This window comes from Phallusia mammillata, chromosome 7 (genome assembly GCF_965637545.1).
Source record: "Phallusia mammillata chromosome 7, kaPhaMamm4.hap1.1, whole genome shotgun sequence".
Taxonomy (NCBI): Eukaryota; Metazoa; Chordata; class Ascidiacea; order Phlebobranchia; family Ascidiidae; genus Phallusia; species Phallusia mammillata.
This window is the reverse complement of record NC_137258.1, coordinates 20220339-20330168: the sequence shown is the minus strand read 5'-3', so window position 1 is coordinate 20330168 and position 109830 is coordinate 20220339. Positions and strand designations below refer to the sequence as shown.

Genomic DNA, 109830 nt, shown 5'->3' with positions numbered 1-109830 from the left:
CGAATATATTGCCACAACAACATACACAAAGAAATTCGCTGCAGAAAACCGAATGACAAACGCTGGCCTAGCCTCTGTGGTCAAAATCACAAACCGTCCTTACACCTCAACGGCCCGGATGAGGACTGATGTACACTAGTTATGTTACACCGCTGTAGGTAAAAAGGTCATGAATCCATGACTGACGCAAGTTGAAGTTAAAGTTATGCAAGGCAGAAATATCAAAAACGTCAAATCATTCTTACGGTATCCATTATTTGTGAGCTATCAAAAACGCATTAGACTTCAAACTATGCCCTGTCGAACCACCCAGCAGGTGCTAATTCCTTGTTCAATTTTGTCCGTAAGAGGGTGGCAGCTTCCTGAACGTAATGTGAACGTAGTTGTGGTCACATAATTCCAAGTTGGAAAGCGATCCAGAACTTTTACAATAGGAACGCCTTGGTAAGTGCGACTATGGACATGCGTCGCTCAAAATGTCCAACACAATGTGCCATGTTGCGTACGGTCGTAAAATTAGCCGTTAAGGATAGGAGTGGCGCGAATTGCACAGCTGTTGACTGTCTGGTCTTCAAAATCTAATTCTAAGCCAAATACAAAGCCAGTGATTCGAAAATCATATTACAAGCTGTGGTCAAACTCGGAAATATGAAATCTTTGAGAAAACTCATTATAATCCAGACTAACGTCACGCAATAACTTGTTCGTGATTTAAAGGGTGGTATTTTGTGTGTAGGCGTAATTCGAGCCCTCAAATTATTTCCTGTGTTGCGTTTGTCTACAAAATCCAACGGAAGTTACAACAAAATTTGACGAAGTAATAAATTTGAAATTCAGTTGCGAAAAAGTGTTCTTTACTGCCACCTGGTGCATTACTGTTTCTAACGGCAACCAGTTACTTTACGTTGCGAACGTATGTCGTGATAACTGGCTTGTTTTTGTCATGAATACCACAATTTGCTGTAATATACCCAATATAGTATTTATCTTTTGGTTTCTGTAGCAAGTACCTCAAATCAGTCGCTGAACTGTTAATACTGTAAATACATTTAGGTTTTACTTTGATTTAAGGGCATATCCTACTCTGGTAAGTTACTTACTGCAATCACGAATTTATGACCCTGGATGGTCGCGGTCTTTTGCTTAATTTGCAAGAAGATCTTAATTATAAGGCTACGTTTAAAACACTATTGTTTGGTTTTCGAGAATGTCTTAAATACGACCTATTCTGGATGCTGCCCAATAATTGCAGGCCCAGGGGGAAAACACAAGCAAAAGACGAACATTTTAAACGCAAAGATTCTAATTGAAAAAGATACTGGTGATGCCTACCACTTTGGTAAAATATATATGTATCTAAAAACGGTGGAGGACTTTAGAAGTTTTTTGTTTGTAAACAAGATTAAGGACGATTTTAAAACCTTTGTCATTGAGGCATTTCTCTATCTTTCAAAGGGATCAAGTTATAAAAATTGCAATAGGCGGAAATGAGAAAGGTGCCTAAACAAATGTAGTTGATACATAGTAAATTCATAAATCTTTTCCAAGTTTAGCCCGGCGCCACAAAACAAGCACAATTCTATAAGGAAGCCTATTGTTTCCGAACGTTTATTTTTATCAGGCTTGTGCGGTTTTACTGGTAACCCATAAAGCAGCCGCAATTATTTGGCCCCCGGGTTTGCTTACCGTTGTCATCTCATGACCTTCACAGTTCAAATGCTCGTTTATTGACATTTACCTGAACAATCTTGTCTGTAGCCAATACCTCCTCCAAAGCAACCGCACGTCACATGAATATAAGTTATATGTGGCAATTTCCACTAATGTATTTTCGTAGAGTATCGTAAATCAATTGAGAGGCTTTTGGTGTCACGTTGAAAATGCAAGTCATGTTTTTCGTACGTTTCTCAATAATCCGGTATCGTCTAGTACAGGGGTGTGCAACCTTTGTCACTGTGGGGCCAAATACAATTGCCAAGATTAGATCGCGGGCCGCACCTTTATATAACACAAGGTGATTTTACTTTGTTGCGTACCCAAATGCTTAACTACAAGTTTAAGTAGCGTTTGATTCTAACCACATTTTGCAAGATCGCAGAAAATAGCACCGGGCGCAATAATATGCTCAAAAATGTAGAATAATTGGACTCGTTTGCCAGTATATTAGAAATTTTCTGAGTCTCCGCGGGCCGCACAACCTTAATCGACGGGCCGCATTTGGCCCGCGGGCCGCAGGTTGCACACCCCTGGTCTAGTACAGTGGTTCTCAATTTTACATAGATCGTGCCCCTCTAATAACCTTCAGGACCTGTGCCCCCTTTAGGTCAAACGCAAAACCCGAACGGTCCTGAAATTTTGTTTAAAAAGCCCGATTTATGCCTGAAAGGTATAGTTTACCAACGCAAGGTTACGACATAAATAAAGCATAGTCCAAAGTCAGGCTCGAAATAAACCGCTTTAAGCCCCAACCCGTTCCGAAAAGACTGACCCGACCTACAACCGTGGTTCTCAATTCTAAAAACTAGTCCGAGATCTGGAACCTTTTTTTAAGTGTTTTACTTTTGAGCCATCAGTACTGCAACATAGTTGAATGTACAAACTGAACGGTGCTCTTCAAACGAATATATTTTTATATATTTGCCAGAAATGCATTATTTGGTTCATAGACTCTATTATGCCTGGCAGAAAAAGTTGATAATGTTAAATCTAGTTTCGAAAAAAAAAAAGTTTTAGACCTTGCGTTTGATGTAGGGGACGTAACCATCAATAAAATACGACAAAAAGTGTGGTTAAATGAACACATGCAAGTCTTTCGCGACTAATAGCGTATAAGTTTTGCGGAGCACAATTTCCAATCCCTGCCCTGAACGACTAATTATACTGTCCACTTTTTGGTATGGTAAAGGTACTGTATTGTACTGTAAAGGCAATAATTTATTCCAGCCCGTATAAGAATAAAAGGACACCACATACAACGCGGAGAGACAATATAAGCGCAAAATACAATCTAACACGTTCGTAAGGCACCTGGGGACAAAGAAATTCTGAATGTCATGACTGGAAATGCGTTCACAAGTACACAAACCACATAGCAGTTGTACCGAATAGCATATATACAGGTACCACTGCCGTTACAAACTGTAGACGGTAGTTGATTACATTGTGTTATGTGGAGCATATGTAAGTACGACACAACACAATATTTACAAGTATTACCCATATTCAATAATGAGGTTTTTAGGAAGATTGCACATGAAGATTGGAAGGAAGTCTAAACAACTCAAGCCACATCTTCAGTGAAGTAAAAGTAGCAATACAACTAACCTTATAGAGAAATAATCCATTTTTTTGGCAAAGTAAAGGCCTGTGATGTTTTTTATCGTCATAATTCGGGGTGCTGTTTTTTTTCACCGGATAGGGATTTCATTTATTTAACTAACGTTTAGTAGATCAGCGAAATTTCTAGAGATTTCTAGTAACTCTCTTTTGGTTCATCGAAAATCCAGACTCTATCAAACAGTGTGTTAGCCAAAGTTATGAAACGTTTTTTTTCGATTTTTAGGGAATAAAGAGTTGTAAGCGGGGCCGATATCAAACAAACGAAATTTTGTTGAAATAAGCCGAATCGGGCCCGAAACGTTAAGATTTACCAAAGTAAAGCTACGACAAATGTCAGGCTTGAAAAGTTAGATCGAATCAAGTCCGTTTCAATCGAACTGAAGTCCAAACCCGACTCGTAAACCCGGCCCGCCACACAACTCTAGTTACAGTAAGACAAAAATTCGCCGAAGTCGTGAACAGAAATAAGGATACTGCAAAAACAAACTAATCAAAATAGGCCGAAGTTACAGAAATGTAACTACTAATAACGAGCAAAAAACACACATGAAACAGAGAAATTCGTCAATAAAACAAAGTGATAGTAATTATGCCAGTAAGATGGCAATTTCTCTACACTAGGTGCTGTTGTACATGAGTATTAAAAAATATACCATACAACATCATATGAAAGGTAAAGTGTTAAACTATTTTTCCTTCACTTCATTAACGTTAAAATCAAGGCCAAAACTTTAGCTTTCTCTTGTGTGGATATGTGTCTTTTTCCAACCTTTTTAACAAACAGTGGGCAATCGCTTTGTAGTAGCACCCCAAGAGGTCGTACAAAAACGATTGTAGTGATCTATAGTTGGTTCACGTAGTTTTCCGGCTTTAATTAGCTGATTTCAGGAAGTTGGTGACTGGGTTGCAACAGATGATTGAACAGCTCGCAATCCGTACACTATACTAAGAGAGTTACAGATAGCGAAGTTTGGTGTGCAAAATTCTGCTGAGTGTGTATAGATGAGGGTTACACACTTTAGCCAGACAATCATACAAAGAAAACCACCCGTATTCGGGATTAGTAAAACGAAACGCACGCATTACGGCAATATCTTAAAGGGACAAGAGAAAAATTGCACGACGCAATAAGAAACGAGGGATAAAACGGGTAAAAGGTTGAAATGCGTTGATTTAAAGAGGTACGCCAACATAATAATGTCCCATATTTTCTGTAGTCAATTTGTTTAATCAAGAAACATGGTTAACAATCGATGATACATGTTACAAATTCTGTATCTTGTTAATGAGACTGTCTGATTTAATTGTTCGTTGTGTTATTGGGTTGAAGGTTCTTGAGGCTTTATAAAGCTTGGCAGATCACCAGTAACAAATTACTTTACACTGAGGTACATCATACAGACCAATTCCTGGACATCACAACGCAACAAATCTGTTTAAATTGCTTCAACAAATTTTTGCTACTTGCTTCTTCTTTCATACAACGTTGATAACAATCGTTCAAACCGCCTATTCAGAACACCCAAATAAGAAAATCTTAGCTTAAAAATTGTACCCCCTCATGCTAATGCTTAAGTCGCAAAGTATTCTTCCATTTAAGCATACGGCCGCCAAAAAAACAAAAAAATAATTTCAAGCGATAGTTAACTTTGTAGGAAATAAACGGAAACCGATAAGACAGAATAGGAGTATCTTCTCTGGATAGCGCAATGAGTACGCATCAATACAAAAAAGATATATGTCTGGTCTAAGTTTTACGCCATAAAGTTTTGTAGTTTGATTCAAACCGTAGTTGGTATTGTAGAGTTGTCGAAAACTGAGGCTATTGTCTCAATAGTACCAATTTCCTCTGGCGAACTGGGAATGATCCCAAGTCGTTTTAGGGAGTCAATTGTCCCAATAATTGTCCTGTTAGCCAAGAAATAAAATTAGATTATTTTGGCGAATGACTACATGAATTTATAAGGAGTTAAAATAGGATTTTATATATTTTTGCTAATATATCTTTTATGTTTTTGTGCTTTTGCAAAGAGTTGTAAAAAATCTTTAAAAAAGACAATTTATTGCTCTGAACATAAAGATAAAATAACAAAAAACATAGAAATTTACTTACGCACAAACTCCAACCACAATAAGCGTATAATCCAACACCTTTTTGCTAAGTGTCATCTCGCTGAAAAAATAGGAATATTATGTTAAAATTTTTCATTAGTATTCGAACCACAGTCGGGTCAGATAATTCCATTTTTGGGTCAGATAATTCCATGATTTATTACAGTGCATACTCATTAAGCCTTCATGTAGGTCTGTCCAGAGTTGTATGTCGAGTTCGGGATTTAGTTTTAATAAAACGAACTTGATTCGAGCCTGACTTTATATTTGTATTGTCATTTCGAGTTGGTTTATCTAACATTGGGGTCTAATTCGGGCCTTCTTTTTATAAATAACTCGGGTTTGGGCCAGGAGGTTTCCGGCTGGTACTTTCGGGCTCGGGGTTCAGTTTCAGGCCCGCTTACACTTCTGGGCCTATCTGCCAAATTAATTCATTCAGTTCATTAAACTTTCGGGCCCAATTCAGGCTTGTACTATCAGGCTTCGGCCAAAAAAACACGGAGACCCCACAAGTCTCATTAAAACTGTTTGCAATATATATTGATTGTACGTGATTTGCAAGACCAAAGGCTGACGGTGCGCCTGCTATCCTTTTTCTCACCTTCGGAATATTCGTAAGTGGAACAGGGCGGGCATTATAAAAGCCAACAGACTGCAGCAGGTAGCGCCCACCAACGACATGAGCGTGGAAAACGATGGAATAATCAGAACAACAAGACCTGTCATTGCCACCATCCCTGCGCGCAAAAAGTTCTGCAAAGTAATAAGATCACTTAGTTAGATATGGAACCTTGTTTAGTGGATAGCATGTGATAGTTACACAGTGGGAATGGGAAATATATACCGTTATATGTGAACAGGGTTTTAGGCCAAGTTAGGCTTTTGGGGTCGAATTCAGGCTTGTCTTTGAATAAAACGGGTTTAATTCAGGCCTGAATTCACACTAGGCTTTATTTGAGCCAGAATTTTCATCAATTTCCAGGGGTAATGGCGACATAAACAAAAATCATTGTTTAAAATACTCGAGTACTTTCAGTTTGGCCCCCAATTTTAGACAATCAAACTCTGAAAATGAACAAATGTATGAACAGCGTCACATAAAAGACTCCACATTATTGAAATCAAGTCAATGGAAAAAATTCTATTGCAATTAATTCAGATAGTATCAACAAGAGTTTCGAAAAAGGTTGGCATCTCAGGTGTTAATATTTTGACACTTACCCCAGCTATGTACGATGAAAATGTGCCTTTACATCTCTTTTCGAGAATTTGCACCACTGGAAACATCATCACTGGATAAGTGAAAAATAATGAAAAACACAAACACATCTTCACAAGCAAGGGAAAAATTCCTGCAATACAAATTTAATACAAGTTTGTTATTGTTGTTTAAATGTTTATTAAATGCCTAGAAATACTGCCTACACTGGAAAGGCCCAGTTTATATTTATCCCAACACTATAGTTGGCCAATTGTATTTTCTTTGAAACTTTGACATAATCATTGCTGCAAGCATATACATGGATCTATTTATCCAGCAGGAATTTCAACACTTAAAGATGATTGTTTTTAATTTAATAGAGTCAGTAAACGACGTTTGCAGTTTTGTAACACGATACAAAGCCTAGTAAATGTACAGTCCCAGTTGATGGCATAAAAAGCAAATTGGTTGTGTGAAAACCAGAATTGTTTTCCACAGTTTTATTGGTAAAACTGACCATAAAATGTAGGCACAAAAATTATAATACCTTACCTGCTGGAAGATTCAAAGTAATGATCTGATTTGTTACTGGTCCAAACGACTGCAAAGCAAAGTACACAAAGTTAGAATTAGTATCAATGCTTATGGGTGTTGTACATGTAACAAGCACTTACCATGTAACCACATACTCCAAACACAATATAAAGGGTGGTAATGACTAACATGGCCCACTTAAAAATGCTGCAATATAAAGAATTTTTTATTTCTAAAAGCTGAATATTAGCAAAGCCCTAACTGTGTTTTATTTGATCAATCATCGGGGACATGATTTTTGTTCAACATAATACATATATGTAAGTGTAATAACATAACAATAGGCTTTGCTAAAACATAGAATCTATAACTACAATGTACTGTTGGAATCATACAATTCAAGGAAGCTTTTGTAATATAGTACATACACACACATAGTACATTGGTCAATCTTTGCATAGATCGCTAATTTTGGAGTAGCCCAAAGCCTCTACAAATTACATAGGTTCTACATATATATATGTATTCAGGTTTTACAGCTATTTTAGCAAACGTCAATTTTTATTGGGTAAAACAAGATGACATTAAACCAACAATTTTCTAAAAAACTTACAATTTGAATATTTTTGCCAAATCAAAATTTTGCATGTTATATCGGTGGTCACACATTTTAAACTTAAGCATTGTTGCCATTGATTAAAAAACTACCATGCACGTAACCAATGGTGAACAGCAAGAAAATGTACACAAACCTGCGAAATTGAGACCTAACTTCTATAGCCATGGAGCCTTCTAATGACAAAATCATTCCAGCACCCTAGGGGCAAAAATAAAGGTGTTACTACTGCAAGTTATTATTGGTAACAAAGAATTAAAAAACCACAATCAATCTGTTATCAATTAAAAAACTTATTTTACTAATTTTCGAAGCAAAAGATTGTAAATGTATATGAATAGGAAAAATTAGTCAAATGCAAATGACAAACAGTGGAAAAAATCATGACATAATGTTATTTCTACCTCATAGCAATACACAGCCATGCCAGCAAAGAATGGAAATCCGCTCAAATCCATTTCCTTTGGGTGCACACTGCAACGAATAAAAGAGGAAAGGATTTGTTGTTAAATCAAAAACTGTTAAAAATCTTTAATTTCCATTCTAAACATAAGCTACAAAATGCCCTGGTAATCTTTAATGCTTAGGCAACTTTTATTTAATACTTAGGTCCTGGAAACATAAGGTGAATATTCATGGAACGTCAAGTGACTTAGAAGTTTGTATTGAAGTACTTTTCGTTATTGTTTGAAGTATTGCAATGATTGATTTACATTTGTTATGATGTTATAATTCTTAAAACATTGTGCCATGTCTAAATCTGTCTGTCTTCTGATTTAATGTAAAATTAGCTTAAACCACTATTTAAAAAAAAAACACTTGCACACATACAAAATTGGCACACAAAGCCATTACTATTTTTACATAACAAGTAAAATGTCATGAGGTGTTCAAAAGGTTGCGGACCTCTGACTTTTGATATTAAGTTTTATGCCAATTACAGATGTATGATGCTTCGCTTACCTGACTGTATGTGCATGTTCAAAGTCAAACCAAAACACGATAGAGTATGCAAAGACATTCGCAAAGTCGGCAAACAAACTGTAAAAACATGGAAGGTATTAAAGAGTGTTGGAAACAGGAGTTGAGTATGATCTGATAGGCAATTTTTAAAGTTAAGCATTGCGAACCAGATTGTATAGATTTTAAAGTTGAGCATTGTGAACCGGATTGTATAGATTTTAAAGCTGAGCGTTCAGAACCATAATGAATAGATTTCTGGTAACTTGGGGCATTTTTTACACATTGTGTATTGAAGATTATCTTTCACTTGACTTAAAAAAATGCCTTATGTAGTAAAAATAAACTGTATGCTTGCAAGTTGTGTGTTTAAAAAAAATGAAAGCACTATCAGCTGACACAATTCTCCAAACAACTATTATAAAAACGAATTTGACTTGGTGTATCCACCAGTGGCATAACAGGGAAAAAAACTTCTTATAAATGTTGCTAAACAACATAAACATTGAACTTTGATATTCCAGCGTCTTGTTACTTAAATATTCACAAAGCAAACACAGGTATTCTGAAACACTAGTGGGAAAACCCAGAAAACAAACAAGAACAAATACCTGAATAGAGCTAGTTTGTGAAGGTGGCGAAGAAAGCAAAGGCAACATAATGGAAGCATAAGTATGAGGAGAGCCCATCGCTGCACAAACGAGCCTGGCATTGTCGTTGGAACATCCTCACCAGTTGGTATATGGTCCATAGAAGAGAAATATTGTGCGACATTTTCCGTGATAAATATAAGATAGGCACAACAAAATCCTGTAACATACCAAAGGTTTAAATCCTAAAGCAATATTATGAAACACATTTTAACCTATATAATTTAAACTAGAAAAGTGGCTTTCCTATATATTTTCATTAAATGTATTCTATATCCTATTTATCGATTTACTATACACACATTGTTTTTGCAAAAAAACAAACAAACAGGTCCCCACACACTTGTTTATGAAAATTGATTGCGCTATAAAATATAATGATTATTTTTAGATTCTTGCAAGGACAAATTAGTAGAAAGCATCCAACCAAACTTCAAGGGATTTGCACATATTCTTTTTGAATCATTATATTGTCTATTTACAAAAGTAGTTTTTTCCTTTGGGAAGGGGACCCATCACTAAATAGCAGGCAATAATCCGCAAATAGGTCTATTTGGATTAATATAAAACACTGTGATATAAATTACTTCCTATCTAACCTGTTTGTGACACAACAATGGCCACATCCACCAGTGTGGCACCAGTGTTTCCCATGGCAAAGTAACCTACATCACCATAACCAATTTCTTGTACAGATTTTGAACTAGAGTTGTTGGAATTCTGAAACAGTAAAATAAAACACAATTGACCGTTATTGATGACATTAAGAGTTGAAAACGATTTTGGCTTGATTTGTAACAACATAAAATGTCTTTACGATTATACCAATTTCAATGTCAATGTATAGTGGAAATTGCACTTCAATGCAATGGCAAGTGAGACATGTTTTAGTTAGCTCTACAGTAGTCACAAAAACATGTCTCCTAACATTGCTGATGTACAAAAAAATATTACTTAAAGCTTGACTAACACCACAATAAAGATAAAATGAAAAGTATCTCGTTATATCTGAAATGGAAAAGCAGTTACAGCACAAAATCACATAGACTACCTGTCTTAAAAAAACATAAAATGTTTGCAAAAATACACAAAACTTAAAAAAAAACTTTTTGGTTTGCTTTCACTCCACAGAAATTATATTTGTTTTCAACACAAAACTGGGTCAGCCTTTTTACCTTTTCACTTCTTGCTAAAGTTTTTGTGGTACGTTTTTCCATTTCTGCTTTGCTCATGCCATTTGACAATGGTATGAGGGCAACTTCTGCATCACCCTTGTCTCCGTTGGATAAAGAGTGATACTGGTTCCCTTCCATTTGATCTTTGCAGTCAATAAGCAGCAGCATGGCTTGAACACTGAAATATAGGAATACTTTGGGTCAACTGGTCACGCAACTAATCATTTCTTCTTCGTTTAGTTACTTTACTGTTTGCGAAAATTGTAAAATTGCACCACATGTCTATAGTTTTGGTTAGGGTTGGGTATTTGACTGGTCAATTAACAGGTTTGCCAATCCAAGTTTTAGCAAACGTTGCAACCAGTTCACACATATTCCAGCCAACAGTTTAACAGGACCAATAAATATATACAGCAAAGATGGAAAATAAAGTTGGCTAAAATAGTTAAATCAACCTCCAAGGAAAAGCAGGGTTCATAAGTGCACTAAAAAATGGACCTAAGCATCACCCGACCAACTTGCCTGTTGCAAGATTTACAAAAGACATATATTTTTCATTCAAACCTAATCATAAAAGATTTACTGTAAAAACAAAAAAGTGATGAGGTGAAACAGTTCATACCTTAAATATCCCACAAAACTCATAATCAGAGTTCCTTCCAAGATTCCAGCCTGTAAAACAGAGTATGTGATATTAAAATTAACAACATGCAAAAAATAACTGAGGTAAACTGTTTTATTCCTGTATTCAGTGTTAAATTGGAGACACAATACATTCAACTGAAATATACATATTCTAAGCAAATGTTAAAAAATGCAGGTAGACAAATATACTTTTAATTTCAATATTACAGATTGTAAACCGTAAATTGTATTGTACCTCTTTAAATGCATAAGGAAGTCCAAGAACGCCAGCTCCAATAAAAGAAATAAAGATATTCCCAAAAACCTTTGTAGAACTTCTCGTTCCAGCACCAGACCCGTGCATTTTTCCAACTACTTGGTTCCTAGGACCTTATGTTCAAAATTATAATTGTTTCTGAACTTCTATATTAAATGATATCTAACAACGAAGCAAATAAAGTACAGCTTCTGTACATTTAGGTTACAAGGTGATTCACCTGCCACAACACAACTGATGACGTCATAGACAAAAAGAAAAAAACGAGAGATGAACTACATATTCCTTCAAATTTTAAAGAGATACACACATTGCTTTTGGGGTATCACCCTGGAATACAAAAATTTAACCAACTTGTGCAGCGAGTTTGAAAGTTCTTGATTTATTTCCGAAAAAAATCACTCTACTTGTTTCATATCAATAATTTGCCATGGTACCTTATTATTATTCTATTGTCTATTATACGCATGACTGGTTGTTGTTTATTGAAGCGCAAAGTCTCGGGATTGAGATTGACAAAATAATCAAGTATAATTCTGTTTTCATTGAAGTTTTCAGCTGTTTGTCAACAAATACTTGTTATTAAGCAACTCAGCTAAACAAACGTAGCAATGGGATGCTGTAATAGCTGCCTAGGTAATGGCGAAGACGAAAATGTATGTCTTTTTCTTGCTTTTTTGTGTGCTAAATTTTGCTAATTAAAATAAGACTAAGTATCCAGTTAATTGTATATCTGTGAGAACTAACAAACACTCTCTATTGTTAGGATGAAACCAGGCCGTTTTTACCAAAAGAAGGGACAGGGGTGTCCATTAACGATACAACGGAGCCTATATTATCAGCATATGACTATGATGATATGACACCTCCTGGCAGTTTGCCAAAAATTAAACATGACGAGCAATCCATTCTGAGTGGAATAATCACACAATACAATAAGTAAGTTGTTTTACATCATTATTTCATTGAACATGCTTAGCATTTTTTAGAGATGTATGAAAGGATTAAATTGTGATGTTATTCTCATTACAAATCTTTACCCAATCTCAATACCCATAACCACCAGCAATTTCATAAGTGCACAGAAGTATATATTTTTTATTGATTTTTTTCTGTTTTTTTCATGGGGTTCGAACCTAGGACACTCTCGGGGAAGAATCCTGGTCAGTTTTTTTATGTCTGTATATGGTTCAGGCAGGCCGGTCCATTCGGCAAACCATGCAGTAACATGCATGCAATGTGTAATGCCAACAAGTGTTTCATTAGTGACATGTCATGAAAACCACAGATTTGACCAGAACGTTTCTGACATCCAGTCTGCAGAGTATGGCAGTTACACGATCTCGTTTGAACAAAAAAAAGCATGCTATTTTTGGGGTGCTGCATGCAGAATTTTTGCACCAGGCATATAAAAAAAGATTGTCGTACTGCCTTGCCTTCTATAGCTTGCCTGCACCTGCTGAAAATGGTCTTGCAGGCAGGACATGTTTGTTCTGCATGCCTAAGATCTCGCCAGAAACTACCATGTTCTGCGGACTGGTCTGACGTTTAATGTATAGTCTAAGTGTTCATTTATCATCTTTTTGTTGCAGTGATGTGATTGACATTACAGCTTTGGAGTCAAAAATTGACGCTGTTGAATATATGAATCGAGTACAACAATACAAGTAAGTGCAGCTTCTTTCAACCTAATGCTCTTCTGTTCATTTGCATTAAAACTTGTTCAATTTTAGCCGCAAGGTGTCAACCCTGACAAGTGGAACAAGATACAAGCAACCTTCCTTGCATTCATCTGGTAGTAATCCTGCCTCCATCCTTAATGCACCATCCATCTCCATTAATGATGTTTATCTGGTAAGGGTTTTAGTGGTTTACGATCAATGCATTGAATTGTTTTAAAAATGTTTCCTGTTAATGTAGTCTAAGTTAAGCCACTAAATAGGGTGATCAATTTCTTTATCTTTCCAAAAATACTGTTTTAGCATGCCAACATACATTTTCAAACAGTTAAAGTTGGAACTATTCAGTTCTTAAGAATTAAAAGTTGTTATGTTATGCTTGAGGGGTAAAAAACAACCGTGTGGTGTAATCAGGGATCTTGCATTTAAGCCCAAAATAGAGAGAAAAAAATTTCTTTAATATACATGTAATTGTGAGGTGAACAGTCAAAATTAGTTTTTGCAATATTGTTTAGTCTAAATACAAATTAACACAAAGTGTTTGTTTTTGCAATGACTTTAAAGTTGCTCTATTGCCAAAACTTCGTAATAAAGTTACTTTTACCTTTTCAATTTTTTTTTACATTGCTCTGTCACAAACGTTACCATGTTATTTGTTAATGATTTTGTTCAATTTCAACAAAATATTTTCTTTACTTACCATTGTTAAACGCCGACTTAAATAATTTTGGATCAAAGAAGAAAAGACACTGTGCCATCTGGTGTGATATGTAGCAAATTTCCAAATGCAAAATGCATAGAACCCTAAACGTTTCAAACAATAAAATGTTATTTACAGATTACCGAAGTTTCGAATGGCTTGCAATCTGCAATGAACAATGTGAAAATTGCCAAGACAGATGAGCTTGTATTAAGTTTAAACCATCGGTAGACAATCACACAAAAACAGACTCACCACTGATATGTTCTGCAACTGCCATTGTGTTTGTTGCTGGAAGCATGCATTGTCAAAATGCTTGTGGAAACTAGCACCAAGCTACTCCATTTCTATGAAGGATATGTTACATTTGGTAAAAATTTGGTGAAATTTTGGACAAGCGATGTTTGGTATACATTCTCCAACATTTCATGTGGTACCAACCATATAAAGCTCTTCTGGCGTATTTTGGTACCAACGTTTTGACGTCCTAAACAAGTCATTTACATCAGGTAAATAACCAGTGGTGGGATTCAGTTGGTTCGCACTGGTTCTATAGAACCATCTTACGAAATTTTATGAGAATGAACTGGCTAGGTTACTGTCAATGGACTTTTTGTAACAGAACCAGCTGAAATATATGACTTTTGTGATAGAACCAGCTGACAAAAAATTGAATCCTAAAAAAAATTGAATCCTACCACTGTAAATAACACTGAATCTGCAATCAGTACAAAATAAATTTCCAGAAGAGTTCTATAAGATTGACATTATGCCTGGTAGCAACAGCTTATATATTTTATGTGGTAAATTTAGTAACAACTATAGTTACAGTTAATGATCACTTGAATAAAATTATGCAACTTTAAGCATTTTAATAAAATACTGCACCAAAACATAAAAAACATACCATTCAATGTATTAAAATCTAGTCATTGATGACATTTATTCCACTTTTTATCGTTCACAGAAAAAACATGAATGTTGGTGTTCATAACTTGCATTTAAACATTGTTACTGCGCTAGAATCTAAATGTGTTTTAACAGAATATGTATGATTTTCAATGTTCGTTCATTTTGCATTTTCTTATCAAATCTTTGCTTATGATTCACACGCTATAGGTTGTGTCTGGATCAACCTAAATAAAAAAACTGTGTTTCACCAAAAAACTGTTTGAATTTTCAACATAACAGATCAAAGGAAGTGACATTTATGCCATTTTGTCGATATTTCCCAGTAGCAGTTCGACATGTCTCGTGCCGTCAACAGGCAATGTCATTTAAATCACATTTCAACACAGGAAGGATGTTTATTAGCTTCTGACATAACAGTAAATAGCCCTCAAGGCCTAAACAAACACATGTATATGTACTTTTATTCCAAAACATCAATTTTTACTGTGATTGAGCAATAGACATACACAAAAATACATTTTAAAATGGGCAAAAGTATGAAATGTATGTTTTTTGCAAATTGTGTCAGCGTAGTTTTGTGTTGTAATAACATTGATAAACAATTGACCTGATCAATATAAAAACAGTAATCACACATTTCACTGCAATAAATTTAAATAATCGATAAATAATCGATAGGTATCTGGTACTGCACAACTGTTTGTTTGTACAAAGCTGTTGGTGGTCCTTTACAGTTTAACAGTATTGCAATTAAAGTTTCACAGTGTCCACAATTGAAGAGTGATAGGCATTCCACAACCATAGGAAATTGGTAATTCACCATGAATCTTGCCAAACAGGTTTTCCATGATGTTGTCTGCTTAAGCCAATTGCATCTCGCACAACGTCAGCATTTCTGGTCAGCTCTAAAAACAAAATAGGTTTCAAGTACAACAGCTTGTGCCATTAATAAATTGTGCCAGACAGAAGCCCACACATATTGCATGTATCTATTTAGAGATTCTGTCTTAGAAATAATTGATGAGGTTCCTTACCATGTGCCCTTTGTACAGACATATTATTTCTGTCGATGGTGCCACCCATATACTTTGTTTGTTGCTTGTAATCTTCTAACTGTGCCCTCCGCCTCATGCCTTGTGTCGGTTTTGCAGCTTGAAGCCTCTTTAGTAGTTGCTGTGAACATATTTGTGAAGTATTAGTGTCAGACAAGCCTCATAAGGGATAATAAAAAATATTCAATCGGCACTTTTACACAAAAAATTTGCTAAATACTTGTCCTAGCTGGAACCTGTATTAAGGATTTCTTTCGAAACCAGAAAAATAAACAAACAAAAGTATGTTCAAAGTTGTAAAGATAATCTAAAACCTAGCATATATAGGCCTAGGCCAAACAGAATCAACTGGCACACAATATTTGCACAGAATATATATTTCACCAAATGTTTTTGGCATCTTCAGTTCCTGAGTGAATTGAAAAAGTTGGTGTAAAAGTTGAAAAAGTTAAAAAACAATTTTGCGTACATGACCATAACCTGTAAAAAACATGTTTTCATGCGATTACCATGTTTTCTCGTTCGATTTGTTGTTGGTAATTGACCCGATTTATAGCCGAATGGTATAGTTTTGTTGGCCTATCATCACGTTTCCTTGATACACTGTATCTGCTGGACCTAGAAGATGTTGACGTCCTGCAAACAAACAGTCCACAATTTTAAATGCAAACAATCATTGGCTTTTGTTTCTCCCAATTAATGCCTTACCTGCTTTGAGTGGATGCATTTGATTTGACTGTTGACACAGATCGCATACTAGAGGCACTTGATGGCCTTGATCTCCTTGAATTCATTTTCGTTATTTCACGAAGAAGCCTTTGATTTTCATGATCAATGTTTCGGACCTTAGTTGTTTTATAAAAAAATGTGTCATTATGCTTGACAATTACTTTTAAATATAAACAATTCTTGAAGCATAAGCATAAAAAATCGAACGGACCTGATCATTAGAGAAGGACATGTTTTTTCTCTGACTTCTACTTGAAAACTCTCCATCAAACCTTCTTCTGTATTGGATCTCCTAAAACAATAAAGACACATTAGCATGCAAAAGCAGTACAATAAAATAATATCATAAATAATACCTTGGCATCTTGTTTCTTTTTCTCAAATTCCAAGACAGTTTCAAGTAAATTGCAAATTTCCATTGACTCTCTTGCTGAGGAATCCAGTAGTCTTTTTCTATGATTGCGAACAGCCATATCCCGTCTCATTTTTAAGTCCTTTTTGGTTGATTTTTTCTTATCATACTGCTCCCTTTCATTTTCATCGCTGCTACTTGACCAGTGGTCATCATGGACCCTTCTCTGTTGTTGCGTATCAGCAGTTTCAGCTCGTGAGGAATGCCTTTGGTGAGGTTCATTCAAACCATCGCCACTTGAGGAATCTCGAAAGACAACATTCAGTTTCGTGATATGACGCATATTGGCCGGTGGCTTATTTTTCTTTGGAAAAGCAGGCTCATTTCGATGATGAAAAACAGGTGAATTGGGTGGTGATGTCAAAGGAGATACATCAGTTACATCTGAGTCTGAAGAATGTATCTTGTTTGAGACAGGTTTACTCTTGCTATATGATTTTGCCCTCGCTTTTTTCTTCCCCTTTTTATGGCTTGAAACATGTTTGACAACATACGTGCTGTTATGAGATTTATTCAATTGGTCATCGGATGTTTCTGAACCATTGGTATTGGATCTGTTTTTACTTGAAGTTGTTGAAACCCTAGAGGAGCTCCGTAGAGAGGTTGGCGATTTTGCAGCACTGGCATTGCCACTGGTTCCATGCAATTCATCTGAACTGTCCTGACTAGACTCTGATGAGCTCGTTGTCAATGGATGAGCAAGTATATCTGCTTCAACTGTGTTTGAGGAGCTAGGTTGCAACTTTATTTTATCTAAAAACAAATATATAATCAAACCATTATGTACATGTACAGGTATTGCTTGAAATACTAAGCTAGTCTGTAATCTAAAGTAGTTCATTTCTTATGTGTGATAAGATAAACATATATATATGAATAAACTGTTGCTGCCAGGCATAATCTATCAACAATTTTTAAGCTCTTCCAGCAGTATCCATTATAATATGCCAACGTTTCGATGTCCCATACGAGACACCTTCATCAGGGTAATGAAATAAATTGAACATAATTTGAAAACACAAAGTTGGTATAAAGAAAAAAGGGCAGCGAAACACACCAAAAAGCAGTGGTAAAAAACGCAGTGAAACGTTGGCATGTTAAAATAAATACTAAATACTGCTGAAAAAATTGCTGATGAACATACTTCCAGCACAGTTGGTGCACCCCCACCCTCAGTAAGACTTCTGGCATGAGTTTGAGGTGCAGCCTAGATTTTTCTAACTTATATATACTTTGCCATGGAAATTGCTTGGACGAACTGGCATGATTTGATGTGACAGCATAAAGAGACTTGGAGTACTATGATTTATGTATGTTAGGTTTTCATAAACAAAATACTTGTTAACAAAAGTACCTTGCTTTGGTGACTGCTCATCATCAAAGAAATCATAATCCACTTTATCATCCATTATCGACAATTTATTATTTATCGACAGCTTAAACAGTGCAATGTTTTCTACAGTCGCATTACAGCTACCTTTTTACATCTGAAAAATGTAAAATGCGTGCCACTAACACATTTTAACATGTACTATGTACTATGTACTTCAAATAGTTTGCTCTCAGCAGAAATGCACAACGGTCTCTTTGGAGGTTTATTAAAGTCAAACATCCACATCTATCTCTAGAGTTATTAGCTGTTATAACAGTTGTATACAGCTCAAACCTTCACCTCGTGTTACAGTCGTTTTTGGTTTTAAGACTTTAAACATGCCTAAATTTTGTCAGAGAACCAGACTTGCTGTACATGAAAAATCAGTTACTAACGCAGTTATTTAATACACTAGCGTCAGCAGATGTCGCATGTTAAAAATTACATACGCCACAAAAGCGTTTATACATGACTTGGTTATGAAACTGCCTAGCTTGCAAAGCTTAATTAACTTCCACATCCGCCAACAGTGCAACTAGAAAACCACTTTCATTGTTTATAGCAACTGACAAAAATGGCTCCCTCTAGGGGTCTGCAAAAACAAACTACTTTCGAACTCCTAATTTTTTTACTGGGGTACAAATATATAAATATATTTTCCGAATAGATAACTGTCTGTAAAACACTTTACATCCTAAACTGCAAACTGAAAAGCAAAATTATAACGAAGAGCTGTATTTTTTTTTAAAAAACACAGCTTTCGGTAAAAATCTAAACATTCGAAACCGTAGGCTAAACTGCGAAGTGTAAAAATAAGACAAAACAGAAGCGCTGTTGTCAAAAGTTTATTTACAAATAATAATAATAAAAAGCGACAAGTCGTTGAGTCGTTAAAAACACAGGCAGTGCCCTCAAGCACAAACACGAAAACGCCGAGAAGGCTATGACTTTGCTATCGCAAATTCTTTGGCAAAACAGTACTCCGAAACACAGGCAGCTGTCTCAAGTAGCAGATGATTTTGATCTTGTAATAGACTCTATCGATTTTGGTGGCAAATTATCATTTTGAGACGAACAAGAAGGCTGTTCATAATCCGTTACTGTAAGAAGTGGCCTTGTGCCTTGCGACTCGAGCTGAAAAATTCGCTCCTTTAGTTTCTGCTGAGTGCTGGTATATTCGGACATCATACGAGCGAACTTGCTCTGTAGCTTAGTTAGGCGAATCGCCATCATTTCTACTTTTTCGGTCATCTCCATTTCGTCCATTGGAACTTCCTGAAAAATTGTAAAACCGCTTAAAACATGAAATGATGTTATATCAGATCAGAGTTGTAAGCGAAACTGAGTTTGTGGCCCGAACCTGAAAGTACAGGCCTAAACTCAGGCCATACCCCATTTTTCAAAAAAGCAAAGCTCAAATCAGGCACAAAAGTAGGTAAAAATGCAACAAAAATGATGCTGAGTGTGAACTAAGTCCGAACAGAACCTGTTTTATTGAAACTCAAGCCCGAATCCGGCCCGAACTCAAAGCCCAGACGAAAAAACAGAGCCGATTTACTACTCTGTATCAATTTGCTGACAACAATAAAAATCTCAAACAAAACGTCCTATCAGTTAAATTAAATATATTACTGATGCAGTGCGTAAGTGGTCTTGTACCTCGTCTTCTTTTTTGTCGACCAAACCGTCTTTCATGAGAATCTTTTTTCCTTTTTCCTCAAGTACTTGTTTGGCTCCAGGATATTCTGAAAGTACTTCCAGCAGATCGTCTTTTGACAGGCAAAAAAGGTCAGTATACCTGTAAAGCAGCCAGAAATATTAAGCTACGACTTGTTTTAGTGCTATTAAACCACGAGAGTAAACTTACCCAATGCTTCGAACATTGGCAGTTCTACGGTTTCCAGTTTTGGTTCCAGATATATTCAGGATACTGATTTCCCCAAAATAAGCTCCATTTCCTAAGACTGCGTATTGCGTGATTCCGTCATCTGCTACCACTCCTAGTTTTCCTGAAATAAACGTTAGTAAAATTTAATATCAGTCCCCAAAAGGTATTCTGAGTATAAGCAATAAGCTTGTGGATCGGGTATATCTCTTCGTAACAATTTAAAAAAAGATATTCGCAGTGTGCTATGAGTTGTGTATGTTGCAAAGGAAGAAAGCTTGTGCTGTTTTTTGTCAGTGGTGGTCACTAGTAAGGATCCTAAGTAAGGGTTTGTGGCCCAAAAAAGCACCCTGTGGCACACTTAAGAAACGGTGGCTTAAACCTTTGACACGATCAAATACTTTAGCCTTTTTGTCAAACTGCTAACCTTCTTTTACGATGTACATTTCTTTTCCAACGTCTCCCTTGCGGCAAATATAATCTCCAGGACTAAACACTTGAGGCTGTAGTTTGAGAACAAGCTCTATTAGAAGACCCGGTTCACAGTCCTAAAGTTGAAAATAACAATTCCACGATGTTAATAACCATAGAATACCAAATATGGAATAACCATAAAATACCAAATATAGAAATAAGCATTAAATACCACATGAGGAAATAACCAGAAAATACCCTATATGGAAACTACCATAAAATAAGAAATATGAAAATAACCATAAATACCAAATATGGAAATAAACATAATTTGCCAGATATTGAAATAACCACACCAAAAATTATGTGGACATTAATACCAAGGTATCAAATTTTGACGAATCTAGAATGTTTTAAATTAAAAACAAAAATGTTCCATGCCTGAAAGATGCTGACTCGTTTTAGAGTTTCCAGATGAACGCTGATGGCAATTTCTGCCCTTAGTGTGTCTGGAAGCAAACTTAGCACAGCTTTTTCATCCGTGGATTTCTTGTTCGTCCATAGGTAATCAAACCACTTGATCACACGTTTCTGTAGTGTCTTATTCACAGCTCGAAACTAAACGAATATGTCAAAATTTAAAACAAGTAGCATGTTCGAAAAATCATTCTCTGATGCACGGTAAAGGCTTTAAGTAGACCATGCTACAGGCAGTGGTTGTAACCTGTGTTTAAAAGCCTTCAAATAGGTAATTTGATATTTTTAAGAGAGTAATTATCTATCATTTGCGCCATCTTTCTTTGACGTCATAGTTGGCAATTTCCGTTTTTTTTAATGGGGTAAAATTAAATTTATCCTGATGTTTGTAAGGGTAACGGCACTGAAAAGGTTAAGACCCACCACTAAGTACCACAGTCATTACATATTAAAACAATGTGATGCAGACGTTTCAACAGTCATGACTGTGCACTATTCTGCAAAGGGATATCTTGTTTATGTGTTTTTTCCTTTTTGCTATAAAACAGCAGTGAAAATATGGACGACAAAATCCGTGATTAAAATCAGTTAGTTTCGGGTGAACAAATATATGTTTTACCTAAATGGCATCATCAGTTCCCTATTGAAATAGAAATCTCATCAAATAGAAATCTAGGATTTTATCGCCCATTGGTTTTACTGTTTTATAGTCGAAGTTAAAAAAGGGCAAACAGCAATCGTCAATTCAAGTCCTGTTGTTGGTGGTTTTGAACCATTACTGAAACTGTTATTTTAAAAGTTTTACATACCTGCATGTACTGTTTAATGGCATCCATTTTGCTTTGGAATTCCGACCTGGCTGCGTTCATGTTACTGATCATAGAACCAACATTACCGACGATGGTAGCAAAAATCAAAACACCAACAAGAAAATCGACGACCTACAAACACAAATAGGTTAAAAACGGTTTAGGTCCATCAACATTCTGTTGAAAAATAGGTAGGCTATATCTCACTTGGAACAGGTATTCAATATCCTCGACTGGCATTGGCGTTTCACCAATAGTTGTGAGGGTAAGAGTTGACCAATATAAGCTGTACACGTATTTTCGTAAGAGTGTGTCGAACGGTGGGTGGCTGGGATCAGGGTAAACCCATTCGTCTGTACCGAATCTAAAATAAACAATTCATACATTTCTTTATGATATAATCCATTACTAACCATAATGCCAACAGAGTAAAAGTAACATAAGGTGCAATAATTTTAAGGATCAGTTATATTAGCGATACAACATCCACAAATTTGTCAAGTGACGTTTCCTTTTTTTAGTTGCAAGTTATTGCATTTAGTTTTTTTTAATAAACAGCATGCTTTTTTTAATTAGTTCCTTTGTTACAAAAAATCGATAAGTAAGGTATAATTTTAAATTTTTCGCTCAAGCTTACCCAATAGCCCTAGACAGAGCGTAATAGATACATGCATTCCAATGAATGATCACAACGATATATAAGACGAGAATCGAAATACGAAAAAGATTCGGATAGGGTGTTCTGGTCTCCACGCGGTCAAAGCATTCAAACATCCTTGGAAACCTCAGGACTCGATTAAACCTGCACACAAAGACAATACCCGTGTCATATATAGAGACTTTTTGTACTTCAGTATAATAAAACATAACAACCAGCGTATAAACATTAAGCCTGGCAGCAAAAGCTTATTTATAGCCACCAGTGATTATATATTTGTGAGAAATTCACAAAACTGTCTCCAAAATATTGAATCCGCTAGTTTGGTACATTGGAGTTGAAAGTATAATTTAAGGGCCTGAACTAGGCCTAAATTACAAGCACAAGCCCGAAACCCGGCCTAACATTAAACTTGTTTTACAACATAGCCCCAATTAGACCCAAAATTGGTGAAATCACGGCAAAAATAAGGCCAAGTGGTACATATACCAAACCAACGTATTTGATAGTAAACCAACCTACGTGATGTATCTGACATGCTAATTAAGTTTACTGAAACGTACCGTAGCTCCAGTCTGTGTATTCCGAAAACAATATACCCTAGATCAGTTGGCAGAATTGACGCAGCATCGAGATAAAACTGAAAATCTTGGCGATATGCTTGCTTGAGACGCTTTTGGTCTTTCACCAGAAGACCCTGCTCCAAGAATCCTAAAACAAAGGTAAAATATCTTGCATGGACTAATTTACAAGGAAAGATATTCACGTTTCAGTATTTTGTTAACATATCATGTAGCCACCAGCAAAACTTTGTGCAGACATGGTTAATTAAGCAAACGTGGGATATATTTTATCTTAGAAAGCAACCGGGGGTACGAAACGGGTAACTACTTCTGCCTAAAATGTATCAAAAAAAACACTAACGAGAACTCTTAACTTTCAACTTTCTTGTTGAAACTGACCTGTTTTTTGTCGAACAATCATGTCAAGGAGGTAGACAATGTCACAAAGATAGTCGAACGGCAACCACATTATGGCGTTTTTTACTTGCAGATCAGTAAAACACGATCGCGCAACGACAAAGATGAGGTTATAAAATACAGCAATCGTGATAATCAGTAACCACCAAAAGTAGAATCCTTCAGCAGGGTCAATCACCCAATGCACATTGCGTGATTTCTTCTTTTGGGGTTTGGTAGTGCTGTAAACAAAAATGTGGTTACTGTACAAACTCCCAAGTGGTGTCAAAAAGGCACCCAACCCCTTTCAGAGCTTCAATGATTAACATAACAAAGTCAAGAAAACAATTCATAAACAAAAAGCATTTACGAACAGTCATTGGCATTGATAACAATGAAAATGTTACCAGTTCTTACATTTCTTTTACACAATAGCTTATTGTTACATTATTGTTACACAAACAAGGTTAGAGAATCCTGTACATTCACAATTAGGATGACGTCAATCAGAATGAACTGAATTGTTAATATCCGATAGCAAGCAAGTTGTGCGCGAATAGCTTGCTCTATCGGTACAGTTGTGATAGTTAGATGACACGGCGCCAAGAGGACTTACTCGTTTGCCTGACTTTCGACTTTGTCGTTGTGGGACAGGGTTGGAGTGATGGGCATAGGTGGGCCTTGGACTTTTGCCATCATCGAATCGTTGGGTTCTTCTTGTTCAACGTTTTTTCGTGCCGTGGAAACCCACTTATTGACCCTTTAATTTCACACACACACACAAAATAACAACTGGTACAGCATAACATATAGTTAACATATTCAGCACAAAACATACTTTATTGCGGTCATTGCCAACCTTGTGGCTACACCAGGTCTTGATGTATGGCTTTGTGTGTCCGACAGAGCCTCTGGGTCTATGTTTTCCGAAGGTGATTTACTGCAAAACATGCATTACTTTCAAATGGGGTTGGCGTTTACGTATATAATTTACCTTACATTTGCATATTACACACATTTTAAACGGGCCAAACAAATTTGCTTTTCATGAAAATTAGAACATGGCATTAACTCTATCACTTTTCAAAATAACGAAACAGAAATATCCAAACCTGGCTTTGTAGGGTGAGCCTGAATCCGACGGAGCATCGCTGTTTGAAAAATCGGAAGAAATACTAAATACTTGATTTTTCATCATTGATAATGTCGAAGGTGTATTTACATCCATAGATCTACCCAAGGTGTTTCCAGACGCATCCTTACTCGCCATTGGACTAATCTTCGGCATTTTCCACGTCAAATTCCAGTCATTTGTGCACCAACAGAACTGATAGCAACAATACCTAATAGCACTGAAAGCATCCCTAACAACAAAACTGTTGCCACCTTTACTGTAGTCTTACAGTCTCCAGATAAACTCTTGTTCTTCAGGCATAGAAAAACCAAGGCAAAGGCAGCATAATATAAAAGCGAGCATATACAGGGGCAGTACAGCACTGCTGGTACAGCTGCTTATCAAATCGGTCGATAAATTACAACGGATTGGTGCAAGCCGACCCAACAAATCTGTTGCTGTCAGTATGCACATTTTAATCCGCTCTTTTTTTGTCGCTACGCTTTTCATTGTTAGTGACCAGGGATTATATTTCGCTTGACCGTCGTTCTGTATCAAGTACTGTCCCAACGTGTTTGTTCAAATCGTCAGTCATTTGTACAATATGATCCGGCAATGACCTGCACTGTACGACATGCGCGTTTTTGTCGGTTAGCGTTTTCCCTTCATCGTGGACCTTACCCTAATTGCCAAATTATTACAGCCTACTGAGTCTGTGTATAGGGAAACCATCATGCTTTGTTATGTAACCTTTGCATTATGACGCAATCAAACAATTTCGATTGTTTTTTGAAAAATGCTCTGTGTGCTGGAAAAGCATGACATGGGTCGAATTTGGAAATGTAAAGGCTACAACTTTCTGGGCTTTTTGGACTAGCGTGTTTACTACATCAGATAAAATTACCTTTGATCATTTTATTCCAGTCTGTCTGAACGGCCTTGCAGAAACAAACGTGACAACGGGAACTATTATTCGACAAGGTTGTTTGCTTTCCCTAAAATGCTGCTGGTATCTTGTGATTACAGAGGTTCATTAACGGCGCAGACAGCAGGTGCAACGTTACAAAGCAATTTTAAAATCCAATAAATTTGTTCACGCAAATCATGTTTGTGAATATTTTTCGGCGACATAAAACGTTCGATTACTAACAACAATACAAACAGTTGTGAATATAAAACAGCCCGTTTGCAAGCATCGAACACCTAAAGCTGTGTTTGTCGAAAACTGAGGGTTATGCTGCATTTGTAATTCAACTTTTGAACATTACTGATTTGTAAGTTTAAAGCAAAAATATGTTGAGCCTAATCGCATATTGTAAACACATTTTCTTTGTCAAAAAGGGTTAATTTTGTCGTAAAATATGTTTTAAAATTTAAATAAAACGACAATGGACAAAGTAGCAGCCATTCGACCTTTGCTGGACAGCGTGCTGTTGTGTGCAATTTTAGGCCTAGCGGTAACCCAAGGTCAGTCAGTTGCTTCTTAATCGTTAATATTTTGTGCTCGAGTTATTTTGTGTACAACAGAATGCGAGAAATGGACTTCTTACTTCAACTACGACACACCATCTATTGGGGGCGGAGATGTGGAGACTCTTGCTAAAGTTCGCGAAATTGTCCCAATCTTGGTGTGTGAAAATCCGACAGAGATAGATGTAAGGTTGGCCGACGTCGACCAAACTGACTACAGGTCAATATACGAATTTTCGTGATCACAAAGTTAGGTTTGCGAAACTCTCTTTTTGCTATAAAGGACGGCTGGTCAAGTGGTTAAGTTGGATGGCACCGTTGGGTTTTCGTGCCTCCAAAGCGACCAACCAGATGGGAAGATTTGTCTTGATTATCAAATACGATTCTGTTGTCCTGCAGGTAAAATTTTTATTTTCAAATTGAATTGATTTTTGGATACACAATTTAATTAATATTACGTTGTAGTGATTGGAAGTTGTCCGAAAGAGAGGTTTTGGTCTGGCTGGTTCGGCGTTGGTGATGTAACAGAAGACGGAGATGACGAAACAATCACCACCATTCGCGAAAGTGACGAAATTGTAATTCATAAAATGAGCTTTTTTTAACCACAACATCAGTCAATTATTCGTCCTAAATGTTAGATACATTAATATATTGTTTTCAAAAGATTTTCTTGTTAATTTTTTTCTTTTTTTTAAATAATAAACTGCAAGTATGTTCATTTTTGAAAGATGGGTCACCGCAATGTCATATGTTTGTGCTGCAAACAAAACAAATCACACATAAAGGGTTGTTGCCTTAAAAAAATTTATGAATTTCGTAGGGCGTTAGAAAATGTTACCTTTTGTTCAAAGCATACCTGCCTTCGTCCGTTGGCGATCGAAGCACGACTGGTGGACAACAACGACCCATACATATTTGGGTTCAATGAGCTTGAGGTTTCTCTAGACAAAGGATTGAAATGTACGACTGACGACCAACGTACAGGTACCATAAACTGGTGGAACCAAATCTGCCCTGATGGAAAATGTCCCGAAAGTCTTGAGGAGTTTCGAGATTTGTTGCAAGGACTCACCGCGGACAACAATCAGTGCAAAGATTACAAGATACGAATTTGCTGTGAATTAAGTAAGATATTCTTTTTATTTCAAAGATAAAGGCTTTATGGTTTTAGTTTAGTCTTTGAAAATTAAAGTCAGGATAAAAATACCTAAAACACATCATTGTTTGTTTCATTCCAAAGATAAACAAGATGCTACAACAAAACCGTTTGTTCACATAACAAATAGCAACAGCCTGTGGTGTTATTAATCCAGAACTAAAACTTTGTAAAATGTAGCCTATTGCAATCATTTTTCCTTTGTTTACAGCTGTATCTCAGTTACTTGATGAAAATACCCTAGCGCTATTGGGTTTGAATTTACCAAATCTGGCACAAGAAGAAGAGGAAGAACCCACGGAGGCCGACAATTTCTTTAGCAGAGTGGAAAATCTCTTCAGTTTCAACGACGACGAAGACCCTGAAACTTGTTGAACCTTCCTAATGTTTTCATGTTACCTGACTTCGCGGACTTGTTGTATATAACCCTCGTTTTACAATATACATACCTGCAGTTAATCTGAGTTTTTGCTTTTTTTCAGGTACAAGACTATAAAAAAAACTTCTTTTTTTTACCACAAAAATATGTAGTTTACAGAAAGATTAAACGTTGCAATTTTTGTTATTTGTGGAGATACCCATACAAATCTATAAAATATAAATCAGAGCGCCTCACGTGATTACAATGCGAGGTACTTTCCCGAAATAACCCCGTAATCTATTACGCCATACTATGGCGGCCATAGTGACGTAATTATTAAATAGTCATCAATTCTTACGTTAAACTTTTTTCCACTGTAACGGCAGAAAAGATAAATCTAGTAGTTTTTACGTAATTTTCGAATTAATAACAGTAATATTCTTGTCTACATAACTTTGACATGTTATAAAGCAGGGGTTCCCAACCTTTTTACGACCCCGTACCATTTGGACGCTCTGCACTGTCACGCGTACCACCATAGAGCACTACTGTGCTGTATGTACCACTTCTTACAGAACAACTTTTATTTGTTTTTTTTTATTTGTTCGAATATTACAGAATAATTTGTTCGAATCATATTTTATTCAACACTAGCTTAAGCTACAAAACAGTAGATGATATCTACCAAGTGCAATCATTTGACATAATTAACGCCCACTGTGCCGCAGCGTTGTTCGGCTTTTCATAGCAACTGTGCTTCTCGTTGAGAATTGACATGACCTGTATTTTGAAGATCGTAATGATACGAAGCAACAGAAATAGTTATGTAACAATGACAATAGGCCTGGGGAATGTTTTTTTTTTTTTGTAAACAAAACCAGATAAACAAAATATAAAGTTGCAAATCGAGGTTTTTGTGAACAAAACAAAAGCTACTCGCGTACCACCTGAAAACCCTTCGCGTATCACTAGTGGTACGCGTACCACAGGTTGGGAACCCCTGTTATAAAGAAAGTGACAAAAAGCAGTTGACAATGACATCATCAATGGTAAAATGTGTTTGTTTAATGATAGTGACCACAATCTACAACCGTGACAGATTTCTTACAAGCAGTATACATGAACTTAACATTTAACTAGACGAAAGCATAACTGTTTATGATTAATTTGCAAAAAGGTATATAGTGAACGAAAAACAGATGTAACAATGATGTAAAAAGTTGTCAACGAACAAGAGCCAAGCATCCAAGAAATATTGAAACTAGGCTGAAGAACTGCAACATCCAAAGATCAAAACAATATTTAGAAGCGACAACGGTACCATGGATTTATTTTGTCAAGTAAAGACTTCAACAATGAGCTTTTTAAGCCGACTCTGTCCACAACTTTTGTATCAAAAGTTGAGCACAAACAATCCCATGTCAAATATGACTGGTCGATTTCGAAGTTATGTGTGGGACCCTGCACTAATTATATTCCAAATGCTTGCCATGCAGTGTGTTTATTACACAACACTCGGGTTGCTATCAACGTTACTTCTTTCCTTTGGAAAATTTCCACCATCACTTCACTACCTTTTTGACACTGGAGCTGTTCACTATTATGGCGCAGAAAACCGTTTGGTGTTGGTTGCTCATTTGTTGAACTCAATATTCGGTGCAGTTGCACTATGGTATATTGTGCAAAGAGCCAAGCAGTGTTTGGACTTTTCTTGCACATTGCATTTTTTTCACTTTGTGGTATGCTGGATATATTCCGGCTACTTTCCAACCCGAATATCCTGGTGGCTAGTTCAACTGGTCTGCATTGTTTTAATGGTAGTAATTGGCGAGTACCTCTGCTTTCAGTCAGACATGAAAGACATACCGTTAATTGGGAACAAGGCAGATGTGTGATTGTTTTTTTCAAATTTAAGCACTTCTTTTAATCATTTTATTGCAATATATGTCAATGAGATGTTCCATAGATAAGTAATAAAGAATGTTTTTTGAAGGACCTTCATGTACTAGATGGGTAATGGGATATTAGTCTCAAATAGTTGTGTAAGTTGAATTTGTACTTGGATATTGTTAGTTGTTACTGTGCCTAATATTGGCAGTGTTTCAAACAAACATTTATGTTGTTGTGCATAGACCAGTGGTTCCCGACCTAGGAGGAATTTTTAAAAGTTGATGGGAGGAATTTACTTTAATTTGTACGTGTGGTTTGTAAATAAACACTTAAGCTATGAATGTAACTTGTAAAATTGATTACAAATTTTTCACACAATTTTAAATGATCTTTGTGTGGTTAAACACTAACTGTGTAGTATATTAGGGAGAAAAGAAACTGTTTTGAATTTTTAAGGGAAGAATTCAGCAAAAAAGGTTGGGAACCACTAGCTTAGACTATCTGTTTTTTGTTGATTTTGTAACTGTGAATGTTGTTTGCATGTTTACCATTCTTAAATATGTTTTCTCAAAACTAGTGAAATACACTATGGCATTCATGTGCATCATAACTCTTAGGTTTGAATCTTTCATTTATTGTCTTTGTTTTGGCAAAGCTTAGTTGTTCGTTGTTTTATTAAAGTAAAAAAGCATTTTGTACTTGTAGAGATTGGATGAGTGTTGGGAGCTGTTGTGTGCTATTTAATAACGACAGTGTATGAATAATGGGAGTAACAGGTCTTTGGAAACTTTTGGAGGGAACTGGCCATCCAGTCAGTCTGGAGTCGCTGGAAGGCAAAGTTATTGCAGTCGGTTAGTGTCAAAAAATGCACCCACAACAGAATTAATTGACTTATAAGATATCTATGCAGACATCAGCATTTGGTTGAATATGGCTGTCAAGGGCATGAGAGACCTCCATGGTCATGCAGCAAGTAATGCCCATCTGATCACTTTGTTTAATAGGTTTGTTTCCTACCAGTTTTGGTTGTGATACATTATGTGTTAGCTCTTAGCGCTTAAAGTTCTTTTCTGTGGTTCGCAGAATTTGTAAACTTCTTCATTTTGGAATCAAGCCTGTTTTTGTGTTTGATGGCCAGGCCCCACTTCTTAAACAAAAAACATTAAGGGAGCGGAGGGAAAAGAAAAATCTTCATTTGCAAGAAAGTAAAAACGCTTCAGAAAAAATAATGCAAAATTACTTAAAGCGTGAAGTTATGAAACTTGCAATCAAGTCAAAAAACAAGTAGGCAAACAATTCAATTTGTACTTATTGTTTTGTAAATCAGCTGTGTTGCAGAACCCAGAGGTCCGGTGATGTACAGGAAACTACTAGTACTACACCAGAAAATGCTGAGCCCGTAAAAAGCAATGTCCCCAAGACTTTAAGTATGTAGTTTTTTTAGTATGAGTTTAAAGTCTTCTTTTAAGTGCAAATTAAATACTTTCGTCACATTTCAATAGCAGATCAATCGCAAGTGGATGATGATGGCATGTTTGTGCTTCCACCAATGAAACAAAATTTACAACTTGGCAGCTCTGATGAAGATCAAGAAACTGACTGGAATACAAGATCCACAACTCATGAAGCTTTATATGGAGCTGCATCATCGGTAGTTAACAAACTCCTTCAATTTTTAGGTAAATCTTATTATGTTATGTTTTAAGGGAGATTTTGCTGACATAATGTCAATTGACGTTGAGTCTGAGGATTTCAAAAGTTTGCCGACAGACATACAACATGAGATGCTGTCTGATATTAAGGAGATAAGAAAGAGGAGAAGAACTGCACTGGAAACTATGCCAGAAAAGTCTGAATCTTTTTCCAGCTATCAGCTCACAGGTTTGCATTGCTCTTGTTTGCGATAAAAACACAAGTTCCAGCATCACTAAAAAGATGTATTGCTGATTATGTATTCGATATTTAATGTTAATTTTTCGGTTCCCAAACAAACTGCATCACACATTATACATAACACAAAATGTGTGTAAACAGCAGTTTAGTGTGCACGAGCATGCTATCACAGCTTTTTTGTGTTTTATCTCATTTTGTTGCAATTTATGTAATTACCCTGATGAAGGTGTCTTATATGGGACATTGCAACATCAACTTGTTATTATAAAAACTGCTGGAAGAGCTACATATTTTTTTAACAATTTAGAAAGTTTACAAAACGTACAATAAATACTCTTTCAGTATGTTGTTTGTTGAAAAGGCTTTTCGTTTCAAGGTCTTCTGGCAAAGAGGCATCTATCTGAAAGAATTCGGGCTGTTGAAAAAAAGATGGAAGCACAGAATACTGCTTCGATGGCTGAAATTGCTTTACAGGAAGATTATGAGGGTAACAGCATAGCAGCAAGTAAAATAAGCTCCGAAGATGCAACTCATTACATTCTTATTCAAGGATTAAAAAATAAACTTCCAAAGGTAACAGGTCAAATGATCAACAACATACCATTGGAGCTCATGTAACATATGTGCTATGTTTTTTTTCAGGTTGATGAGAAGGAAGCGGTTTCAGTTACATCTTCAATTCAGGACAATACAGAGAAGCACATATTGTCTAGCATTAAAGAAGAGAAAGTGGAAGCACATACAGATATACCTCAGAGCTCTAAAAGTGTAAATGTTGAACCTGAAGTACCAGTCATTACAAAACAAAAGGATGCATCTGTGTCTCTCACTGACTTTGCAAAGCAAAAAAGTAAATTACAAAAACAAGATGTCCTGCAACTAAGCAGTTCAGATAGTGAATGTGAAAAAGATGCAGCAGAAAAACGTATCCCTTCTGTTAGCAATCATTCTGAAAATGTTGTGATAGAAAAATCTTGTCAAAGCGAAATCAACCTGGAAAACAAGTTTACTAAAGAACTTAAAACTCCTGATGTTGAAATAGAACTCTTGCCAAAACCTATGATCACTGATACAGCTCCTTCTAATCAAAATGGTAGAGACACTGTAAATGTGGATGAAATTATGCCAACTCCAAAGCTTGATATAGAGCTTCAACTTGACAAGAAAGTAATTGAAAATAAGGCAAAAGTTATTGGTATTAAAGAACCAGAGGAGGTCGTCTCATCTGACAGTGATCAGGAGTTTGTGGATGTTGAGAGCAACCTTGAAGTTACAGAAGAAAAATCAGATAAAACAAAGACATTCAAAATTATTAGTGATGAGGAGCATATGGCTGAACTCATGCCTACCAGGTAAGTACAGATCCATCCCCATAACATCTTAAAGTTCCCCAGCTATTTCCGGCTTGGTAATTGTTCGGTGCAATTGTGTCGCTATGTGTTCTTTCACCAAGCAAAATAAACTTAACTCAAGTACAGATCCATAGTAACATGTTGCAAATTAAAACAAACTATTTTTTAAAATCTAGTTTAGGCCACAATTGGCTAGAGTGAATGGTGTTGTGTGGCCCTGGCCTGAATCTTATAACATTACATTTCTCAGGTGGGGTAAATTATACCCCTAATACAGTGGTTTCCAAACATTTTCTACCTGTGTACCACATAGAGATTTTGTACAGCATTTTCGTACCGCTTATTTCTGAAAAATCTGTACCACACAACTTACATATATGCAGTAATAAGGGGACACTTGTAGAGCTACCAAAAATACCATTTTTTGCATTATAAATGTGTGAAATGTGATGTAATTATGACCAAATATAGCAGAATGAAAAGTCTTGCTAAGGTTTATGCTAACTATATTATTTGATTAAATCATGGTCAAAAATAAGTTTACATGACACCTAAATCTTGAGTACTACTAATGGTTATAGTACCAAGTTTCACATTGAACTGTCTGGAACAACATACCTAACATTAACAGCAATATTTTGTTACCAGCACTGAGCTTTACACCGCCCCAGAACCTAACCCATGGCAAGGACTCCAGGAAGAACAATTAGTTGAAATGGGGGAAGAAATGGACCGAGAAGACAAGGCTTTGTTGGAACGAATGCAGGCGTCTGCCCGGGCTGCAAGAGATGTTTCTGATTCTGCTACCAGCGAATGCCAAGAACTGCTTCGATTGTTTGGAATTCCGTTTATCGTTAGTCCACAGGTACATACTGGCATACCATTTCAAGCTTATTTAAATCAATTTACCCAACTGTTGTGTTGGATATATGACAAGCTGCAGACAGTGCAAACTGTTTCGACCGATAAGGGGATAGATCGGCCGTATTGGCTAGTGTAACCATCCAACAGCACTCCAGTATGTTGGGAGTAACAGGCTTAAAAACCATGCCTCACGGATTCCGTGCCATGCCACAACTGGACAAACACAGTTTTCTGGTCGTTAACCTGAAACTTTTCGCGTATAGTATTTAGCGGTAAGACAACTTAAGGCAAAACGACGACCTTAAAAAACGTTTTGTGCGTCACTTTGTCGCTCTTTTGGCTTTGAAACCCGCACCGTTTATAAACACGATTTCAACAACGTACCAACAGTTTAACGTAGGTACTTGCTATGCAGGAAGCTGAAGCACAGTGTGCATTTTTGGACAAAAACGGATTGACTTCGGGAACCATAACAGAAGATTCCGATATTTGGCCGTTTGGTGGGTTCGTCGTCTTTAAAGATGTTTTTGACCGAAAGAGAGACCCAAAGTGTTACACACTTCGAGATATTACGTCTGAACTTGGTCTTCAGCAGCATCAGTTCATCAACATTGCCCTACTAAGCGGAAGTGACTATACGTCAGGTAAATAGTAAATATGTTAATTTGTAAAAGCAAATACCTTAATCTGAACATAGTCTGTTGTTCTGTACCTCTACATACGATGTCAAAAACTACATTACGAGTCACCATGGGCGCCCTAAAATTTTCTATATTTTCTCGAAAAACCTGATGAATATACAATATCATGCTCTAAAAAATGAAGTGGAGAAAGTCAGTGAATTCCTAAACAAACCAGTTTAGCGATGTCTGCTTTATTTACGTATCTGGTGTTAAACTCTGCGGTTTTACTGCTTTTCTAACAAACAAAATGGTATACGTGATACAAATACATTTAAGTACGTACTTGTCAAAATTTTCAGCCGAAGCCCATGCGAGTCATACACAATAATTTGATTTTATTTTAATATAAATAAGATTGCCTATTCTTTCACTAATAAACTGTCACGGACTGCGGTCTTTGTATTTTGCTCATGTAAATATTGTTACAGGAATCGAAGGAGTCGGGCCGGTCCGAGCCCTCGAAATTATGAAGGAGTTTCCAGGTGAAGGGATGGGAAGCATGGAGAAATTCAAGGAGTGGTGGAGCAAAGCTCATAAAGAGGTGGGCAGAGCTGTTAACTACCCAAGTCATTATTATCCAAATCTTTACCTGTCGAACCCCACCCTCTTTCCCTAACACGGGTGGTTAGAATATAGGCCCCCCTCGACTGGTTCCACCATCGTGTTATACGTAAGTACTCACCGTGCGACACACTCACTTCCTTGTGAGCATCCGCCACATAACGCTTTATAATACGGCGGAGCTGCAACGCGTTGTGCCACTATCCACTAATTGTGCCCGACACTTCACCTTTTTGCGCTCCATAACGTTTTTACGTTGAGCAGCTATATCCGGCATGATGATTGTGTTACTATTTTGTCTTTCACCAAGCGAAACAAACTCATCTCAACTTACCCACATTTGCTAAACCAAGGTCAAGGCACCGAAAGAAACAAAGATTAAAGGTCAACTTCGGAGGTTAAATATTCCATCAACTTTTCCATCGCATATTGTGGCAAATGCTTACCTTGAACCGAGCGTTAATCGTTCGATGGAAAGTTTTTCGTGGGGAATTCCGGACCTGGATGGAATTCGGTGTTTCGCAAAGCAAAGAATGCAGTGGACCAAGTACGTATTTATCTTACAGTATTATGTAAATAAATGAAAAGTAAAATCCTTTTCTTGCAAGAACTGTAGGATTTGTCAATATCGTTCCGACATTTTAATCTTAAATATAAAAAAGCCAAAGAAATAAAAAATTATTGTAGGCCACGTAACAAAGTGATTATCAGGAGAATACGTTGATTTTATAAAGCACTGCTTTAATCTCGTTTTTAATTCAAGTTTATAATCCATTGAAAAAATGAATGCTCTTTAGTTCCAACAATTTTTTTAAAAAAATAATGGTTTTACTCAACCAAAGCGTACAACAAACAAACAAACCTTGTACGTTTTTGCGTATATCCAGTGGTGGGATTCAGCCGACTCGCACCGGTTCTATAGAATCATCTTTTATGAGATCCGCGAACCACTTAGCATTACTGGTTACTGTCAATGGACTTTTTGTAACAGAACCGGCTGAAAATGAGTTTTGTGATTTGAATCCCACCACTGCATATATCCGTTGTGCTCTTGTACTCATAACAGCGGTGGTATTTAAGCAAATTTACCGAACAAGATCTGTTTAACAGAAAGAAGATTGATGATGACCTGTTGCCGATTTTGAAAAAGGCAGCGGATCGCAAAATTAGCCACCAACCCCTTATCACTTCTTACCTACCTACGGGTTCCCCATGTCAACAAAGAAAACAGAAAAGCAAGCGCGTTCGCCGAGCTATTACTTCAACACAGAACGGCGGCGCCAAAGCAGAGAAAACTGTCAATAAAGTAAACAGCAATGCTGGAAGAGGGCGAAAAAGACGTGGTGGCAAAACTAAGCAACCCTCCCCCGTAAAGCACTTTGCTGCAGAAGAAAAACCTAACCTTGGACTTTCCGAAAGTTCTGGTTCCGATTCGTAAATTGTATTTTTTGTTGGTACGAAACGCAAATAAAAATCACTGTGCACTAGAATTACACTTGGTGTTGAAAAGAGCCAGAAAATCGGCCGGGACCTTGCCAAATACTAAAGTAACAATGAATTGGTTGACGTCTATTTTCAGTGCAAATAGTGTGGTTTTTCAACTGGTGACTAAATGAAAGTTTTTCACCTCAAGTTCTACAAGAAGCAACCATTAATACGGCACCATTTTGATTGGTAAATTTAAAACTAATTGAACTTGACAAGAAATAAAATTGTTAATTATAACGATGAATACTGCCCATTAAAGATTCAAGTACTTAGCATGGTGAGCAATATGATCATCCATAAAAGTTGAGATGAAGTAATAACTGTGGTCATAACCCTGCAAAAAAAGTATTTTAAAATCATTTTACTATTATTAAGTCATGTGTAGAATAGTTTATTACCTCTTGATTTCTTAAATTAAGGGTCATACCAGCATCACCACATGCCCTTACAAGATGCTCAGGTAAAAGTTCATGAAGAAATTGATCTTTTGTTCCTTGATCAACAAGTATATCTAGCTTTGGTCCTTGATACTTCTTGATCAAAAGACAGGAATCATATTCCTGCAAGATTGTAATTTTAAATGATTTTTTTTACCACTCTGTTTCTAAACTTACCTTATGGCTGTCACTGTCTTTACCGAGGTAACCTGACAGTGCCTTTTGACCCCATGGACATTGGGTAGGATTGGTAATAGGTGCAAATGCTGAAACTGACTATAGAAGCAACACACATTTTTTGTAACATTTTACTGGGCCATAATACACCTTTCATTCTTACTTTATATTTTCCAGGATTCTTCAAGGCACAAACCAAAGCACCATGGCCACCCATGCTACATACAAAATGGTAAAACAAACATAAAACTCAGGAAGTAGTTTTTTATAGTATATGTAAATAAAAGTAGTAGATAAAGTTTTACCTGTGTCCGAATACAGACATTTTGTTTGGTTCAACTTGGCTTTCAAACTCTTTGTTGATAACATTGGGCAACTAAAGCAAGAATCCACACATCAAGAAAATTGAAAAATAAACAAACTATTTATACACACCTCTTTTGTAACATAGGAATACATTCTGTAGTTGGTTTTCCATTTCTCCTCTGTGGCATCAACATAAAATCCCGCCCCAGAACCAAAATCATATGAGTCGTCTTCACCTTCTATATTGCATCCTCCTACAATCAAAACAATTAATATGGATTTGGAAATGTATACCTCTATTTAAGTTAGGATATATTTTTTCATACTTGGACTGGTGTCTGGAGCAACGATGATCAATCCATGTTTTGCTGCAGAGCGCTGTACTCCAGATTTTGAAATAAAGTTCTGCTCCGTGCAAGTCAGTCCAGACAGATAGTAAACCACAGGACACTTTTTACTTTCTGCCTGAAAAAAATGGCAAAATCTTTGCTACAAAAGTGGTGAATGTTGCAGAATAGGTTCATAATATATAAACAGGCTAAATTATTATTCAACAGGTTACATATTTTATTTGGCTTGAGTAATGATGGCAAGCAAGACAAGTAATTCACCAGATGGAATACAACTTCTTTTAACAATTGCAATAAAAACACATCCGTTTACTACTTACTTGAGGCGGAAAAAAAATGCCAAATTTCATTGGGCACTTGCACTCCTCACTTTCATGTTCAAACACTTTTTGCCAACCGCCGAAACTTCTGTTGCTGGACACCTCTTTCGTCATTTTGTAGTACTACACTTGATTATGGATGAGGAATTAACAAAAACGTGCAAGAACAATTGCAGCCGGTCCCTTTGCAAACAAATCGCACGTGCCAACTCACGCAAGAGGCGCTATGGCAGAACAGTTTTTTCACGCACGTCGGAAAACGTAAAATGTCAATACAGAAAATATCACACCCTTTCTGCAAGCAATTTATTGAACACTGATGGTACTTCATAACTTGACTTGATTAATGTCCCATCTAAAACGGTATGCAGCAGAAGAAAAAAAAGTTTTTAATTTGCGACTTTTAAAACGGCCATGGTTGGTAATAGGGAGTCGAACCGCTTGTCATATGCAGTGCCGGATTAACCATTAGGCAAAGTAGGCACGTACCTACAGGCCAGTCAAAAATCCAGGCCACTTTAAAATCAGTAGAAATTTAGTCATGTTTTTAAAGTAATTATTTTCTTGAATAGCTCTGTTTGATTGGCCTCCAAAAACTAGTTAACTCGTTTTCAATCGCAAAAATGCGCAAAGTTGTTATTTAGTTAGACATATGACCAAGTTTTTGCACGGTACCCTGTGTTATAGTAGCAACAACGATTTGGCAACACTGATAATTCTATTTTTTTAGTTGGCAACCCCGATTTTCTGGCCACTTATAAAATGTGCCTACAGGCGAGCAGACCCTTAATCCAGCACTGGTCATATGGGTTCAGGTTCGGTTCGGGTTCACTTCGTTAATGGTTCGGGTTCGGTTCAGGTTTTTAAAAATGTATATTTTCGGGTTCGGGTGTGGGATTATGATATGTACAAACGTATTTGACAAGTAAATCAATTAACACCTCAAGCATGTGATTCCACACAGCTGTATACCATATGTTGTCACCTTTTGTTGACTGTTTGTCGTTGACAGTACGTATATATACATGTTGTTTCGAACGATGCTATATCACTTTAATATCACTATCACTAACTCAACTCAACTTTCGTTCTAATACAAAGTCACTACGGATATAATTGTGCACAGTCGGACTTCAATTACGGAATAGATCTAACACAGCGGTTCCCAACCTTTCTGGTGCTGCGACCCCTTAAAACAGTTCCCAAGTTGCGGTGACCCCACGCATAGGCGCCGAGTTTTACAAAAATGCAAGGTGGTGGATTTAAATTATGACGTCACTAATGCGTGCAGCCATACGAGCTCCAACTCAAAGCCCAACATACTTTTAATAAAAAGCAAAGTTCGTCAATTTTAACAAAAAAATGTTTTTAAAATTGATTTGGAACAATTCGCTTTAACGTTTTTTTGGTTTAGCAATGTTTAGAAACAGTTTCGTGAAGTCGTTTCTTTTGTATCACCCAAAGTGACCACTTATTACAGAACAATCGCATTGTACACCATAGTGGCCAATACATTCACTGCCAACAATTGTGTGTTTGACGTCATACAAATAAGGCACCAACCAAACTAGTTGCTTTTTCGTCAGCACGGTGTTTCGTAAGATACCCGATACAAACAAACCCAAATATCCACGGTGTTCGCCACCACCCAGTCAAAACTTTTTTACAAATTAAATTTTAGTTCTGTTGACTATTAAGTTGGAGGATAGTGATATTATCGCGAGAATACAAAACAAGTTGGCAGGTTCTGATCAAGGCAATAATTAGCATTTTGTGAAAACAATTAAGTCTTCGAAAGTTAAAGATCCACCCCAGATGTAGTCACTAGTTTACATACTTTAGTAAAACAATGAAGGGAAGGAATGTGGTGCCCAGTTCTTTTATTTTTGATTTGTTAAATTGGTCTATGGCCTAAAATGACCCCAGTTGGGGTCGCGGCCCACAGGTTGGGAACCGCTGATCTAACAAGTGATCAGTCGCTACATAAATGGTGACCCCGAGTCGCTACACGGGTTTGGGCAAATTATCCGGTCCGAACCGGTTTGCGGTTTTTAAACCGGTTTAAATTTTTATTCGTTTCAATTTAATTCTACCCATCATCTACTTCAGTGTGCTGTTTAAAAAAAAATACAAAATATAAAACAGACTGCCTTTTTTACTTGTTCGGTTCCGGTTCAACGCCATACAAAATATAGGGTTCAGCTCCGGTTCGGGTTTAATGAAATTAACCGCTCAAGCCGGTTCGCGGGTTCAGGTTCAGTTCCGGTTCGACTCCCTGGTTGGTAAGCAATATTATAGTAAAGGTGGGGTTCCCAGCTAACAATTTGACGTCGGCTCGACGTAGATTTTTGGTCAAGTTTGGTCGATAGGACGTTGCGACAAAACGTCAATTTTACGTAAAAGTGTCGACTCCAGAATACGTAGATAGGACGTTGGAAACTACGTTGTGCATAACGTAAACCTGACGTTCAGTAAACGTAACTACGAACGTTGTAAATTACGTTCTTAAAACGTAAATTTGCAACGTTATTTTTACGTAAAAGTGTCGACTCCAGAAGACGTAGATAGGACGTTGCAGATAACGTACATTCGTGACGTTCGTTTTACGTAAAAGTGTCGACTCCAGAAAACGTAGATAGGACGTTGTAAACAACGTTTTGCCATGACGTTTGTTGCACGTCTAGTTAAACGTCAATACGACCTGATAAAAACGCGTCTCCATGACGTTGTTGAATTACGTTAAATATGCGTTGAACCAAATGTAATAACGAACGTTCAAAACTACATTTGTATGACGTAACTCATGACGTCATTTTTACGAGTGTCTACTCCATACGATGTATATATGACGTGGTAATTTATGTCAATAATACGCACAAATAAACATGAGTACGACACCTAACAACGCCGATCCTAATTACGTGTTGACATGTTTGCACTTTTAATTACAATGTTTAAAACGTTTGCAGCTTTCTAACTAACGCTAACAATTAAACATGCCAAGGAATCAAAGTAGGAATATAATATTGATGGTGAAAAATCACAGTAGTACAGAATCAAAAAGGGTTAGCAGTAAATAGCAAAAAACGGCGAAAAAGTATGGCATTCACTGAACAATAGACAAATATGTATGACTCCTAAAGAGTTTGTAAATACTATTAAGGTTTTCGTTGCATTGTGCTAAAACATTGCCTTATAATATCTGTTTGACATGGCTTGTTCATAATACAACACAATTATAGCAGAAACAAATAAACATTTCAAATAGTGCCAGTAAAATATAGAAAAATTCTAAATCAAAGTCCATGGCAATCTCTGCCTTTAAAAACCAATCTTTACTTCTCACATCTGAAGTCAAGGATGTTGACAAAGATTTCCGCGCTTCCACTCTGCAAATCAAATTTGTCGATGAGATTAGTCCTTCAGGTATAATTTATTGCAGCATATGTCAATTTTGTGAGTAAAGAACAACATGAGGTTGCAGATACAACTTTCACATTTATAACAATTTCTATGCAAAGGTATTAATATTTGACTTGTAAATGTGGTATTCAGGCAGCTAGACAATCATTTGACCCATTTTGGGGATGGTGTGTCAATTGTTGTAAGGTAAACAAACAAAAACAAAATCTTATCTATTAAAGGTTTGGGTAGCAGGTGTAGGTGTTATTTAATTGTTTCAAACATTTTCTGCCAAAAGACCTTTTAAGGACAAACAACCAACATTCCACACTGTACACTGCTTCATATTTCAACACTCCAGCATACTAAATCAAGCAAATAGGGCCAGAGCTTGGTCAGTCTTTGGGCCAGAATAAAATTAAATTTGTACTGTTAATAAACTTACTTTGTATTCAGACTAGTTTAAGTTTTTCTCTTCTGGTGCTTCAGGAATCCAGTGTTTTGCTTTGAACACCAGACTATAATACAAAAAAAAGTCAAATGTAAATACTGTGTACAAACTCAATAGGGTTTTGTTACACAAACTTCTGCAAGTAGAACTATACCTTTTGCTGTCCTTTGTTTGTTCCGATAATTTTTGTCATTTTCCAGAGAATATCGCAAGGAAACGGACCTTCCAGGTTTGCCAAAAGTATACCTAAAAATCACAAGCACTGTTGTAATTGTAATGTTCATGCAGCAATGTAACACAGATTTTGGCTTTAGAGTGAGATTTGCACAAAAGAACTACACATAAATTAGTTTAAAACTTACTAGGATTTATTAAAAGATTTCGTCTTCAGTTTGCTTGCAGTCATAAGCCTCTAGTTCTTAGTTGCCACTAGATTGGGGACTTTAGACAGATTTTGCATTGTCACAAGTTTCCTCTTTTCTTCAGCATCACTCCAAAATGTGTAACTTGTTGGCTAAAAAACAAAAACACCAGTAACTGGTAAATATAAAAAAATATTTCTATTTTTGGAAAGCAAAAGTGCCTCAATTCCAACAACTAAAATAGCAAGTTAAAAAAACTATCTGCAACTACTCATTCATTGCGCTACACTTTTTTTTACTATATGACAGAATGAATTTGCAAACAGCAGCAAAATCCTTGATATACATGACCAGCATTAGATAATGATCATTTCTAACATATTTATTCTCATGCATAAAGAGAAGAACAGCATGTAGGGTATTTTTTGCATATTAGAACATACATTGCATTCTGTATCATTTAGGCTAAACACATATACAACTATTGGCTACTTAAAACTTACATAAAACTGAACTGATCCATCTGTAGGTGTTGCAGGGCAGTAAAGATACTTTTCACACATGGGTTGTTTATGTACTAATGTTAAGCAACCCTTTTGTGGTCTTCAATTATTTTGATTTTTTCTTTCCGACGACCAAAATGACAAGTATGTGTGTCTTCAGCACAAAGTAGTTTTATGACAAATTCACACAGGTTTAGTGTGTATTATGTAATGAATATTAAAACTGCAATTGTAGATAAAAAATGATTTATTGATTATGATGGTACAGGACCTAATTAAGTATAAGTGTATGTCAAATACAATCTATAATTTTAGTATTAAACTAACTAATTTCAGTTGGCAATTTTTAACATAATGTATACATTATATAGCCTGCTTTCTAGAACAGCTTTAGCTTACTTTTTCACAAATAGCACAAAGGTGACTTTCTAAGTAAACATATCCAAACCATTGAAATAGCAGGTAAAATAGTTAATTTCTTTACTGGAAAAATGAATAACACTGCAACATATTACTGTAAACTAAAGTTCAACATTCAACTGGTGCCCAGCAAACACAATACTCACATTCTTATTCAAAACATACCTATCTGAAATAATACAACAACAGACAGACATCTCCAAAATAGTTCAACTTCAGGCAATTCAGGCCTACAGTCCTGTCAAACTAGGCGCAAAAACTGACACCTCTGGAATAATTTATACTCACACTCGAACTGCATTAATCGTGGGAATAAATAAGGAAAATAAATCCAAGTTTTACTGACTAACACGCATTATGGATTTCTGAAGTCCACAACACGGACAACGCCTCTACACCTTTTGAACGAAGTACATCCATAACAGCGGGTTTTGAAATTTCAAAGTCCGCCCTGCGCGCCAAAATTCAAAATATGCGCGAATATTTCAAATTTGAATGTTGCGATGTATGTCTTAACGATTTGCACATGTGTTTAAAAGAAAATTCAATCAGTCCAGTAATTATCGCACTAAAAATTAATTAAAGACTATACAAGCTTTCTCATCAGAGCTCATATAAGAGCGGTTTGAAAACACTTTTAAACTGATCACCGCGCCCAAAATCAAACCTGTATGACGGATTTTGAAATGTTATGTTACGACCTATGGCGCAATAATTTATACATTTTCGAAAAAGAAAAGCGATAAAAAAGTTAAAAAGGACACGGAAAATCAATTGTAGAAACCTGCAATTTGGAAGTGACGTTTCATAACATTGCAACATTAATTTACTTGTCATATAACGGCAATAAAACGTTACAACTGACGTCGAAAACGGTTGTACACAGGTTAAATTTGACGTCAGTGACAAACGTGAATTCTACGTCACGTATGACGTTTTAACATAGTTGTATTGCAGTTTGTTGCAATGTTACTAAACAACGTTAATAAAACGTTTGAAATGACGTCGAAAACGGTTGTACACAAGTTAAATTTGACGTCAGTGACAAACGTGAATTCTACGTCACGCATGACGTTTTAAAATTGTTGTATTGCAGTTTGTTGCAACGTTACTACACAACGTTATTGAAACGTTTGAAATGACGTCGAAAACGGTTGTACACAAGTTAAATTTGACGTCAGTGACAAACGTGAATTTTACGTCACGTATGACGTTTTAACATAGTTGTATTGCAGTTTGTTGCAACGTTACTAAACAACGTTAACAAGACGTTTGAAATGACGTCGAAAACAGTTGTACACAAGTTAAATGTGACGTCAGTGACAAACGTGAATTCTACGTCACGCATGACGTTTTAACATAGTCGTATTGCAGTTTGTTGCAACGTTACTAAACAACGTTACTAAAACGTTTAAAATGACGTCGAAAACGGTTGTAAACTGGTTAAATTTGACGTCAGTGACAAACGTGAATTCTACGTCACGCATGACGTTTTAACATAGTCGTATTGCAGTTTGTTGCAACGTTACTAAACAACGTTACTAAAACGTTTGAAATGACGTCGAAAACGGTTGTAAACTGGTTAAATTTGACGTCAGTAACAAACGTGAGTTCTACGTCACGCATGACGTTTCAACATAGTTGCATTGCAGTTTGTTGCAACGTTACTAAACAACGTTAATAAAACGTTTGAAATGACGTCGAAAACGGTTGTAAACTGGTTAAATTTGACGTCATTGACAAACGTGAATTCTACGTCACGTATGACGTTTCAACATAGTTGCATTGCAGTTTGTTGCAACGTTACTAAACAACGTTAATAAAACGTTTGAAATGACGTCGAAAACGGTTGTAAACTGGTTAAATTTGACGTCAGAGATAAACGTGAATTCTACGTCACGTATAACGTTTTAACATAGTTGTATTGCAGTTTGTTGCAACGTTACTAAACAACGTTAATAAAACGTTTGAAATGACGTCGAAAACGGTTGTACACAGGTTAAATTTGACGTCAGAGACAAACGTGAATTATACGTTACGTATGACGTTTTAACATAGTTGTATTGCAGTTTGATACAACGTTAAGAATAAACGTTAATAAAACGTTCAAAATTACGTCAAATAAAGTTGCAGACAGGTTTTCTTGTAACGTCAACAAAAAACGTTTTTTTTTACGTTTCAAACCACGTCTGGAAAGGTTGTATAAATGTTTTTGTCTGACGTTAGGTTTTACCAATCTTCAACGTCATGTATTACGTAACAAAAACTGTAGCAAGACGTGATTTGTTGACGTTCGTTGGCAAACATTCCCACAACATTTACTTTGTTCAAAAAAATTGGTCCCGAACGTCGAAACTACGTTGTGTGTTAGCTGGGTTAATATTCCTCAGGAAAAAAAAACTTGATTGGGTGCTGAATCAACATGTAAAATGAAACGTGTTTACAAATTTTAGGTCGTCTTGGATAGAAGTTAGGCCTCCTCGGCCTACATTTGGGCTCGAGTTTACTACCTGCTCATATTTTGGTCACTTATCTGTTTTCGCCCCATTTTTGTATTTAAGATGAACAACATTGCTTTCCCCAGTATGCTTGGCTGATCTCGGTGTTCGAATCAAAACGTTACTGTTTTTAGTCGAATTACCGTCAAACATTTTTTCGTCAAAACCTAATCAATGTAGCCTACATTTAGACATGTACTTTTAATTCCCTTTCAATCATGGGTAAGATATTGTAATGGTAGACGATCTACAACTTTATGTGTCAATTTCAGCGCATTACGAGATAGAACAGTTGTAAATTATCGCAAGTCTATATCGAACAAACACACAACATCAACACAAACTTCTTTAACTTTGAACTGAATTGTTGAAAACTGTTCCGAAAATTTGAAAATCTTTAAATTAGCCATCCACCCTGAAAAAATTGTTAAAGAAAAGAAAAAATATTAATTTATCGTGGTAATTTAATCGCTGCAACGCACTGGACAGAGAACACCACCGGCACCGGTGAATAGATGCAGTGTTGACAAAAACTTCGTTAAGTACAAAAAGAATTGTGTAAAACATACTAGTGCTAATACCGTACAGTACATAAGACAGGGGTACACAATTGGTTCCACAATAATGTCAGTTTAGGACAACGTTGCCTAAACTCACACTGTTATAGTCAGGGTTGTCATTGATTTAATTCTAAAGAAATATAATACCTAACATTGTTAAAACTATGGATCAAGTGAAAACTGAAGACAATACTTTGACAGAATCATATTTCTAGATGTTATCAAAATAAGCATAAATCTTAGTAGTAAGGATGGTATAGGATTCCTATTTAAACGCATTTTTTATGTTGGCGTAAATACCCTGGCTTTGCAGTAAACGCTGTAATATGCAGTTACATGGATAAATATTATTACAACAGTAACATATTTTTAAAGATACCATGCAACACTGCTGAAAGGTTTTAAAAGTCAAAAAAATAAGTTGTGATTTGCAATAAAGCAGTTGGTTTTCTCTAAAAAACAAAAAACAAAAAAAAAGACAAGGGTATTGACGCATTTTCCACTGAGCCAATATAAATCAGAATAGTAAACTTTTACATGTTAACATCCTCCACATTTAAGTCAAAGGGTTGTATGAACAGTGGCAAGAGCAGGACTAATGAAGATTATGCTGTATCAGAAACAAAATGACAAACAACTTTAAATGCAATACACCCAATACAGCCCAAATACCAAATTTACAAAGTATGCACCCAAGGAATACATTAAATGTTTGCAAATGTTGTTGGGCCATATGGATTTTGGAAGGATAATTACTTATTCACCAGGCCATTGCAAAAAAGATTAAAAGTAAACGAAAAACTGTAGTTATTAAGGCTTTGGAAGCTATTTAAAAATGGCTGACTTTTGTGATGTGTCAACTAGTTTTGAAAACAATAGAACAGCAAAATGGTATAAAATATTGACCACCCTGATTTTACCAACTGATTTATACCAACATAGTGCAACAAGAAAGCAAGCTATTAATGTTTAAAAAACAATGCAATGATTATTTCAAGACAGTAATTTTTAAAATCTAACTAAAGTGCAATACATAGACACCACAGTCCACTGTATAGTGTATATTTTCAATCCAAAAACTTAAAGCCCATTAGAATGTAATTGTTTTACTGTCCTGGTGGGTAAGGATTTTGGTCATCAGGTTTTATAGAGCTTAACGTGTGATTCACAGTTCTGTGATGTGCCTCATCAGCTCTTATCACCAAAATCACTTCTCTCATCATAGCATCAGGCTAAAACAAGATAAAGTATTTCAAACTTGCATAAAATCAAGCATAAAAAACAAATATTATAAAGTACCGGTAGTTTCCAATACTCGATTGCAATTTCTGGTGCTTTCATGAGTTTCCACATCTTTAGTTCACCGTTGTCAATTGCTTTCAAACAGTGGGTATAGGTTTTAACTGCTTCCTCTTCCAAGTAACCAACAAATCGGTGACAAAAACGAGGGGAAATCAAATATGCCAGGGAAAAAGCAGAGACGAAAATACCTTGTAAAAGTAATGATAAAAAACAAATTTGCAAACGAAATAAATAATGAAACAGTTATAAGGAAAAAATATTGCATAGTTTTTTAATATACCTTGTGCAGTCATAATGCATGCTTTCATAATAATCCCAGGATTTGCAACTCTTAATGCTGTCATTAAATGCATCCTTTCATTTTCTGCCTCCTCTAGTAATGTGTGAATCCAACCGTGATCCCGCTTTAGCTTGCGCAAAGACACCAAATGCCTTACCATTGCACCCACCATGCCTATTAAAATACTGAAAATGTTTAATATGAATGGTAACATGACATTTACAACACAGCAGCCAACAATAATGGATGTAATAGTCGAAGTAATAGTGTAATACTGGTAGCCAGGCCCCTTTAACCTTTTTTCCAGTGTAGCCTACACCTTTCATAATTTTTAACTAGTAACATTTTTTTAAAATTGTACAGAGATCAATGTCACTCTTCACAATATTTTTATACTTTGGAAATTTCAAAATTGAGATCTCAGCGAAAATAGCAATATTTAAAAAGTAAAAATGTCTAATTTCTAACAGGTAGTCTGGGTATTGGGAATGTGCCAATTGCTTCATAAATCGCATTACTGATGCAACAATCCCGAACTGATGCAATAAAATTCACAACATGCATGTCAATCTCATATAGGTCAAGATGTGGTGCCTTCACCATTCGTGAAAACCTTTACTAACACTGAAGCTTGTTCCCTTTGTATGCCATCATTCAGTTGTATACCCTAGTTATGACACAGTATACACTTGGGCTGGTAGCTAATAAATTCAAATCATATTTCAAATGTTTTTTTACCCGGTACTCCAGCAATAGTTTCCAGAAATATGATGCGTTTCAGCCATTGTTTTTCATCCAACCTTCCTGTGTACATTCCCAAAGTATATCCCGAAAATAAATCGAACCCCCTTCGGATGGTTTGCACACTGTAGTAGGCAATTTTGTCAACAACCTAATGCAAACAAACTATGCTTAAGGTGTTTGTAATTTTTTGCGTTAAAATTTGCTATCTTCTTACAGTGACTGGAGGCTGATGGGTGATTTTAACAGATTCTAATTCTTCTTCATTCCAAATTGGATGTGGAAGTCTGTAGCCTCCTTCAAACATTCCTCGGCCTTCTGCAGCATCCTCTGACAATGCTGTCTCAATGGTTGAAAGACCCTCCGTTTCTGGTGTAGTGGTAGTCTCATTAGTTTTTTTGGTTTTGGGCCGAGTTTCTCGAAAATGTGGGGAGTGGTCAATCTGTAATTTTGGGTCATCAGAACCAGTGGAGTTGTTTATGTATCGTTTGATTGTTGTATCAGCAAATCCATTGAACAATTTTGGTTGGGATAAAGGCACCTATCACAAAAATATAGGTCATAAAGTTCTGTAAAAACATAGAACACACAAGTCTTACCTGGGCTACAACCTTCACATGTTGTGTCAATATAGCACCACTTGAACAAAAACATTTAGTAATACAAATTCGAGAACATTTCAAGGTATTCATAATGAAAACGTTTAAAACTTTCTTTGAAAACGCCTAAACACAACATAGAAAGTATCATTTATAAAAAAAAAGTAGACTTGGCTTTTACATTTCTGCATGTTACACCACTAGCCGACCGAGTTATCACATCCACATGTACACCACCACTTCTACATAAGCGCTGGATCTCATATTTGTAGTACAACATGCTATAAATCTGTCAACACAACCTCCATGATAAGGATTAACGTAGCATACCCAACCGGCAAAACAAACACTTTACTGGCGCCTGTGTTTGCGCTTCCGCAATTCGTGACACCGCTCTTTTATACGCTATCCTCACCGTTACGTCACTAGCGATGACGTAAAAGCGTTTCAGACAGTTGCATCATTATAATGTGACGTGGTTGATGATGAGGTAACGGACGGAGTATGCTACAACAGTTTGTATTTTGACAAGTCATTCTACTCTTCGTGCCGTTCGAGAACTGGCAATGGCCGTCATTTTGGGAAACCACCAGATACAATTTAACAGGCCGGTTGCCAAACGGTCATCGTTCCTTGGTATGCTCGTTTGTTTACTTACGTTGTTTGAGGAAGTTAGTATGGTGCATGAGCATGAACCAACCGGTGTAACACTACACGTGCTTGGTCTGACGACTAAAATTATGAGGAAATTTCGTGTCTTTGATTGCAAATAAAATAAAAAGAAGCCAACAAATTTAAGATAATGGCTACATAAGCTACAGTGGTGGGATTCAAATTTTTTGTCAGCCGGTTCTATCACTAAAGTCATATTTTTCAGCCGGTTCGGTTACAAAAAGTCCATTGACAGTAACCAGTAATGTTAACCGGTTCGCTGATCTCATAAAGTTTTGTGAGACGGTTTATACCGGTGCGAACCGGCTGAATCCCACTACAGATTTCGTGGCCTCGATTGCAATTAAAACAAAAAGCCTGCAAATTTAAGACAATACGATGTAGGCTGGGCAGTTTATCTAGCCTATCTGCAGCACTGTGCATTGATGATTATTATCGATTATTATTATCATATCTTAAAGCCAGGCGACAGGAATTGTGCACACTAAACCCCCTCCCAAACAGATAAACGTGCACAATATATTGTCATTACTTTTTATGTTCTCTTCAATACAGAGATAAATCATCATGAAAAGACAGGCAGGCGGTACATATAGACTAAGCGTGTCACCAACTTGGACTGGGTGCTGTCGTAAACATTTTGAACAAACAAGAATTTTTTTTTTATTGTTTCTTACAGTTGCAATCAACGGCCTTTTCGTAGCTGGCAGTCATGACACTCTGTAGCCCCGTGCTAAACTCGACCACGTCATAAAAACGACTTGTTTAGAACACGCACGTAGGCCTATTTATATTTGTTTGTGTCTCTCCCACAACAAAGTCACCCTACTAAGTATTGGTAACAATTATGGAGTCGCCTGCAATGCTTAAGTTTTCAATTTAATGACATTGCACAGTTGTGTTTGTTTTGTGATTTCTATTATAGGCCTAAACAGTAAATACCTTTCAAATTCAAAGATAAGAAGACCTTAATACAGAATGAAAACAATCAATATAGGCCTACAAACCAATATTTTAGGCTTATTTTACGCTCCACAACTCAACATTCCGGTAAAAAGCTTTAAGAACTACAAATAAGTTTAAAAACGCCCAATATGTTTAGGCTATACGGAATAACTTGACCAGACGAAAGAGGGTTAGCAAATAGTTTATAGGCTACCCACAACAAGGCGCACTTGACTTGGTGTAAAAAGAAGTTGGGTGGTGTCACATTGGCCGGACTAAAATCCCACTATATTTTACAGGCTTCAATGCGACGTGTGGAGAGCCCCTTTTATGGCCGTAAAAGACAATAGTCACATTGCCACTCAAGAAAAGAACTTGAAGAGGTGCGAGTTCAGTGATAGTCTCGTGGTTGACGATATCCTTTATACAATGCAGTTTTATAAAGTGCTGACTTTAATTTTCGCAGGTTGTCTTTTATGCACAGGCAAGGTACGGTAATATGTTGAGAATTTTTTAACCCAAGAAATAATTTCTATTTGAATAAGACGTTAACAAATGTGTTACGCTTCAAATGTGTTTGGAGAATTTGAAATCGAGAATTCGATGAAGCCTACAGAAGCATAGGCTATTCATTCAATTAAGACTCGATCATATGTTTACTTTCGTGCAGAATTTGCTGTCTAGAAGCAAAAGAAACGTATGGCAGTTTGGCAAATTGGTTCAATGCGCACATCATGTACAAGGCTTTTTTCCACATTGGGCATATTCTATCTACAATGACTACGGCTGCTATTGTGGCTATGGCGGAGACGGTCATCCAGTTGATCCAGTGGACAGGTTTGTAGGTATACTATAATTCTTAGTACAACGTTTTGCAAACGAATATGTTAACAGATGTTGTTACAAACATGACCAGTGCTACTCTGGTTTGACCAGAAAATACAACCTGTCGCCTTGGACAGCCTATTTAGCGTTGTACAAGTATTCTTGTAGTCGTGGAAACATCAAATGCGGTAGGCCTATGTTCAGCTCATTTCATAATTAGTTATTTCAATGTATTAAAAAGTAAATAAAAACATTGCGAAACATAAATGCTAAAACACTGGATTCAGAGTTTAATTTTGTAAATTTTTGTTTTTTTTAGTCGATAAAACAGGATGGAAAAGAGATTTGTGTCGTTGTGATCAGGCTGCTGCAAATTGCTTCGTCAAACACAGTTGGGACTACAACGGAGCTTACAAGAACATTCACAGGCGCGGCTGGTGTTATTATTGACAAATACAATTTACCATGAACACCGGTTGTAACGTATGTGTTCATTGAATGCTTAAAAGAGGTGATACTTTGTATTTATTAGGTCGTTTCCAGCACCCTTTGTTCAAAATTAGTTAACGCACGATATAATGTGGTGCACCCGATCACCGATAAAAACGCGTTCAGAAACACTTTTGCCGAACGGCAATTGAAATAAGTTACCAATAAAGGTATCTGATTTGGTGTTGGTCTGATCTGATCACATCCTGAAGCGGGTTTAGTCAAACCAAAGACCATGAAAACAGGATATTTTATGCCACTTAAATCCGACTTGTAGAATTAAAGACAAAATGCGTCAAATATTAAGAGTTGAGTTGAGTCTATTTCGCTTAGTGAAAGAAAACATAGCGACGCAATTGTACAATCACGTTGCCGGAAATAGCAGCGCATGGTTGAACCGTATGGAGCGCTAAAAATTGGAGGTCACAATAATGGCTGGTGAATATGAGCTAAACGGTGAATGAGAGCTAAATTTGCTACAGCTGCATCGTCATTACAAGGCGTTTGTGTGACTGTGGAGAGAAAGTGATGTTGGCGCATTGTGGGTATAGGCTAAACACGACTGAGAGTGGGACTGGGACGCTGGTGGAACCAGTCGAGGGGGGCTTAAATCAAACATGTGTTAGTAAAGGAGGATAGGGTTCGACAGGCAAAGAAACCCTACCGGATAGTTTCAGGCGCCACATACCAGATTAAACACACAAAGTCCATATTGAGATACTATCAGTACACCTGACAAAAACATAAATAACAAAACAAGCAATACAACAAAATTTAAATATAAACAAAAAGTAAGAGAAAAATCATGATTGTCAACTGCCAAATGAGCTTGTACTAGTTCAAAGTGCAATATACACGAAAAGAAAATACACGCGAAGGAGCCCGGAAAACCCAATCATGAGAAAATAAGAAATTATGCACTGTAGCGCCATCTGACACCTGTATGATGACGTTACACCAATGCCTTCTAAAACAGATTTGCAGATTATCTGTTCGTTTGTCGTAACAATTTTGGTATGTTTTGTGACGTGGCGCCATGTAGTATGTGTTTATGTTGTTCAATAGTAACAAAACTATTTACTGTAATTTGTAATGTTATAAATTGTGCGAATTGGCACCTAAATTCTGACAATTTTGTTCTATGCAATTTAATTTCTGTTAAAACGTCTAAAACAGTCGCTTTTTGTAATGACACCTGCAAATATTAGTTACAAGATTTTTATTTAAGCTACAAATTAAAACTTTGCAATGAGTGTGTTTTGTGAAGGTTGCGAAGCACCTGCTGTGTTAAGTGATTGCAATCAATGAATTTATTACAGGCAACTTTATAATATGGTCTGATCTTTCGCTGTAGTTGTATTATATAACAACATACGATGTCATGTGTATGCTAGTGTTGTTTGTGCTTTAAATCAGGTTTATTTGACAGTTCACTGAATAACTGGTTTAAACTTCAAACACCCTGACCTTGCATCTTGTCTTGAACTATACCAAGCAAGCATTGTAATATATTTTTTAGATTTTTAAAAGGGTAAAACTCAATACCAACATGTTGTTGTAATATGTTTTTTTTTTCTTTTTTAATTATATTTTACAGTTTTATCAATTATGAACCAAAATACAAAATAATAAAATGCAAAAATTGGTACTACTAACATTATGTAATTTCTTGCTATTCCACCAACCAACATGTGCAGATGAAGACAGCCACACTGTAAGTATAAGGTTGATTTGTGAGTGATAAACAAAAGCAAGCAAGACTCCAAACTATCTGTTATTTCAAAGTATAATTCGTATTTAAATTTAACAATAATTTAATATTTTGCAGTATATAGATGGAGAGGATGTACTTCTTTGGATGAATACTGTTGGGCCTTATCACAATAGACAGGAAACTTATGAATATTTTAGGTATATATGAGCCGCACAAATGTTTTGCACCGTATTGTAGTGTGTTCTTCATCACAAATACTTTGTTGTGTGTAGGTTGCCATTCTGCCAAGGATCGAAGGTTTCAAAAATTGATCGCCATCATGAAAACTTAGGAGATGCCTTGCAAGGTGTAGAGTTAAAGCACAGTGGACTTGATATTAGATTCAAAGGTTGGTCTAACATTTGTTTTGCCCTTTGTAGTTGTAAGCTTACCCTGTTTTAATATATTGCCAATTCAACTTTTAAATAATATACTCTCGACTGTTTCAGAAAATGTTGGTTTAACCCAGTACTGCACAATTGAATTGGATCAAAAGAAATTTGAATCATTTGTGTATGCTGTGAAAAATCACTATTGGTATCAGATGTACATGGATGATCTTCCTATTTGGGGTATGCCTTTATAGTACAAGCATTTTGGACAATTTGTATCATGTACAGTAAACCTTGGTTAATCCAAACCCGTTTGTACTAAAAACTTTGTTTGGAAGATCTGGATTAGCCAATGTTGATTAGTTCGAGCCTTATCACATGTCAGAGTATTTGTACTTCAAGTTTACCCTAAATTATATGAAGATACACATTAACTGAATCCAGTTTCTCCGAGGTTATCTGTAAATAACTTTGGAAAATATACATATGCATAGATAGGTACTTGTAATTGCATGATTCAGAATATGACTGGCTTTTCAGGCATTGTTGGTGAAGCTGATGAAAATGGGGAAGACTATTACATGTGGACCCATAAGAAGTTGGAAATTGGTTATAACACTGATCAAATTGTTGACATTAATTTGACAAGTGAAAAAAAGGTCAAGCTGGTGCCCAACATGAAAATTCAACTGACATATGAGGTGAGTCGGTATTATAAAGCTAATTTCATAAACATGCACAGCAGACAGTGATGCTTGTGATTTAACACAAGACAGGGTTACTGCTAATCTGGTAAACCAAGGATAAGCTTCATCATCCCTGGATAAGCTTTAGTTTGGCTTGAATTTTTAAGCCTTTGCAATGCAATGTTTAGGAGAGTGGCAGTTTACAACCGAATACTAGCTTCAAACAGTAGTTTTTGTGTGAAGAATGAGTTGTGCCAGAAGTTGAAAAAGTACTTTGGATTTTTGTTCATGTATGTAATATGGCAGCGTTCTGAACCTTTTGTGAATGTAATAAAAATCATTTCCAAGAAACCAGATTTGCCTCCAAAAATGGTTTTTGTTACATGGAAAATCATCTTGCATTTGTTGTTTCAGGTTGTTTGGAAGGAATCAACTATTGAATTCAGGGATCGCTATGAAAAGTATCTTGATCCAAGTTTCTTTCAGCACAGAGTAAGTTTTTACTCTATCTCATACAATTATCGTAAGTGTTACTTACATTTTACAATTTATGCTCACAGATCCATTGGTTTTCGATCTTCAACTCATTTATGATGGTCATATTTCTTGTTGGCCTGGTGTCCATGATCCTCATGAGAACACTAAGAAAAGATTATGCACGATACAGCAAAGATGATGACTTGGATGATATGGTTGGTTTTTGTTATAGCAGTCTGCATTGTGTGTAATGTGAAATATATAGCCTTGGGCAGTATTTACAAAGCCGTAAACCTACACTAGTTAAAATTAGGGATGGCCCGATAGTACTGTAAGTTTCGAAACGGCAGGTGTTTAATTTGTATGGCCAAGTGTATTTAGACATTCCTAGTGTTATCAGTGACAAATTATTTTCTATGCCGTTAGGTGAACTTTTAAATCCTAATTAAACTACCTGCGATTTTGCAATACAAAAGTTGGCGTTAAGAAATGACCCAAACGTCATATGTTTTGGGATTCTTTCACTGTTTTGGGGATATTAACAGACAATCCCATTCTCTGCCTAAAGCCATGATCGTTAAATGTTTTTTGTTGTCAAAGTCGTAAAACATTAACGCCGGTAAGACGTTACAAACAATAGACGCCGGCAAGACGTTGCAAAGCGCGTAGCATAAACGTAATCACGTGATCAGATGCGTAACAACAAGTGCACCAATCGTTAGTTATGCCTCCAATGCACCACCGTCGTTAGGGCATCGTCAGCTCGCCAGCTGATTTGCCAAAGAGTCTTTACCAGACCTGGGCATTTTACGGCCTTAAGTGATTTATTAGACTCAGTGTGTTGTTAAATTAACTGTGATGGGAAAACACATTACAAATACATCAGTTTGAAAATGTTTTTGCTTGTTTGCAAAGTATCGGGTATCGGATCGCAGTACTTTTGGGGTAAAATATCGGGTATCGGTATCGGTTCAAAATATTGGTATCGGGCCAACCCTAGTTAAAATCCTTTTGCATTGATGTGACCTGTCTGCTCTAATAAAAATGTTGTGATACAGGTTTTTTTAGTGCATTTGTGTTAGTAAGCTATAAACGTCTCTCCTTAATACTTTGATATTAGTAATGCAAGTGTGTATGTAGGAACGTGATCTTGGTGATGAATATGGGTGGAAACAAATCCACGGTGATGTTTTCCGACCTGCTCCTAATCCTCTGCTATTCTCGGCACTGGTTGGTTCAGGTGCTCATGTGCTTTCTGCTGCTCTTGCTGTTGTCCTTATTGTTATGGTTGGAGACCTCTATACAGAGTAAGTTAAAATGATAACTATGAGGGTAAAAAATACTAGAAATGTAAGTGTTTTACCAAGGGACGTTTGTTTTATTCTCAATGCAATGTTTCACAAAAACAGTATTTGTTTTAATACTGATTTAAGTTTGTAAGTGTAGGTTTTCATTTATATGCTTTTTACATCTACTTTCGTTTTCTTCAGGCGTGGAACAGTAGTTAGCACTGCCGTGTTTGTTTTCGCTGCAATATCGCCCATCAATGGCTATGTGGGTGGGGCTCTGTATGCTCGTATGGGAGGTAAAAACTTGCCTTTTTCAGGTTTGCATTTGTAAACAAAATTTCTCTCCATGTATAAATAAAACTTACAGGTCGTGCCTGGATCAAGGAAATGGTTGTGAGTGCCCTGCTTATTCCTGGACTCATTTCCAGCACTGCTTTCTTCGTAAACTTCATTGCAATGTACTACCATGCCTCCAGAGCCATACCATTTGGAACCATGGTATGATAACTTTATGTTCACATAAAAGTTTCAGTCGGTCAACATTATTTCCTTGTTCACAGGTTGCCATGCTTTGTATCATTCTGTTTGTTATCCTGCCTTTGAGCCTGATTGGTACGATACTGGGAAGAAATATATCGGGTGGATCAAGCCCTCCCTGTCGTGTAAATGCTGTGCCAAGACCAATTCCTAGCAAACGGTGGTTTATGGAGCCCTCAGTTATTGCTTGTTGTGGTGGAATACTTCCATTTGGATCTATATTCATTGAAATGTGAGTGCATAGTTAATGAGTAGTACCATTTGTATATTTTCAAACAATTGACACAATTTCTTACCACAGGTATTTCATCTTTACATCTTTCTGGGCTTACAAGATTTATTATGTGTATGGTTTTACCTTGCTTGTACTAGTGATTCTGGCAATTGTAACCGTCTGTGTGACTATTGTTTGTACCTACTTCCTGTTAAATGCCGAAGACTATAGATGGTAAGACAGCAATACATTGATGTTTTAATGATCTATCAGCATTTTACAATCCATCTTTCCTTTTTTGCAGGCAGTGGACCAGCTTCCTTGCTGCTAGCTCCACAGCTGTATATGTTTATATGTACTCATTTTATTACTTCTTTTTTAAGACCAAGTAAGAAAATGTGCTGTTTTGAGTTTTGTGCAGTTAACAGAGTAATATATGTTTATCCATTTTTTTACAAGAATGTATGGTCTGTTTCAAACAACCTACTACTTTGGATATATGGCTGTGTTTAGCATTGGTCTTGGACTAATGTGTGGTAAGTCTCATCATTTCATCAAATATGAAGTTATTGTAGAATTGATACACAACGAAGCACTGTTTTAACAAAATACTAGCCCTGAATTCAAACCAGTAAACGTTGTGTCTCACAAACAAAATATGATTTTGTTAGCTGCGCTCTTTGCATATGAAAAACACAAACAAGGAAACAGAATGTAATAATTTCTAAGTGATAAACACAGTTTTTGTGTGTACCCTAGTTCATATTTAATCCCTCAACCATAAGGAGCTCTTCACAAAACACATATTACATCACACATATCACTGCACTGACGTAAATGTTTTGATTGCTGCAAAATACATTTTAATTGTTGTATGTGTGATTTTACCTTTATATCTCCTTTAGGTTCTCTTGGATTTCTTGGGACAAGCATGTTCGTACATAAGATTTACACCTATGTGAAGATTGACTGACAAGTTTATCATTGAAAGCCTGGCGACCGAACACAATCAAGTGTCGTGATGCTCATGGCTTCATGCAACCAATGCTCCAACACCAAACATGTCAGTATACCTGAACATTTGGACAGTCAACCGATCCATGAAAGTCTTATGTAACCAGGATCAAACTACAAAAGTGCTATCTTACTTTGGTTTTACTGTTGAAGTATTTATTAATTACTCTTTTTTTCTGCGATATGAAGCCACACAATTTGTGTAAAAATGATTTGACTGGAAGCTTATGCTTTCTACGCAATGCCTTTCTATGCCGCACGACAAACTGGGCTTCTAGAAAATATTGCTTGCACTTTATAAAGTTGTGTTTCTGTGGCCCTGGATTTTTGTCCATGTTGTCTTGTATTTAGTTTTACACTTTCGTCAACCCGACTATTGTTGTGTTGTACCTTAACACTGGTGTACAGTTTTTACAAGCTGGCATCAGACAGCTGCAGTATACGGCTATTAGTAATAAAAGAAATTTTGTGGTTTTATTTTTGTCCAGTAGGTAGTTTAGAGAATTTTCTGTGCACTCTAAACATTCCAGCTCCGATTGTTGTGTATGGAAAGCTTCTGGTGATGTATGGGATTTTCCCATTAACCTGTAATTTAGTGCAGTGTTAGAAATTCAGTGCATCAGAAAGCAGAAAATAACACAGACTATTGGATTTTAAATGAAATGCGGTCAGCTAAGGTATTTGAATGCAGTGTAGTCGGTTATTGTTTGTTAACAAATTAATGTGCCTGGTGCTACTATATTGCATTATGTCACTGTTCTAGATTCATTTGCTAAATTTACTAGGAGCTGTTAATTCAGCAAAAGATTTTTAAAATAATGCTTTATGCAGAGTGTAAAAGCTGGCTCTCACAGGCCAACTATGACCCCCTAAATAAAGGTTTTACAGCCCGCAAGGCTGTTTGCATTTTTTGTTAAGGTGTGAGCGTTTCCATGTCTTGTTTCAGAGCGGATCAATGTGCCTGGTGCTATTTCTCTGCAACCTAACAATGCAGCTATAGATAACTCAAAATATGCACGGTTGGTATGCAACTAAGTCAGGTCAACTGGTGTTATATAATGACACAGCCTGTAGTCTAATTTTATTTATTGGATTTGATCCATCAGTGATTAGAATTGGATATCCATGCTGTAGTTTGTCTAAATAGGTGTTTTGTGGTGAAGGAATGATATTGGTAGAAGTTCAAAGTTTGAAAAGATTTGATGTTGAAAATATTGTTTGGCAACGGACAGACAAAAGACATTTAAACTGCTTCACTGTTGCACATTTATTTTGCCACTTACAGCATTCTGTTCCAGCATCAGAGGTTCAGGGATACCAATATTTCCACAAATAATGCAATTAACGTTTTGAAGGACATCCATTGGCAGTGATGTGATAACCATAATTTCCTCACTGTTGGGATTGACACCAGTGATTAGGCCTAAACCGAGGCAGGGACAAACAGGAGCAGTGGGTAAGTAGTCATTATCACTTTCCTATAAAACCAATTTTTACAATCGTTAAAGTTTTTTCATGTTACATTAAAGATATTATATCAGCAAAAAAAACCTCCTTAGGCATACAACGCAGGCAAACATGCTCGTGATTTCACTTTCAACAGGTTCACCACTGAGCCTGTGTAGCTCAGTTGGTAGAGAATCAGTCCCAGAAAAGCTCCTGTTGTGGGTTCGAATCCCACTGTCGGCTAGATTTTTCTATGGAATGCTTGGTGGCCGATTGATTTGATAGAATGCCTTGAATAGGCCTGGTAAACTATGGCCTCCTTAATCATAGTAGAAATGGCTCGCTTCACCCCAACACCTTTGTTTTGGAGGAGATAGAAACTTTTGTACATTTGCATCAAATCTTGTACAAGATTGACAGCTACAACGTGGATTATGCATACATACATACATACCAAATTTGTATGCACAATATTAAAAGGTAAAATATAGGTATTTTATATAGCCTGGTTTGCTTTAATTTCTTTACCTTGTATGAAGAAAAATCATCAGTACCAATAACACAAAGACCAACAATAGAAGCATTAATAAAACTGTACAAAAACTTCTTTTTTATAGGATGATCGGTAGCATTGCATATTGCAACATCCTGTGTAGAAACAGACCGTATGACTGACCCTTGTAACCGTGATATAAGTGGTGTCCTAAGGAAAAGAAAATAGTTCTAAAACACCAATAATTTGATCACAAAGAAAATAAAAAAATGAAAATGTTGACTTACGACACATCAGTACACACAGCTGTTTCTGATTCAGTGACTACATTTGATAAATATGAAAGCAGAGCAAGATTTCTCATATCGGGTGCCATGTACTTAATTCTGTATTAAATACAATACAATTTAAAACAGTCTAAATTTATGATCCACTGATGAAAATGTCACAGGTATAACTTACACTTCAGGTATAGAGTATTTGTGATTTATTTGAAGATGTGTGTATTTTTGGTTTTGTGTTCTTTTGGTTGGAGCAGTCATCCATCCATTGGCAACACTTACAACTTCTGGGGTAAGTGCAACAGCATTGCGCGATTTGTTGTCAGATAAAAATTGAACGACATGTGTTGGATGTGACTGGAAACATAAAAAAGTGAAATGTCTGCATTTGGCAATTTGCTCTTCTTACCATATACATTGACAACTTGTGCAGTATCAACTATTTATCAAACATCAACAATTTCCATGATCATTTTCATTGAAAAAGGTTTTAAATATTTTTGGTTTTCGATAAAAAATTCCCTGCATTCTAACACTTGCTACAAAACAGTTGCATTTTATAATAGTATTGGTGCTAAAAACATCATATTTACTTGTGGTTCCTAACTGGGTAGGAATTTGCTTTAATTTGTACATGTGGTTTGTAAATAGACACAGCTCTGGAAACATAACTGATGAAGTTGATAAAAGACACACTTTCAAATTACCTTTGCACAGTTAAGCACATACATCTATGTATTCTATTGGGGAGGGGGAAAATTAGTAGAGTTTGTCGATAAAGGTTTTGTAATCACTGACTTTTGTACAATTGGTGTCTACTTACAATTCTTATTGTGTCTACCAAAAGTTGAAGACCTAAAGCTCGTATCCAACCCATTGTGTTGATAATAAGTGGACCATCAAGTTGATCATTAAGGTTTTTGCACAAGCATGACAACAAAAACTCAATGCAGTCCATATAGCGATCTGGGTCACCTATGATGCACCACAATATTTAATGTTTAATCTTTAAAACACTACAGTATAACATGACAAACCTGAAGGATTGTTGTTCCCATAAAAGCATGAGTACAGTGGTTTCCATTGATGTGTAAATGGAGGGCCCAGAAGTGGTGTGGTGTTTTTAATTTTGGTTACTGATAGCATACCAGAAGGCGTAAACTCCGTTTGGCCAACATCGCATTCCAAGTAATACACATGTGAAAACCTTAATATCAAATGAATAACAATATGTCACTGGCATGATCAAAGCGAACAGTTTTAAAAAAAGTCTAATTAAATATACATAGTCAGGAATTTAAGTACCGGTGCAAGAGCTTGTTCACAAGATAGCGACAAAAAGTTGATTTGCCAACATTTTTTCCACCAGTCGCCATAACAACAGGAAATAAATGAGATTGTACACCAGTGGATGTCTCATAAGTCAAAACATTCTTCACAGCTTCAGCATAATCATCATGTTCAACAAAACAGTGATTTGTTGTACATGACCAACATCCCTTGCAAAGCTCCTTTCTTTCCTCTACATCGCCTGGCTTTACAACATAGATATCCGGATATCCAGGCAGAGGACAGGTTTGAATGCTCGTAAACACGGCAATGGTATCAAATGCCTTACTGGTTTCTGTCAAAGCAGATATGTATGGTTAAGTGAACAAAGTGACAAGAGTGACAATAATCAATATTTCTTAGATGAATAATCCCAAACAACAGATCTTTTATCAAGATTGTTGTTTATATTCAGCACATTTAATGGTAAAAATAACGGCCCATATAGACATAAATTGGGATATACTTGAATTATCAAATGTTTCAGCAAATGCTTATGCCATCATCCGTGATATCATCAGTGCATTTGCCAAAACATTTGAAAAATAAAGCATGTCACTTTTCGTGTCTATATGGGGCATTATTTTCACCAATAAACTTATGAACAGATCCGTATCTAGTGTTCCATAGTACTTAAGCACATTATCCATAGAAATATGTACACACCTTGTATTTTTGAAATGACGTCATCAGTAAAGTCTGTATTTTCAGTGCAGACAGTTTTATTCTCAGAGAACAGAACCTCAAGAACAAAGGCCACATGAGTAAGAGGAGCAAAAACACTGTGTTCTACCCCTGGTTTAAACAAACAGCCATTGATCTGGAATTTTCCTTTCACTGCTGTGATTTTGGCTTTTCCATGTATTTTAACTGCCTAAAGCACAAACTCATTGTATGAAACAAAGTATCACCTGTTTCCATTACCCCAACAATGAGCAAAGAAATAAGACAAAAACTCACAGATGAATGATTCAAGCATACTAGAGCAGTTGTTGAATTAATGTGATGTACTTCTATAGATTGTGTTGAACATGGTTCCTCAGTAGGATGTTTAGTTTCTGCAGTGTCAGGAATCTGTCAACCAAAAGACTGGCAATTTTTAAGCAGTCAAGTCATGTTTGTAACAATTTAAGTATGAAGCTCGATATTTAATCTATGATTCCTCAACACTATTAAAATGTGTCCAAAAAGGCAGCGAATATTCACTCCAATTTTATTAGGTAAACGTTGTTGTTGTCGAAACGTCATGTTTTATGCTAATATACTGGCTTATTTGTTTCTTGTAAGAATTTATCAGGTAAGCTTTGTAATATATCAATAGGAATGTTCCAACAGTTTGTTTAACACTACATGTTAAGTTGTTTGTTATTCTCCACTTTACTTGGTTCAGGAAAAAATGTGCCAATAAACTCCATGGCCTTGCATTGGGTCAAACAAGTCTGAATAAACTACCCTAGTAACGATATCAACAATTTGAGACAGTGCATGTGAAATGAAATATGATGCTGTAAAATAAAAATCTTAACAAATAAAGTGAAGTGCAATTCGAATGAAAATTTAGCTGTGGGCATGTGCCCAGTTGTGGCATCCACAAGCTAAGGTTTGGCTTGGTTTTAGCCTGTAAGTCCCAACAAAGGTGCTGAGTGCCAAAGGTGCAGCTTGGGTAAACTAGTTTCTTTGGCCAATGTATTGTCATCAACTGCACTAACATGGCCTAATAAATTAAAACTATGTGCAGTGTCTGCAACTAATTATCATATTTATCAAACTACCTTAACATCATCATTTACGGTGCCAATATCTTCAATGTTTTGGGATGCGGCAAGCTGATTCCTCTTGGCTAAGAGAATCTTTCTGGAGCTGCTTATTTTCGGAGCAAGTCGCTTCGATTTCACTTGTAAGGTTTTCTTAATTCCTACAAGCTTGGAACGCACTTTGCTCTGAACTTTTTTATTGTGACCTACAGCAGGCATACTGCTTGTTATTGTTCGGCAAAGCTTTTTATTACTTCAGCTTTAACCAAAGAACTCTATAATAGGGTTCTTTGCTTCAAGGCAATGCTTAACTAAACGTGAAACATTACCGGGAAATCCCCCAAGCCGCGACATTTTAAATAGACTTGTAAAGTGTTTTTGTGAGTTAAAACTTTAAAATGTTAGGTAACCTTTACGAAATATGTAATAATAAAATGATATTATCAGTTATAGTTTGTTACCATTGCAAATATATGTAAAAAATGTATTACAAAGCAAAATAAATTCAACCCAATTTGTCATCGGAGTCCATAAAAAGGGTTTTACTTTTTATTACTTAGAACAGGTTACTTTTTATTTTTGGAAGGCAGACTTTCAACTTCTTTTCTTATTAACAGGCATAAGTAATAGGCTAGTAGTAGTACGCAGTTCGCATCACCGATGTTTCACCACATGCACATACAAGAAGTCTCACGAATCACGAGTTGTGACGTCAAGGTAAACATCACGTGATATTACAGCCATAATCTATTCCTTCGTTGTTTCACTGTTGTGCGTGTACATTTGATAGTATACTCTGCAGGTTATCGTTAAACAAAGTCAAAATCATGTCTTTCCAAGTTCTTAAATCAGGATGGATGTTACGACAAAGTAAGTCATGTGTTACCAGGTTTTGTGATAGATTACAACACTTGCATTTGTTTAAAAGGTTTCTTTTTCTTCAATTTTTCTGTTGGTCTTACGTTGGTTTAATTTATTTTTCTTAATTTTTTAGGCAGTATTTTGAAAAGATGGAAGCGCAGTTGGTTTGCGCTATATGCTGATGGAAATTTTGCTTATTTTGAGGATGAATCTAGAAATGACCGCCATGGCAACTTTTGTGTACGTGCCAACTGTAAGGGAATTCAAACAGCTCTCGAATGTGCAGGTTCGTATTGATTTTAGTACTGCATGTGCTTGAAATTTCAATGTTTTAAATGTGTATTAACGTTTAACAGTTGAGCCACCTGAAGGTCACAACTTTGGCTGTCTGTTGAAGCTTGTTGCAAGAGATGGCGACCACTTAGTTGTGGCTGCTATGAATTCAGATGAAGCCTTGTAAGTAACCTATATGACTGTTGTACTTGACCTGAAAATATCTTAAAATGACATATTTCAGGGCTTGGAAAGTTGCGTTAGAACAGATGATTGTAAAACAAGTTCCCCTGCCAGTGCCACAACAGCCAACAACGACTACTGTATATACAACTGGATACCCATATCGCAGAAGTTATGGGAGATATCCATATGCAACTACAGTCACTACTACACACTATCCAGCACCGCAAGTTAACGCAAATTACCCAGTGCAGCAAAATGTCCCACCTCCAGGACAAACTCAATCAAATGGATATCCAGTACAGCAGCCAATGTATTACAACCCTACCTATGGAACTCCAGTGCAAGTTTGCTATAACTCCTATGGCCAACCATACTATGGTAATAGCACTGATATAAATACTGCCTACTGTTGTACTTCAATTTAAGGTTAAACTTGTACCTATATATAAGCTATTGCTGTCAGTGTTATTTACCCTAATGAAGGTGACCTGTATAAGATGTCGAAATGTTGAAATAAAAATACAATTGCCATAAGAGCTCTATAAACTTAATCTTTTACCTATTTCACAGTGAACCCCCAGTCTCAAGTGGTTACAGTGATCAGAGATGGTGACCCCTACTACTATCGCCGCGGTGATATGTTTCTTGGTGTTGCTGCTGGTGCCATGCTTGGAGCTGCCTTGTGGTCACCTTTTCTCTTCTTTTAGTTTAAACTCATTATTCTTCTGATTTCAGTGCAATGTTGACTGTGACCTTCTGTGTATATATTTCCTCTTGTCATGTGTTCCAATCATTCTGTATGCTTTTGTAAATTTTGTATTGACAAGCCTTTGTTTCAATTGCGGCTGCTACTCATTGGTGGGGCAATAAATTACAACATGAATTGAATGGCTGATGATTTTGTAGGTAACACTTCAATGCTGGAATTTCATTCCACAATTTCAGAACATTACCACAGATCGTAAGCTGAAAACAAAACCATTTGTAACTAAGTGCAACAAATACACCAGATATTTTACGATACTTCTGAAATATATAGGATCGCTTTGTGCAATTGTATAATGCTAGAGTCACCTTTACCTGGTGATATAAATGTGCACCAAGAAATAAGTGATATATAATGGTGCATCATGCAGTAATACATGCACCAAGTAACCCTGTATATTCTAGATCAGTGGTTCTCAAACTGTGGTACACGTACCACAAGTGGTACGTCAGGGCTTTTCAGGTGGTACGCCAATAGCTTTCTTCTAAACTTAATTCGGGTCATATCAACAATTGCTTCTCAACTAACCTAAGTGATCAGCCAAGTTTTTAACAGAACCAATGTTCAGGACGTTTTTTAGGAATTGGTAACACGCTGGTTTCATAAATAAGCTAGTGTATAGAAAAGAAAGCGCTAGAAAAGTCGCCAGGTGGTACGCAATCAGTATAAGTTTGAGAACCACTGTTCTAGATGTACCCGATATTTTAAACAGTAGTTTACCTTGTGCCTTCATGCATGTAGTCAAATGCTTTATTGACATCGCATAAGGGCATTGTATGGGTCACAAACTCATCAATTTTAAGATTTTTGGCCATATAGGAGTCCACGAGTTTAGGAACACTGTCAACGCTTTTGAAACCTAAAACACAATAGATTCTTTGGTATACCATGCATGGTTTTAAATAACCTGAGCAAAAAAATCAGAGCCAGTATTTGTGTATAAAACTTGACTATGTTTTGACAATTACTTTCGTTACCATCAGTTCTTTAGAATGATGCAGGCTCAAAAGTATTTTACCTCCAAATGCTGTTCCCTTCCAAGTCCTTCCAGTTACAAGATAGAATGGTCTGGCAGATATTTCCTGGCCACGACCAGCAACACCAATTATAACTGAAACACCCCAACCTTTGTGACATGCATGAAGAGCTGATTTCTGTACATAATAATTGACAAACAGTTGTTACAGGTGGGATAAAGCTGCCTTTGAATCATCAAAGCAGTGTTTCCAACCCTTTGGTCTCACATCCATAAGGGCCCCTGTTAAAGGGTTTATTGAGACTTGGATCCAGTAGTCATTTTAGTTGGTAAATTCAGTCATTAAGAGAGTAATGCCACTGATAACTATCTTATCGATAATTACAAGAATGATTTAAATTTTGCTTGGAGTGCTTTGTTTCACCCTGTAAAAACACTAATGACACTTAGGGGTATCACTACATCTTGGTTGTAAATGCCCACAGTAAAGATTGAAAACATGACAGTGTCTTCTGGCCCAAAATATATTAACAGCTGTAGTAACTTCCAGTACAAAATATGAAAAAAGAATTAGTGAGTATAAAAATTCCATACCATTGTCTTGACATTTCCAATGCATTCAAATGTGAAATCGCATCCCCCATCTGTGATTTCAATAATTTTGTCCTCAATTGGTACTTTGAAGTCCAAAGGGTTGACACATTCCGTTGCACCAAACTCTTTTGCTGGAATTTAAAAACCAAGAAAAGATTTAAGTAACGTTCATCAGAGATAAGGGGTCATAAGTTGTACCAGTTTCAAACTTCTTTGTGTTGATGTCAACTCCGATAATACGAGATGCTCCTGCTGCTTTACATCCCATCACCACAGCCAAGCCAACAGCACCAAGACCCCATACAGCACAAGTCGACCCTTTTTCCACCTAAAATGATAAAATCGCAAAACATTGTCTCATTTACAGTTACCATTACCAACATGCCCAGTGACCCAATAACATCATATGTTAAAACCAGAGTTGGCAAATGCCTGGTATAAGTACTAAAAGTTCATTAAATATAATATATATACATATCAAGCAACTGATAAGTTTGGGGAAAAAATGCCTTAAACAAGATTTATAGTTATGTTTTTACTCTATCCCTGTTGACCTTAATGCATTTTCGGGGCTTTCTTGAGCAGTTGCCATTGCGGTTCAAAATGCTTTAAAAACCATCCAACAATTAATAAAGTCACTGATCTTTATAAACCCGGCCTAGATTGTGTTTCTGAGAGTCACTGTCAAAGCATTTTGAAGTGCAATGGCGTCTGCTCAAGGAATTGCCTACCAAAGCAATGGTCATACATTTGGTGCACTTAATAATAAAAGTAGCTATAGCAGTGGGTCAGTTTAATTCAGAACTAAACAGTTCCTTTTCAACTTAAGTTTTGTTTTTTACCTTTGCAGTGTTTAAGGCAGCACCATAACCAGTTGGAATACCACAACCCAGCAAGCACACTTTGTCAAGAGGTGCCGCTTTGTCGACCTGTAAAGTACAAATATTTGCTCACCCTTTTAGAAACAGACTCTTTAGTCAGCAAATTTTGCAAGGGGTATTGATAATTACCTTACATAAAGAGATATCAGCCACAACAGTGTATTCACTGAATGTTGAAGTGCCCATGTAGTGAAACACTTCTTTACCCTTGCAAGAAAAGCGAACTGTACCATCAGGCATTAGGCCTTTACCCTGCAAATAATAAAAATGTTTTTTTAAGCTCACTGTTGTACACCGTTTATTAGATTTTTGACCCAATAAATCATCATTATTGTAATCATCAATGAATGACCTAATAATGTTTTTGGTATTTAATGACATAAAACGTACCTGAGTAGACCTGACTTTTTGGCACAAATTGGTTTTGGAACTTTGACAAAATTTGCATGCACGGCACTGGGGAATGTACAAAGGAATGACATGGTCACCTGCACAAAAACACATTACCAGTTTAAGCAAAATACAAACTAGATGTTTTAATGTGTTTTACACAGTTTGCATTATATTTAGCTTAGCTGTACAGCAGAGGTACCAGCATAAAAAAAAACTGGGTCTAGGTGTAAGATCTTTTGATTTTGTTTTTGTGACTAACTAACAAGGAGTAAACTAACTAACTAAATAAAGCTTCACATATATATATTTATTTTGGGACGTTAAGCAAATTGTAAAGAGATAGTTATGATATATAATTAAACAGTTTAAACACTGATGTATGTAAAGATATGTGAGAAATGCATTCATTTTCATTGGCTGCCTTGGGCATGTTGCAAGTGTCCAGAACTAAAATAAATAAACTTCATCTATTCTAGACCTTTGACCCAGTTAAGGTGCCCTGCCTAACAGTACGCTTCCAATTTTTTTCATGTGTCATGCAAAGCGATGAGTTTAAACCAATCAACCACAGTATTGTGTTTTTCATTCAGAAGCAAGTCATAAAACATTTTTGTGTTAGTTTTACCTATTTCAAAATTAGTTACACCTTCTCCAACACTTTCAACCAGACCAGCTCCTTCATGTCCCAAAATAACAGGGTATGCTGCTTCTGGATCCTCACCACTCAATGTGAATGCATCAGTATGACAAACACCAGTTGCAAACACTTTAATTCGGACCTAAGTAAACAAATTCATAAAGTTATATGGATTCATTAATATGACTTGATACGGTTTTTGGGGCTGCTCCAAAATATACAATCATCACAATCTACCATTCAAATCATAAAATTTACAGTGTTTATTATAATCAAATTAATGCAATGCTCAGACTTTAAATGCATGTTATTTCCAGTCTTCTATGTTTCACATTGAATTATAGTGCAATTTGTAATTGCGAACCCCTACCCCAACTGTACTAGTAAGAGGTCTAACCATCTGCGTTTTGGAAGGTATTATTTATCCCACTTCATAGAAAACAAACTAGTGTTTTGAGGCATTTAGGGTGACATGTGATCTTCTGAAAGAACTATATGTAAACATCATCTTAATAACAAACAAGTTAATCCCACTTTAAAAAAAAAAACGAACCTCATGTGCTTTTGGTGGGGCAACCTCCACTTGTTCAATCACTAGAGGCTTTTTGGGTTCCCATGCAACTGCAGCAGAACAGGTGATTACCTAAAATTGAGTTTCAAGTTTTAACTCTATTTTTGCAATCTTCACCAATTTGAAGACTTACCTTACCCACAGTTTCTGACATTTTAGATGATGATAATGAATGGCAATATTAAAAATTTACACTATTTCAGGTCTGTGAAAGTTACAGCATACCGGTTTATAGCATGTTGTTACGCAATTTATGGGTGCAATCTTATGCTAATCTACATTATTTGGACAAAACTACGCTTAGAAAACTACATAACAGAAACGTTTTTGGTTCTCTTCGTGTCTGGCATCTGTGCACAAAGCGTGCTGCAAGTGCAAGGAGCAAATGAGCTACTTTGCAGGCATGTGTGAGCACACGTGCGCATGTGGGCGTGTCATTCTCTGAATTTTTTAGCCAACACAGTTTGCGTGGTTCTCTTTACTTCGTTTTCTATTACTACATGCTGAACAACATTTTCTGAGACAAATATGTTTAAAGCAGCATCAACCCGATCAATTTTTCAATACCACTGTGACAACAACTAACCAACATCTTTTTATCGTTTCGTGCGTATTCGTAATTCGTACATGTTGCTAAAACCACATCGATAAAACGCACAGAAACGAAAATGAAATTACAATAATACGTTTCTTCTTTATTTCATTATCAACCCTGCGTTTTACATGTGTTTTCTATGTTATGACTCTGGTACATCATCCACTTCCGAAGTCTTTCTAGTCTTGAAGTAAAAATGCATTTATGACACGAACATAATTTGTTCATTGTTATGAAGTGCATTCTTTATTGCATCCCTCGCAGTAATACCAGGGACATTGTCCAAACTGACGTCGAAAGTAAACCAATCCATGGAAAACATGAAGCAACAGCACCAGAAATGCGAAAGCAGTAGCGGCAGCAAGGACCCTGTAAAGAAGTAAAACTTACATAAGTTTGAGAAACTATAAAAAGTCGTACCCAGAACCTTTACATACTGTGTCATGTCCGAAACTGCCTTTGACCCAGCAATGGAACCGCCTATCAAATATAGGGTTGCCCAGATACAGTTGTAAACCATTCCAAACACAGGCATCCGTGTTATCTTCAATACCTTGCACTTGACATCCATTTCTGTGGCCAGAATGCCGAGCAACACACTGCAGGAAGTAACAACTCACTATCAAACTTATTTGTCATCAGTTGAATACAAATTGTTTATAAGTAGGTCTACATTTAAATGATAACAATTAAGTTACCATAGATTCGAAATGGGGACAAGAGCTGTATTCCGGGGGCACCGCTATAGCCTCACCAGAAACACCCACTAAAATCAGTGATGAGTCATTTTCTTTTCTAATGGACAGATTTGAGTGTGTGCTGCAAATATCTTTAACACTCTTTATCCATATTGAGGTTTGACACGATCACAGTTTGTTGTTTAGGTACTCTATTCCAGTGCTCTTCAACCGGTGTGCACGGTGTAGGCTACCCTAGGGTGCACCAAAATATGCATGGGGTGCACCAGTATGAAAGGGTATACAAGGGTGCATCACAAACTTTTAATGAACCATTAATATTTGACCTTTAGGATATTAGGGTGTAGGTTTCAATTTACAAATGAACCTTTTATTTTTTTTAAATGTTGATGTCTAACACTTTCAGTGCAGTCGAGGAATATCTACTTCAAAAGACGCTTTGCGCACCATGCAGATTCATTAATTAACGGCAAAAGTTTTTGATCAAAAATGTTTACGTCAAAAGTTTCGATTTTAAGTAAACAGGGTGCATGAGTTCGTCACAACAACTTTAAGGGTTCACCAGACCAAAAAAAGTTGAAGAGCACTGCTCTATTCGACTTGATTAAATCCGAAATTAATACCGAATTTCCACACGAGTTTGCCATTGACATTTTTAGTAGGGGGGCACAGACATTGTTATTTAAAGGGGGCCACGAGGCCCAAAACATACTTTTAGGGGGTCACGGTCCATGAAAGTTTGAGAACCACTGGTATAATCTATAGATGTAGCATTCAACAGCTTTTGGGCAAATTTAGTATAAAAACGATAACCAACGAACTAGAAAAGTACTTATAACAAACAATAGCTTTTTGCCTATAGTACGGTATAACACACACCAGTGACATTTAGAATATCTGAAGGTAAAAGTTCTATACGTTACTCACCCTGTCATAATCCAAGAAACAATAAAAAAACACATCGAAAATCCTAACGGACACGGCATCCTATAGCTTTCCCCCGCATGCGACCAACCGGCGATCAGTGTCCAACACAAAAATGCTCCTACAATTTCAGCAAGAAATAGTAATCCCTCCAATGAGAGTAGGAATGATTTAACGTTCTGCTTGCTTGGTTTGACAACACGGCAACTTTCTACACCGCGAATAGGTGGCTCTGGTGACCCGCTTACCAAAGCCGAAACTGTTTCTGCGGGTGGACTTGGAGCCTGTTTTTTCACCCATGATGTATTCGACCTGCCACTCTCGGTACCATTAAAAGACTTTAATGACCTAGTTGAGGCTGAACCCAACGGAACATCGCTCATATTTTGCGGAACGTCTCCCTTTTTAGTCGAACTTTTTGCATCGTCAGTAAATTCCGATTCCTCGTCTATATCGCTGAATCTGTGTCGACTGTGAGCCAACTCGGAAGAAAGTCCTTCTTCATTATCAAGCGGCAACTGAACTCTACTATTTTCGCCGCAGTCCATGTATTTCATTGATGTTGTGTCACTTGATTCTTCAGGGGCTCGAGGCGCATTGTCCTCATGTATCTTCTCAGACATGGCTTACTGTTTTCTTTTGGGTAATTTTTAGCTACCCTAGATTTAAGTACAGCTTAATAGACCACTGTTGAATCATGTGCCATGCTGTGCTCCACACTTAGAGTGAATGCCACAGTTGTGAAATGTCCTGAAGGAGATATATATCATTGAATGCCCGGAGCGCCAATTCAATTTCAATCATTAACCCATAAACAACCTGCATCCCAAGATAGCCGGTCACCAGGTAACGAGCCTAAGAACCCCGCCCAACCAATTTCTTGTTGTACACGCTTGTGTTGCCGAGAGCCTGGTTCAGCGAGAGGTTTCGATCGTTGCCAGGTTTGACTTGTCGTCGTATCGCACACGAACGATAAACGCTATGCAACCTTCGGTAAACGAGTTATGGACGATGTATGCGCGCATGTCACAAGTTTTAATAGAATTAACAAAGCGAGCGACGAAGCAGCAATTAAAGTACAAATGAAATGTTAGCTTTTGTGCATTTTATACAATAAATAAATATTTTTTTATGATTTGGTTAACTTTGAAGTATGTGTAATTATTATATATTACTTTTGAACTTAGCACACACAAAAACATGTGAAACTTCTTAGAACATTGAAGAAACAACGCATGTACAGCAAAAAAGCTAAACAAAACACACGAAACAACGACACATAGCAACAGTGCAGACTACACTTCGTCCTACTCATTTTTTCAGTGTATTATACGTGACAACAAAATGTTTTAGTACCAGTCTGTAGGGTCCTGATTTTAATCCCTAATAGCTTTTTTCCAATTGAATAAACAATCTTGTACAGTGTTTTAATTACAAAAGGGAACTCAATTTATGGCAAAATTTCGCTCTAGGTCTACAGTTCATCTAAAACGAAAATATTTGTACGATAGAAAAACAGCTACAAAGATTACCACCGTACACCCGTCAAAATATCGTCAACATTATTAAGCACTTAATGCTCGACACGGTATTAAGTACATAATGTACTTTGGAACATTCAAACATGATTTGACAAGGTTGACACCGCGGTGCTTCTTCTACGCCATGATCTCAGCAGACCTCGGTTGAAGGCAGATTTCAAGCTGCTCGTGCTACTGGTACGCCCTCTTCTGGTGGTGTCTCGGTTAATCCTGTACAACTGCATGTGACGCTGTAGACCTCGGCGCACCTGAAAAGTTTGCTAGTTTTGGTGAACCCGGTTTTGGCAGCAAAGTCGGAGGGTTAGAGTTAACTTCAAATATGTTTTTTTTTTCAGAAATACAGGAATATAAAAAGAAAAACCGGTTTTCACTCTCCTTGGTAATTTCGGATTCAGTACAAATAATGCACAAGGGACTGTCACTGACACCTATCCAAAGTTTAATAAAAAACAATCACAGGGCAGGACGAAAAAACATATCAACTAAACCTGCTAGGACAAATTGGTTAATATTGTTTCATGCCGATTTTTTTTAATTTCGCCTTTTTTTACGTATTTATGTAAACGGGTAAACTGTCTTTTTTATTAAGCAATTGTCCAATTTTTTAACAATTGTATTCATATTTTTTGCACTCTTATCTAAATGACAACTTCTTTACCTCGTGGTTGAAGACGCAGTAAACAAGGAAGATAGCGAGACCCTGAATGGAGTTAAAGATGACGAAAATCACCGTCAGAGCATAGCTTTGGTAGCCGAACATTCCTACAATCCACGGTATGCCCAAAAGCGGCAGAAGAACGATGGCTCCTGTAATTCAACAACATTATGTATGACCGCATATGAATAGGTAGTAGTAACGCCTGTATGGAATACTGAGTATAGAAGAAAAGTTGTTTTACCTTTCACAGCAGTTCTGACATCAGCAAGGAAATTCCTGTCGCTTCCATTGGATGATGACGCAGCGCGCGGTCGCTCAGTGACGCGGTTTTGAAGATAAACTTGCGACGGGGAACGGGGTTTGGGTCTGTGGGTTAAAACGCCATTTAGAAAAAAAGTTTTGGAAACCTTAAGCGCATAAAAATTTCAGGTTCGACACAGAATTTTGTGCGAAACTGAAAACCTCACAAACCTTGCACTAACTGTCAGTATTTTTTTACAATTTTAATTTTTATTATTTTTTAATGCTCTTTGCGACATCCAACGGCTTTTAGCAAACTTTTCTGTTGTTAGTTCTTACGTCAGCAGAATTTCTCACTTGTCACATGGACAAATCAGTCATGCATGCAACTCAGTCAGACACAAATAAAAGTACAACTATTAAATTCAGTTGGTGACAAATTTTATGCTTTCAGTATTTTTATCATTATGTAAGCAAATTGACCATACTTGTTGTTAGAGACAGAACTGCTGCCATGCAATGTTGAGTCATCGGTTTCAACTATGCTGCTGGCAAATTGTTCGCTTGCGGTTGTTCTGTATTCGGGTCCTTTCGATGTAGGTTTTCCTTTGGGCCTAAAGGCGGAATTGTGGTAGCCGTGTCCCTGACTGCTCATCTGGTGCTGAGCTGTAAAGGGCTTCATGCCTTTGCTTCGTTCCGAAAGTTTTACCAAAACCTGAAAACACATTAGTGGCGTATTAAATTTAGCCCCGAAGTATGATTTATGCTACTATTAACTTGCATTTTCGCCTTTGTATAACATATATTGTACAAAAAAAAAACAGATATGTAAGCGGACCCGAACCCGAAACAAAAGTTGAAACCCAGACAAAACCCGATCCGATAAAGGAAAAACAGAGCCTAAGACAGGCCTGAAATTCGGCATAAATCATACCAAGCGTAAAGCCAGGTCCGAATCAAGCCCGTTTTAATGCAACTTAAGCCCAAGTCCGATCCAAAAAGCCCGGACCGATCTACACTACTCTGCAGCCAACAATACGATATACCGTAGTGTATTTCACTTCTTGTAAGGTAATTCAATCTTTACGTTATGAGCTTTGAAAAGAAGTATTGGTGAGTACCATGTTGCCACAAACCTGAATAACTTTGCACAGGATGACAATGTTAAATACGATGACGGCGATTGCTGGACCGATGAAACTCCACGTCATCCCTGATTTCGGATTCAGCCAACAGATGGCGTACTTCCTTAAATCTGCAATTCAAAACTACGTGTAATTTTTCTCCTTTTCTGAACTAGGGTTGTTAGCAACAGGCATGAAATTGAGCCCCGAACCCAAAATTACACGCCCGAAACCAGGCCAGAACTGAAATTTCTGTCGAAACAAAGTTCGGATTAGGCCCGAAAGTTGGTGAATTTACGTCACAAATTAAGCCGAGTCTGAAGTCAGGCCTGATTTAAGCCTGTTTTAATTAATGTCTGGCCCAAACCCGGCCCAAACCCGAACCCCAAAAATTCCAGCCAAACAAAAAAATATCGACCCGACTTACAACTCTGTTTATCAAATTCCCCTAAAGATCAAACTTACCGTCGTATGAAATTGGAGGGTAAAGGTATTCGCCAGGCGCACAGTATTCAAGAGGCTGTATGTAGATGTCGTTGGGCAAACCATACCCGGCCGAAATGCCTACGATAATAATGGGCAGAAACCATCCGATTGCATACATCCACCAACGGCTTACCAGTTTCGAGTGAACGAAAACCTTAAAATTTGGAATTGAGGGTTTAACAAAAAGTCTATGGCAAAAACATTACAGTTTTTTGTCCGTTCTACGTACGCAGTTTATGATTTTCTTAACATTCAAAAAATGCAAGCTGTTACTGTTGACTGCGGATCACGTTTTTATGTGACAAATTATTTACTATGCGTCGAAAGTTTTCTGCTATTGCTAAAAGTAAATGGGGCTTTGTTTATGAAACAAATTTTTAATCAGCAAAATTAGTTCAATTATAAACAAACCAGAATAAATTTTGCTTCGTCAATAGAAAAACTATATGGCTGGCTGAAAGAGTAGTTTTGTAACCAATAAAGTTCTTTCGAGCGTTAGTATACTGAACTGAACTAACATTCACTTAGGTGAAAGTCCAAACATAGTGCGTTGAGTTTACAAAGACCGAACCACAACCTGTGCCCAATTTATTTTCTTCGTATCATTCAATAAGCGGGCTTTCTAAATTCTATTGCCGGATGCTGGCAGCGCATCATACATGCTGGTGGTGAAAGAATAAAACTCAGTCACAAGATTTCTATACAAGGCTTTAAGGTGCCAAGAGGGCGATGACTTTTAAGGGTATTCACTGATGCTTACCTGAACCACATACAAATAGAGAAATATTCCTTCAACAAACATCCACATAAAAGTTGATAAGAGGAAGTAGTGAGTGGCAATAGTGGTCGCCACGCAAAGCTGGTTTGACTGGACAGCAAAATCGGCACCGAGCTGAAAACAAATAACACTACTATAATACAAAAATAATAGCCAAGCATTGTGGGTAAGTGACGCAGGATTAGACATTGTGTTGTAACCAAGGAGAAAAATGGTAATTAATTTATTAAGTTCGCGACACAACCAGCGGGCAAACAAAGGAATTAGTATTCAAGACAGTGTAAAATCGTGTCACAACAGCGCTTTAGAAATACGAATACAAAGTTAAAAGGGCCAAAATTACCCGAAAGTACAAAACCTGCTGGTCTGAAACGACATTATTTTTAAAACAAAGCCCGAAAGTGGCATAAATGGCGACACAAAGGAGGCCGAGAGTGACGTCCAGTGCCGGATTAAGCATTAGGCAAAGTAGGCACGTGCCTACAGGCCAGTCAAAAATCCAAGCCACTTACAACGATCTTTGTGACAATGATTTGGCAACACTGATAATTCTATTTTCTTAGTTGGCAACCCTGATTTTCGGGCCACTTATAAAATGTGCCTACAGGCCAGCAGACCCTTAATCCAGCACTGGTGACGTCTGGCCTTAATCAATCCCGTTCTTTTCAAACCTAGGCCTGAACCCGAACAAACCCAAACTCGACCCGAAAAGCCCATCCGGACATAAGACTCTGGACAAATATATCGGATAAGTCCACATAAGCCAGTGTACATTAAATATGTATGGTACATATGTCTGTTAACGTTTAGATTTAGTTTGGTCTCACCACGTTTTTCTGTTTACCTGAATAAGGTGAACGAAAAGCAGAGCGATGACAAGGTTCATGTGAGCTTTCAAACGATCGTTGCGCACAGATTCGCGCACGAGACAGAAGGCTATGAACGATATGAGCAGGGAAACGACTGACACTACTGAACCGGCATATTCCAGTATGTTCAACCACTGCAAAGAAATATATGTTGTTTTCAAACTTTAAGGTTGTGTGAGTAATATAACAAATAAAGGGTAAATGCTTTGTGGCAGAATTTCGCAAATTTTAAGATTACTCGTTTTTAAAGTTTATCAGACTCGAATTAAAATTCATCAGCAAAATCTGCTCTTGAAATTATTTGTAGTTTTTTTGAATATCATTTGCGTAAACTATTTAAAAAACATTGGAATTTTTTTTGTTTATTTGTTTGCGTTTTTAAACGAAAAAAGATTGCTGTTTTTGCTTACCGCATCTTGCTCTTTCGTGGTGTTATATTTCGGGGTGTAAGGCATCATGAAGGCAGCAAAGTTGGTCGTGTGATTGCAATGACATGTGACACCTTCGTCATCGGCACCTGTCACGTAGCATCCGGTCGACTGCCACTGCTTGGTGTCAGCATCCAGGTATTCACATGACAAACATCTTCTCACCGAATTTGATTCGGAACCCGGAGCCGAAATCACATCGTTCGCAAATTTCATTCTGTAAATCAAATAAGATATTATAACAGGGTTCTAGTGGTTCCCAAGTCCCAACATTTTAAAACCAATTCCGCACTTAACAATTTAAAGCATTTTTCCCCAATAGACTACATAGGAGATGCTAAACCATACTAAGGTCGTTGAAAATTGGGTCTCTTTGCAATATCACAGGTCGTATTCCCCGAGCTAAAGTGTCTATTTACAAACCACATGTACAAATTGAAGTTAATTCCTCTCAAACAAGTTTTAAAAATTCCCTCCCGTATAGTAACCACTGTTCTGAACAGTGGCTTCACTTTGTAAAATACAGCGTTCGTAAGTCATATACTTTCTGCTTTGTGGGAACGTTGTGTTTTTTAACGTCTCGTATGTGAAGTCAGTAACTTTACAATAAAAACTGCGGGAAGAGCAAAAATTAATGCTTACTTGTAAGTGACTGGAACAGACTTCTTTTCCTTATCGGTGGCCGTACTCAACGAAACGACACCACCTTCGCCGACGAAGAACTTTGATTTTAGAGTTGGATCCGAACTGTCGTTTCGTATTTCCTTCATCGTTTCTCTCCACGAATTGTAGTGAAGGGCATAAACTACATTAATTACACTTAGAATTAGATTTAATTCAAAATAAGTGAGTTAAAAAGTAAGATTTCTATGTACCATAAACATCGGACGAATTGTCACCAAGAAATGGTTCAGTCCAGATTTGAGTCCCCGAAAACGAAAATTCAACCGTTTGGTTTCCGTCTAAACAAAATCACACAAGTTCACACAACAATACATATAACACATCATGTTGGGCAAAATTTACTCATTCATACATACAATCTCTTTTGCAGGGATGTACAGCCTTTTACACTGATGGACTAAATACAATTTAAATGATTAGACCACCGGTCGTATGTTAATAACACAAGTTGACTTTACCTTGTCGCTTATCAAATACTTCCATATCCAGCCACCAGTAAAATTTATAATTTTAACCGTATAAGTCCCAGAAAACTGTAGAACCGGGCGTATAAATCTGCTCCGAAAAATGGACTCTCTGTGCTAGGACTGCTTTAAAATGGTCTTGTGGGCCACACTTCATTTAAATTCCAGACCTTATTTATTTGGTTTTGGGTCGCGAGTTGCACACCCCTGGTTTACTGTATGCAGGTGAAGAAATCCAAATCCCAACCAACGTAGCCATTGCCCATAGGAATAGCTCACCTTTGTTGTTCGAATATCTTCCCATTTTGACGCTCATCGTGGTTTTGTCCACTTCGCTGGTCGGAGCGCCTTTCGTATTGCTCAGGATAAGCTTTGAAAATTGACCCACGTACGTTTCGCTGTCCACCAGCACAGTCTTAAAGCGGTCGTCGCTACTACTTCGCGAAGTCTACAACAAAATGAAATTATAATTGCATCTGATCAATATACGAAGAATGAACGTCAAACTATAAATGATATAATTATATGATATAACTATATCAATGTGATGTGCCACAAAACTTTGCATTGAATGTTGAAGCAGATCCATCAACTTTTTAACATGGTGTATAAAATAATTCTGTGTAGTCTGTAGTGCTACTATATACAGCTCTTTAATTCATCGGTAAGCGATGCTATAGTTAGAAACATGCGCAAAAAATGCAGTCATGTTTTCGTTGTCTCATATTTTCAAAAGCATTTACCAAATAAGAAAGTCTACAGGAAAAATGGTCGGGGTAATTTTCACAGCCACTTTGCGAAATTTAAGAAAATTGTCACCAATTACAAGCTTTATTTAATTATCTTTGAAAAAATCTCCTAATATGCAACCTGTTAGGGGGAATGCTTGTTCAGTATTTTCACTGATGAATACTGTTGAACAAAATCAAATCATTTACCTGTTTCCATGCGTCGACGCTTGAGCTACCGATAGCGGTGTCCACGATGCCAACGTAATTGTCCAACATGTCTTTGGCGAAATTCACTGCGCCTGTTGGGTTGGCGCGCATTATAACTGTATTGGCGAATTTACTGCTGATCTTCGCCAAATGTGTCTGGACCTCCAGCAGTGTAAACATATCTGTTGGGTTTTGAGGCGGATGGGCCTTAGATCCGTTCTGAACTCCGGTGGTAAGAGCAAGTATAAGATTGCTACTGTAAATGTAAAATACCAGAGTTGAAAATGAACTTATAGCATCTCAAAGTACATTGGGTACACTACATGACCTATGACGACGTAACGATAATCGAAACGTCGAAATTTAGGATTTTTTTATTTCTATGTTTTCTGTTTGACATTTCTCGTACAATAAAATTATGTTAATCACGGAAACTTAATCACAGATGAGCCAGAGAAACTCCAGTCCGGTTTGGGGAAAACCACTGATGAAATCCCAAAGGTACTTTTTGCGAAGAAGCTTTGTAAAGTTTATGACAGATATTCTACCCGTTTTGTCTCGTTTTGCTGTGCTGTTTTTGAAGATACAATTACCCACCAAATTTTTCTTGACAAACAAATTCGCAAAATTGTCGCAAAAACTTAAAGTTTAAATAAGCCTTGTTAGTGACGGTTTAATGCGCGATAAGTACAAACTAAATCAGGTTTTGAAAATCGTTTTCATCTTTCGGGCAATGTGCGCTTCTATAAATTTACAACATTTTTAAAACAAAAAATCCAAAATTTCCGATTGCCTTGCTTTTGACCTCCCTTTATCAAAGCCTTAGCTAAACCGCAGTGCTTGACTGGTACCAAACCTATAATAATATCGAAGTCGCCTTACGTTAAAGAGTTGCAAATGATTTCATTAATCAGTGGACATTTGTCCGCTGTGTTGTGGTTCTCACAGAGAAGGTGCCTCAAGTAATCGTAGTTGTTCGATAAAAGGAATAGAAGGTCAAATTTAATGTCCAAAATCTCCTGCGATGTGTTGTGTGTTTTGGCGATCTGTGTAACAAAAATTATTCTGCCAATTTTAATTTTCGTTTTCGATAAAGTTGTTAAGTAAGAGCAGTGAACCGGGGAGGAATTGGAATGTTTAAACTTAAGGGGAGAAATTTACTTTATTTTGTACATGGTTTGTAAATAGACACTTAAGTGTTGGAAATATAACCTGTGGAGTTAATGAAAGACCCAATTTTTAATGATCTTTGTATGGTTTAGCTCAGAGGTCGGTGCGTTAGGTGGTTTTTCATGGCACTCCAACCGATTTGCGTGTTTATATTGAAGTAACAATTTAACCTGTTACACTGCTTGCTTATAGTTTTTAATCGTGTCATTGTCTTAACATTTGGCCTTACGTGCATGAAACGCTCTGCTTTCTCTTTACTATTGATGTCAGCATGCACAAACCACTATTATATAGAAGAAAAAAAAACGTTGGCACGCGACACGTAAATTGGCACGCGTCGCCAAAAAGGTTGCCGATCCCTAGTTTAGTATCTCCTAATTTTTTACCATTATGCTTACCTGGTCTATTATAATCATGGATCTGAGGCTTTCCTTTAGCAGACAAGTTTTGTCATATTTTCCGATTAGAGCCGCGTGCCACAAATCAGGAATTTCGCCCGAACAGTCGTAACTGTATCGGACAGAAAGCATGATGTGGCTGAAATACTGGTTGACGGTTTTTCGACCAATAGCGCAATCAAGGCTAGCTCTGAAAAACAACAAATTGTGGTGCAAAGAACAAAATTTGACTTAATGGCCAACTTAAGGGTTAAGTTTAACTTAAAATGAGGTCCTAGCGAGTTAATGAAGAACACAACGGCCTAAATGGACGAAAAAGCGACATGCTTTATTATTAAAAAGTTTTGGCAAATGCTCATGCCATCATCAGTGATTTCAACATTCTAATAAAATCGCAAGATTAGAAAGCCACAAGTTTTAGAAATATATGAAATTTTTGGAGATTTTTTTACCTGTTGTTATTGAAATGTTTGTGCATTTCAGGGTTATCGGACCGATTCACTAAACGTTCCATTTCAGTGTCAATAGACGTCAATACTTCATTCAGATTATCCTTGTCAGAAGTGCTAATCCTTTGATCTAAACCCAAAACGAGTTAAAGTATTTTTTTTATAACAGCTATGAAATATGCTATAGAAACATATTTTATATTGGGATTATCTAGAAGCGTATATACTAACCAACGATGGTATCACACTAAAATTTCGATATGACGAATATACCAGGTCTTTTTAAAGTTTTGCACATAATTTATATGCATTCTAATCATGTTTGATACTGGGATTATGAAGCATCATGGACGCAAGGCCCATTGAATGCAATATGCCGAAACAGCCGGTCACCAAGCATTCCCGTATATGTGTAGCTCGGTTGGTAGAGCGCGAGTCCCGGAAAGAGTCCTGTCGTTGGTTTGAACGCATTTCCATATGGTGAATGCTTGGTGACCGGCTGATTCGGTTATACACCTTCACCCTCAATGGGCCTGGCGAATTATGATTTGTTTATGAAGGTGCCGTGATCGCTGGTTGACATAAACGCTTCAGGGCGGAACCGAGTTATGAATTTATGTTCATCTTAACTTATGAGATCATCTATAAGCGTTAATCCCAAATTATCAATGTGACAGGCAAGTTAAATCATTTTAAAGCTGTTAATATGTCTTCTTTCCTTTTGCAGTGTCAAGTTAAACGGCTCATGGTTACAATTTGTTTTCAAATGTGTGCTATGTTTCATTTTCTCACCTTCCGCCACAAGTCTTGTTGTAATTTCGTGGTGGACTTGATCTAGTTTCCAATAGTCCAAGGGCGAACTCGACGGCTCGAAGACCAAAGTCTCCATCAGGGCTTTGGAGCCGAAGAGAGCAATCAGAGAAAAGTTATAGGTGCCGAGGCGGTCGTGTAGTGTCTTTGGAATCGGGCCCACGTATGGATCAACTTTAAAACAAACATTGTTGTCAAAATCGACGTACAGTAGACCTCCGGACCCGTTTGTTTCTTAAGTTTCATCCCAATCAGTTGAAGAACCGTATTAACCGGATCTGGTTTTAGCGGGGTATACTGTATAACTGCACAAACTTTTCAACACTATACACAGATCTATTCACGAGTTTATGAAAAAATAACGGCACAAATAGACGTAAAAAGCGACATGCTTGATTATTTTCGGCAAATGCTTATGCACCATGAGTAGGCCTACCATACGTCCTCTTTTTGGAGGACATGTCCTCCTTTTTAACGAAAAGTAAGTTGTCCTCCAAGGACGATAAAAATAGCCCAAATGTCCTCCTTTTTGAATTTTCTGTATTTACTAAATACTTAAATAACAATTGAGTCTTTAAAACCGTCAAAGAGTGCGAGTTGTGGTCATTATTAATTGAAATTCACAATTTATAATAAGTTAAAATCTTGTGTCTTCATATTTTGGGAAACAAAAGTAAATGTTAATATTCTTTCTCGAGAATGTGTCCTCCTTTTTGGTGATGAAAATATGGTAGGCCTAACCATGAGTGATATGAGAGTCCAAATCAGTTACACCCGTTTATAACATGTAACTTTCCTTTGTCATATCGTGCATAAAAGTATAAAACATTTTTTCGCCTGACAACAGCTATCATAAACAAGAAGCATTTGACGCCACTTTTGGGAAAAAATAGTGTCAGAGTAAAAATATTATAACATACCAGGATTGTACGAGTCATTGCCGTAATTGTAATCACCAGAGTAAATTGCAGATGGTACATCATAACCATAATCGGCAGAAGTAACTCCACTCTAAACACAAAAAAACAACAACAACATAAAATACAAAAATAAAATATCGACCATAAAAGGTCCCAAAAATGCCTCAAAAATGGCGGTTGGTTATTATGTCGGTCAATTGGGTTGTAACCCTGGGCATGAGTCATTAGTTCAGTTTTTGGGTGTCACCACTCAGTAGCTTAAGTTTCAAGGAAAAGGAAATTGCCTCGCTGTTGTTCAGGCCACGCAAGTCGCAACTATACTCCGTCCCAGGGTTTGGCGTCAACGCGTGCCGTGCACATTTCCTCTGCATCACGAGACGCGCCAGTTTGAGTTAAGCATAGGGTGGGTCTCAATCTTTTTCTCCTGTTTACCCCTTTGCAAAGATTTCGATGATTTCTTGACTAGTTGAAAATTTACCTAAAATTTCTTTTACACCCCAATTTCTATTTCTAACACAATTTGCTTGTTTTTCTTTTACACCCAGAGCATGTCAAATTTTCCCACTGACTAGTTTAGGGCCTATTGAAAACGTCAGAACTAAAGGGTACAAAACCGGCGTTTGTAGGTAGAAATGTATGCGGTAGTACACGGTAATATTGATACAAATGTACTGGAGACAACAAGAAAACACACTGAGCTTGATATTTTCGCCAGAACCAAGTATTGTTAGGGACCCCACCCCAAAATTTTAAAAATTGAAAATTTGAAATATATTGGCTCTATAGAAGTTGGATTAACCTTCTACGTATGCGTTTAAAAAAGTGCATTTTGTTTTCTAACAAAAAACACTGAATTGTAAATAGATGACAGACCAAGTAGAGGTATACCTATATATATTATAACTATGAGGACTTGTTATTTAGGCACAGTGCACACACTGACGTTTATTAGGGTAACAAGAACCTGTGATGTGGCCAGCAATTTCAAACAGCTTGTTCTCCCCTGATCAAAGGCCTTCTATTGCTGGCCAACAGCACCGAAAACGGACCAAATAAGGAATAACGCGTCCTAGTGAAACGTTACTGAACTTAAAAATGGTCAAATCTAGGGCTCTTACTTTTTAACGCCGATGTGTATGGTTTAGGGAAAAATACGAAATAAACATTACTTACTGCGAAAATATATCCAATCAACGCAATCTTAAGGATCCAAGAACTCATGGTTGAATTTCCACTACTCTTTACCATATAAATATCAATACAGATACACTTTTTAAAATGCTTTACTTCTCTGCGATATGCCAGAAAACAGTTTTACCAACATTTACCAGCTTAAAGCAATACTCATAAACATAAAACGTTGAGTTCGATCAACGCCAAACAGAGATAAACTGATGAACAAAGCTTTAATCAGCGCTTTACAATTGCAAACATATGCATTTTTGCTCTTCTCCTTTTCAAACCATTCTCATCTAATCAGCCGAAGTAGACTTATGATTTGCGCTGCACAGACCTATTGGCAAGCAAGATCAATCACACCTCACACAAACTGACGAAGGTATTTACGTTGCAAGGGCTTAATATTGCAAGCGCGTGTTTTGCGAAAGTAGCCCTTGAGCACGGGGCAGCGAAATTCAGGAAACAGCCTTGCGTCATTGCAAACTGACATCCGCAGACTAGTATGGCCTCTATATGCAGTCGCTTGAAATACGTCAAGCTATAAATCAACCCTGAATGCACGGAAAACGTTTGGTCTTATTCTTTAATTAACCGCCTTTCAATTTTGGTCAAAGTATGTCAAGAATTTTTCCATCTTAAAAGCGTGTTACTCCAACATTGTAACCTTTTCGTTTACTTACGTTTTTTATGTAGCAGAGATTTAAACGCTGCATATTGTTGATGGAGATGATATCATTGCATATGGAAAACCGGGTGATATGTCGTTGGTTTGCTATGAGAAAGGGGTTATGATTAACTAATATGGAGCTATTTTTAATTGCTTACATCTATGACTAAAGTGATTGTGTGCAAAACGGATTAACTTTTGATACTGTTAAGGGTTTAAACTTTAAACCTAAGTTGTTTTGTCCTGTCACAGAATATGGGGTCACTTTTCAGGACTTCTTTCTGCCCAAAGTGGGCAGACTTGAATGTAAAACGATTTGAGTTCGCGACCACTTCATAACATAAAAAAGATATGTTTCAACTTATACTGGGACAAAACGAGCCATAGATTTAAAAATGCTGAAAAACATGGCTTTAAGATGAAGGAATTTTGAGGTTCGCCATATTGAGCAAGCTTTAAGAGAGCTTGATAGCTATGATAAAACTTCCAACGCCTAAATTCAATTCACCAGTGTCAATTCCAGACTGAAAGTTTTGGTGATGTAGTCGCACGACGTCACCAAAAACTACGTTGTACTTGCGTCTGGATCCGCCAATGACGATTGCGAAAGTGTCTGGTCTGAAATCTCTACAATGGCGTTTGCGTTAACCTGAAGGCCAAAGGTGGTTTTCATTTTCGCGTGTTCATTCAAATTGACAATGGCTTAGAAAGATGATGCACTCATTCCTACGTTGTGGGCAGCACATAATCGAAACCTGAAAACGTTTCCTGATAAATAGAAGTACACGGAGCAACTATAGGGTCCATGATTTCCTTGAAAAAATAGGGTCCATGATTCCTTGTTTATATTATTTTAATGAAATGGCTCACAAATTGTTTCCACAGTGGCTTAGAAGGAAAAAAAGTGTTAGTGAACGCTTAATTTACACAAACGTTTTAAGTAGGCAGAAATATTTACTCAGTAGTACACATTTTTTGGATATAGATTTTGGATAAGTTGAAAAATGCCAACCAACACTTCTAGATGGTGACAGCAGCGCTTGTCCATGCTTTAAAATGTCATTTGAGCACAATCACATACAACTATATTAGCCTTTCTTTTTACTCTGGAACATTTTGACATAATCTTGCTTCCATTTTCTGTCACATTGGACGTTGTTATTTCTTCTGCGATACCAGGCCAATGTGGTCAGAATTTGAACAAAATATTTGTTTAAACTTTAACGGGAATATAAATCATTAGTCAGGTGGCAAAACAGCGGGTTGTGCCAAACTTCATTACAACTACTTCCTTGCAATGGCACCGCAAGATTTGGCACCTCGCAATCACTTGCAATCAACAATCCTATCGCAACGCGAGGACCCGACTTTGCAAGTTGGCCACGAACGTGCAGCAAACTAATAGAACAAGTTGTAATTATGCGATAATAGCCGGAGATAAATGCGTCCCGTGGCGATTTGTCCCGAGCCGCCGTGGTTTTGTTTTTGTTAGAGGCAGCTGGATTTGTTTGCCTATTATCAACTCGCGGCAGTGGAAAAAACAAAACCTGTCACAATGGAAAAAGTGTCACGGGTTAAAAACTATGCGAACCTACACAATGGATTATAAGCAGACGCATAAGAGAGTAAAGAATAATTAAAAAGTAGCAGTGCGTCATAATGGTGCTATACACGAAAACGAAGCTGTCCTCTCCAATGGTGTCAATATCACGTAGCGGGAAAGTGATGTCACTTGAGAAATGGAAAACCGATTGGTTTCATGAGGTAGGTCAGCATTTTTAGTCGGGTATGGAAAGTAGCAATTGAGGAAATGCAAATAAAATAGAGCCATTTCTTAAATATTTCCGAATTTTTTGATCACTACTGTATTGACTACATCTTTGTTTGTGCTGGAATTAGAATGCTCATAGTTTGTATTGGCTTCACGAGTCGACTACTTGTGAATATGAATACGATTTTGATCAGTGATTACTATTTTTTCTGTGAGCTGTAAAACATAACGAAGGCACATTCTCAATATACTGGAGTAAATGTTTGGACTTAACATTATAAATTTATGAAATAAACTGTCCGAAAATAAAGTCATTTGAACTAGCCTATTATTTGGCAAACACCAAATATCTCGCAAATATAAATGAGCTGCTGTTGACAGGCATAATGTATTCACAAGTATGTGGCTCTTCCAGCAATTTTTATCATAACAAGACGTTTCGATGTCACATACGACACACCTTCATCAGGGATTGTCATAATGAAAACTACTGGAACAGTCACATATTTGTTAATCTCGCATATGTGTTATAATCATAATTTGTGTTTTTATAGAAGTATTATGTAACGGTTTTTATCCTTACACAGATAAGCGAATTATTTCATGTGACCACGGACCAGGTGGCCGCTCAAACAAACACCTGCAAGCCAACGTTTGAAAAAGTAAGTGATCACTTTACAGGACGTTACGCGAGGTCTTCCGCGGTGTTAGCACTTACCTCTCGATGATGGATAACATTTCAATGAATTGTGCCATTTTAGGTGAGAGCGATTGAGAGCAAAGCGAGGTTGAACACAGTTTTGTCGTTAATCGAAAGATATATTCGAGGCCAACTGCTCGTAACCTCATCTTCGACCAAGCGAAAACCAATTGCATTGAATGCCAACGTAAGTTCTATTTTTGATTTTAATGAGACCGGCGAGCTAAGGCAAAGGGTGCGCTATCAAAAGCGGCATTGCAATTTATAGAAAAGGCAATGCCTCTTGCACAACCTTGTCAAAAGTGTGAATTGATCAATGAACCTACTGTAATTGCAACGTTAATGATGCGACACATGATTACTGACTATATGAGTTAAAAAGGCCGGAACAAATTATTAGTCTTGTTTCAAACATTTTTTAAAACCAAACATGGAATGGACCAGAGCAAATGATTATTGATTTAATGAAACAATAAACGGTTAACAATAAATTTAATAAACGGTCCCACGTTTAAAAAGCCCTGTTAAGTCTGGCTATAGGTTTAAAACGTTCAGATTTAAAACTTCAGGCCAAATATCTGCAGATTAAACTTTACAGGTACCTTTACCGTGTTAAAACTGGTTTCTTATGTCAAAATTATTGCTTCAAATGATTTGCAACAGATAATCTTACTTTAAACCTTAGAACTCCAACAACCGTTGCGCAAGAGCTAATTGGGATCACTTGGATGAATTGAAAACATCAGGAGTAATGCCATGGACAATGGTCGACCCCAACGAGGTTTGTTAAGCTGAAACATTCGCCGTGTCCTGCAACATGCTGAAATATAAACTTTTTTTTGCATTGACATCCAGGTTTGTCCTGTGGATCACACGTACCAAGCACGCAGTCCTGAAATATGCAAGTCATCGTACAACTTGGAGGAAGCTGTCGAACTGCTGTCAGGCGACTATGCTATGGACGATGCCGGTGAGTTTAAAAGGATATAGTATCACTTTAACGTGGTATTACGGTGTCTTGTGGTCTATGATTAAAGCTCGCACAAACTTGTGTGAACCTTAATTTAGAGTTTTAAGTCTGGCAAGGCTTTTCGGCCTTAAGCTTCAATAAAACGGGCTTTGGGTCAGGTTTTTTCTCGGCATCTATTTTGCCGTATTTTTCCCATTTTCGGAGCTGTACGTACTCTGTTACGTAAAAGTCGGATTCAGCCCGAGTTTTGAGCTTGGACTTTTGGGATCAGAGTAACAATAAACAATCAATAATGTTCGTGGCTTGTAACTTTATGACATGTATCTTATTAAGCTTCATCTACCGACCTGGAATCGTCTGAAGACAGCTCTTCATTACCATCTAGCGACGAGAAAGATGCCGTTGCGAGTCCTCCTCAGCGACCGAAATTGCTGTTGATGGTAAACGGAACCGCACCGCTGTCGCGAAAACGAAAGAGAACTTCGGAAAAAGAAGGTGGGTTTGTAATAAAAATGGTTACTATGTATTAATGCTTGAAGTATATATTGTGACTAATTTATAACAAAGTTGATGAATTTGCAGATGACGCCCAACAGGAAAACACACCGGTTCAATCGAGTTCGGTAGTAAGCTTAAAGAATTCCGGAAAACTGACTCACTTATTGATTCCAGTATCACGTAGCCAGTTGGGAAATGAGAGTAAACTTACTCACGCCCGTCAGGGTCTCTCCAAGGTTTTGCAGGGACAAAGTCAGAAATTACCTCCGGCTAACGTTTTGCTGAAAAGAATCGAGATTCCTGCTTCCTCTATCCAGCGGCAAAAGCTACTTAAAGGCAAAGTTGAAGATGTGAAAGTTGAACCATCACTTTCCAGCCTTGTAACCAAACCATCGGATTTCACCAACGAAATTTTCCCAAACGGTGCATTGTGAGTATTCTCTGGGCATGGCTGGTGGTTGTGTATAGCAGGATAAATTTGTGTTGTTTTTTGTTTCAGGAGTGAACTGACGGATAACACGATTGGTGATGACATGTTTTCTTTCTTGGAGAATGAGGAGTCACCTTTAACCTCGGCCGATTTGCGGATGACTTCAGCTGAAATGCAAATGCAATCTTTATCGTCCTTATTTTCGCAAGCGCGGCCCACCAAGTTGACGGGTAAGAACTTGATAAGTTAAAACTAGATTATAAGATCAAAGGTTTTTAAATAATCCTATGGATAAAATTTTGACCTAAAAGCTAGCTAGTTTATAGTTACACAACCTACACTTTTTTGAAGAATTTAAAATCAAAGAAAAATATTTGAATTTAACAGTAACAAGATTTGCTCCAAATATGTTTATGTTTCAACTTATTTGACTAGGTATAAATGTATGCAATGCTATTATCAATCACGCCAGGCCCATTAAAAAGCATCATACCGAATCAGCCGGTTACCAAGCATTCACAACCGTACGGCAATGCGTAGGCTAGAAAAGTCTTGCCTGCGGTGGGATTCGAAGCCACGACAGGAGTCTGTGGTTTATATTAGATAGTGCCATGATCGCTGGTCTGCATAGCCACAGATAGACGCTTCAGGGCTGATCCAAGTTGTAAATTAACATTCATCTCAAAATGTTAATATCCGCAGACATTCAAAACAAGATGAACACTATAAACAGTCAACATCTTCAATTCAACGTACCACCAGTAAAGTAAGTATTTTGTTACACATTCAATTATACAGGCAGTCATGTCTCATTGCGCCATTCCTTTGTCAGACCGAAACGTAAATACACAAAGCACCAGAAGAAAGCTGATGGCTCGGAAAATCAAACTGTCGAAAATGAGTTTTCCAAGCCACCTCTTCCCTATAACCAACTCATCTACCTCGTTTTCAAACAAAATAATTTTTGTCAACTGACGGTTCGAAATATATACAAGTGTATTCGTTTGTGGTTTCCCTACTACGAACATGCTCATCAAACGTGGCAGGTCAGTTTTTGATTTAAGTAATAACAGATCGCAAGGCTTTTATGTTAATCTCCACCTTCGCTGAGTTCTAAAAGTAGCCTAATAGCTCAATAAAGAAGCATGCTTTAGGCTCAAAATAATTAAACAAAAAGATCCAAAACTAAGATATTTCACCTGTAAAAGCAACAAACGAACATAAATACAGGAAGAACAAAGTCTAAAGGTCAAAAACTAAAAAAAACGTTCCCTTCCCTTAGCCTTTAACAGAATATGCACAAAACTATTTTCTTGTAAGTTAGAATGTAAAGGTCTTGTTTTTTACAGAACGCTGTCCGACACCAACTGTGCTGCTGCAAAGATTACGAGTAAGTATCCTAAAAAAAATACTGCCTTTAAGCCGTCGTTGTCAGACTGCAAATGGTATAACGTTGCAGATAAAAGATTTCTTAAGGCATTATTAGGCATTTTCCCTGAATAAAACAACAAAAAATAACTATGAAAATATTTGTTTGTAAAGAAAAATTACGCTGTCGCCCGACTCAGTGGCCGACAAAGGAGGAAAGTGCGCGTGGAAAATTCGAGATCAAGTTTCACTAAAAAAGCTGGACGAGGATTTGTTGGCGCACCTTGATAAGAATGACGTCATATTCGGAATTCGAAACAGCATGCTTGACTGCGGTATGTAATACACATCCCACTAATAAAACAGCCTAAAGTTAAAATTTCTGGTTGCAGCCATACCACCTTAAGTCATTGGTTCTAACCGATTTTTTTTAATGTTAGCATCACCTTTAAGGTATAGTGGCGCTGCCAGTACAAAATTTCGAAAACTATTTTGACTCTATAGTCCATACAATTTGGTTTAAAACACCGAAGTAATGGGACGAAGAATGTGCATTTTCCAAATTTTTGGACCCGCGGCTGTGGTGTTGCTTCAAAATTATCAACCATTTTGCATCCTATTTCTCCCAATTGCCCACGGACCTTTGCCTCAAGTCGTGTAAAAAATCCCGCGTTTAATCTGTTACCGTCAATATTACAAAACTTTGTAACTTTTTTGCAACCTACTGAAACACTAATAAAATTTTAATCTTTGACCAAAAATCAATTTGATTTTGCAGATGTTTTTGATTCTATTTTTGGGGATATCCTGAACCGCCACAAAAACCGAAAAACAGTTGAACAGCGAATTGACGAAGCAATACTCGACATGTAACTTAACATATTATCCTTATTCCGTGCAGTTTATAATTTATTTTGTGCTTGTGTTCTCACTGTGGTAGTGTCAAAGCGTACAATAAATGTTTATGTCACTGTGTGTAATATTTCTGTGTTCTGATAAAACTACAAGAAACCAATGCTAGCAAGTTTGTTTACAAGTGTTACTACTCTAGTACTTGAAAAGCCTTTGAATTCCGCGACCTAACATACTTTAGGACAAAATAATAATGAAATCTTGCACTAAAATTTTGTGAACAATAGCTGCCCGTGCAAACTGATTCGAACAGTAATCAAAAGCAGACAAATTTGTTTGCGTACGTTTGGTTGTGAGGACTGTTACATCATAAAAAACACAAAATAAGCATTGTTATAGTTCCAATACGTCACAAATAATTCAAACACAAAGTTTTGAAACAAATTTGGCTACAGTGATCTGTGCTGCACAAACATCACAACATACATATAGTTTAAATCCAATGTAAAAAAGAATCGCCAAACACTTTTACACAGCTTATCATCTGGGCTGGCCTTTCCGTCCAGTTTTCCAGTTGGACAACATCATAAGGAAGGCAGATTCACTGAAAGTCAGTTGGAATTACGCTGTAAAATCTGAAATATCACCTTTTGGCGGTACATAGACAGGATTTGCTACGTCTTCGGATTGTGATGCTTCATCAAAGTTGTATTCGTCCGAAGAAGTAGACAATACACTTGAAGATTCGTAATTATCGCTATCTGAGTTATTCTTGTCATCAAAGAGACTTAAGCTGCTTACAGATATCTCCAGGTCTTCACCTCTTTGGCGTATTAGCTCCTGTATCATAGAGGTCATAAACTGTTTAGGATTTTCTGGTTTTGTGTAGACAACCATTGTCAGCATATCCTGAAATAAACTCAAAATCTGATGTTTTTCCATGTAAACTAGGGCTCTTCTGTACGGGTCCTCCACCCTCTGAAATAACCTTTTATTGAAACTAGGCCCTTCGCCACAACTCATTATCAATAAGTGTGTAAGACACCACTGAAGAGGCAAAACAAAAGCTATTAAATAAAAATAATCAAATCCAAATTTGAGGAACGCAATTGTAATTTCAAACGATTGTTTTTGTAACCACAATTGTTATGTAACAAAGAACAAACAATTGTGATCAAATGCTTGCTATTTTCTGTCATATCGTGTTTATTTTTACACTTTGCACCTCTAAACATGTTCCAAAGATGGATACAATTGTACATTCAGTAGCAACCTATGTATTTGGGATATAATTAGATTAGGCCTAAATGTATAGGGACTTTTGAGTATGTCACAGTGTAGAGTTGAGCATGTGAAAGTATATGACAGTGTGGAATTAGGTAGGACCAGTGGTGGGATTCAGCCGGTTCGCACCAGTTCTATAGAACAGTCTCACGAAATTCTGATATCAGCGAACCGGTTAGCATTACTGGTTACTGTCAGTGAACTTTTTGTAACAGTACCGACTGAAAAATATGACTTTTGTGATAGAACCGACTAACAAAAAAATTGAATCCCTCCACTGAGCAAAGCCAGTTGAAACGTGGACAATTCCGCCCACTCGCAGACTTGCGCTTGGAAAACCCCAACACGGCTTTCGCTTTTTCGTGTGGGTGGCTGGGAAAAGAGAAAGGCTGTCTTGTGACTTCGTACGTGTAAACAGGGCCCACGCAATGCCCTTTTTCAATTGTCTCCCTAAGAGGGTATTTTCCCAAAAAGAGTAGTTTAGTTTTTGAATTTCCAACATACAACTATTGGCACAACTAATCAATACAACGCAGAGTGAAAAGCGAATGGTGACGCAATTCAGGCCTTGCTGTGTTATCTTGTTTAGCGATGCGTATCGTTAACAGTTGTTGACCAGACAGAGTTCTTCTCAGGTCTCTTTTGTAGAGGAACTAGTTACCACACGTTTTTGATTTCCAGGGACATGTTTTTTATTTGCTTTGAATACGTGTAACAGACGTGTTACAGGCACAGCTTTACAGTTTATGTTTGTAGAAGCGAACACGATTTGCATTCAAGATGTAGCTGTCTAGCAACTTGAAATAGTTAAAGCATGCGGCAATCAATAGTGTTTTCAGTTCTGCTTGCTAGCATTCATAGGCTTATGTATAGATCAGCAGTAAATCGTCGTAAGTGTCTGAACTTGCATGCCCGTGGGCAAATGAACATAAGCTATGCAATGTGCGCAGCTTATATAAAAACTAGCAGTTTAGCAAAACCACATGCGTTAGTATCGACTTTGCGAAAGTAAAATACATAAAGTTATCCGTTGTAAGCAGTTTAGTTTAAAGAAACTGGGCCACTTTTCTGAGGTCATATGATGTTTTGCAGTTTTCAACTCTACCACATTTTGGTGCAGCCCCTGTTATCCATTGTTAATGAGTAACCCACAGGGAAGGCACCGTGGCGGTGGCTTAAGCGAACTGGTATATTACGCTTGAGCTGTTGTTACGCTGGCACAGCTAGTCGAAGGTACCAACTACAATGGGGAATCGAGAAAGCAGCGACTTTTCTGACTACGGCGAATATGAATGCAGCAAATGTGACAAAGATTTTTCATCATGGATCAAGTGGAAAGCCCATCAGACAATATGCCGAAAAAAGACAGTACCGGTAAGTTTTTGACCCTTGCCTACTAGACTGCCTGTACGACTAAATACCTCAAAATCTAAACCCGAATATTAGCCGATTTTTTTTGAAACATGTAAGGTCGATTCGACTCGCAACCTGTAACAGTGCATAAACTGTACACTAAGTTTTCTTAATCACTTCTTATGACAACAACAACTAAACGACTGTGATGGTTGTACTGTGTGAGGGATATGGCTGTTCAGAGTTGTTAGTCGGGCCTGTCTTTTCGGGCCGGGTTCGGGCTTCGGTTTCTTCGCACAAAAACGGGCCTGATTTGGTAAGACTTTACACCCAGTGTCAGAATATATTTTAAATATATTTAACTAGCTAAGTAGCTAGTTGCTAGACCTAACCTGCCAATTGTCTATTGTGTGTTGTCTTATGCTTTCCCAGGGCTTTAATGTATAGGCTTGTCAATTAAGCTTTCGGGCCTAAACGGGCTTCTCAAAATCGAATCGGATTCGGGCCGGTTTCTGTCCAATTTAAGGCCCGTTTACAACTCTGTGGCGGCTCTGTTTTTAGTGTTACCCCATGCAAAAACACCCTCGTAAAAGAGATGCATGGGACCCGTTTCTTTATTTGTTCTGGTCCTCGATTACTAACCGGCATCCTACCATGTTATGACATACTTGGCGACTTTTTTCAACAATATGTACACACATTTACCAGTTACGACTTCGGTTTACCGCCTATTGGTTAGGCGTATTGTACCATAATAAATTACCCATAAGCATTTGTTTGTATTGTATGGGTTTGGAGTTGTGCAAATGCAGAAACCGTATCGTTACATGCAAGTGTTTTGCAGGAATTTCGAATCGACGATTCTGACGAAGACGACGATGATGGCAACCACTTTATGTTTGAAGAATGTAAGTGCATTTATTTGCCTATCAATTAAATTTCCAAACCACCGCTGTAGAGTTGCAAGTCTGGCTGTGTCTATTTGTGTTCAAATCGTGTTACACTATTTAGGTGTTCTTTGTAAATGAGGGTAGTCTTCAATTACTCGAGTATAAAGAAATGTCACCCGTTACGTAATGGCAAATTAAACATGTCAAAAGCCCAGCATATAATTCAAACAAAAATTAAACGCACTGCATTAGCTGCAATATTAGCGTAAGAGTGTAAATTTGAATTGAAGTTCATTAGCCTTTTTGTAGTATTTGTTTGGCTCTTAAAGAGGCTTTGAACTAGTGATGCACCAAACCCCCAACAAAGTTCGGGCCGAAACCGAATATTCGACCACGAGGTGTCGTTGATGCGAGTGAATTGAATTATGACAAATCAAAATCAGTTTCACATGCGGAAGCTTAACTAAACTTGTAATATTTTGCATTTTATAGACACAAAGATAATTTATGACGTTTCGTATTGGAGAAAATGAAAGTTTAGGCAATAATTCCATGCAATGAAAAAGTTCGGTTTCGGCCGAATTTTTAAGAAAGTTCGGGCCGTAACCGAAAAACAGCGGATTGGGCCGAAATGGTTCGGCCAACCGAAATTTCCGTGCATCACTAATTTGAACCACTAAAAAACGCTTGACATATGTCAATAGGAATCATGTCCATTTTGTTATCGTAAACCAGACTTCACACACGACATCATTTTTGACGGATTTTTACCAGCTATCGAGGCTGATTTGAGCCCATTTGTTTTTGAGCTAGACCAAACACTATTACAGTGTTGAAGATTAAGAATGGATATTTCTTTAAACTTATAACTTTATGACATCTTTTGTATTACTGTTCCAGATGAACCCAGAGTTCGAGCTCACACCCTTGAGGGTGTACAGCGATTAGAGAATTACTTGGAAAACGTTCCTTCAGCAGCCTACACAGGAGCAACATGTAAATATAATAATGTGCAAACATCACATAACAAACTAAACGGCGCGGATCGGTTTATAACTGACTTGAACTCGTTAATGCGACTTTTCGTGTTTTTTTTTAATTAGTCCTGTTTAAACTGACCCACTGGGACAGTGGTTCCCAACCGAGGAGAAATTGGGTAGAATTTACTTCAATTTGTACATGTGGTTTATAAATAAACATTTAAGCTCTGGAAATATGACCTGTGAAGTTGATAAAAGAACCAATTTTAACTGAACCTTGTATGGTTTAGCATTTACTATTTAGTATATTAGGGAGGAATGGGAATGTTTTGAATTGTTAGGTGAGGAATTTGTCGAAAAAGGTTGGGAAGCACTTCACTAAAAGTTAAATGAACTTTCTTGCCTTTCAAGTAGCCTATTCTAATTTTTTTACAAAAATCACATTCGCTCAGTGCTGTTCTTTAGATTTAAACAATGAAATCTACTAAAAACGCACACTTTAAATTTCTGAAAACCGGTGTTTTAGGTCAGCCAACAGTTGGAACACGCGTTGTAAGAGGTCCAACTTGGAGACATAACGATGAGGTTGGTGCTGTTAAGTTAAAAAACGTTGGAACAAGTAATGCGAAATAGATTATTTGTATAGGATTCTGGGGAGGGCGGTGTCGGCACGATTACAGCTAGTGAAGACTTTTTATCAAGGAAGTGTGTGAATGTGGTTTGGGACAACGGAAAAACAAACTCTTACAGATCTAGCCAATACGGATCGTTTGATTTACTGATATTGGACACTTCCATAGCAGGTTCGTATTAACCACTGTTCGGTCAATATTTCTATACCTATTGGTAAAAAAAACACTGAACGGCGGTTTGGAAACGAATTATTGCCAAATATCGGCTATCCTATAAATCCCTTAAGAATCCATTCTCTTGATAAACTCTACAATGTTTTTTTATTTTGGCCTCTGCTGTATCCTTTAATTGTTGTATTTTATTTTGTGACTTTGTTATAATGAAATTTGAAATTTCGGGACGATGTTAACAAAAATCTCCTCGTTACGGTGAAAAATCAAACTACCGTTTGTCTATACCTAACTGACAATAACGCATTATGAGTTGCGAATGTACACAATCTGGCCCAGGGGCGCCAATCTTGCTCTGCGAACCGTTTTAAAACTGAAATTTTAACGCGAACCAGCCTACAAAAAACAACAAATGTTAAGCAAAAAATTATTACAGCTGATATAATCTATATACTTGAACTTAAATCATTTTTATCATTTCTCGTAAAAAATATTTCAAAGCAATTAACCTAAAAAAGTATCCGTCCCGTAACAAACTCTTTAGGGACTGGCACATCAAAACGATTTCGCGTCTTTTTCAGTTTGCAAAACATTTTGTGGTCTCGTTCACAGTTGCAAAAACCTCTCACACCGCTGTGTGTGACGTTTGCTACACCGATCTCACCCAACACTTCGAATACATACGCGGAATGAGGTGGAAATGCATGGATTGTTATGACTATGATTTGTGCACATCTTGTTACTTCAACGACGAACACGATGCTCAACACACGTTTTGGCGTTATGATACCATAGAATCAGAAAGGTAAACTCACTACAGAGCTGTTAACTTCATTAGATTCAAAAGTCCAACGCTTTAAAGCAGGGGTCACCAAACTACGGCCCGAGGTCATTTCATCCGGCCCGCGACCACATTTTTTGGTTTGCCAAATCGTATTGATAACTTTGTATCATTCAAAAAATAATCTACTTCTTACGAAAAATGTAATAATATTACCTAGTTTAATAGGATTACAACGCCCAGGATTGATCCAAAGTCAGTTTGTTACGTCACAGACATGACTACTAGTGTCAATTGTGCGCAAACAAATGCCTTTACTTGTGACGTAACATACAAGCATGGCTTGTAAGAGACGACCTATACAATTTAACTGTCGCATCACCAGATTTTAAATGGGATTGTAGCAAGACCAAATCTTGGCGCACCTAGAAAAATCGCCTCGCGGGCTAAGTTTTGAAAGGCGGCGCTAAGACATGTAAACTATGTGGCCCGCGCGAATTATTTTTAGACTTATCCGGCCCGCAGTCAAAAAAGTTTGGTGACCCCTGCTTTAAAGGAACCAAAATGTTCTCATTTTTGCTGTGACAATATAGTAATTTGCTGGCAGAGTCGTAAGTCGGGCCTGGTTCGGACTTAGGGCCTGACTTTGCACGCTGTACCAGTGCGTTTAATGCAGTTAAATAAGGCACATGTTTAGGAAAATGTTACGATAAACAAATCTGATTAGTCTGATATTAAAATAAAAGCTAATAAAAGACAAGGGACCAAAGGAAAGTTAATACTGCTACGACCGAAGCGATATCCGTAAGTATGATTAAAACAAAGGTTAATGAGGTGGTTCGAAACGAACCTATTTTGGTATTTACGATATGTAATCTAAAATTTTCTTGTCATTATACAAACAAATACACAAGAAAACGTTTTCTGTACAATGTAGTTGGAAGAAAGTGGTTGAGAAAATTTTCCAGTAAACAGATCTTTTTTTATGCCTTTCACCAGTATGAAATAAAGTTTTCTCTCATCAAACATAGAGCCTGGTAAGCAAAATTATCATGCAATTCAAAAAAATATATTAATCGATTAACCAAATTCCCCTGTATTCGGAAACACATTTTCTCCACCATACTATACCAGGGTTTATGATACAACAAACAAGTTTTATGTCCAGAGTACAAGTACCTGCAAGACGTGACTCGAAACGAGTTCAAATGCGCGGAGTATTTCCAAACGCCAAAGTTGCTTTGCGTGAAAACGAAGATCCAACTGAACCTGATCAGGAGGGCACAATCGTTTCTAAGTGAGCAAAATTTTCCAATGACATTACTCTTAAGCTGAACATTGGACTTGCACAAGTCCGACGAAAAAATATCTGCAAACACTTAAACCAAAAAGCATGATTTGGCTACTTTGTATCGGTCAACCCAAAATCCTCCATAGTTATGAAGCATTTTTAATGTCGAACTTTGTCTTGTCAAACAGACTTGTCAAATAACAAAAAGTCAAAAAAAAACCGGACTTGTTTTGTATAAACAACAAGTCCAAGTCCGAAGTAAAAACCCACATACCCTGCTATCAAGCATCATCTTAACGTCCCAAACCCATATTTTGCTATTGGTTCTGTTTCAGCGTGTTTGCGTGTGATACACTCCGGGAAGGTGTGCTTGTCGAGTGGCAGAACGGGGGGACAGAAGTCTGTCCCGTGGGACTCGGCGGTGAAGTAAAATTGAAGTGTCTCGTTCCCGCAAATGGGGGTCATTACTACCCAGATCACCTGCCAATGTGCGGTACGTGTTAAACTTAGGTTACTTTTCTGTTTTCTTGTTTGTACCAAATACTAAAAAAACAGCTGGTTGCCGATGTTAATGATCAGTTTAAGTTAAGGTTTTTTAACCTGGGGGTACGAGAAAGCCCTCGGCATACGAAACACCAAATCCTGGGGTATAAGATAGGGTGTTATGATTAAGATGACGCATTGTTAAAAACCTACAGATTAAGTTGTGGTTAAAAATGTAAACTTTCTCAAGTATGCTACTAAATGAGTAGAAGGACTGTCAATTTTACTTTACTGTCAGCACAATCTGATTTACTTCTGGCAATAAGGAAACAAAGAATTTTAAGAAAGGTTAAGGACCATTGTTTAAGTCATTTCATCTTTAAGTACTCAAGTCTGCGAACCCTATTAATTAGGCTAAAGATTTACGTGAGTAGGCCCTTTGACTTGCAAAATTAGGTTATCAACCGGTGCAGCTTTCGATAATATACATTTTCCCCCATGTGCTGGATGGCAAAAACCAGTTTGAGACCGGAAAAGGTTAAGAAATACTGAACTATAGGTAATAAATTCCGTTTTTGTGGCGAATTTGGATGTTTCGTATTGGACATAATTCGCGTCTCTTCAAAGACTCGACCAAGGGAGACTCGGGCTATACTCGCTGGGTTAATTACTCGACTTGTCACAAAAACTAACAACAATTGTATATTTTGCAATATTCGGTTTTACTCTTTACAAACCAGGTGACGCAAACAGCGACACGGTACTGGAGACAAATCATTCCGGCGGAAATGTGACCTTTAAGATCGGCGACAAAGTAATGATCGCCCTTCCCGAAGATCTGCTGCAGAATATGATGGAAACATATGGAGAATGGGACGTCGAAATGGCCCAGGTATTAAACCCACTTTTATACGTTTCTCAATTTGTGCATTCAACATTATTGTAAATCATTACAGCTGATAGGCAAAGCTGGAAAAGTGACACGAATTAGTTCCAGTAATGACATTCTTGTGGAATATGACCTTGACGAAATGGGACTTCACCTTCAACAAAGCACGTGGTCGTTCCATCCAATCTTAATCGGCAAAATAGAAGGTTTGCAAAACGGGCTAAACGCCAAATGCATATACCCTACTTTAATTTTCAACTTTTCAGCTGAAGAGACAACTAGCGATGAAACAGTTGAAACAGAAAGTCCAGAAAAGGATGAAGCAGTCGCACAGGAAGAACAAGTCGATGCAGAACAAGCACAGGTCGAAGAAACTGACCCAGTCGATTTGGGTACAAGTGCTGAAGCCGAAAAACAAGAAAATGATACACAACAGATTGCGACTTCATCATGCACATCCGATATTTGTCAGTTGTGCGAAGAGATCCCAGCTATAATTACCTTCCGACCGTGCGGACATCGACTGGTTTGCCAAGGTTAGTCCAAAAAAGTCAATACTGTATGAACTTTTATTAAAAACTTCTCGTAATAAACTTTTGGCCACTGTTTATTTGACTGCGTTGTTTTTTCAACAGCTTGCAGCGTACGTTTGAAGAAATGCTTTTCCTGCAAAACAACCATCGAAGAAAAAGTACTGCCCCTTGATGATGAAAACAAGAAACTTAAAATCGAAGTATTTATTGACCTGCTAAGCCTAAAGAATGGAGTAATTCTTTATAAATCTCCCAAGTATTACCGATCCGTTTCAGTAATGCTTTGTGTTTAGAACAGTGCCGGAGAAATCTGGCTATACAACAGTAGATTAAAAGGCCTACACCTAATAAGCGTATGTTGTCTGTTTCTTTTTATTGTAAACATGTAGTGTATCTATTTGAAGTCGTTTCATAGGCTTAGGGTTTCTGGTACATAGTTATGTGTGTGTGTGCAAGGCTATACACTTCATAATTACAGAGACTCTAAACCAGTGGTTCCCAAACTTTTTCATATTTTTTTCAAAACGGTCCCTTTGCCATTATTTCGAGGGCTCGCGGTCCTCAAGCCTAAATGTGTATTTCATAAAAACGAAAGTTGATTGCAGGATTTTAGCTAATTATGCAAAATTGCGCATAACAATCATCCAAAGACAGCATATGACATCACAAACAGGACAAAAACATTACGATTGTGCGCGAACAATTGCATTTTTGATAGTTGTCATTCAATAAAGGCCTTTGTTTAGCAATGGAGACAGTCGATTCTCAATTCTACTTTGATTTAAACTTATTTAGTGGCACAAACTGACGCCAAAAAAGATTATAGAATTACTTCAACCGCTTCGCGGTCCCCTAAAAATTGCCCCACGGACCCCTAAAGGACCGCGGACCCCAGTTTGGGAACCGCTGCTCTAAACTAACGTTTTTCGTATTTCATTCAGCTGGACGAACTCCGCGAAATGCAGAAGTGTCAGATTTGCGTCAACAAACGGAAGAACACTGCATTCGCACCTTGTGGTCATGCCGCCTGTGAACAATGTTCGAGTCGACTTACTGAGTGTCCGATTTGCAGAATAAAGATAACCGGAAGACTTAAAGTTTTCATGTAACCAAGTGTGACTCCTGGTAAAGTCCCAAACTTTCACAAAGGCTACGTATCCAACGTTTTTTATCTTTGTTCTTTGGCACTTTTTAGGTAAAACAAGCATCTGTACAGATAATTAACATGTGGGTAGTTGCCCCTGAAGAAATAGTTTAAAATTTTTTGGCTGGTTAATACAATAATGTATTTAGTTTGACAAATTTAACTCTACGACGTTACTTAACCCAAAATGTGCATCGGCAAATACTTGCACTATAGCACTTTGAATGTCTGAAGACGCGTAGTTGCACAATGGGGGATGATCACAAAACATTTAATACAAGCTTTATGATCACCAGCAAATATTTTCCGTCACAAACACGTTTTTTATGTTTTCTTTGGTTATTTTCTCGCGTGCAATATATGCAAGTTTAGGTGTAGTGGTAACGCCTGCACAAAATAGTTGTTAGGCTCAATGAGTGGTTGAAACCATAACTACCGTAAAACAACATGACTTCTGTTTGCAAAAACATTGTTCGCCGTGTTCAAAAATGTTCATGCATGTGCTGTGTCCTAATGTTATTACGTTTCACCAAGTCTGATATAAAATGGTTTACGATGTAATATCGTTTTTTTTTATTCTATTGTGTCAACTGTGTTAAACACATATCGTTTGAATTGTCACAACTTTGGTGCTTTGCGCGTATACAGTCGTGTAATTTTTTGCCAATGGTGTGCCTCAATTTTCATTTTAATCATCATTTATTTTGTCGCCACGTTAGCCACAACTCAATAAAGAATTTGTTTGTTAACTCAGGCAAACCTTTAGGTAACAAAATGTTCAACAAGCAAAATTCTGGACAAACATTTAATCGAGTTTATTCATTTGTTAAAAAGACCAAAGTTATTAGCCGGGCCGGGCGTTTCGGATCGAACTTGGGCTACATTTGCACCTAACTTCACATTCGGTATCATTTTTGCCACAATGTCACTAACTTCTGAAATAATTTCGGCTTTATAAAAAACATGGCCTCTTGCCAGACTTCAGACTTATATATTTGGGTTACGGTTGGGACTGAAATACATATCTCTAATGAAAAATTACTCAAATTTATTCACATAAACAGAAACTGGTCAACGAACAAGAAAGTGCGTAAATTAAGATTAAATCAACAGTTGTAGATACGAAACAAAACCATGTAACATTTTCAAATTGCATTATTGTCACACGCAGTTTACATTATTACACATTATCGACACTTTGCACAGGTGGATTAGGTGGTTCGTTGGATTTCGCCGTTTGGTTTTCCTGTCGATTGCTGCTGGCGAAACGAACACTGTGGCTTGGGTCTACTGCTAGCGCAGGGCCAACGAAGGGTGGAAGCAGACGGTGTGAGAAATCAGTGTAGGAGTATTGAACTGCTACTGCGCTAATGAGGAGATTGATGCCAAAGCAGATAAACCAAAACGCGACGCTCATTTTTTGAAGCGCAAATGAAATAATGAACGAAGCGGTGACGTTACAAAACACACACAAACCAGTGCTAATACACAGACGACAAACCAGCCGTCTTAACCGAAGGCTTCCTGGCGCTCGGCTGGAGAGTTTTTTAAAACCGTAATGCCGCACGAGAGGGTATAGCACCAAAGAAAGAAACAACAGTTGAAAGAAAAGAAAGAACGCCGACGATATTGTGAGTAGAAGCTGAAACCTTGCCATTTTTTCGTTGCTGAAAATCCTACAACCGATAGAGGTGCTTTGAGGACTTGCAATGTAGAAATTTATTGTCATCGTGGTCGTCTGGAGGAAGAACACGCCACCGATAATCACGTGACTGAAGATACGGAGCGGCGGGCTGCTGAGATGTTTAAGCACCTTGTGGGTGTAAAAAGCCCGTTGCCGGAACCACAGCACGAGGTACAGACACGAAAGGTTAACGTGCAATAGAAAAACAGATGGAAAATAAAACAGAGAGCAAGCTATGGAAGATACAATTCCCCAACGCAGTTCAATTTGGATGGTGGTACAAAGCAGCAGCAACGTCGTGAATCCTACAATGTCGACAATGGCAAGGCGCTTGACTTCGGATTTCTTTAAGCTCGTGCATGTCTTCTTTTCCCTGTTCCTCCACTGATAAATGTACTGACAAATTGATAAGTATGCACTTAACGCCAGAAGTATTCCTGCAAACGTTTCTTCCAATACTCGATCTCTTGGTATCCTGTAGTAAGAGCTTGATAGAGTTGTGTTCCGAAAACTGCCATTGTAAGCTTGAGTGGTGACATTCATTGTCAAAATTGCGCCAAACACCAACAGTTCTAAATGATCACGAGCGCTGTTGCAGCAAGTATTATATATAACCGGTAGAAAATACACAGCGTATTCAGAAAGGGATATCCGCAAACAGCCCCTTTGTCTTCTTGCGTGAACTAGCTTGCAACGAAACACGTCTTTGCATATTCAAGATTCAAGTCATGAAATTGCGTGTTTCGGTGCACTGTTACAATTGCCTTATACGATATCAACAGGTCAAACAATATTGTGCATATTTCTATTTTCGGGCATGCAGATGTGTTACAAAATTGCTAAAACTGTTCGTCTTTGTTGACGTTTCACAAACCCATATACACCGTATTGGAAATGGTTTTGGCGATAGTACAAAAACAAGCGCCAATTGTTTTCAATTTGAATAAAACCTAGGAATTGTAAAAATTGCCAATCGTTTCTACTTATGTCAGAATCAACTATTTTGTGCGTTGTTTAATCGATGGTGAGCCGGTATTGCTAAAATACAAATTAAATAAATAATCTTAAATATTCTATAAAGGTTAGTATCACGCGGTTTAAAAAGCGTTAAGTGTAACAATATTCAAGCACTGACCGCAAGCAAAGATTATGTGTGCTTTCGGAAGTGAATCACGTCACAATAGGGGATTGCTGTTGCAGATGCGTTGACGTACATGCAAAATGTAATTGAACCCGTTATATACTGAAAGATCCGCAACAAGGCGAACTATACTGAACCCAATAGTGTCATTTCTGAAACTGTAAAATTCTTTTCAAAGTTGCGTTTATAATGCATTACCTTCACCAGGATCAAAAACGGGAATTGTTTCCAAAATGAAAAAAAAACTGAAACCGACCTAAACGCGATTGCCCCAAAATTCGATTGATCAAAATGAAATTCGGACACAAATATAGCCGAGTGTGGAGTCAGGACCGTATATATAAGTTTGTTTTTTGAAAAGGTAAGCCCGGCCTAAACCTCAAAACCCAGGTTATGCCAATCATATTTTCATCACCAAAAAGATGGACACATTCTTGACAAAGAATATCAACAGCTGCTTTTGCGCCCGAAAAAAAGGAAACCGTAACATATTTGATAGTTCCATGCAGTCAATTAATATAGTCTGTTTACATAAAGTTTAAATAAAAATTTGTAAATTTCCATGAAAAACGATCGAAAACACAGGAAATTAAAAAAGAGGACATTCCGGCAATTTATATTGTCCTCGGAGGACAAACTGTTTTTTTTTAAATGAGGACATGTCCAGTCAAAAGAGAACGTATGGTAGTGTGGCGAATCTTAAAAAAGATAATAAAGTGCGATGTATGTAAACTACGTTTTCAAAGTACAGGTTTAGAGGCGCAATGAGCTGAATCTACACCCAAAGTTGAAAATGGACTGACCAAGCTTTTCAAAGTCCGCATATGTAACGTGTGCTTGTTGTAATTGTACAATTATCTATGCCCTAAACCAGGGGTTCCCAACCTTTTTACGATCTCGTACCACTTGGACGCTCTGTACTGCCACGCGTACCACTTCTTGCAGAACAACTAATTTGATCGAATCACATTTTATGGAGAATAATAATATTGGCCTACTAAAACAGGGGTCACCAAACTACGGCCCGCGACCACATTTTTTGGTTTGTCAAATCGTATTGATAACTTTGTAACATTCAAAAATTCATCTACTCGACCTCACGAAAGTTTTCCTGTCGCGGTATGTAGAATTGATATTACCTGGTTTCAAAGGATTACAACGCCCAGGATTGATCCAAAGCCAGTTTTGTGTAATTGTGCGCAGACAATTGCCTTCTTTTGTTACTTGTGATGTCATATACAAGCATTGCTCGTAAGATGAGACTAACTATACAGTTTACCAGTGGCATCACCAGATTTTAAATGGGTTTGTAGAAAGACCATATTTTGGCGCCCCAGCAAAAATAGCCTCGCGGGCTAAGTTTGGAAAGACGGCGCTAGGGTATGTAAAATATGCAGCCCGCGCGAATAATTATTAAGCTTATCCGGTCCGCAGTGAAAAAAGTTTGGTGACCCCTGTATTAAAATAACACTAAAGCACCATAACTAAATTTAATGAGATGTTTGTTTCTTTTTCGCTGCTTGACATGATTAACGCCACTGCTGTTCCACAGCGTTGCACGGTTTTTTAAAGCAACTGTGCTTCTTGTTGACAATTGACATGGCCTGTATTTTAAAGATCGTAATGATCTATTTTAAAGATCGAAAAAAAACGTATTTTTTTGTGAAAAAACGAAATCTACTCGCGTACCACCTGAAAAACCTTCCCGTACCACTAGTGGTACGCGTACCACAGGTTGGGAACCCCTGCCCTAAACGGAAATTGAAATGTCAACTGGCTTGTGGATTGAACTTTGTTGGTTCGTTCAAATCACTCATATAAGCCATGAGTACAAATACGGTCATTTTGGGTGCAAACGGCGACAAACAACCCAAAAAACACTTATTAAACATTAATGAAGCCATATGTGGACGTATCAGGTCATGGAATAACATATGCCACAATACCTAAACATCCATATTAACTGAGTCAATTTTGACAATCCTTCTATATGCCACAGGCAATTAAACGTGGTACACAAATTTGACAGTTTTATCCGAGGAGGACAATGGAGTTTTCTGGAGACTTTTTCGATGAAACGTCTTACTCTGCACCAACCAATGCTACAGATTTTCTAGAAGACAGACTTGTGGATGAAATACTCTCGTCACTGCTCTTGCTCTTGGCTCTTTACCTTTTAGTCACTCAATCTGTGTTTCAATATCGAGATACTTCAAATGCTAATAAGCATGGTGGCAAATCTCTAGGAAAAACAACAGCTTTAAAAAGGAAACTTCAAGTGATCGACCTCACAAGTGTTGTAAGTCTTCTGCTGTACGCATTGGCCACACAGGTTGAGCTTCGGTTTGGTACGTTCAGCACGGCGGCTTGCAAAACGTTTTACTATGTAACTCTGACATGTCTTTCAATCAACGGCCTTTGCGTGTACACGTTGCTGTGGATTCGTCAACGAAACCTCTACAAGAGCCCGCTTTTGCAAAATCTCAGTTCTGCCCGTCTAAAAGTAATCAGCGTGGTGGTCATTGTCGGAATTGTTGTGTTTCGCGTAGCCAATACATCCGTCAACATTTACCTGGCGCAAGCCTACATCACAAGCAACGGATGTCAGAACGGAGCAGCTTTGAACGAATCCAGTTTGCGCATAACTTACATCAACTTGTTAGCTGCTTCGATTTTTTCATTCTTTTTCAAGTTTGCTTTACTATTTCTTACTTTTTACCCCGTGCTGTCAAAACTTCCTCGTCAAATTAGCCGGATGGAAGCGGTAGCAAAAGGCCGAAAAAACACCAAACGAATTGCTGTCCGTATTTGCACAGGCACTTTGATCTGTGTTATTTTGGATCTTCTGTTTTCGCTGGTGGTAATTTTTGCATCAAATCGCAAAGGGTTGGGATTTTGGATGACATTTTACGGTTTTAACATTGCATTGTCTTTGGTGGCGGTTCAGTGCTCTTACGCAAAATGGAGAGCCCGACTCTTGCCCTGGAAACCAGACAATTCGGTCTCAGATGTTCCTAAACGAAGAAATGTGAAAAATACTATCTTCGAAGCATCAAATGAAATGGTTGCTGCAGTGGGAATTGCTACAACTGGTTTTGTCACAGAAAAGCCAAAGCTCAATAAAATATCGCCAATCATTGTAACTAAATGACATGTCAATACAGACAGACCAGTGGTGGGATTCAGCCCGTTCGCGTCGGTTCTTTGGAACCGTCCCACGAAATATTATGAGATCAGCGAACCGGTTAGCATTACTGGTTACCGTCAATGGACTTTTTGTAATAGAACGGGCTGAAAAATATGACTTTTGTGATAGAACCGGCTGACAAAATATTTGAATCCCACCACAGAGATAGACTTTTGTTATACTGTTGTAGTTTGGTTAATTCAATTTTGTTATGGGTTTAGTCACTTCAAGCCGTATCTTTTCTGTCAACCAAGGTTGTAAGTGGGGCTGCACTTTTCGGGTTGGGTTCGGACTTAATTATGTATAAAGTGGGCTTGAATTGGGCCGAACTTTACACTCGACCCCATTTGTGCCGCAATTTCATCAATTTCCAGGCTTTGCTTACAGCTCTGGTGTCAACGTCTCAGTTATGTTGTACATTTAATGCTTTTGGTTTTATTTTTGTTGTTTTTGGTGTTGTGTGAGCCATGCATAAAATTGTTTCAATAAATGTCGTTGAAAAATCTCAAGTACCAGTCGAGCAATAAACTGATTTGTTACTTTGTCTATCTATGCCTAAAACGTAAATAGTCAAAATAACTTATTATAAAGGTGTAGTTCACTACATTTTCGCAAATATTTTCATCGGACTATAAGATTGTGGTTGATACATTAAAATTGTAAGCAACATATATTCGAGTCTCTTATACTCAACAAGATAAGCCTCAAATGGTCCTAAACAGATTTTTTTAACTGAATATACCCTGAAACACTAACTTTACCAACTAAAACATTTTGTCACACAGGCCTATGCTTCATTAAGATCTACAGCTGTATGCAACAACACAGCACGTGCCTCCTGCGTACCTACATTCAAAACATAACAGAGTTGAAGTTTAGGCCAGAGTATAAACCATTTATTATAAAAGACGTCGTACAACTCCGTGTAATAATGCTACTTTGATAATGTACCAGTTCTCAACAACAAAGTTTACATTAGGAAATCGGTTTCGATATTAAACTGCACATACTACAG

At 37.2% G+C, this 109830-nt stretch overlaps 20 protein-coding genes and 1 long non-coding RNA gene across 26 annotated transcripts; 10 read left to right on the top strand and 11 right to left on the bottom strand.

Annotated features, from left to right (window-relative positions):
• Positions 1–2913: 2913 nt before the first annotated feature.
• On the bottom strand, positions 2914–11790 carry LOC145237349 (uncharacterized). The gene is made up of 14 exons (XM_080100164.1): positions 11468–11790; positions 11210–11259; positions 10588–10765; positions 10012–10132; positions 9374–9572; positions 8766–8843; positions 8207–8276; positions 7939–8003; positions 7327–7393; positions 7205–7253; positions 6673–6803; positions 6053–6204; positions 5453–5512; positions 2914–5247 (listed from the first exon to the last, which is right to left on the bottom strand). Exons 1-14 carry the CDS (start codon positions 11573–11575, stop codon positions 5121–5123), a joined length of 1455 nt encoding a protein of 484 aa, XP_079956290.1. The 5' UTR covers positions 11576–11790; the 3' UTR covers positions 2914–5120.
• Positions 11791–11961: 171 nt separating this feature from the next.
• On the top strand, positions 11962–15413 carry LOC145237351 (ragulator complex protein LAMTOR1-like). The gene is made up of 5 exons (XM_080100166.1): positions 11962–12144; positions 12255–12427; positions 13081–13155; positions 13222–13342; positions 14006–15413. The coding sequence occupies exons 1-5, from the start codon at positions 12100–12102 to the stop codon at positions 14096–14098; spliced, it is 507 nt and encodes a 168-aa protein (XP_079956292.1). The 5' UTR covers positions 11962–12099; the 3' UTR covers positions 14099–15413.
• A 41-nt stretch (positions 15414–15454) lies between these two features.
• On the bottom strand, positions 15455–18480 carry LOC145237350 (uncharacterized). The gene is made up of 7 exons (XM_080100165.1): positions 18327–18480; positions 16917–17725; positions 16772–16852; positions 16540–16676; positions 16341–16467; positions 15814–15952; positions 15455–15684 (listed from the first exon to the last, which is right to left on the bottom strand). Exons 1-7 carry the CDS (start codon positions 18379–18381, stop codon positions 15596–15598), a joined length of 1437 nt encoding a protein of 478 aa, XP_079956291.1. The 5' UTR covers positions 18382–18480; the 3' UTR covers positions 15455–15595.
• Positions 18481–19173: 693 nt separating this feature from the next.
• LOC145237348 (cyclic nucleotide-gated channel alpha-3-like) lies at positions 19174–25094 on the bottom strand. The gene is made up of 13 exons (XM_080100163.1): positions 24659–25094; positions 24385–24486; positions 24163–24306; positions 23550–23788; positions 23151–23298; positions 22567–22731; positions 22137–22293; positions 21930–22061; positions 21085–21261; positions 20657–20777; positions 20212–20353; positions 20004–20142; positions 19174–19619 (listed from the first exon to the last, which is right to left on the bottom strand). The coding sequence occupies exons 1-13, from the start codon at positions 24832–24834 to the stop codon at positions 19347–19349; spliced, it is 2115 nt and encodes a 704-aa protein (XP_079956289.1). The 5' UTR covers positions 24835–25094; the 3' UTR covers positions 19174–19346.
• Positions 25095–26001: 907 nt separating this feature from the next.
• LOC145238863 (uncharacterized) lies at positions 26002–27733 on the top strand. The gene is made up of 6 exons (XM_080102137.1): positions 26002–26127; positions 26188–26350; positions 26414–26529; positions 26596–26708; positions 26985–27258; positions 27501–27733. Exons 1-6 carry the CDS (start codon positions 26049–26051, stop codon positions 27662–27664), a joined length of 909 nt encoding a protein of 302 aa, XP_079958263.1. The 5' UTR covers positions 26002–26048; the 3' UTR covers positions 27665–27733.
• Positions 27734–28797: 1064 nt separating this feature from the next.
• Positions 28798–30238, top strand: LOC145238135 (protein SYS1 homolog). The gene has a single exon (XM_080101208.1). The coding sequence runs from the start codon at positions 28973–28975 to the stop codon at positions 29543–29545; it is 573 nt and encodes a 190-aa protein (XP_079957334.1). The 5' UTR covers positions 28798–28972; the 3' UTR covers positions 29546–30238.
• A 48-nt stretch (positions 30239–30286) lies between these two features.
• LOC145238132 (DNA excision repair protein ERCC-5-like) lies at positions 30287–36383 on the top strand. 2 transcript variants are annotated; one of them, XM_080101206.1, is made up of 13 exons: positions 30287–30391; positions 30451–30544; positions 30624–30824; positions 30879–30967; positions 31046–31191; positions 31247–31421; positions 31810–32006; positions 32076–32785; positions 33434–33650; positions 34065–34293; positions 34761–34873; positions 35247–35440; positions 36004–36383. In XM_080101206.1, exons 1-13 carry the CDS (start codon positions 30304–30306, stop codon positions 36329–36331), a joined length of 2781 nt encoding a protein of 926 aa, XP_079957332.1. In that variant the 5' UTR covers positions 30287–30303; the 3' UTR covers positions 36332–36383. The 2 variants fall into 2 exon arrangements, with proteins under 2 accessions (XP_079957332.1, XP_079957331.1); XM_080101205.1 differs by having other exon boundaries at positions 31043–31191.
• On the bottom strand, positions 36319–38270 carry LOC145238134 (S-formylglutathione hydrolase-like). The gene is made up of 8 exons (XM_080101207.1): positions 37972–38270; positions 37628–37766; positions 37431–37555; positions 37301–37371; positions 37159–37213; positions 36996–37094; positions 36780–36941; positions 36319–36715 (listed from the first exon to the last, which is right to left on the bottom strand). Exons 1-8 carry the CDS (start codon positions 38083–38085, stop codon positions 36635–36637), a joined length of 846 nt encoding a protein of 281 aa, XP_079957333.1. The 5' UTR covers positions 38086–38270; the 3' UTR covers positions 36319–36634.
• A 2708-nt stretch (positions 38271–40978) lies between these two features.
• Positions 40979–43583, bottom strand: LOC145239338 (uncharacterized). Its single transcript, XR_013862286.1, has 5 exons — positions 42690–43583; positions 42187–42338; positions 41979–42070; positions 41819–41891; positions 40979–41360 (listed from the first exon to the last, which is right to left on the bottom strand). It is a non-coding gene; the product is annotated as an uncharacterized LOC145239338 (long non-coding RNA).
• Positions 43584–46053: 2470 nt separating this feature from the next.
• On the bottom strand, positions 46054–49233 carry LOC145237574 (uncharacterized). The gene is made up of 6 exons (XM_080100498.1): positions 49090–49233; positions 48708–49031; positions 48488–48641; positions 47750–47923; positions 47467–47657; positions 46054–47399 (listed from the first exon to the last, which is right to left on the bottom strand). The coding sequence occupies exons 1-6, from the start codon at positions 49180–49182 to the stop codon at positions 47274–47276; spliced, it is 1062 nt and encodes a 353-aa protein (XP_079956624.1). The 5' UTR covers positions 49183–49233; the 3' UTR covers positions 46054–47273.
• Positions 49234–50927: 1694 nt separating this feature from the next.
• On the top strand, positions 50928–52001 carry LOC145237575 (basic phospholipase A2 homolog 1-like). Of its 2 annotated transcripts, XM_080100499.1 has the most exons (4): positions 50932–51195; positions 51377–51543; positions 51601–51719; positions 51851–52001. In XM_080100499.1, exons 1-4 carry the CDS (start codon positions 51037–51039, stop codon positions 51979–51981), a joined length of 576 nt encoding a protein of 191 aa, XP_079956625.1. In that variant the 5' UTR covers positions 50932–51036; the 3' UTR covers positions 51982–52001. The 2 variants fall into 2 exon arrangements, with proteins under 2 accessions (XP_079956626.1, XP_079956625.1); XM_080100500.1 differs by lacking the exon at positions 51601–51719 and having other exon boundaries at positions 50928–51195; positions 51377–51551.
• Positions 52002–53598: 1597 nt separating this feature from the next.
• Positions 53599–58799, top strand: LOC145237573 (transmembrane 9 superfamily member 3-like). The gene is made up of 15 exons (XM_080100497.1): positions 53599–53734; positions 53849–53931; positions 54007–54122; positions 54223–54345; positions 54646–54806; positions 55206–55283; positions 55352–55483; positions 56409–56575; positions 56759–56853; positions 56925–57055; positions 57118–57326; positions 57396–57542; positions 57613–57696; positions 57768–57844; positions 58214–58799. The coding sequence occupies exons 1-15, from the start codon at positions 53654–53656 to the stop codon at positions 58279–58281; spliced, it is 1752 nt and encodes a 583-aa protein (XP_079956623.1). The 5' UTR covers positions 53599–53653; the 3' UTR covers positions 58282–58799.
• Positions 58778–63979, bottom strand: LOC145237572 (polynucleotide 5'-hydroxyl-kinase NOL9-like). The gene is made up of 11 exons (XM_080100495.1): positions 63644–63979; positions 62832–62945; positions 62538–62745; positions 61848–62166; positions 61580–61749; positions 61366–61517; positions 60724–60899; positions 60549–60647; positions 60297–60471; positions 59606–59800; positions 58778–58907 (listed from the first exon to the last, which is right to left on the bottom strand). Exons 1-11 carry the CDS (start codon positions 63842–63844, stop codon positions 58797–58799), a joined length of 1920 nt encoding a protein of 639 aa, XP_079956621.1. The 5' UTR covers positions 63845–63979; the 3' UTR covers positions 58778–58796.
• Positions 63980–64271: 292 nt separating this feature from the next.
• Positions 64272–65828, top strand: LOC145237537 (pleckstrin homology domain-containing family B member 2-like). The gene is made up of 6 exons (XM_080100442.1): positions 64272–64342; positions 64428–64495; positions 64620–64772; positions 64843–64942; positions 65004–65323; positions 65516–65828. Exons 2-6 carry the CDS (start codon positions 64453–64455, stop codon positions 65650–65652), a joined length of 753 nt encoding a protein of 250 aa, XP_079956568.1. The 5' UTR covers positions 64272–64342; positions 64428–64452; the 3' UTR covers positions 65653–65828.
• Positions 65739–70065, bottom strand: LOC145237535 (alcohol dehydrogenase class-3-like). The gene is made up of 11 exons (XM_080100440.1): positions 69897–70065; positions 69746–69835; positions 69181–69334; positions 68553–68650; positions 68292–68414; positions 68124–68210; positions 67480–67609; positions 67282–67412; positions 66730–66865; positions 66432–66570; positions 65739–65911 (listed from the first exon to the last, which is right to left on the bottom strand). The coding sequence occupies exons 1-11, from the start codon at positions 69915–69917 to the stop codon at positions 65887–65889; spliced, it is 1134 nt and encodes a 377-aa protein (XP_079956566.1). The 5' UTR covers positions 69918–70065; the 3' UTR covers positions 65739–65886.
• A 251-nt stretch (positions 70066–70316) lies between these two features.
• On the bottom strand, positions 70317–72973 carry LOC145237536 (uncharacterized). The gene is made up of 3 exons (XM_080100441.1): positions 71984–72973; positions 70796–70957; positions 70317–70727 (listed from the first exon to the last, which is right to left on the bottom strand). The coding sequence occupies exons 1-3, from the start codon at positions 72601–72603 to the stop codon at positions 70589–70591; spliced, it is 921 nt and encodes a 306-aa protein (XP_079956567.1). The 5' UTR covers positions 72604–72973; the 3' UTR covers positions 70317–70588.
• A 9-nt stretch (positions 72974–72982) lies between these two features.
• LOC145237533 (uncharacterized) lies at positions 72983–87097 on the bottom strand. 2 transcript variants are annotated; one of them, XM_080100435.1, is made up of 20 exons: positions 86292–87097; positions 85111–85888; positions 83938–84028; positions 83000–83191; positions 82211–82337; positions 81759–81948; positions 81073–81236; positions 80191–80446; positions 79532–79700; positions 78980–79066; positions 78747–78909; positions 78087–78321; positions 77652–77810; positions 76790–76921; positions 76009–76183; positions 75556–75674; positions 74908–75134; positions 74421–74545; positions 74180–74328; positions 72983–73769 (listed from the first exon to the last, which is right to left on the bottom strand). In XM_080100435.1, the coding sequence occupies exons 2-20, from the start codon at positions 85183–85185 to the stop codon at positions 73599–73601; spliced, it is 3006 nt and encodes a 1001-aa protein (XP_079956561.1). In that variant the 5' UTR covers positions 85186–85888; positions 86292–87097; the 3' UTR covers positions 72983–73598. The 2 variants fall into 2 exon arrangements, with proteins under 2 accessions (XP_079956561.1, XP_079956562.1); XM_080100436.1 differs by having other exon boundaries at positions 85797–85888.
• Positions 87098–87351: 254 nt separating this feature from the next.
• On the top strand, positions 87352–92495 carry LOC145237534 (uncharacterized). Of its 2 annotated transcripts, none has more exons than XM_080100437.1 (13): positions 87352–87547; positions 88142–88216; positions 88316–88441; positions 88940–89035; positions 89110–89224; positions 89558–89719; positions 89792–90152; positions 90222–90382; positions 90855–90918; positions 90985–91198; positions 91502–91542; positions 91695–91855; positions 92299–92495. In XM_080100437.1, the coding sequence occupies exons 1-13, from the start codon at positions 87443–87445 to the stop codon at positions 92391–92393; spliced, it is 1776 nt and encodes a 591-aa protein (XP_079956563.1). In that variant the 5' UTR covers positions 87352–87442; the 3' UTR covers positions 92394–92495. The 2 variants fall into 2 exon arrangements, with proteins under 2 accessions (XP_079956563.1, XP_079956564.1); XM_080100438.1 differs by having other exon boundaries at positions 87372–87547; positions 89807–90152.
• A 2172-nt stretch (positions 92496–94667) lies between these two features.
• Positions 94668–103552, top strand: LOC145239567 (E3 ubiquitin-protein ligase MIB2-like). Of its 2 annotated transcripts, XM_080102920.1 has the most exons (13): positions 94669–95030; positions 95854–95917; positions 96800–96895; positions 97406–97464; positions 97526–97682; positions 98295–98487; positions 99632–99760; positions 100090–100247; positions 100978–101129; positions 101194–101332; positions 101393–101662; positions 101762–101859; positions 102601–103552. In XM_080102920.1, the coding sequence occupies exons 1-13, from the start codon at positions 94902–94904 to the stop codon at positions 102766–102768; spliced, it is 1812 nt and encodes a 603-aa protein (XP_079959046.1). In that variant the 5' UTR covers positions 94669–94901; the 3' UTR covers positions 102769–103552. The 2 variants fall into 2 exon arrangements, with proteins under 2 accessions (XP_079959047.1, XP_079959046.1); XM_080102921.1 differs by lacking the exon at positions 96800–96895 and having other exon boundaries at positions 94668–95030.
• A 282-nt stretch (positions 103553–103834) lies between these two features.
• LOC145238429 (uncharacterized) lies at positions 103835–106087 on the bottom strand. Its single transcript, XM_080101584.1, has one exon. The coding sequence runs from the start codon at positions 105028–105030 to the stop codon at positions 103984–103986; it is 1047 nt and encodes a 348-aa protein (XP_079957710.1). The 5' UTR covers positions 105031–106087; the 3' UTR covers positions 103835–103983.
• A 1544-nt stretch (positions 106088–107631) lies between these two features.
• On the top strand, positions 107632–109161 carry LOC145238843 (uncharacterized). Its single transcript, XM_080102119.1, has one exon. It carries the CDS (start codon positions 107676–107678, stop codon positions 108777–108779), a length of 1104 nt encoding a protein of 367 aa, XP_079958245.1. The 5' UTR covers positions 107632–107675; the 3' UTR covers positions 108780–109161.
• Positions 109162–109830: the final 669 nt, after the last annotated feature.

Bases quoted from the DNA above. Each gene is read 5' to 3' on its own strand.
- LOC145238843 (XM_080102119.1), top strand. From the start codon at position 107,676: ATGGAGTTTTCTGGAGACTTTTTCGATGAAACGTCTTACTCTGCACCA.
- LOC145237573 (XM_080100497.1), top strand. From the start codon at position 53,654: ATGCAAAAATTGGTACTACTAACATTATGTAATTTCTTGCTATTCCAC. The intron at 54,346-54,645 runs GTATGCCTTTAT...CTGGCTTTTCAG, and splicing joins GGATGATCTTCCTATTTGGG to GCATTGTTGGTGAAGCTGAT. The intron at 55,484-56,408 runs GTTGGTTTTTGT...GTGTGTATGTAG, and splicing joins ATGATGACTTGGATGATATG to GAACGTGATCTTGGTGATGA.
- LOC145237535 (XM_080100440.1), bottom strand. From the start codon at position 69,917: ATGTCAGAAACTGTGGGTAAG. The intron at 68,211-68,291 runs GTAATTATCAAT...TGTACTTTACAG, and splicing joins CTGATATCTCTTTATGTAAG to GTCGACAAAGCGGCACCTCT. The intron at 66,866-67,281 runs GTATGGAATTTT...TATTATGTACAG, and splicing joins TTGGAAATGTCAAGACAATG to AAATCAGCTCTTCATGCATG.
- LOC145237575 (XM_080100499.1), top strand. From the start codon at position 51,037: ATGGCCGTAAAAGACAATAGTCACATTGCCACTCAAGAAAAGAACTTG. The intron at 51,196-51,376 runs GTACGGTAATAT...ACTTTCGTGCAG, and splicing joins GTCTTTTATGCACAGGCAAG to AATTTGCTGTCTAGAAGCAA. The intron at 51,544-51,600 runs GTTTGTAGGTAT...ATATGTTAACAG, and splicing joins CCAGTTGATCCAGTGGACAG to ATGTTGTTACAAACATGACC.
- LOC145237534 (XM_080100437.1), top strand. From the start codon at position 87,443: ATGGTGCTATACACGAAAACGAAGCTGTCCTCTCCAATGGTGTCAATA. The intron at 88,217-88,315 runs GTAAGTGATCAC...GTGCCATTTTAG, and splicing joins GCAAGCCAACGTTTGAAAAA to GTGAGAGCGATTGAGAGCAA. The intron at 90,153-90,221 runs GTGAGTATTCTC...TTTTTGTTTCAG, and splicing joins ATTTTCCCAAACGGTGCATT to GAGTGAACTGACGGATAACA.
- LOC145237574 (XM_080100498.1), bottom strand. From the start codon at position 49,182: ATGAATACCTTGAAATGTTCTCGAATTTGTATTACTAAATGTTTTTGT. The intron at 48,642-48,707 runs GTAAGAAGATAG...TGTTTGCATTAG, and splicing joins CCCATCAGCCTCCAGTCACT to GTTGTTGACAAAATTGCCTA. The intron at 47,658-47,749 runs GTATATTAAAAA...TACTTTTACAAG, and splicing joins ATGCATTATGACTGCACAAG to GTATTTTCGTCTCTGCTTTT.
- LOC145237350 (XM_080100165.1), bottom strand. From the start codon at position 18,381: ATGGATGATAAAGTGGATTATGATTTCTTTGATGATGAGCAGTCACCA. The intron at 16,853-16,916 runs GTATTATTTATG...TTATTGTTTTAG, and splicing joins AAAAGAAACAAGATGCCAAG to GAGATCCAATACAGAAGAAG. The intron at 15,953-16,340 runs GTAATCGCATGA...ATATGTTCACAG, and splicing joins AAATCGAACGAGAAAACATG to CAACTACTAAAGAGGCTTCA.
- LOC145237348 (XM_080100163.1), bottom strand. From the start codon at position 24,834: ATGCCGAAGATTAGTCCAATGGCGAGTAAGGATGCGTCTGGAAACACC. The intron at 23,789-24,162 runs GTAAGTCCTCTT...TTTTGTTTACAG, and splicing joins GTCGAAAGTCAGGCAAACGA to CACTACCAAACCCCAAAAGA. The intron at 23,299-23,549 runs GTCAGTTTCAAC...CCTTTGTTTTAG, and splicing joins GATTGTTCGACAAAAAACAG to GATTCTTGGAGCAGGGTCTT.
- LOC145237349 (XM_080100164.1), bottom strand. From the start codon at position 11,575: ATGCACGGGTCTGGTGCTGGAACGAGAAGTTCTACAAAGGTTTTTGGG. The intron at 10,766-11,209 runs GTATGAACTGTT...CCTATATTTCAG, and splicing joins AGTTTTGTGGGATATTTAAG to TGTTCAAGCCATGCTGCTGC. The intron at 5,248-5,452 runs GTAAGTAAATTT...CTTGGCTAACAG, and splicing joins ATTGTGGTTGGAGTTTGTGC to GACAATTATTGGGACAATTG.
- LOC145237351 (XM_080100166.1), top strand. From the start codon at position 12,100: ATGGGATGCTGTAATAGCTGCCTAGGTAATGGCGAAGACGAAAAT. The intron at 13,156-13,221 runs GTAAGTGCAGCT...GTTCAATTTTAG, and splicing joins AATCGAGTACAACAATACAA to CCGCAAGGTGTCAACCCTGA. The intron at 13,343-14,005 runs GTAAGGGTTTTA...TGTTATTTACAG, and splicing joins CCATTAATGATGTTTATCTG to ATTACCGAAGTTTCGAATGG.
- LOC145238135 (XM_080101208.1), top strand. From the start codon at position 28,973: ATGGATTTATTTTGTCAAGTAAAGACTTCAACAATGAGCTTTTTAAGC.
- LOC145237536 (XM_080100441.1), bottom strand. From the start codon at position 72,603: ATGTCTGAGAAGATACATGAGGACAATGCGCCTCGAGCCCCTGAAGAA. The intron at 70,958-71,983 runs GTGAGTAACGTA...TACTTCCTGCAG, and splicing joins GTTTCTTGGATTATGACAGG to TGTGTTGCTCGGCATTCTGG. The intron at 70,728-70,795 runs GTATGTAAAGGT...ACTTCTTTACAG, and splicing joins GCAGTTTCGGACATGACACA to GGTCCTTGCTGCCGCTACTG.
- LOC145237537 (XM_080100442.1), top strand. From the start codon at position 64,453: ATGTCTTTCCAAGTTCTTAAATCAGGATGGATGTTACGACAAA. The intron at 64,496-64,619 runs GTAAGTCATGTG...TTAATTTTTTAG, and splicing joins AGGATGGATGTTACGACAAA to GCAGTATTTTGAAAAGATGG. The intron at 65,324-65,515 runs GTAATAGCACTG...CCTATTTCACAG, and splicing joins CTATGGCCAACCATACTATG to TGAACCCCCAGTCTCAAGTG.
- LOC145237572 (XM_080100495.1), bottom strand. From the start codon at position 63,844: ATGCCTGCTGTAGGTCACAATAAAAAAGTTCAGAGCAAAGTGCGTTCC. The intron at 61,518-61,579 runs GTTTGTCATGTT...GGTGCATCATAG, and splicing joins TGGGAACAACAATCCTTCAG to GTGACCCAGATCGCTATATG. The intron at 58,908-59,605 runs GTAAGTGGCAAA...ACTAAATTACAG, and splicing joins TGATGCTGGAACAGAATGCT to GTTAATGGGAAAATCCCATA.
- LOC145238134 (XM_080101207.1), bottom strand. From the start codon at position 38,085: ATGACGAAAGAGGTGTCCAGCAACAGAAGTTTCGGCGGTTGGCAAAAA. The intron at 36,942-36,995 runs GTAAGTTTAGAA...ACAATCTTGCAG, and splicing joins AAGACAGTGACAGCCATAAG to GAATATGATTCCTGTCTTTT. The intron at 36,716-36,779 runs GTAATAAACTAT...CTTTTTTTGCAG, and splicing joins TTAATTTAAGAAATCAAGAG to GGTTATGACCACAGTTATTA.
- LOC145237533 (XM_080100435.1), bottom strand. From the start codon at position 85,185: ATGGTAAAGAGTAGTGGAAATTCAACCATGAGTTCTTGGATCCTTAAG. The intron at 82,338-82,999 runs GTGAGAAAATGA...TTTTGGGTTTAG, and splicing joins AACAAGACTTGTGGCGGAAG to ATCAAAGGATTAGCACTTCT. The intron at 78,910-78,979 runs GTACATAGAAAT...TAATTAATGTAG, and splicing joins CAATTCGTCCGATGTTTATG to TTTATGCCCTTCACTACAAT.
- LOC145238863 (XM_080102137.1), top strand. From the start codon at position 26,049: ATGGACAAAGTAGCAGCCATTCGACCTTTGCTGGACAGCGTGCTGTTG. The intron at 26,128-26,187 runs GTCAGTCAGTTG...TGTGTACAACAG, and splicing joins AGGCCTAGCGGTAACCCAAG to AATGCGAGAAATGGACTTCT. The intron at 26,530-26,595 runs GTAAAATTTTTA...ATTACGTTGTAG, and splicing joins ACGATTCTGTTGTCCTGCAG to TGATTGGAAGTTGTCCGAAA.
- LOC145239567 (XM_080102920.1), top strand. From the start codon at position 94,902: ATGGGGAATCGAGAAAGCAGCGACTTTTCTGACTACGGCGAATATGAA. The intron at 95,918-96,799 runs GTAAGTGCATTT...TTACTGTTCCAG, and splicing joins CCACTTTATGTTTGAAGAAT to ATGAACCCAGAGTTCGAGCT. The intron at 98,488-99,631 runs GTAAACTCACTA...TTTTATGTCCAG, and splicing joins GATACCATAGAATCAGAAAG to AGTACAAGTACCTGCAAGAC.
- LOC145238132 (XM_080101205.1), top strand. From the start codon at position 30,304: ATGGGAGTAACAGGTCTTTGGAAACTTTTGGAGGGAACTGGCCATCCA. The intron at 32,007-32,075 runs GTAACAGGTCAA...GTTTTTTTTCAG, and splicing joins TAAAAAATAAACTTCCAAAG to GTTGATGAGAAGGAAGCGGT. The intron at 32,786-33,433 runs GTAAGTACAGAT...TTTTGTTACCAG, and splicing joins GCTGAACTCATGCCTACCAG to CACTGAGCTTTACACCGCCC.
- LOC145238429 (XM_080101584.1), bottom strand. From the start codon at position 105,030: ATGAATGTCACCACTCAAGCTTACAATGGCAGTTTTCGGAACACAACT.